This window comes from Coloeus monedula (genome assembly GCF_965178545.1).
Source record: "Coloeus monedula genome assembly, chromosome: 1".
NCBI classification, from domain to species: domain Eukaryota; kingdom Metazoa; phylum Chordata; class Aves; order Passeriformes; family Corvidae; genus Coloeus; species Coloeus monedula.
This window is the reverse complement of record NC_138781.1, coordinates 92,144,958-92,289,136: the sequence shown is the minus strand read 5'-3', so window position 1 is coordinate 92,289,136 and position 144,179 is coordinate 92,144,958. Positions and strand designations below refer to the sequence as shown.

Genomic DNA, 144,179 nt, shown 5'->3' with positions numbered 1-144,179 from the left:
TCCATCTTTAGTGACTTTCTTCTATGAAAACAGCCTCCATCTGCAGAGATGCCAATTGATTTTGTTGGCTGTGCACGCGGTGTAGGCACCTGCCCCTGGATCACCGTTGATTTCATTGGTAAAGGCCAAGGGACAAAAGAGGTAACTTTGCATTAGCTGTCCCAGCAATGCAACTAATGCAGCAACTGTTGGAGAGCAACCATATCCAGCAGGTACCTTCTGCTTTCTGCCTGCTTCATTTCTGCATTTTAAACAAAGACCAAGCAAACACTGCAATCTTTAGTCCGCATTTTTGCCAACACACCAAGACTGTGACATCATTTTGCCTTGCCACATTTTCCTCAGGGGATGGTGACTGAGCTGACAGCCCATTCTGTAGTTATGTTTTGCTTCAGCTTGCTTCACAGCACCAGCGAAAGAGTACTGAAAATCCTGAAGACTGTGAGAGCATGGACACTGTCTCATTTTTGTCACATCTGAATTGTTCTTATTCTGTTTTCCTTCAAAGAATGTCTTCTCAAAAATATTCACAAGGCAAATTTATGTTGTAAAAATTATCCAGGACATGCATTTTCTTCCAGTGTGCTGTAGAGACGCTGGACTGATTTAATAACACTATTTCCGTCGTCCCTCATGCTCTCCCAATACCACTGAAATCCTTTTGCTAGCAACCCATAATTACAATCCTTAGAGTGAAAATCTAGAGTACTTGATCCCTAAAGGTAGCATAAAAAAGATACTAGCACCAACAAAATTTGTAGGGCTGCCCTTGCAAATTGTTACAGGAGTTGACATGAAGATTCAGAATTATATCCAGGGCAACTTAACTACTGTGATTGTAGACCTGCTTGCAAACAGTGTGTAGTTTATACTGCAGCCACAAACTACTATGCATAAAGCATCTGTGAAATGCTAAAACTGCAGCAAAGCCAAGCTTTAGCAGAGGCTGAACCTTCTACATCTTCTACTCCCGTGAACTCCCTTGACATCTATTTGGGAGACAGAAGCACAGTCAAGGAGCCATGTAACCACCTCCAGACAATGCCTCTCTGTGAGGAAGGATTGCACAAAGTCCCTCTAAGAGGGAGGAAAATACCTGACGGAAAGTACAAGCAGCTCGTGAGACATCAAGAAAGCGGTGTATGCTTTATGTTGTGTTCCAGGACAGGTGGACTCAGCCTGCTGCAAGGTCCAGAGAAGGGCTGGTGTACATCAATGAGCAGAGGAATGGCAAGTTCACCATTTGAGGGGGCCCCAAGAGAACTTGTCTCATCAAAGACACTGTGGGATGAACATGGAACTTTCCAGGTGGAGCTTTTTCAGTTTACCAGAGGGAATCGAGCAGTACCTGTGGGGAGGGGGACTCTGTACTGCAGTACAGAGGTCCTATGGAAACTCACACCAAATCAGATGAGTCAAAGACTTGGATTCACTTATGCTGATTCTTAGGAGTCAATGAATATCCTTGGAAATATTTCCTTGAACTCCAGTCTCCACTAGTTTTTTTCAAGATGAGAAAGGGAGGTCCAAAGACCAGATGGAACTATGAGGGAGATTTTCCAGTGTTGTCTCCTCAGAGAGAGTGACAGTAGGCAGGGAGGTTCTGAACATGTAGTTCAGTTTCTTCCTCCCTGGCTTAGTGGTTTGTGCAGAAAACCATCCTCTTCAGAAACTTTGCATTTGGTGCCTCAGGGTGTTTTCAACAGTACATTTCTGCAGAAGTGCCCTCTTTAATGTGTGTAAACAAAATCTCTCTGCTGACACGGGCACCCAGATATCAATTCATAAACTAGAAAAAATCCTGCATCCCATGAAAAGAAGGTGGCCTGTGATGCAACACGTGTGGGATTTGCACCAAGTACGGTTCATCGGAACATATGGTTCATCACACAGGTTTTTCCAAGACTAATTGGTCAATAGTATTGCTGATTTATGCTTCTTTCCTGTTGCAAGTTTGATGAGCTGCACTGTTTTGGTCTGATTTTTGCCCTGTGCATCCTGGCAGTGATTATGCCTACCTGTCATGCTGGTTATGATTCCACACAAGAAGGACATAAACTGTGGCTGACATAATCTGAGTGTTCAATCATTTGAGCCTGGAACTGCTCCCACTGAAAAGAATTTGTTTGTCCATGTAGGTATTTTGTGGTGAAAAATACCAGAAACTCTTTGGGTTTACATTTTCTGCCTCATTATTCATTTCAGCCACTGAAATGGTATGACAGCAGACAAGAAGTTTTACTGAAAAATTGCAGAGTCTGGAATCTTCACACTGCTTTTGGAAACCAAGCATGGTTAACTGGTATTTCTAAAGTCATATCACATGTCAGGACTGGGAAATGCTAGTGTAATGTCCTCTAGATGTTTCCACTGACGTCCTTTTCTAGTTTGATGAGTAGAAACAAGCCTCTGTGCTGTATAGATATGATGGCATTCACCTTACACCGTGTACTTTGAAATAAAGCACAACAGAATACTCCTGGCTATATGTGTATCCTGAGGGCCTTATTTATGACACCACTTTAGGTGTTAACAGCTCTGCCTCTTCTTGCTGCAATGCATGGGAATCCAGCGAAGTGTTTGGCCTAAAGTCTGTCTGCTTCTGGTCAGTATACACAGTGACAGTGCCTACCCACTGAGATCACACTTTTTCACCATAATGTTACAAATGCCGCCAGTCAAGGTGCAGGGGATGGGAGTGAAGCAAAGCATCAACAGCAAAAAATATAACTGGACCTTTGTGGAAGAAAAGAAAGTTGTGCCAAGGCAGTGAATACACTATTCCAAAGGCAAGGGAACATATCCAAATTAAGCCCACTTCTCCCAAAAGTCGTATTTTTTTGCCAGAATAAGGACATTTGTAATGTTCCCTTCTGATAGAAATACCAAATTTTACTGATTTTATATCAATTAACTTGACAGAAATACTCTTTCTTTATGTCCCTCCACTTCCATTTGCTTTTATGAGAAAGTTACACTTTTTTCTCCTAACTCATCTAAAAGTTGTTTCAGGAAAGTGCAATTGTTTTTACTGAGATTTTAAATTTCATCCAGAAGAACTCTTTGCACAAATGTAAAGAAAAGGGGAAGGTTCTTGTCCATTTGTCCTTTTTTTTTCCTTTAGCCTTCTTTATTCTGCCTCGTAATCTAAACAAGGAAAATCAGTGCTGTTAATTCTTTCTGGTTGTGCCAAAGATGCCTCCAAAATATATTACCCCAATGGAGAGCTAATAATGCAAAAAGAATCTTTGAGTACTGCTAGGAAATTATCCACAGAGGAATAAATTTTTTCTCGTTTTCCCACAAAATCAATGTTACTGTTATACCTGACTGGTTTTCAGATTTTTCACCCTAAAGCTTACTCAACCACTGGGCTTCTCCTGAGACTATGCCGATTCCTTCTTTATTATTCTTTTCTTTTTTCTTTTTTTTTTTTTTTTATGACAGTCAACTGTTCTTTTAAGCTTAGTAAATTCTCAACTTGCCAAGCTAAATATTCCAGACAAGGAGCTGCTTGTCCAAAGTAATTCTGTTGTGGTAATGCACCCTGACCTTTCAAGCAAGGGGCATTTCAGGTTATGCAACAAGCATGTGAGATGCTGCTGGAATGCCAAACTTCTTCACTCCCCTTTCATGCCATGCCCCTGCAGCCTGACAGTTACTCATGGGGGCTGCCTTAAAGGTTGTTTTATGGCTGTGACTTTGGCAGCAAGACTGTTGGCACTCCTGCAGAGAGAGCAAGCGTGCTTGAAATCAAGTTTTGTCCTTAAAAACCTGTCTGTGCTGTTAAGGAGAGCACAGCTCTAACCTCTTGTTGCTCATGGTATTTTTGTAGCCCCTGTGACACCAGTCAGTCCCTTTTGGTCCTGTAGAAGAGCCTGACTGTTCCAGAAAATGCCCATCTAAGCAATGTGGATGTGCTTGCTGCTCCACCTGCCATGACAGGAATTGTGCCGAGTCGTAAACTTCAAAGATGTTACTTGTTTTGTTTCATACCAAAGCAGACAGCAAACCTCACTCTGGTCTATATGCAATCCACACACTGGCAGCTACTGTGTTTTACTTCTCTGAGCAGCTAGAGTTCCCCTTCATGAGACTGATCTGCCCATGGAACTGCCCATCTCCTCTTCCCCCTTCCTTTTCCCTTTGTGTGTGCCATCCCAGGAAAACCCTGGAAGCTGCTGAAGGACTCCAGAGGCTGAAGGAACTGCAGCTTTGAAGTAGGTGATAGAGTTGGCTCTGCCCTTCTTCCTTTCTCAGTTCCCAGGTGGCATCTTTCAACTGATGCTGTCACAGCAGGAAGAAGAAAGCACCCTGGGAAATTTACGGGTCTGCTTCTGCCATGTGAGTTAGGAGATATTTAAAGGTATGATATGTCTTCCTCCTAGGGCAGAGAGAGAGGCTGTGAGGGGAATGCATAGCATTTAGGTTCTGGTCAGGGAGTTGTTTTGCTTTCTGAGCTGCTCTGAGATTTTTGACTTCATGCAATATACTCAACTGCAGTGCAAGGGTAAGGAAGAGACTCACCCATCTGCTTTCCTTGTGTGCTGGGGTGGGAATCACAGGGTTTTCTTCCCCCTTCCAGGTGCTGGCAACTGCTACTGCTGGCCATGGTGAACATGCAGGACAGTTAGGTCAAAGTAGGTGAAGTATATTCCTGACTGAAAAGACCTTTGAAATTTCCAAATCAAGTTTCACATAAACCAATTTTTTAAGTGATGCTTTCCACACTGCTGTCTCCCCATCCTGCATATCCTCTGTCTGAACAATATTCTTGAATATATGGGATTTTTTTCTGCTATTGTGTGGATGAGGATGTACCAGCTTCCTACTCTGAAGAGCCAAGCCATTAATAGTTGAGAGCTTCTTGCCGATGCTGAAGAGGCAACAACAGTGTTGTCTCTCTGCCTTGCCTATGGAAGCTGGCAGCAACAATCATATCAAGGCCAAACCAATAAACTCTGTTGTGCTTTTTGAGTAACAGCGGCCTGTTCTCAGTGGCTGACTCCTGTTATGTGCCTCTGCTCCCAAGTCTCTGTGGACTCTCAAGCATTCTGCATGATTTCTCTTTCCTGCATTCACTAACTGTGTTTCGTTTCCTTAATGAGACTAACTGGCAAAATTAGAGAGATTTTAGCTGTGGGATATCAAACTCATACTGCACACGAGCAGCCAGCTTCCCATCCCTGTTTGGCTCAATGATTGTGTTTGTAACTGAGTACACTTGTACTTTGTACTGTAACATCATATTATAAACCCTTCATAACCTGAGAATGTCAGCCTGGGCTCATGGGTATGTGCTGTCTCTCAGAAGAGTGAGACATGCTACAGCTGTCCAGATTTGGCTCTGGGTATAATGTAACATAACAAACCAGTGAGGAGCTATTGTGTCAGTCCAGTGAGTTAGGTTCAATCAGCAATAAAGCAGACATAAATACACTTTGCTAACAGACGTGAATATAGGACTGTAAAAGGACTGTGAAATTTCCTTTAATAAGTTTGCATAGAAAATTTGAAATAATTTCTCCTTTGCAGAGTTGTTAGCTCATTTACACCTGTGTAATTGATTTACAAACACCTTTATTCTGTTAAAAAGTTATTTACATGCTTGACTGTATCTTTGCTATCCATACTCCTCATGTGTAAGAAGCCTGACAATTAATGCTAAGCTGAATTCCACATGTTTGCAGAAGCAAGCCCACAGATAGCTGTTAATTTCCCTTGGTACTCTTATAAGCCATTATGTTACTGCTATTTTATTTGCAAAATAAACACTGTACATTTACTTAATTATATTTGATGTCATAATTCCAGGTTTTTCTTTGGCCTACAGGGACTCAGGGCCCTCAGGGTAGCTTTCCTTATTATTAAACAACAGTTGCGTAGCTGTAGTTTGTAAATTATGATTGGAGACATGCATAACAAACCAATGCACAGCAGTTCCTGTAATAAAGTGAAAAACACACCTTTACAGTGAAAAATGTGATTTTCCAAAGGGAAAGCATGAAGTGCAGTACAAAACTCATGTTTATCTGCTATTTTGTCCTCTGAATGAATGAATAATGTCTGCATTCTAAAAAGGAAAATAATGAGAAACAGCATTCACAATGAAGTGGGACAGAGATTGTTGCTGCTTTTGATATATTTTTAATTTCAGCTGATGTTTGAAACTACTTTAAAGGCAGAAGTGACTTCCAGCAGGGTCTGGTCACACCAGTGACTATCCTCATGGACCAAGCCCTCTCGGCAGATGGATGTGTTGGTCTCTCTCCTCTTTGTCTCCATGCACTTTTCAAAAAACCTCCAAGGGTCATCCTTTATCCACAGCCTTCCTCTCAACACAGGGCCTTGTAGCTGCCTGAAACAAACAGCTGTCCCCATGGTTTTTTAATATATGATTTCCTTTTGATCCCATCTTGTGTGATTGTTTGTCTTTGGCAGCAACTGTGTAAGCGAGAATTTGGAATTCTAAAATATTTAAAGCACAAGTTCTTTAGACAAAGTTCCTGCACAACAAAATTTGCTCCTGCACTTCATATTGCATATCTTAAAATGTAGTGCTGGCTGAAGGAAGGAATAATAATAATTCTGGTGACAGAATTGGAAGATATATTGTATGCAACCAGCTCTGTATTTGCTCAACAGATTTAATTACATGGTAAAATTAATTTATCAAGTTTTCATATTTATGCTTTGACTATTCATCATCAGGTTTCTGTATGCATTTTTGGAGGGGTCTTTTTTGGGTCTGGTCCAAGCACTGCTGAACTGCTCTGATTTGTTGGATATGTCACTGTAGTTGCAATGCTTTGCTGCTTTTTTTTTTCTTTTGCATTTTTATGCTCTGAAAGTAACATCTTTTTCTTTATCTTTTTTAAAGATAAAGACATTCCCTGCTGATACATCTAATCCTTTTTTCGATCCCTTTACAACAGTACCACAGTTTTCTGTAAGTAGAACGTGCAACTAAAAACTGTGTTTTAACACAATTCCAACTGATTTTTTAAATGTCAGAAATCTATGCACTAAGCAGTCCTCAAAAAAAAAAAAAAAAAAAGGATAAATTCCAAGTAGAAATTAGAGTACAAAGCAGTTAAATATTTCCATTATACAAAATGTTGCCTGCATTCAGACATTGCTGCTTACTAGACAGAGGACTAAGAGTTAAAGGTCAAGGCTCACCACTGATGAAGTCGGTCCCAAAATGTTGTTCAGTTCAGGACTGCAGAGGACACTTGTGAGGCTCCGTAACATCTTTACAGGGAGCAGTAAGGGAATGGGAAGACTTAGTCCTCTGTCTAGCAATTGCATGGCCTCCTGCCTGAAACCACCTGCTGTGCCATCACAAAGAGGGCCCTGATTTTCATTGAATTTACATCTGAATTTTAAAGAATTATAGTTAGTGGGTGAGTGACTACAATGGTATCCTTGTATAAACTCTCATGTTTACCTAAGAGCTTGAATCCAATATTGAACTACATTCTTGTTAAATTTTCACAGAAGATGTGACTTAGGGATTTTGGTGAGGTAAACTACATAAAAACAGAAAACTGACAATTTAAAAAGTAAGTACAATCGAAATCTTGCTTTAGTGGTAGAGGCATTATGTAACAAGTATGACAAAAAAAGTATGACAAATTTAACTGCTCTTTAGGAAACACTCTGCTTATAAACCCCATATAAAATGACTTACAATTTTTAAGTTACATTTGCAAAATAAAGCATTTCAGACTTTGACTTTAAATTTTACTGGTTGCAGCAATCTATATCTGGCATATAATCCAAGATAAGTAACTTAATTCACTGTTGGGTCATGTGGAGGTTCTGTCTGTATTTAATGATTTAAAGAAAGAGGCTTTTCTTTCACAATAAACCTGATCATGGGCTTTTATGTAAATGTGTTTTTTCTCCAAATAGGTATTTTAAAACCAGAGTTAGCATCCCCAAGCTGTGTAAGTGCCACAGTTGAGCTCTAATTAAATGCATTTGAAAGTACACAGGAATGCCACAGCAATGTTTCATTATGTCAGCCAAGTCCAGACAGCACAGTTGTGATAAAAGCTAACCCACAGTTACACTGCTTGTGCCTTTCACAGTACTCCTTTATTTAAACAAAAAGATGTGCCCCCAAAATAGCTTTCCCACTAATTAGTATTGATAGTCAGACATTATTTTTCTGTCTCTGACAGGATGAAAGCAAAATTTAGGAGGGGTGTATAACATATATTTTCATAATTGGGGGGTCAGAATTCTGAAATACAAAGAGAAGGTATACTGATATACTTAACCACAGAAATTTCCATATTGCAGAATATGGCTATTTCATGGCAAATTCAAATGTTGAATTTTTGTTATGTTCTGTCAGGAGAAAATAAGCAAAGCAAAATTCAAACTAATCTTTCTGAAGTCCTATCTTCTCCCCATAGATTTCCATTTCCCTGGGCAGGGTGGAGGGCAAAATCCAGATCACAAATATTTAAAATACCATTGCAATAAAAACCTAACGATGTATGTATGATCCATCACATGATCCCGTACATTCCTTTTAGTGAGTTATGTACAAATATCTGTGGCAAACAAGCAGCTGCCAATGGGACTGCATAGAGATGGGAAAACTATCAGGAGAGTTAGGTGGGATTTGGTCCTGTGTTTCATGGCCCTCTGTCCCAGCCCAAAGGGAGGTGTCTTTCCACAGAAGCATTTCAGGTCATGCTGATGAGATCTAACTCTGAATGGTCTCCAGTCACACACAGACCCAGATGATAATGTTTGTTAATTGATTTCTTTTTTTTGTTTTCTTGTTTGTTTTCCTTACTTCCCCTTCCCCCTCCTTTTTTTTTTTTTTTTTTTTTTTTTTTTTTTTTTTTTTTTGTGGAAGAAAACATTGAAATGTTATTAAGCAGGAAAAGGATTATGGAGAGTGATATTTAGAAGGCTTTACCTTTCATGTACAGCTTCAAATTTGGTGGTGTATATGCAGTTGTGTTGATCAGATGAAAAATTAGGTGATGTGGTTACCTGGAATGTTTAAATATAAGCTTCAAGCCAGGAACCCTCTGAATTTCATAGAAAAATGGCAGGCATGATGGCCATATTCTCAGGCAGGCATAAGTCACACAGATTTAAATTAATGACATTTTATCTGTTTAGACCAGTTAAATATTTGGCTTAAGTGTACCATGCAATCAGACATACAAATAAAAAAAATGGTTTGGATATCTCCTGTAAAATAATCATCCAGAGCAAACACACGATGGGACTCCAGGCAATTCTTCAGCAAGTGTAGTTTGTCATCACTCTGCTGATTTCACTGAGGCTGGGAGAATTTACATCAGCTGCAGAGTGATGTCTTCTTCTCATGCCATACAGTAAGATCGGGCAGTCCTCAGAGCACAGGGGTCCTGTATGAGGAACACCAGATTTCATACCCCTGCAGTTTGTAAGGTTGAGTTTTAGAAGTTGAATGACAGAGAATTTTGAACAGGTTCTATTAGCCATTATTCACACACAGGAGAGTTTCTTTAGTTGATTTTACATTTTTCCATTTTACTAATTTTGTGGAATCAATGGAATTCCTTTTGCTTAAGAGGTTATTTTGGATCATAACAGATGTGTTTAGACATGTTAAAAAGTGACAATAAGCAAGCAAGCCTAACAGAGGCAGTCATTCCTGGGGTCAAATATTTTTCCCACTGTTTAAACTATGTTTTTGAATCATTTGCAGAGGTTTGCAGAATTTGAGAAAAAATTAAGACCAAAAAAATAAAGGTTGCTCTTCAAATAGCTGCTTCCTTATGATGGTGATTTTACTTCCTCCCTGCCTTAGACTCTGAACCAGGTCCAGAAGAAAAAATCATCAAGGAAGAAATGGAGCTGATACTAGCAGGAGAATGTTCTAATGATCCTGACACACTGACAACTGCAGTTGCTCTGTGTTCTTCCCAGGTCAGGGTCAGACATGCTCCACAGGCACTAGCTGCTGTGGTTTGGCATGACAAATAGCCCATGCCAAAAAACAAGACAGGGCTGTTTGAATTTTAGGGATCCTCCCCCTCTGGTTGTAAGGGTAGCCCAGTCTTTGCTATAATGCTGTGCTAATATGCCTCACATGAAAGACAGGAGATGGTTGCTTGATCTTTGTCTTAAATCTGCACTTCCAATATTGCTTTAACATTGCCTGTCACTGGATACTGCAAAAATATTTCTCTTGAGGCATGTTCCAGTTAGCAAATGTGGGAAAGGGGCGGACATTTCAAAACCTGGACTCCTAAAAGCCCAGACCCCCAGCTGTTAACAAAACACAGAGTAGTTAGAGGACCCACCAGCAAAGTGTATAAGATTCCTGAAGAATATTCCAGAAATCTCATGTTGTCAACATTCTGCATCACTTTTAGGGAAAATGCAATAATGATAAGTGTCATTCTCCAAACTGATTATGTTTTTTACCTGAATGCTGCCAGTCCCATACGTGCCGTGTCATTTCATCCAGCGCATGTTGCAATCAGGCTGGTCCCCCAGGCATCAAAAGAGGTGGCTGTCCAGCATCTGCAGAGGTTGCACTGAGAGGTTACAGCCACAGCCTCCCATTTGTTCTCATTCTCAGTTTCTGTTACTGAGTGCTTGGCAATGAATTGGATAGTGAAGGATGGCAAGACCAGCAGCAGCTAATTTACAATTTTTTCTTTCTTTTCTTTTCTTTTACATCCTTTGTTTTTTTTGTAGGCAGAATTTGCAGACAGCAAATTACAGTGCTGTGGGGTGCAGTCATCTCCTAAGATTACGCTGGTGTCTCCCTCACCTGTCCTGAGGTCTCTGGCAGAGACTATTCCGACTCCAACAGTCCAGACAGTATATACGTCGCATAAGCCCATTTCGCTGGCAGACAGGTACTGTGCAGTTCTTCCACAGAAATACTATGATGCTCTCTGCATTAAAGGAGTCAGCTTGATTTCCCTTTTTCTGTCATAATTACCATAAAGTGTAATTTTCTCTTGTACCAAAAGATTATTGCTTGACTACTTCAGAATAGGTGACTTACGTAAAGAAATACCTGTAACTCATACTCTCATGCTCTGAGATTTTAAAAAAAGCCTACCTTAATTAACTACTGTAGCCAGCAGTGTACCATTTCTGTGGCCAATGGCCTGGAGAGAAAGGGTTGTGCAGATTTTCCTCAGGCAAGTCATTTTGTCTGAACCACAAAGGTTTTGTTTTAATAATTGCTGTTACAATTTGTTTTTTGAAATTAGATGTCCATGGGGGAAAGCTGAGGTTGAGAAATGTCTGTTCTTCCAAATGAAAAACAGGCATTGGTTTTCTTCCTTGTACCTCTTTCTTTTTCTTTTCTTTTTTAGTAATGTGTTACAGTGGCCTTGTAATTTCTCAGAGAAACAACAAGCTATACCACCTTTCCACAGGCAGACTCTTTTCAGTTTTCTATTATTTCATCCTACTGGTTTTGCATGCAGGCTTCTTATTCTATAATTTAATCAAAGCTGAACTTCCCAAGCTGATAATTTACTGAATATAAATGTAGCAGTGGATATACTCTGTATTTCTGGAGCACAAATAATCTTAGGCTTATGAAGAGAAAAGTATTTCTTTGACATCATAATAAATGAGTCTTTTTTACTTTTGGATTCATAGTCAATTCCCATTTTTGGTTGTTCATTATTTTTTGCAGATGTTGGTTAATTGCACCTGCACACTTGCTCAACATTGCTAACTCATCTAAAAATTTATCATTCCGGTAAAAATGTAATTCTGAAGCTGTAATGCTGAACTCAGCTTCTGTAGGATGTCTCAAGCACACGTGGGTGATTCTACCCCTGCTTCTCCACAAATGGGCTGCAAGGTTTCTGCAATGCAGTTTAAATCTCCAAACTCTGTTACAAGTGTGAGATACATAACTTTCAGAACAGCACGGTAAACAGTTTCAGAAATGGAATCACTTACCCGAGGCATTCCCAGGGTTACAAAGCCTCTGGGCTCTGGAGTGAATTGGTGAAAGTGAGGACTTCAGGCTCCAATTCCCACACCCTGATATGTGCAGGACTGTGGTAAATTCAGCATATCTATGTATCTATGTATATAGATATCCCTCAATATCAGACCACACCAAGGAGCAGAAGGCTGTAACAGTAGTCTTTCATGATGGCATTTGCTGTAGCTGCTCCATTTTTAGAGTCCTAGTCCAGCTTCCTTTGAAATCAGTAGCCTTTAATGGGGGTTAGATGAAATTATAAACTGTTTTGCCATGTGGATCTTTTTATATCCTTCTTCTTGCCTCTGTTTGCTCTTCAGAAATATCAAGTGATACTTGTTTTTGAATCAGCCATCAGTTATCAGCTTTTTCACTGAATTGAGTCTGACCTTTTTTTCCCCTCCTTTGGTATTTTGAAAATGTTAATTATTTTAAATTGAAATCTGAGACTTATTGTTGTTCCCATAATTGGCTGTTTGTGCATTAATTACACAGTGCTGAGACTCTGAGGCGTGAACTTGAGAGAGAGAAAATGATGAAAAGACTCTTGATGACAGAATTATGAAATTCGCACTTCCGTCAGATGGAGAATGGATTGGGGCCTTTCATGTGCCTTCTGTCTGTTTACATTCCTCTGCTTCTGTGTACTCAACATAATGCATTGGGAAAATGTGTGATATTCCTGGCTCGCCTGGATTCACCACGGTTGGTTAAAATCACGTCTCGGCTAGACTCTAACTTGAAGGAGTTCCTTTATTCATTTGCTGCTGGGAAATAAACCTTCAATCCTTTATCTCTCCTGAGATTTTATACTATTAACACAATTAATTTCTGGTTTGGTTTTGGTAAATCTAGGGCAAAGAGGATCAGCAAGGAGCATACTGATTTCTATTGGGAAACACTGTTCTGTACATATGTTAATAAGTGCACAGAAATTAATGTTATGCAGAATATTTTGATAGTAACATAGAAAATATGTCATTTTGTACAACTGAAAATTGCAATGAGCTACTGCTATTTGTTAAAGAACCATTTTTAAAGCAGAAGAATGATTATTACATCCTAACCCCAGGACTGTTAGTCTCCACAGAATAAACGGCTGTCTTATTAAATTCCTAACCTTAACCTTCACTCAGAGATATAAATAGCTGCAAGGGGGAGAGACACCCCACCCTACAGATATACGCACCCAGTACTCCCTAGAGTTTGTCACCTTGACCTAAACCTTCAACTAAATCTTACTGTATTTCCATTAATGGATAAAAAAAAAGCGTTGTTTAAAGTAATTTCCTACTGACTTTCTAGCTTGATACTGACTTTTTTAAAGTAAGTGTGGAGTTTTACCTTCTCCAGTTTGCCTAGGCTTTAAGGCTAGCCCACACTTGGACATCTTCTGCCCCAGCACTGAAGGTTGTAGAGCCTCAGCGGTATGGACATAGCTCACAGAGGGAGAATTTTTTTCCTTCATGGATAAATAAACCACCTTCCTGACTGACATGAATTGACTGGTCACTTTAAAGAACAACAACAGTGATAGTTTATGGCATAGCTGTGCCTATACCCATATTTTTAACTCTACTAATCAGCACATGTGTCCCGGCAAACCTGCGGAGGGTGCACCTGGCTATACATCCTGGTCACCTCCAACACCCAAGCAGCCTCTACATCCAGTGGAGCTCTCTCAGGCATGAGGTGGGGTGGGTGGTCCAGCACTATCAGAGCTGCAGCCACAGGGAGGGAATTACACAGGTAATGCTACCAACTATTTCCTAGGGAAAAAAAAGTCTCTGTTTCCCCTTGTTCAGTAGTGCAGGGTCATCTAGAAAACTAACAACATCTGACTGTCAGCTACAAGGTACTCTTTCAACAGGAAAGCTTTTGTGCATTTTGTATGGCTGAAGATGTATATTTTTCTGTTACTCTGTACACTATGTTCTCTTATTTGTATTAAGATAAAAAATTGCCCTCCATTTGGCACTGATTATGATGGCTTTATCTCAGCTTAAGCAGTTTGTTTGTGTGGAGGCTGGGAAGTGATTGCTGTGAGACTGGGTTTCCTTCAGAGTTAGCTTCTGCTGTTTTTCTGAAATGAGAGTTCTGGAGAGCTTCGTAAGACTGTGGATTGCAATGTGAAAGTATAAAATGGCTTGTCTATCTTATATTTGCTGGGACAAGAAATTAGCATTAGGCTTCCCATTTAAATCCACCAAACCCAAAACTTTCTGGTTGCCATAAATTGGGTCAAAACACACAGCACAAATGTTATGTAGAAAATCACATTACAAAATTTAACCAAAGTGGCTCAACATGAGCAGTGGGCACAAGGAGCCACAAAACCTCACCTGGACTGTAGATTCAAAAGCATTCCGGTGACTTTTCTGGGTAATCAGATATGACTTGTATGCTGTCCACCCTCTAGTTGCAGAGCCAGGACATTTCCATTCCTTATGTTTTAATGCCCCACTCCATCAATATAAAAAATTGGTTAAGAACATTAAATCCCTGTGAGGAAATCAGAAAGGAGGGGAAAATGCACAGACACAAAAGAATGCAATATCCTGTTACTCTTTTCTCACCCCTTCCCAGAAGGTATCAGTGAGGGAGAGGCAGCAGCACATTTTGCCTGTGTCCAAGTGAGAGTGAGCCTTCTGAACAACAAATAAATGAAAATTGTAACTAGAAATGCTGGTTTGGGAGAGCAAAACAAAGTAAGATTGAGAATGGCACAGTGCTGACTCTAGCTGAATCTGGTTTTCTGCCTGTTAGGTAACCCCCAATAGTGTTTGAACTGGCAACAGTTTCACAAAGTCATTGTCAAGGAAAAGAAGGGAAAAAAAACAAACAGAAAAAAATCTGAACACATCCTTCGGTCGTACTGATTCCCATGGAGTGAACTTTAGGAACCCCACAATATGCCTTCAGGTTTGGGGGCAAAACAGATCCAGTTACCCACATTAAGTCAGTCTGGTCACATAAGCAAAAAGGCTTTAGCAAAACGGAATGCCTGAGTCTGACCAGCTCATCAGATGTTCTGGCCCATAAACAGTCTATTAGTTTATTATTTTATGTGCATCATTATTGCTCCCACTGTATAAAATTTCTTCAGCTGAAATAGTCAGAACCGGAAAACAAGAAATGTGAACCAAGGTTACTTTAGACAGCCAAGTCTTTATAGCTGAGGCATACTCTGGGATAGCTGAAGAAGGGCAGAGATTCCTCCTTCTTTGGTTCCCACCAGGAGAAGAGAGAAAGGCTCATGTGGCTGCTTAGTTTCTGTGGGATGTTTTCTACAGAACAACTCCAAGTACGTTGCCTTGTCTTGTTTTAGTGTCTTATCCACTGGCTGCCACTGTTTCCTATTCTGCAGTCTAATGGAGCTTTATTTAAACTGTTTTACTGATATCAAACTAAACTTTTAACTGTGGAATGTCATCACCTTGTTCTTTCTTACTAAGAACCTTCTTCAGCCATGCTTCAGCATCTCAGTTTTCACATCCTCTGAAGAAACTGCCTCACCTCTGGTTGGGAATTACAGTGTTAGGACACCTGTTACCCAAAACTACTGTGAACAAGACAATGCCAACATGAACATATTGCAGAGAGGCAGATAGTCCAGATTTGCCCCTACAATTTAACTTTTCAGGTGTTAAAGGATACTCTGCCTGAAGGTATGTCAATATAATAGTGCAGAAGTATCTGAGCTAGCTTTAATGAGCTTGCATATGTAGTTGTGGCAGCATGAAGCCCAGCACAGGCTATCATTATCATGTACATTGACATATGTAAAGATAATGCATTTGAACAGCATTCTGAAGCATGTTCTCCAGAACTGGTGACAGGAAGGGGTGGCTGAAAGGATTTTGTCTCTTCAGCTCTCCTGGGAAAGGGTTCATCTCATCTAACATGAAAATGCCCAGCTCTCACCTGATGAGAGATCAAAGGAACTGTCTTCCGGAGGTGCCTCTGACTTAAGTGTCTACCTTTATCCTGATTAAAGTTAAGTGAGATGAATCCTGCTTTCCGTCCCTCTGGTTGGGTCTACATTGCAAACCCTTGCTGACTCAGCTACATCATCCAGGGTTCAGCTTCGAGGTACGACTTGCGATCGGCGTAGCTCTGCCAGAGAAAGCCTCGCACATTAGGTGTAAATAAACTAGCAGAAATATCCTTTTATCAGAACAGCTTTTATCCCTTGTGGGAGAGCAGAGAGCTGGGATAACAACTTACAGTGACATAAGCACAGAGGCTTTGCTACAGCTGTGCTCCATCTGGGAGTAGCTGGTTGAGAACACCTCCTGCTGTAGCCACACTGGCAGAGCCTACCAGGGGTGGCCCCAGCTTTTCGCAGTGCCCCGAGTGATGCTCTGAGCCCGTCAGCAGATCCCAGCTTTTCAGCGTGAAGTCTCTAAGCAGCGGAATGCAATGTTGTCATGTTTGGGTGATTCCAGCAAACTTTATTGGCCATTTAAATAGCTATGCAAGGAGTTAAATATTTTCTCATTTTGCAGTCTCTTTTGGAAGCCAACCAATTGTGCTTTGTTTTTGTGTGGCTCAGCTGTTTCCACTATTTTGTTTTAAAAGGAATAACCAGGTTTTCTTTTGAAATGTTGGTTGAGATTCCACACCTCTCTCAGATCCCACAGTGTGTGCAGACTTTTCATGTTTCATACACCCTGGAAGAGCAAAATTTGAAAATTAACTCCTCCAAAGTTTCAGTTCGTGGCTTCACTCTCTTGCAACAGGATGCCTATGTGCCCATTTGGAACAGAGCTGGCAATGCAGTGAAATGTTTCATTGGAGGCAGCATCATGTTTTGTTTGAACTGTTTACAAATAGCCTTTGGTTTTGGTTTTTTTTTCTGAATACATTTCTGGTTCATTTGCTGCAAAAACCCAACTTGTAATTATGCAATGGAATATTTTTTCTTTCTTTTTCTTTTTCTTTTTTTTTTTAATGTCCTGATGTTCAAGGAGTTTGCAATAAATATACTGAGACTGATCTGTAATTGCATGTAAGATTAGCCTCACAACTGTGTTTTGTAAAGTTAAGTGCCGTAAAAGAAGCTGTAGATGATGTGGAGAAGGAGGGAAGACAGAGAGTAAGTGGGGGAGAAGGCTTCTTTGGCAGCTGCAGCATTGAGTGGTGGGCAGCAGCTTTAAAGCAAGACTGCTCCCATTTTGTTTCATCTGAGTAGCAGCGTGTATCATCAGACAGTGTATGATGGCATTTTGTTGAAAACATGCCTAAAGAGAAACTTTTACGGCTCAGCTGTTTACCTGTTCCTGTATTCATGCCTGCAATAAAAGAAATGAAAAATAAATCACAGAGTCTGAGCAATTTGTAGTCAAACCAATCATTTAGGAGGCAAGGAGCAACATGCCAATTGAAGGAAACATTTGCTTGCTAGTAAAGTGGATCCACCATCATAAAAAAAATTGCAATGCAAAGAAAAAATGGAGAGATAATTTCTTCATAAATCCCAGAGGGTTTCCTCCACCTTACAGTTCAGTTTTGTGGGGTGCCAATCATTTGTGGGGTCTTTAGGTGGGGCACACTTTGCTGAATATCAGAGCCAGAAAAACACTGGCAGGATCAAGGTAGACAAACACAAAACTTGGCAGGTTTTTGTGCTTTCATCTAGGGCTCAAAAGGCAGCAAAAAAACATTACCAGAGTGGAAGGGGGGGAGGAATGTTCCACACAGGGCTGAGAGACACGAAGTTCTTAAACTGCTCCATCGAGGAAAATTTAAAAATATACCCACCAAAAAACCCACAACAAACAAAGCCTGATCACTGCAATTTTTTTCAAACACAAAATATTTCACAAAAATTTCAATTTTTGCCCTTGATTTTGCCTTTCTTTCAATGTCTAAAGGAAAAGTTGCTTCAGAATGAAACACTTCCCTTTCCTTCAAAGATGTCTAAATCAGGACGTTTTGACATTAACTTTTCCGTGCACTTAGGAAATTAAATCCCAGCAATGTTCACCCCATTTTATGAGGTTGCCAAAACTCTGTATTCAGAAGGAATCTGATCCCAACCCAATTTCTCCATCTGGATCGTCTTCTATTTTTAATCTCCGTGTGGGGAAATCAGAGGAGCAACAGATCAGTGTTCTTCCAACAGTACTCAATTTATACCAAGAAAATTGATTATCCAGACAGCAAACCTAGTTAATTAATTCTGCTTAATACAGGTCTTTGCTAAAGAACAGTGTTCTGAGGTGCAGTGGAATGAGAAGCTGTGCACTAAAAGGTCAGCAAATACTCTTGTGGAATTCAGCTGCAATGGAGAAGTGTGGGGACTTCAGAGATGTAAATCTGAACAATCTTTTGTTCGTTATCAGATGACTGATCTATGACACTGAGTGTGAAGTTGTTCCAGAAGCCATTCTGGACAGAAGTCATTGAGGGCAATTCTGTATCTCTGGAGACATGCGTTCTCCAGCAGAAAACAGACTTATCATGCAGGCACTGTTAAGCTGGGGCAGGAGGACAATAAGGCAATGGTTTCAGCCTGGCTGTGGTGCACAAATCCTGTGGCAGTAAGGGGGTAGGAAGGCACCCACTAGGGTGCAGATGCAGGTGAGTGTAGTAGGAGACCCCAAGCTTCATGAAAGGTGACAGCCATGCCTTTGCCAAGCAGAGTGAAGCCTTTGGGGCTCACCAGCACTGGGATCCCCATGCCCAAGTGCAACTTGACCTGAAGGGCAGCCCTGCAGCAAACACAGAGTCAGGTCTGGTTGTGACCAGATGTACAGGAAGGTATGCCAGGGAATGAGGAAAATAAAAGATCAACTATTGCCCTTTCCCAGCCACCCCAGGACAGGTTCATGGGAGCATCCAGTCTCTGGTGTCAGATGAGAAGGGCAGGCTTGCCCTTTTTGTGAGAAGCCGAAAATAGGATCTGTTTAGCTGTGACATCAGATGTGTTTGACAACCCTGACCATTACAACCACATCTTACGTGCTGCCAGTAGCACATATGGTCTGTGAGGTGTCTCCTCACCAGTCTTCAGGATCTGTGACGGTCAGGAGAACAGGGGAAAACAGGAAAAAAGAGAGCAGAAAAAACCCACACTGTCACCTGCTGGACAGCCTGATGGCAAAGTACTGCCTAAAACACTATTTGCCTTTTTACTTTATTTTAAAATCACGTATAGAAAATTGCCTCATTACATAAGCAATATGCAATTGATACTAATTATGTTATTTTTTAATGAGCATTTTGAGCATTACTACAGTGTGTGTGTGTGCTATGTAATGTCAGTGAGTGCTCAGCTCTGTCATCAGAGTAGCATAAAAGCCACATGGATTTTTACTGTTTCATGCAGTGATTATTCAGTTCTTCAAGCGGGGAGCAACTTAACTCCCCTGCATCATTCTCCCTCTGCTTTTGATTAGTAAGCTCTTCGGAAATCCAAGAAAACCACAGAGAAAATTATTTTCTTTAAAGATATTTGGTCAGTGATGCTTGGCATCCCAGGGACTCAATGATGTGAAGAACTCAAATATCTTATTTTTTAAATTTATTTGCCTTGTTGCTCTCAAAACATTAAAAAAATTCATTTCTGTGCTAATTGTCTCACACTCTGCTCTGGCTGCTGGCCCACTTCCAGCAATGCAAGGCTTGGGAAGGGCACAAGGTGGCTTGGCATGAGATGACAAGGATTGGGGGGCTTTTTTTGATGGAGGAGTGCTAATACCACCCAGCACTTCTGTCCTTCTTCAGGTACATTTTTTGCTGCAGCTGACTCAACCTCTTCATTCTCCAGTATGGGATGTGCACTGCCTTGTTGGGAGCTGAGATATTTGCAGCTCCATGGCCACCCAGAGAGGGTTTGGGGCTGTTGAGGCTGAGAGCTGTGGTGCTTGTGTATGTAAGAGGCACCCATAAGAGCTGAGGCTCTGGAGGTTTTGGAGGCTGCCCTGCATTCATGTTGTGAGGCCACGAGTAGATGCATGAGGCTGTGGGGAGAAAGGTGAACTGCTCTCTACCTGGCTGTGCAAAATTAGAAACTTACTGGTAGAGGCATCACTGTGAGACTGATCACTCCTCCCTCCTGCAAAGGCACTTCAAACTTGTGCCCTCCAAAGCTGACTAAACCCCAAAGGACCAATCTTTGCTCAAGAAACAGAGCTGCAGCTGGTGCCTTTGGCAGTCCGCGTGCTCGCTGTGAATGAGAACGGCAGTGCCCTTGTCGCACGGGCTCACAGCTCCTTTGTGGCAACGCGGGGATGGCAGCCCCTGCGAAGCACCTCCACCAGGGCTGCCGGCCTATGAAGACGGGGAGGGGAAGTGCTGGAGCTGCCTTAGCTCTGTAGCTCAAGAGCACTCCCATTTTTCCACTTCCAGCTCAACATGCCAAGGCTCAGTGTGGGCTCCTGACAACTTGCCCTGGTTATTTGCAAGCCACCAGGAACAGAAGGTACATCCTTGAAGGACCTGCCTCTCAGCCCCTTAATACCTTTCCATGCCACCCTGCTAATCCTCCTCCCTCCTCTGCTAGTCACTCGCTCACAGACTGGTTCATGGGTGCTTGCTTCCTTTACCCTTGTGAACACCCCTCCCACACAAGCACCTCTGGCTTTGTTGGCTTTGCAGTTGAAAAACTTTTGCCTTTCTGAAGGCCCTTGCCAGCTCTTGCTTTCCCTGACCCTCAGTGGGTGCTCCCCCAGCCGCACTTTCCTACCCTTCCTCTGTCTCATTCATTTCTCCACCTCCCTTTCTGCTGTCCTGGGTCCAGTGTCTAACAGGCATTACAGCACAGCAGGTTTCCTGCCAACCAGGAAACCTCCATGAGATGGTCTCTCCTTCCTTCCTTCCTTCCTTCCTTCCTTCCTTCCTTCCTTCCTTCCTTCCTTCCTTCCTTCCTTCCTTCCTTCCTTCCTTCCTTCCTTCCTTCCTTCCTTCCTTCCTTCCTTCCTTCCTTCCTTCCTTCCTTCCTTCCTTCCTTCCTTCCTTCCTTCCTTCCTTCCTTCCTTCCTTCCTTCCTTCCTTCCTTCCTTCCTTCCTTCCTTCCTTCCTTCCTTCCTTCCTTCCTTCCTTCCTTCCTTCCTTCCTTCCTTCCTTCCTTCCTTCCTTCCTTCCTTCCTCCCTTCCTCCCTTCCTCCCTTCCTCCCTTCCTCCCTTCCTCCCTTCCTCCCTTCCTCCCTTCCTCCCTTCCTCCCTTCCTCCCTTCCTCCCTTCCTCCCTTCCTCCCTTCCTCCCTTCCTTCCCTCCTCTCCTTTCTTTCTTCTTGCTTCAGACAGGGTATTTTTTCAGCCTCCCTGTCCTCCCCATAATCCTACATGGTATCAATGACCACTCTTTTATCCCTTCCTACCACTGAGGTCTTTACCTATACTGCTCCATATTGCAGTGCTAAACTTTGAAGCACTGGAAAGAAATGGGGGATGTGGTGGAAGAGGGAGATATCTCCTCTCTTCACCCTTTTTCTTCCATTGTGGGATTTATATCTCCTATCTTTCCCCAGCAACACGATTTAGGTTCCCTCTCTGGAAAAACTGGATTAGTGCAGTGACTTGAACCCCTGCACTGCCAGTCCTGTGGCCCATCCTTGGTGCCTTGAAACATCTTCCTACACAAGTGGTCCCCTGCACTGCTGTGCCATGGCCTGCCCAGCCCAGCAGACCCAGACACTGATGCTGCACAGTACCTAGTGATCCCATCACAGACTGTGGGGAGCTGAGCAGTGAGTTCAGCAGAGAAGAACTTGCCATTGTGGGTCTCAGCAGCCTGCTGCTCAAAGGTGACACATCTCCCAGCTGTGTGCATTACCTACACATTCAATGGCAAAAGCTCCAGGCTCTGCTTTCTAGGGACACCCTTCTCCTGAATGAAATCTTTGTGCAGCACTGAGGTGGCTCAGTTGATCTCCAAGGGCCACCTCTGCCAATCCCAAACCCCTGTCCCACCAGCCTGTTCACCACTGCTTGCACAGCCCTGGCTGTCTCTGCTTGAACAAAGCTCCTGCCGGACAGCTTTGCTTGCTTGAAAACTCTTCCAAGAACACTGTATCCAAGCCTCAGAGAGGAGCTTTAGGACATGCAGGGCTTGTTCCCTGCAGCTGTGGGTCAGCTCAGGGCAGCTTCTATCTCCCTCAGTGGCCCTTGGGCATCCCTGTTCTGGCACTGCCCTCTGCAATGGGGAGAGCCTCGAACAGTTCCAGGTCTCCTTTGTCACATCTAGTCCTAAAGTCCAATTAGTGTTGTTTATGCTCATATTGTAACTGAAAGAAAAAAGTGATGCTTCAGTAGGTCAAAGGGTGTGAAGAGATAAATGTAATTACGATAAATGTAATTGCAGTAAATTCAATATATTGAAAGATGTTACCATTTAATTAAAAGTATATGCATTATGCATGTATCTCTTCCACAGCCTCACTGTGTGGGCTTGAGCAGTAACTGAGTACATTCAGCTCTAGCTGCCACATGAAACCCACGGCTGCTTAATTTCTCCCTCGCACACCTAACACTGCCGGCTGAACTTTAGCTAGGAGTAAACAATGACATACATGGGGGTTATTTGGAGTCACCTTTACCTTTCTGTGCTCTTGGGCACCTGACAAGGGACATGCATCTTATCCCACCTGTTTCACCCCAGGAGGAGGGACACTGCCTTTTGGGCAAATTTTACAATATCAGGCTTTAAAATCACATTATTTAGGGACACAGAATTGCCATGAAGGAAAGCAATGGATTGGACTACCCCTACTTGTCTGCCATGGGGTACGCAGGCAATAGCATCCTGCAGTCTTGAGGCATAAAATGTGGGGCTCATGGGCTGGCTGAGAACTCCAGCAGCCTGGCAAGGATAGGACAGGAGAACAGGGCTTGGTGGTGGAAAAATCCCGGCACCTGGAGCTCCCCAGAGCATCCCATGGTGGGCACTGCCACCCCCACCCTCAGGTGCTTGATGTCACCATCAGCTTGTGCTCAGATCAGCTACACACCCACTCAGTGCAAGCCATCTCATTAATATGGAAGAGTGACTTTTCATAAATGCTGTACTGTCTTTCTGGGTACAGAAATTCTTCCCCATCAGGGCAGACTTGCCCTTCGCAGCACTGCCAAGTCCATCCTGGCAGACTGTGCCCAGGGATGTGCCAACAATCTTCTGCTAAAGGCTGCTACCTTGTCATATCTTCAATTGTCAAAGGAGGTGGAGAGAACTCTCATGAGGGAAAACAGATCCCATTCGTATTTGTGGAAATTTCAAGCTGGCCATTATGAAATTAAACAAGGAATAAAAGTGATTGGACAAGGAGGGAGAGTCCTCTCCCTAATCACTTAATAGAGGCCCATACCTCTCCTTAGAGCTTGCAATAAATCATGCTTCATTTTAACCAGATGTGCAAGCTAATGAAATCTGAATCCAAATGTTCATCTCTGGCTAATTTACTGTAGATTTGCTCCTCATTTCCATGCCTTATGGAAATGAGAGTAAAGTTTTTTTGTTGTTGTTGATTTTCAGGCTTATACAAGCTCTGCCTTTTTTCTTCTAGGGAAATTTTGGCCTTGGTTCAGCAAGACACTCACACATGCCCGTTTTAGGGTGAGACTGGTCCCCCTGGCCTCCCTCCAAAATAGCCAGGAAAATTCAAACAGTTGCAGAGGAAGCACTTGCCTGTACTGTGTGCTGTGCCAAGGCTTTAAGTCATAAGATATTCTTACCAGGCACATTTGATAAGCTAGGCTTGGCTGTTTTCCTGCATGCTTTTTTGGCTGATGACAAGAGTAATACATAATGAAAGCATGAAGCTGCAGCCTGCTCCAAAAAAGATAGCAGAGTTATTTTCTTCTCTGTGCCTGGCATGGTCAGGGTTGGACAGATCCTCAGGGCTGAGCTTTGCCGGTTCGGCTTGCAGTGACTCAGGAAGTGCACAGACCTCACCCACTGTGCCAGGGTGGAGACACGATGTGGGGCAGAAGTCCTAGGGAAGAGGTTCGTCATGGGGAAGGACAGCTCAGCTGGAAGACAAAAGAAGAGGAGTCCAGTGCCGTGGACATGCCTAGGGATGGAGGGATTGCTGGGGGAGTTAGGTGTCTCCAGGGACCAGCCTTCAGGAGAAGGAGGAGCCAAGAGCAGATAAAGCCCAAAAGAGATTGTTTTCACTTTGACTTTCTGCTAGGGTGTGCTATGGGGTGTGTGCCCTGTTCTCTGCATTCTGAAAGTAGACAAAGCTGCAGAAAGGCAGAGAAGAACTGGAGCTGCTGTTTTTATTTGGTGGTATCCCTCTTCTGGTTATGTCTGTGTCTCATGTGCCAGTACCAGCCTGGGTCCACTGTGAGTTCTGGCTCACTTCCAAGCTAGAGGCTGCCTGCAGGTTGCATCTGGACCTGGATACATGACAAGAGGCTTTTAAGGATAGTCTGGGATACCTTTTTTGAGCATTTAATAGATAATCAAGATCAAGGTTTGAGTTTGAACCTTGGGTGAGGAAGAGGAGACATGGAGAGAAGTCTGAGTATGGGATGTAATTCACAAACTGAATCTGCGGGATCTTCCCATGCAAATGTGAGCCACGTGAAAATGTATCTGTGACTCCTGGCTTGCAGAGACCAGAGTGGTCTGGATGTTTTCATTCCCTTTCCTCCACGGAACAGGAGCTATAGCATAGCAGCTATGTCTGCTTTCCTGCAAGGGAAAAGTGGGGAATGGTTGAATGGGGAGTGGTTGAGAGCTGTCTTGAAATCTCTCAAGGAGACTTGAGCCACTAAAATTGAGCATTTCTGAGCGGCAATAAGAGAGCCAAATGAAACCTTCAGCAACGGCTGAGCAAAAGCCCACAGTCAGGGCAGCCCTCCTGAACGGGCTTTCCTTGCCTTTGGGCTCTTGAGAGGCAGGGAGAGGGCTCACCACTGAAAACACTCCAAAATAAACAGAACCTGTTGGTAGCAGGGGTAACTGCATAGGAACCTGCCATCTCTGGGGTCTGAGCTTCCTCAGCCAAAAGGCTCTGGGGGCATGGAGACTGATGTAAATCCCTCTCCTGTGGGCACAAGATACATCAAGCTTGTTCAGGATCTCAGAAGGATAAAGCATTGCCTCCACTCTGAAGAAACCCCACTACTCAAAACTGAAAGAGTTCTCACTTCTCCTTAGAAAAAAGACCTGAGGGTTGGCACATCTAGAATAATGAGGGAGACTCCACAACCTCTCTGGGAAACCTGTTCCAGTGCTCGGTCACCTGCACAGTGAAGAAGTTCTTCCTCACATCCAGGTGGAACTTCCTGTGCATCAGTTTCTGCCTGTTGCCTCTTGTCCCATTGCTCAGCACCACTGAGCAAAGCCTGGATCCACCCTCTTGGCACCCTCCCTTCAAATACTTACAGACATTGATGAGGTCCCCTGTGAATTATCTTTTCTCTGGGCTAAACACCAAGACCAAGAACACAGTTAGTGAGAAGGCAGTAAGGCCTTGCTGTAGCTTGAGCAGAGTTTCCTTACTCTATGAAGGCTGAAGCAATGATGGTGATAGGATTTTTGATCTTAAAATCCATTCTAATTCAGAAGTGGTGTTTGAGAAAATGTGTTTTTTAATGATACCAAGCCCTCTCTGCTTTAGCACTGGTTCATGTGCCAGCCAGGCCATAGGTTAGTGAAGAAAGAATGTCAGCTGATGATCATTACTGCAGTGCTACAGCTCACTTCTTACCACCTTCTGTAACAAAGAAATGCAAAAAACTTAATCTGCTTTTTTCAAACTGTCAATAAAGCTATTCTTCCTGGGTTTTTTGGCTTTGTTTTTTTGCGAAAGCCCAGAAGTATTTATTGCCTCTAAAACATATACTCAAAGAAAGGGAAGCAATGTGCTAGTGGAATGGCTGTCCCACTGTGATCTGTGACAATTTCAGGCATCCTGCAGGAAGGGTGAAATAAGCTGAGGGCATCCTGCAGGCTGTCCTGCCCAGCAAAGAGAGAAACCAAGGCTGCTGATAGATGCTGGATGACAACTGCCTGCATCTGCATGGTTTAACTCAAGCAAGCTCAGAAATATGGGCCATGGTAAGCTTAAAGGCACCAGCACAAGGCTGAAGGACAGAGCTACAGCTGGACAGTAGACAGCCCCCAGGAGGTGAACAAGAAGAATGGGCACCTTGGACACACAGACAGGACAGGTCTTTTCACCAGGCAAGGATTTTTTCATCTTGTCTTCTCAATGTACTTGGAAAGGACTATAATAAAATAGAAACGGGACCAGGAAAGATAGGTGGAAGGAAAGATATTAACTTAGGAGAAATAATCTTTTTTTGGAGCGTTTAGACAATTCTGAGCTATCCTGACTGACTGAACCTGAATGATTTAATACTGTTTTTTTTCACTATCATCTGATCAGGTCATGTGCAGCATTTCATTTGGCACTGGTAAAAAAAATACAAATTCTAACAAGCTCATATTTTGTTATGAAAATCAGCACCACAAACAGCTCTCGGTTTCTAGTTCTGGCCCTTTTGAGTCCATTACAACCATGATGAATGCTACACAGCCATTTGTGTGAACCTTGACAGGGGAGGGAGTGACTCACGACAATTTTATGCCACAATGCCATATCACAGCAACAGATTTGGATGAGTAATCTCAGAGTTTGCCTTCAGGCAGTTTACTGGCTTATCTCACAGATCTCGCTGCAACAAAATGTCAATGTTTTAATACCTTTGACATTTCTTTAGCTTCAAGAGACAATAATGAATCTTTCTTGGTTACTTACTAAGAGGAGATAATATCAGCAAAAGCAGCTAATTCTTCTTATCCGAAGAGACAATATTGGAAGTAATATCTTTTTTTTTTCACTAAATGTAAGAGTAACCAGCATTAAATAAAAGCCTTTTAATTAACTAAAGTCATCAAACAGCCCTCAAATAGATTTAGTTTCAAGCAGTGACTAAATAGATTTAATGCCTAGGAACCATCCAAGCACCTCAGGTGGGTCCTGCCTTTTCTGTTCCTCCAGACATGTATGCTCAAGGAAAGGCTGCCTGCAATGCACAGGGCAGAACATGGCAGTGCTCAAGGCTTGGTAAGCAAGTCTTACCACAGCTCATGCCTGCTGCCACAAGCTGGCACAGCTCTATTCAGCTGGTGGCCTGCACAGACACCTTCTAAGGAACAGGAACAAATACAGCCTGGTGGAAATTAGCATATTTCATCAAGTTTCTGAAGGGTGAAGGTAGAGGACTAAGCTGCCAAGGAAAGGAAGATGATGTCTGTGGTTTAGACCTGCTTGGAAAAGCTGCTATGAAATTTATAAATAGCTATGGTGGTGCAGATGCTCCTTACTTGTAAAAAGGTAGATGCTGCTCTGAACCCAGAGAGATCTGTAGGACAAAACACACCTATCTAACATTTTTAGCTTGCTCTTTGAAGAGCCCTGTCAGGCAGCAATCTCATATGGTAGCTGCCATTCAGCATATGTTCTCTGGCTCAAACAGGGCACCTACACCAGGACTGTACAGATGAGTGCTTGCATGGTTATGCTTGGTTATGCAGCTGCTTCAGCATTTTCAGTTCAGGTAAGGAGATATTTGATCATTTTGGACACCATGAGAGGGTAAGATGCACCTTGAAATTGCACTGCTCAAGATATCATGAAGAACATGGGCCATTTTCAAATTTATTTTCAGGTTTTCTGCAGTCCAGCAAAAGGCTTTTTGCAGAAGTGGGCCAGCCAAGTTCCAGGCACAAAGCAATGTAGCTGAGTTAGCATGCAGCTGTGCTACAAACCAGATGTAGCACTGAGCTGATGTATATGATATATTGTGATATATGCTCCTTCTGGATCTTCCAGTTTAGTCAGTATCAGCTTGAAAAGGAAGAAGGATTCACAGCAAAGGCATTATCTAAAAATCTGAGGAGTGCAAAGCAATAGGAGCTTGACAAGCAAAGGACCCTGAAATATCTTCAGGTCTAGTGAGATCAACAGGATACATCCTCAGATTCACCACAGCTGTACCACTGAACAGCTTCTCAGCTTGTGAGAAATGCTGCTTCACACTGGCAAAGCTCTGTCAGATGGTGATATTTTCCCTGCCCAGGATTAGGTTTTTAGCTAGCTGGCTTAGCACTGTGTGGGAGGCTCAGTGAGGTTTCACGCATGTCCCATATGCTGCTCTTCCTCTGTAACTACTCAGGTCTGCAAATCTGCCCGAAAACAAAGTGAACAGCAACCCTTGTCTTGCTAAGGACTGCCTATTTCCATTCAGATGCCATGTTTCTGTGTGAAGCATCCCTGCTGTGGCTGCTTTGTGAATGTTTCTCTGGTCCTATTAATTTTTCTTCTATTCTTCATCATTGTGAGCTAAATAGTCACCAGCTATCTTAGAGGGAAGAGGGGAGTCCCACAGCAGACAGGACTTAGAGCTCCTAAATTAAGAAAGGAGAGGTGCATTGGTAGCACTCTGTAGCTCCTGAAGTGTCATCCTCCCTTTCTGGTACTCACTTAAAGGCTTTGCTAAATACAAGTGCATGGTACTATTCTGTCTGCTTTGCTTTCTGCAAAGTAGGTAGGCTTCTTTTAATGTGGTTTACTTCCAAATGCACAAACAAACAAACAAACAAAAGAAAGTGTGTCTTCTGCATTGTTTTCTACAGCATCTTTTGAGATACCAGGAAATATGTGAGAAAAAACATTTTCCTTTTAAGTGGTCCCATTATTGCTTATGGTCAGAAAAGGAAACACTTGAGAAGTAAAAATGTAGGCTTTCTACCTTTCTTGTTGAAATACGAGTGCAATAGTTCACTCTGAGCTAAAACATGAGCAATGGAATGGATTAAATGAATCTTCTTTCAAAGATAATTCTAACGACAATGTGATTCTCTGCAATTAAAAATGTTTTTGCTTTTCTTTTGTAAGGGATTCAAAGAGAAAAAATAAATTAAATTTTGTATCACTTTCTCCTTAAGGTGACTGAATAGGAAGATATTTTTAATTATGACAAAAATCTCCATGTTAATAGTCTTGATTAAAGGGGCTTTTAAATAGCTTATCTGCCTGGCTACATTCCATCCTAAAGCTCTGTAGAGGAAGATGTCTTTCATTTTGAATTTAAATGCTTATTATCACTTTGAACTCTGCCAGTCCACTTATTTGAAATATTATTCTGCCCTTCCAGCCTGTGGAGTCAGCTCACCAAGAGATTTTGGTAATGTCACTCTCTGGGGAACTTATTTGAACTTTGAGGTAGCAGCTGGGGCTGGTATTTCAAAGCTTGCTGTGACCTCCTGCCTCGTTTCAGGGCCAGTCCTACAGCAGGGACATGTGACATCTATATGGATCCATCACCTGGAATGATGAAGCCTTGATCTCACCTGTGGGCCTCCTATGACAATAACCACTGATAGCTAATGAATAGAGCTCTCAGTTAAGGACTCCTTTACCCCTGTGGTACCTACTGAGCAGAAATCTGTGAGAGGGGAAAGGGAGGCAGGATGGGCAGGTCCCTGAAAAACCATGCTTAGATGCGAATGTGAATGTGAATTATATCTGGAGAAGAGGTTTCCTATAAAGTCTCCCACTCTTTTTCCCACTGATAACTACTGTAAATGTTATTTTAACATCACTTTCTACTTTCTTTTGCCGCACACTGAAAGCAAAGCAGCGTGCAGTGCAGCTGGAGTCACTGCACATGGCTGCATCCACAAACACTTTCCTTTTCACTCACCTGCAACATAGTTCAGGCATCTGACAAGGTCAGGTTAGGTGAGCAGCTCCCCTGAAGGATTCACAGCTGCACAACTAGGAACTGCAGGTGCTTGCATGTGTTAGGAAACGCTGCAGCCTGCTCACCCCCGATGCCTGCGAAGCAATTCCTCTGGTCACGCACAAGGAATGATACAGTCCCCGGTGGCCAACCGCTCCTCTACTGCCCAGTCATGGAGGGTTGAGGAACTAATCTGTGAAAAGGGACTGATGTAAGCAGATGGGAATCAATATTCCCACAAATAATAGGACACAAAGCCAAAGGTTTGGTCCCCTGCACAGCCCCTGAATGGCCATCCTATCTGCTCCTCCTGGTAAGTGGAGAAGTGAAAGCATATGACGAATGGATCGAAATACTCATGGTATTGTCTGTGCAAGCCTCATGCCTAGCAAAAGTTTCTCTGTAGGTTTCTTATACTGGAAGGGCATGCACTTTGCTATTTCTGCTGGCCAAGCAGCACACCCAATGAGCTGGAGCCAGCAGACAAGTGTGCTGCTGCTTGTCATGAGTATGCACACACAGGGGAAGTTCTTCTGTCTGCAAAGGTCTAGCAGTAAAAGCGGGTGGGCTTCCAGGGGAAGAGCAGCCAGGACTGAAGAGGAAAGTTTGGGGTAAGAAAAGGTGCTGAGAGTTTACAAAGAGCACCCCACATCTGTTTGGGCCTTCTGTCAGCCCCTTCTTGGGTCAGCTACCTGTCAAGCCCTCCCAGTATGGGAACAGATAGAAGAAAAGCAGCACAAGGAAGTGAGACTCCTGATGATAGAGGACAACCACTGAAGCAAAGGGAAAGTGATGTGAGCATCAGTTGTTCAAACAAGGAAGCACAAGAAATGTTTATTTTTGCAGTTCTGCCTACATGCTCATTAAGCTAGTGCTTGTTGACACATTGTCCGTGTGAGCATCCCTCAGGCCCATGGCCAGCTGTCTTGCTAAATGTTTTACATGCAATACCTGTAACAGCATTCCTTTCTGGAATGGGGCAGGATGACTCTCTTTATTAAAACTACAGTGCTGTGGAAGAGCTGGAAGAGCTCCATTTTCCCGCCGAAGATGAAATGTTCCCTTATGAGAAACGCAAAATGCTACTGGTTCTCTTCATTAACATAATCAGAAAAGTGAACTAAAATAGTCTTCTGCTAGGAAATTGTGACTTTGCTTAGCTGTAGTTCTGAAGGTCAATTTCATAAGCACGGGGATGCAACTGGAAGGATGCATGCAAGTCTTTAAAAGTAAGTGGTTAATTATGCTTTTGACAGTTGTCCCCAAAGCAGAGTTCAAATAGAAAAGAGAAGATAAAAATAAACATTGCTCAACCCTTTCATTCATTACAGGCTGTCAAATGGGACAGGTGCTGTGGAAAAACCCATGTGTGACTGTGTCATTAGAAGTTGAGTCATCGTGCGAGGGCAGGGAGAGGGGTGGAGGGGCTGGGGTGACTGCAGCAACCTTAACTTTAGCATGGACTGATCTTTAGAGAAGAGCTGGTCAGAAGCAGGAATTTCTTGTGTTTTGAGAACTTTCTTCAAACAGAGAATGAAAAGTAAAATTTCCCATGCATAAAAACTAAGCAAAGTATCCAAACTCCCTTTTCTGATGCTATTAAAATCTGTGGATATGGCAAACAAAATAAATATGAATACAATAAGAACAGATGATGACAGTATGATGCCATGAGTTTGAGGAAATGGTAGAATCAAAGAAGAACCTCTGATTCCCTAAAGAAAATGAGAAAACCAAATCTTGTTCTTGACTTCCACTTTGAAAATACTATCAATATTAATACTTCACTACAAATTAGAGTTCTGATGAGTCTGAGGATTTTTCTTTGTGTTGTTTTAGCAAATGTGAATGCTTCTAAAAATACCCCAACTAAATGCTGAGACATTTCATGAGAAGCACAGTTTACTATGGATGGAAAAAGCTGTGCTGTTTTGCAATCCCTAGTGACACACAGCATGAACTGCATCCTTGAGAGGTGCCCAGAGCTGGGACCATAGCTGCATCCGGTCCTGCCTGACAGTTACCATTTTGCCCGGAGCCTGCACAATTAAATCACATCACCTCCTCAGCCAGTTGCGCACTCTATCCACCTGCAATGTCTTCCTTCAGCATGTGGCCAGGGCACAAAAGCCTAAGGGAGTGGACAAACTAATTTCTCATGGGTATGTCCAGAAGAATACTCAGAGGGCAGATTTAAAGTGTCTCTAACACACAGTAAATACTGTTTAACTGCTCTATGTCTGTGTTCAGGGTTTGTGCTCATCAACTCTCATGGAGAAAAATGTTGTCCCAGTGCGACCTGAGCTTGGTAAAGCTGTTGGGTGCCAACTCAGCAACATTGTGACTGACTGTGGAGTCGCAAGAAAGCCTCTGTTTAGTGTTCTTTTACTCTCCACTGCCACATTTTTGGGTGGCTGACATATGCGAATATTTCACAATGGCAGGGAGAGGGCTCTGTGTACGTGTGGGAGAACCGGCTGCCAGAACAGGGGAGCTTGTGTTTCTCTTCAAGTACCAGATTGATGTCTGGATTTTCCCCTGTTTTCTTTTTTTCCAACTGATGAGCAGTGTTTTCAGTAAATGCTTAGAGACTGTTTTCCTGTCTCAAATTGGCATAGCAACAGCACCAGAACAAAACTCAAAAGTATCAGCTTAATGACATACTGAAATGGCTTCAGAATTCATAACATGCTCTCGTTTATTTGAAGTGTAAGGGAAGGGACTATTGCACAGCATGGGGAAGGGGATATTGGACAGCATGGGCCATTGGAAACCTTTCCTCCAGGCACATATTGACTGTCAAATGAAGACAAGCCAGTTAAGTACTTATTTTTAATTACTTTTATCCTTGTAAACATCTGCATGAAAGACACTGAATTAACCTTAGGCTATATTACATACCTGCATGGTAGAAACAAGAAAAAAAGTTCAGTATTCTTTACAGCTTGGGTCATATGAAGATCTAAACTAGAAAATCCTGACCATCTACCAATGCTACAATTTTTTCAGATAGTAGAAAAAAGAGGTGTAAGAATGGCTAGAGATCCCCAACTTCTCCTCAAGCAACCCTCAAATACGATGTTTTTATCCCCACACTAAATGGTGTGTTTCTAAATCTTGTCTTTTGCACAATGTTTTGCTCTGTTCAATAACACTGTTTCAATAACATTCCTGTATTCTAGAATCTCTGGATAAATAAACCACACTGAACTCTCACTTCATTGATTGTGTGAGGAGTAAACCTGATTTTGCTAATTTAAATATTAGTAGCAACTTACATAAATTACAATATTAAAAATGTCTCTTTTTAACAGAGTTTACAAGCAATTCAAAACAATATATCCAGTTATATAACAATATATCTCCAAAGCTGTTTGTTGTTATACCACTAGCAGATGCATGGGATCTTTTCTACATCAGAGTAACTTCTTCTATGTTTGGTTCATCCCTGCATCTATGGTTCAAAGACTCCTATGCACCTCGAGGATGTTACCAAAGCCTGCAGAGAGGCTAAAAGGTATAACTTCTGTCCATTAGTGTGGACTTCTTTGGCACCCAAAGCCTTTGGTATAACTGATTTCCCCTTGTTTTAATGCGAACAAAAGAACAGATTTTTTTTAAAGTCAGCAAAGCCGCTCGTGCACTGGACTGGCTTCGCCATCTATGGTCGTGCTTGTAGATAATGACATGCAAGGAGGGAAGCTTGAGACAAAAGCTGGAATTTGAGCTGGAATTTCCCTTCCTCGATGTGTAACTCACCCTACCGCCCCAGAAGCCTTTTCCCTGCTATTGCTTAAGAACGGAGAAATCTGACTTGCAGTCCCACAAGTTTTCCAGTCATTTGCGTGTGCATCTTGTTCAGTCCATCACTTACGGCTGACGGCTCTCACAGATCAGTTTGCATGCATCCAGGGATGGTCAAAGGCAGGGACGCGCAGGGATGACCCCGGCTGCCTCAAGCTCCCCGGACTGGCTCTAAGGGACTCCCCGGGCAGCGTCCCCTCCATCCCCCTCCTGCCGGCAGAGAGGGAAAAGCCCCGTTTCCCGTCCTGCCGCCTGGGGGGGTGCATGTTTTTCGGGGACCTCGCCGTCCTTCGATGCCTTGGTGCCGCTCGGCGGCGGGCGGGTGCCACTGCCAGCCCCGGAGCTCGGCGGGACCGGGCCGGCTCCGCGGAGATGCCCCGGCACAGGGGCCAGGGGGCCGGCCCGGGGAGCCCTGGCACCATCTCTCCCGGCCGCACCGCCCCCAGCGCAAGCCGGCTGTCCCCTGGGGACACTCACCTCTGTCTCCTCGATTTCTTCTCTCTCGTCTGCCCCTCCCTCCCCCTTTCCTCAAAACCACCCCAAAGCTGTACTTGCCGCTGTAACACAACGCGTTATTGCATTTGCGGGGGAGAGGAAGAAAGCACCTGCCCTGCAGCCCAAGCCCAAAAATTAGTGTAGAGAGCACTGGGTGTATTTGGGCAGGGGGCTAGTAGCACCAGGAGCAGCAGGGGGTGACCGGGATGCTCCATCCCAAATCCAGACTTGGAGCATGCTCCTGCAGCCTGGGGGCTGCTCTTCACCTGCGAGAAAGAGAAAACTGCCCTAATCCCGGAATTTTTCCCTGGGTCGTTTGAAAGAAAGCACACCCTCGAGTAGCCTTTATCCAGGAGGGGCCAAGGCCTACTTCCCTCGGATCCCCTGGCTGAAGATGCCTCGGTCAGGACATAGAGAAAGCACTTTCACTGCAGAGAAGTGAGCCAAAAGGAGCTCCTCTGCTGCCTTCTCTCACCCACTTACATTCACCTACAAGATAACGCCAGCACTATCATAATCATTATTATTAATAATATTATTATTATTACGATTTTGACTCAGATATATCTGTATTTGGACTGGGGAAAAACTGTTCTAAAACGTTATTTTTCAATAGGCAAACTTAAAGGACTTTTATTGTAACTCTTCAGATGAAGTTTCATGAGGAAACAGGCTTTTCTCTCTCTTTTTTTTTTCTTCATTTCTGAATTCTTAACTAATGAGGATAAAATGACATTGTCACATGTGGAATTAATTGAATTCGGCCCATGCTACTTAAACTCTTTAAAACATTCCTACCTAAATGAGCTCTTTGCTAATACAAGCTTAATTTTTCTGCTCTCTAGGCCAATTTTTGCACAGTAAATGGTATTTATGCACAGGGAGGCCTAAATGTAATACCCTTTGCTGTGAGTTCTAATAAAAGGCTGCTCTGCTTTGGCTCCTTATTAGAATAACACTATAAATAATCTCTTTGTAATGAGGACTTTTTAAAAAAATGTGAAATGTTTTGCTCCAGAACCTCCTGGTGCACATTGTGCCACCATCTGGTAGATCTGGCTTTCAGGGTAGATATACCTTCCAGAACTGCATTCCAGCTGACGTAGCAAAGAGTGACAGAAGGTAAAAAAATACAATATTGGGAGAAAAGTTATAAACTACCTGATGTAAACCAACACACACACACACACATACACATAAACACCCAAACCGACAACAAAAAAAGCTGCAGTTATAATATACCTTGGGACGGGTCCATAGTGCTTACTGAAGCAAAACTCATGCTGATTTAATGTCTAAAGCTGCTGGACTTAGTCTTTAGATTGTTGTACGTTATGCTTAGAAAAGAGCTCAGAGACATTGCTTTTTCCCCTACATTAGATTAATTTTATAGAAAGAGTGCTGCTGTGGGCAGTAATGGCTGCAAAGGCACGATCACTGTTGAAGCAAGACCAGATACATAACTCAGCGGCAGCAGAAAATGAAAAATTCACCAGTGCTGAGCAAAAGATGATCTAATTCAGTTTATATTTGGATGATAGCATGTTTAGAGTCTGTATTTTCTTGCCTTTCTCCAGAAGGTCTGAAGCAATACCATGCCTCCAAAAAGCTCACTCATCTCTTCTGTGAGCGCCTTTCAGAAATAGCACACATCTTTTTCCTTTGCAATGCTTTGGTTTTTCTAAGGCAGTCACTTAGTTTTCACTTTTCTCATAGGAGATGTACTTAATCTATTGGCATTTGACATATTTTCCATCATCAATCTGTTTTGTACACTGTGAAAAGGCTCTGCTTGCAAGAAATTCCTAGTGTATATTCTCCCGTGTCTTAGTCTGAGTAACTAACACCATAAGCATGTTTCTATAGAGTCCCAGGTGGTTAACTAGAGCATGGGATAAATGACTACTAATGAAAACATATGATTCAACAATTTCTCAATTTATTGTTGCTTAAAAAAGGAAAGCCCAAGATAAATTACTTGTGGAGTAGATACATTCCCCATATTGAACAAGATTGTTGTAAGAATTTGAGAAAACTGCCTATGAATTACAAAGTCTGGTTCAGGAGTTGTTTTCTCAGTCACCACTGATGGATACATACTAACTTTTCAGTACATGTTGATTGGATGGAAATGATCAGGAGAACTAAACAAGATTTTTTTCTGAATGTCTGTGACATAAACTATGACTTATCACTGAAACTTTAATTTCTAGTCCAAAGGCCCCAAAAAGCATGAGCCTCCAGGGCAAAGGTGTATTTTGAATGACAAAACAGCCAAGAAAGAAGGCGCGGTTGGCCTCAAGGATAAGCTGGGGATAAATCTGGTCTCCAGCCCTGGGAAGACACCCACAGACTGAGCGCTAGCACCACAGAATCGCCTGAGCTAGAGCAATTAACCATCCAAAGAATTTGACTGCTAGATTCCCCTGAGGCAGGAGGCGATGGTGCAGGAAGTGGTGGAAACGCCCACATCTCTAATTTAGTAAAAGCAAGAGGACTCCTGCTGTCAGAGGACGGCAATGCCTTCCAGCCCGTGGTTCGCACACCGCTTGCTTGTGTCTCCTCTAAGAAAGGCCTTACAAGCACCTGCAAGCTGAGAAACACGGCATTCAGAAAGTTCAGGCGTTTGAGAGTTAAGGCTGCTCATGCAATTGCAGTTTGGGCTCCTTCTGCTAATGCTTTTTTTGATGACAATCTCAATTACTTGATCAGATAAGGATCTTTCCTGCAGTACTGCTGGCAGTGCTGTTAGTTTCAGCGTAGACCTTTCTGTCTAGTGAAAACTGAAGGTATTCATAAGACCTCGACCTGTTTCAGCGTGATGTTGCTTCCCATGAGCAACCCATTTTTGTGATAAGGGACAACCTTCAGGCAAGCACAAGAGGTTCTACTAAGCAACAAAAAAATTCAGGAGTGTTTTAGTCTTAATTTTTAAGGATTTACTAGGAGGAAGGTCAGTCTCTTAGCCATATCTTCACTTCAGAAAATCAGTGCAGCTCCACTGTAATCACAGACAGTTATCTCAGCTGCCAGATTTAAAATGATAGGTGTCATGTAGGCACAAACAATACATGACAAATATTCTAAGTGTTTACGATAACTGTGAAGCATTGCCCATATCACAGTGTGCTAAAGCCTGTTCCCAGGGAGGAAAAACCAGCACGCAGCTGACAGCTGCTCCCTCGCTGAGCAAATGCTTCTTCACAGGCACCACAACCCTCGGCTAGCTATTTCAAAAAGGGAGACGGGGGGCCTTCATCAGAGTTGATTATTGCCAGAAAGAATAAGCTCCAGCCTTACTCTCCTGTTAGCCTGATTTATAAGGGCTTTTCTGTTGCCATTTGTTTGCTTGTTTTCCACTGGCCTGCTCAAGTTTGCCAAGCTCAGCGAGGTAGGAAGAAGGGACTCAGTATTTTGCAGCTGAACTTGCTGTTGCTTTCCTATAGCTTTTTCCATATGCTACATGGAACATGTTGAATTTGCATGCATTTGGAATTATTTTCGCAACTTATCTTTTTCCTCTGCATGGCTATTCCTCTATTTGCAGTGAGAAACAGCATGCTACTTCACCAGACTAAAACATGGAGATGTGAATTAACATCCTCCATTTGATGCAGCTGAGCACACTTCGGTATGACAAGCAACCGCTCAGCCCAAGGGAATGAACTTATCCCTAATGCAGCCTAGGTCTTGGGCAGTCTCAGTGCCCCACCAAAAAGTAACTCAGTGCAGTCATTGATACTAAAAAAAGAAAATATTTAATTTGAGGGTTATTTTAATTTTCAGACGATTACTGACTGCTGCGTCTTCTTCTTTCTCCCTCCCTCCCCCCGATGTTTTGCTGAATTTTATTCCAGACTCTCAGAGGAGGCAGTGTGACCATGCATAACAATATAAAAACAAAAGTATAGTTATAACCAGAAGACAGCAATCCAAATCCAAGAAAAAAAAAAGCCACTTTTACAAATGCAAGGGATGAAAGGCCATGTTTTTTCCATCAACTCACGGATACCATGGCACAGCAAGAACGCGGTTGTGTCCTTAATGCCTAGCTGCAAGTCCAGCATCAGATACCAGAACCCAAGACAACTTTGCGGGCAACGGGATCTTTTTCAGTCCTGCTAGCTTTGGAGTATATTGGCATCGCTGCAGTTACATTGTATAAGATACAAAGCAAGAACATGCAATCAGATAGCGAACGCTCACTACCATGGGGTTTTACCTGAAAACAATGTTAAGTCGCGCTGTGTCTCCAGTCCCATCTCAGAAGTCATTAATAATAATAATAATAATAATAATAAATTTTTAAAAATAGGAAAACAGCGACGTTTGCCCGGCAATTACTGAGCAGGATTTACACGTCCTCTTGAAGCACATGCCAAGAGTCTTTAGTGAATCGAGGCCACGGGGACAGCCAGGGAAGGCTGGGTACTGCCCCTCGACAGCTGTGCGCCGCGGCGGGGGTTTCTGCTGGGTGGGGCGGGCAGTGGGATGCGGGAAGTCAGTGATCCATGGAAGGCCACCGCGCAACCCTTCGGCGGCGGTCCCTGCGGGAGGGCTCGGTGCTGCCAGGGCTGTGCCTGTGACCGCCCGCGCATCCCGCTCCCGGCGCATCCCGCTCCCGGCGCATCCCGCTCCCGGCGCATCCCGCTCCCGGCGCATCCTGCTCCCGCGCACGCCGCTCCCACGCGCATCCCCGCGCACACGCCGCCCCCACACCTCTTCCCCCCAACACCCTCCCACGCCGTCCCTTCGCCCACGCCCGCGGTCCCTCCGGCACCGCCCGTCCCCGGGGCTGGATCCCCCCGGCCGCCTCCCCCGCTCCCCCGCGGAGCCGCGCTCGGGCGCCGCCGCCTCCCCGCCCCGCCGCCGCCGCCATGGCGGAGCGGAGCCGCGGCGCTCGGCGGCGGCTGCTGCTGCTGCTGCTCCTGGCCGGCTCCGCCGCCAGCCCGGCGGAGGAGGGCGGCGGGCGGCGCGAGGCGGGCGGCGGGGAGCACGGGGAGGAGGCGGCGCGGCACCACGACTCCTCGTACGGCACCTTCGCCAGCGAGTTCTACGACCTGCGCTACCTCTCCGAGGAGGGTGCGGCGGCGGGTGGCGGGGCCGGGCGGGGCGCGGCGGGCGAGGGGAGCAGCCCGGCGCGGGGCCGGGAGGGCGCGGCGGGCCGGGCGGGCGCGGGGGCGGCGGGCGCGCTGTTCAGCACGAAGGCCAGCGCCCGCCGCCATCTTCCGCCGGCCGGGCGGCCTCAGGCAGCGCTGCCGCTCGGGCCGGGGCCGCCGCGGGGCCCTGCCGCCCTGCCCCGCTCTCCGCAGAGCCGCCGCCTCGCTCCACGGCCATCCCCGGACACGGGCATTCCCCCGGGCGGGAGGCCGGGCCGGGGGCCGTCGCCTTCTCGCAGAGCGGGGCCGGCCGGCGGCACCTCGCCTTCTCCTCTTGCAAAGCTTTCCGGGTTGGAAGCGTAAAAAGGAGTCCTGGGGTGTGTGGGTTTCTAAAGGACGTGTGATGGATACCCTAAAGTGTCACGAAACAGTGTGCTCGTGGGTTTGGGGGTGTGCTTTTATTTTTTTTTTTCATTTACAAATGGCGGAATGTTAGAACTCCACTTTTGCGGCTAGGCTGCATTGAAAACCATTTGTTCAATGGATTTGAAAATAAGTAAGAGGTGAGAAACTTGCATGTCCTGTGACCTGTGTTTCAGTAATGCGCCGCTACACACTGCTGTGAAATTCTGTGAACTTATTTGTGCAGGGTAATTTACCCGGCCCTTGATACAGTTGGTGGAGCTGTGATTTGCAGCTTTCAGCATACTTCTCCACTGCCATTGTCAGAAATCTAGGGAAGTGAGTCAAGGCTCCCAAATGCCCAAAGTTGTGTAGGTCAAAAGTTTGTGTGCTGATGCTGTAACTAACTGCAGTGTTCATTTCCTACTCAACGAAGCACTATGCCTACTCAATGAAGCGTTTTCAGAGGACTTTCTAGTTTCACAGCCAGCACTTTGGTTTTCATCTTGCTAAGTAAAAGAATATCCTATTAAAATACCTGTGCTTATGCAACAGCCACCAGCTCCCACAAGCCAAGACTGAATAGGTCTGTTAGTAAATGTTCTCACTTTCTCCTTGGTACTGTCGTGCAGCAGACAGAGGATTGCTTGGAATCATAGCTCTCATTGTCTGGCTCTTCTGCATCTGCCTTCACAAGTGATTGCAGGCCATAACTGCAGGCAGTTCCCTCTCTTGATACTCTCTTACCTTTTACTGCAATGTGTGTTTTATTTTACTTCATAAAGGAGGATGTATTATGAGGTCCTTTCAGTATCCATTCCTACAGCTCTGCATCTAGTGCCCTGCCTGCATTTATACCTAATGCTGTCGTTTAGGGCTGAGGAGTCAGTTCTCTTTCCTGAGGGGACTACGAGTGCACAAAGAGATAGCTGAGTGGAGATCCCTAATTGTTAGTTGACTACAGTAGTCCATGGTCCTGCTGCCTTACATTAACTTTTGCCCTTCGGCATTCTTCCCCTTCCTTGAGGAATGTAGGAGACCTGAGAAAAGTTTTGTTTTCAGTTATTCATGTTACTTTGGTACCTGGATCCAGGACTATCTGAGCAGTGAATTGTGTACTTGACAAAGTAGTCACTCGTCTGAACAGTTCAATTATCAGCAAATTAAGTGCTACTGGAACACCTTCTCTTTAGTATTAATGGTTTTTAGTCCTTGTATTTTATTTAGTAATGATTTATTCTGGTTATACAGGTTACCCTTTCCCTACTGCTCCTCCTGTGGACCCATTTGCAAAAATCAGAGTGGATGACTGTGGAAAAACCAAGGGATGCTTCAGGTCAGTCTGAGATAAGAGATAAAGATACCTTTATGTTTACAGATGCTGACTGATGGTATTGGAGACTTTGGTTAATGTTTCACAGTCATTTTAATACATGTTCATTATTTAAGAACATTCTTTGTAGTAGAGGCTATATTATTTGAGGACACTAGTTTATTTAAGAATACATGTCATAGTTATGGGAGTACAATTCCTTCACATTTCTTGTATTTTCATGAAGCACTTAAAAAGCCTGAGCAAGGAAGGTCAACAGAATAATATTGTGTGTAATTGTTTGCTGTACTGTTTGAATACTATACATTCTTACACTAAAAGAGTAATAATTGCAAACACTTAATTAATGCTACTTTATGTCCAGCAGAATATATGTTTTACTGCCATTATACCGAAATGCATTCTTCTAGGTTTTTTCTTGCAAAACCTTTATTAAGTTCCATAGCAGGAAATTTCAAGGAAAAATTTATGTTTATTTAATTCCATTTAGGTATGGTAAACCTGGATGTAATGCAGAAACTTGTGACTACTTCCTAAGCTACCGCAGAATTGGAGCTGATGTTGAATTTGAGTTGAGTGCTGACACAGATGGCTGGGTGGCAGTGGGATTTTCCTCAGACAAGAAAATGGTAAGATGTGTACAGTTCTTTATGTTGGCTATATATGCACTTTCACATGCTAGGATTTCAATGGTTTATATATATTTGTATATTTGATTGGTGGGAAACAGAGCATTTAAGGTAGAAGTGACTTACTGAAAACAAAGCACCATTCAGTAGCCCCCCTGGGAGCACTGACTCACAGAAAACTGCTTCATCCTTCCTAACATCTCCTTTTCCTTCTTCTCTGAGAACTACAACAGTATTTCAGTTCAGCTCTGAATGTTTGAATGTCACTAGCTTTTTGCCTTTTTATTAGAAAAGCCCTCAGGGATAAGCCAATTCACATGGAAATGTCCTGTTGTGCTTTATGTCAGTGTAATTTGGGCAAAAGACACACCATAAACTGAATAGCAAGTGATTTTATTCTTCAGTAAATCAGCTGACTTTCAGCAATATAAATTTTTATTTCACTGTTTAATTTAGGAAATTTTTGTGTTTCTTTCATACCTATGTGTTGTTCCAGGCAAGCCACAAATGTGTGAGAAAATGATTCCTGCTAATTTAAACATATATATACTCTAGAAAGCAGTCTTGTTAAAATTTCTTCCCTCTTCTGGATTTTTATTTGATTTGGTTTTATGCTTATTCCTGTACTTACTTTTTCATTCAAAAGCTCTACTTTTCATTGAGTTTTAATGAGCAAAACAGAAGCATGTAATGTGTAGACTTCAGAAAACCTGGGCAGTAGGTGACTTATGCAAAGATGTTTTGTCTGTGATCCTGGTAAAATGTTTAGGATTAAAATTCAGTTTATAATATAGGTGTTCATGTACAGAAACATGCATGAGTATATAAAACAATACTGGGCCTATGTCCTAAATCACAAGTCAAAGAAAGGACTGTTTCTTCTAAGGTTGAAAGTAGCAGTCTGAAAAAATACAGGAATTAGACATCCTGGCCTAGAACCTACAAAAAAAAAATTATTTGGAAGACTTGCACTGACTTAACAGCATTTTTACCAGACCCAAAATGAAAAACAGAAAGCAAAGGTGCTTCTCAGTCATTATTACACATGCTTTAATATGACACTGGAAATAAACACAATGAAGATAGAAGGTTTTTGTGTCATACAGAACAGTTCCTGTCACAAGAACCAATTTGTGGTTTTGATGTAAAGAATGGCTTTACAGCCAAAATGTGGGAAGAGTTTAGAAGCCTGGCAATGCAAGTTCTCAACAGGGTTTTCAAAGCAGCTCAGCACCTTTAAGTATTTGTCCCCAGGCTATCAGATTGTGTTTCCAGTTTGTAGCTCTGAGGTACCTGCAGTGGACTGCAGGGTCCCACTGCCCTCCTCTCATCAGCCACTTCATATCATGTTGTCTCGGTTTTGAAAGACAGGTGTCTGCTAAGGAAGGCAGAAGCCCCCCTTGAAGTGGCAGATATAACCCTTTTTCCCTCCAAGTTATTATATTTTGAAATCAAGGGCCTTCAGGCAGAGATGTGGGAAATAGGAATAACAGTTCTTTACTATATATATATATATATATATATGTATATGTATATAACCAGTCAAACAAAAACAACAACAACAACTATGACAGTAACAGCACACACAAACCCAGTGCCAGCCTTCTCGGCTGTCAGGCTATTTCCCCTCAGGTGCAGTTCCGCTCGCAGCCGGCAGGGGCGCTGGCGGCTCCCGGTGAGCAGGGCAGGTGCGATGGTTCCCCCGCGGCTGCAGGGGGCGCTCCGGAGCGAGCTCGGGAAACACGCGGGCAATGGCGGTCTGGGATCCCGGGAAGGGAAGGAACAAAGGCTTCACAAACCGCTGGGCAGCCGATCCCGGACTCTCAGGAGCAGCAGGCTGGAAACGGCAGGCAGGAGCGGCAGGGACGAACGCAAATCCCGGGTGGCAGGCGAGATGTATCCAGATGGGAGAACCCCACGGGTGCCCAGGCAGGCAGGGCGAGCAGGGCTGCAGCGTAGCGAAAAACTCGAAGCAGCAGCAGTGGGGCAGGGCAGCCACAGCTCGGCCTCCAGCAGGGCAGGGAAAGCGGCTTTTGGGGTCCCGGCGTTGTTTCCAGCAGGAAGAGAAGAACGGCCAAAAAAAAGAAGAAGCAGCAGCTCCTTTCTCTGCAGCTTCTCTCTCCGGACGCTCAGAGCGAACTGCCCCCACACCCAGGTGTAGACAAAAAAGTAGCCAGGCCCGCCCCACTCCCTTTTTGTCTTTCTTAAGTACAGCTATTTGTCCCCTAGCAACATGCATATGGGAGAAAATTCCTTTAACAGAAAAAAAACCTAAGACTAAACTAAACCCCAACATTATCCACCCCGAATTTTTTCCCATACTAACATGTTACATGAAACTTAACTTTTTTTCTTAACCATATAAATCTATGCATTACCCAAATTATACACAAATATACATGCTGATAGTGATACAAGTACAGAGTCATGGGTAGTTCACCCTAAAACAAGGTCCCCTTGAGGTAAGCATCGGGTCTCTCCATCCTTTTGCATCACCCACCAGGTGCAACCTGGTCCCTGAGCAAAAACGACCCCACGGATGGGTTTGTCTTTGCTCAAGGCAGACTTTACCCAAACAGTTTTTCCAAGCATACCTCTCATGTGCACCACTGGAACCTTATCTCCGTCTGTTGTTTGTAGGGGTTCGGATTGGGCAGGGCCTGCTCGGCTGGTGGAGCCTCGGGTGTTAACTAACCAGGTGGCTCTTGCTAAATGCATCTCCCAGTTTTTGAAAGTCCCCCCACCCAGTGCCTTCAAGGTGGTTTTAAGCAATCCATTACACCGCTCAACCTTCCCAGCTGCTGGTGCATGGTAAGGGATGTGGTACACCCACTCTATGCCATGTTCTCTAGCCCAGGTGTTTATAAGGCTGTTCTTGAAATGAGTCCCATTGTCAGACTCGATTCTCTCAGGGGTGCCATGCCTCCAAAGGACTTGCTTTTCCAGGCCCAGGATGGTGTTCCGGGCAGTAGCGTGAGGCACAGGGTAGGTCTCCAGCCATCCAGTGGTGGCTTCTACCATTGTGAGCACATAGCGCTTGCCTTGGCGGGTTTGAGGCAGTGTGATGTAATCAATCTGCCAGGCCTCCCCATACTTGTATTTGGACCATCGCCCACCGTACCACAGAGGCTTCACCCGCTTGGCCTGCTTGATCGCAGCGCATGTCTCACAATCATGGATAACCTGGGAGATACTGTCCATGGTTAGATCCACCCCTCGGTCTCGTGCCCACTTATAGGTGGCATCTCTGCCCTGATGACCTGAGGCATCATGGGCCCATCGAGCTAGGAACAGTTCTCCTTTATGTTGCCAATCTAAGTCTATCTGGGACACCTCTATTTTCGCAGCCTGATCTACCTGTTTGTTGTTACGATGTTCTTCATTAGCCCGGCTCTTGGGGATGTGAGCATCTACATGACGGACCTTCACGGATAGCTTCTCTACCCGAGTGGCAATGTCTTTCCACTCTTCAGCAGCCCAGATTGGTTTTCCTCTGCGCTGCCAGTTTGCCTTATTCCACCTTTCTAGCCAACCCCACAGAGCATTGGCTACCATCCATGAATCAGTGTAGAGGTAGAGCTTTGGCCACTTCTCTCTTTCAGCTATGTCCAGAGCTAATTGAACAGCTTTGAGCTCAGCAAATTGGCTCGATCCACCTTCTCCTTCAGTAGCCTGTGCAACTTGTCGTGTGGGGCTCCATACAGCGGCTTTCCATTTCCGGCTAGCGCCTACAATTCGGCAGGAACCATCAGTGAAGAGGGCGTATTGTCTTTCACTCTCTGGTAGCTCGTTATATGGTGGGGCTTCTTCAGCACGTGTCACCTGCTCCTCTTCTTCTTCAGAAGATAACCCAAAAGTCTCACCTTCCGGCCAGTTCGTAATTATTTCCAAGATCCCAGGGCGACTTGGGTTTCCAATTCGAGCGCGCTGCGTGATGAGGGCAATCCATTTGCTCCAAGTAGCGTCGGTGGCGTGATGCGTGGAGGGAACCTTTCCTTTGAACATCCACCCCAGCACCGGTAGTCGGGGTGCCAGGAGGAGTTGTGCCTCTGTGCCAATTACTTCTGAGGCAGCCTGGACTCCTTCATAAGCTGCCAGGATTTCCTTCTCTGTGGGAGTGTAGTTGGCTTCAGACCCTCTGTAGCTTCGGCTCCAGAATCCCAGTGGTCGGCCCCGAGTCTCACCAGGCACCTTCTGCCAGAGGCTCCAGGACAGACCATTGTTCCCGGCTGCAGAGTAGAGCACGTTCTTCACCTCTGGTCCTGTCCTGACTGGGCCAAGGGCTACGGCGTGAGCAATTTCCTGTTTGATCTGGGCGAAGGCTTGCTGCTGTTCAGGGCCCCAGTGGAAATCGTTCTTCTTGCGGGTAACCAGGTAGAGAGGACTCACGATCTGGCTGTACTCGGGAATGTGCATCCTCCAGAAACCTATAGCGCCTAGGAAAGCTTGTGTTTCCTTCTTGTTGGTCGGTGGAGACATCGCAGTGATCTTATTGATGACCTCAGTAGGAATCTGACGCCGTCCATCTTGCCACTTTACTCCCAGGAACTGGATCTCTCGGGCAGGTCCCTTGACCTTGCTCTTCTTGATGGCAAAACCAGCTTGCAGGAGAATTTGAATTATTCTCTCTCCTTTCTCAAACACTTCGGTCGCGGTGTTCCCCCACACAATGATGTCATCAATGTACTGCAGATGTTCTGGAGCCCCACCCTTTTCTAGTGCAGTCTGGATCAGTCCATGACAGATGGTGGGACTGTGCTTCCACCCCTGGGGCAGTCGGTTCCAGGTGTACTGCACGCCCCTCCATGTGAAGGCAAACTGAGGCCTGCACTCTGCTGCCAGAGGAATAGAGAAGAATGCATTGGCAATGTCAATAGTGGCGTACCACTTTGCTGCTTTGGACTCCAGCTCGTACTGGAGCTCCAACATGTCCGGCACGGCAGCGCTCAGCGGTGGAGTCACTTCATTCAGGGCACGATAGTCCACAGTCAGTCTCCATTCCCCATCAGACTTGCGCACAGGCCAGATGGGGCTGTTGAAGGGTGAGTGGGTCTTGCTGACCACCCCTTGGCTCTCCAGCTCGCGGATCATCTTGTGGATGGGGATCACAGCATCTCGATTTGTCCGATACTGCCGGCGGTGCACTGTCGAGGTGGCAATTGGCACTCGTTGCTCTTCCACTTTCAGGAGCCCAACTGCAGAAGGATTCTCAGATAGTCCAGACAGGGTGTCCAATTGCCTAATGCCCTCTGCCTCCACAGCAGCAATACCAAATGCCCACCTGAGTCCTTTTGGGTCTTTGTAATAGCCATTCCGGAGGAAGTCTATGCCCAGAATACACGGGGCCTCTGGGCCGGTCACAATCGGATGCTTTTGCCACTCCTTCCCAGTCAGGCTCACCTCAGCTTCCAAAAGGGTCAACTGCTGTGATCCCCCGGTCACCCCAGCGATGGATACAGGTTCTGCCCCCACATGTCCCGATGGCATTAAAGTACACTGTGCCCCAGTATCAACCAATGCATCATATTTTTGTGGCTCTGATGTGCCAGGCCATCGGATCCACACCGTCCAGAAAACTCGGTTCTCCCGTGCCTCTTCCTGGCTAGAGGCAGGGCCCCTCTAGCCCTGGTTATCATTCTTTCCCTGGGCGTACATGCTCGAGGTACCTTCAAGGGGATCCGACATATCATCCTCCCTTCTGAAATATCTGGCAGCTCGGTCACGGGAGGCTGAGGCTACCTTCACCTTAGCGGAACCCCCTCGGTTAGTGCCTCCCTCCTTGAGTTCACGCACCCGCGCTGCCAGGACAGAGGTGGGTTTCCCATCCCACCTTCTCATGTCTTCCCCATGCTCACACAGGAAAAACCACAGCTCAGCTCGTGGGGTGTACCCTCTCTCTCTAGCAGGGGGACGACGGGCTCTGACTTGGGGGCCTGTGACTCGCACTGGTGCCACACTGACCCTCCTCATCTCCTCCCTCATCTCCTCCCTCATCTCCTCCCTCATTTCCTTCCTCATCTCCTTCATCTCCTCTTTGAGGTCCTGGACCACAGCAGAGACATGAGCTTTCAGCGGGCCATTGATCATGCTGTCATAATGCCTGAGCTTGCTGGCAACAGAGCCCACGGTTTCTCGGGTATTGTCAGCATCAATCGTTGCAATGAAGGTGGTGTATTGCGATGGCCCCAGCCTTGCCAGGTTCCACATCATCTGTCCTGTGCACCTGACCTTATCGGGGTCATTATCATGCTGTCCATCCCTCCCAAAGAGTACCTCTAATATTGCCACCTCTCTTAGCTGTTGAATCCCTTGCTCGAGTGTCTTCCACTGCATTCTATGATGGTACTCCTGCATTCTTTCTTTGTGAATGAACCTTTCTCTCACACTCATTAAGAGCCGCTCCCAGAGAGAAAGGGGCCCTGGCTCCCTCACAAATACCTGGTCCACACCTGGGTCCTGGGTCAATGATCCCAGATACCTTGCCTCACCACTATCCAGTTGCACACTTGTGCCCATAAGGTCCCAAACCCGAAGCAGCCAGGTGGTATAAGGCTCACGCCCCCTTCGCGCAATGTCGTTTCGCATAGTGCGGAGACTGTCGTACGACAGGGACTCAGTGATGATTTCTGGCTCTGGCTCTCCTGCTGGTTGTGAGGGCCCTGGTTGTCCATCATCATTAACTGGTCGTACTGATTTGGTCTTACACTTCCTCCTTTGCACAGGGGCGACTGCTGCTGGCTGTGGTTGTCCTTGTGGTTCAGCTGAAGCCTGGACGGTTGTAACATCCGTGGGTTCTACTGCTGTACCATCGGACTCACCCTCTTTGGGGCAGGGAGAGGGCTTTTCACTAGCTGAGGAGGTGTATTCCCTTAGCAATTGGCATATCTCCTGGCGCACCTGGCCCATCTCCTGGCACATCTCCTTGCGCACCTGGCCCATCTCCTGGCACATCTCCTTGCGCACCTGGCCCATCTCCTGGCACATCTCCTGGCGCACCTGGCCCATCTCCTGGCATATCCCCTGGCGCACCTGGCCCATCTCTTGGCACATCTCTTGCATCCCTTTTGCCAGTACCCCCACCCAGTTTGGGTAGTCCATTTCTGAGGTGGACTGTTGGGCGGTATCAGTCTGTGGGGCGGGGTCTCTAGTGTCTGGGGCTACGTCAGTCTCTGGGGTAGGATCTCTAGTGTCTGGGGCCGTGCCAGGTTCTGGGGCAGGATAGGGCTCTGGGGTAGGATCTCTTGTGTCTGGGGCCATGTCAGGTTCTGGGGCAGGATCAGGCTCTGGGGTAGGAACTCTACTCTCTGGGGCCAGGTCAGGTTCTGGGGCAGGATCTCTAGTCTCTGGGGCTGGTGTCCGGGTAGATATCCAAGCCAATCTCAACTTATCCTTGAGTGCTAAATAGAGTAGGCCTATCAGCAGCAGATGGTTAATATTCAGAGGGAATTTAAACCCTTCGAAAATTGATGGGGTGGGCCCGAAGAACTGGTTGAGGGGTTGGGGGAAAACTTCCCCTGGTGTCATTTCCTCACAGAAGGTACCATTGTTAACATAACCCCAAAAACATGTGCTCAGTGTGTGATAGCCGTTTATCCATGTGCCCACATTCCGGAGGAAGCTAAAAACCCATGAATTCCTCACCTTCTCAACCCATAACGCAAGCTGGATAACAGCAATGGTAGCCTTAGTCAGAGGACCCAGATTCAAGTAAGGAGCTGCAAAGGGGAAGAATATAGCTACGGCCACATGCCACCCGAACCAGGGTAAACTAGACCACATAGTGCAGCCTAACAAGGTTCCTATATCTGGCACACAAAATAAAGTTCCAAGAACTGTTATTCCTTTTTTTTCACCTCTCTCTCTTAATGCCCTCAGGCCCCACGTTGGGCGCCAAGATCTGTCTCGGTTTTGAAAGACAGGTGTCTGCTAAGGAAGGCAGAAGCCCCCCTTGAAGTGGCAGATATAACCCTTTTTCCCTCCAAGTTATTATATTTTGAAATCAAGGGCCTTCAGGCAGAGATGTGGGAAATAGGAATAACAGTTCTTTACTATATATATATATATATATATATGTATATGTATATAACCAGTCAAACAAAAACAACAACAACAACTATGACAGTAACAGCACACACAAACCCAGTGCCAGCCTTCTCGGCTGTCAGGCTATTTCCCCTCAGGTGCAGTTCCGCTCGCAGCCGGCAGGGGCGCTGGCGGCTCCCGGTGAGCAGGGCAGGTGCGATGGTTCCCCCGCGGCTGCAGGGGGCGCTCCGGAGCGAGCTCGGGAAACACGCGGGCAATGGCGGTCTGGGATCCCGGGAAGGGAAGGAACAAAGGCTTCACAAACCGCTGGGCAGCCGATCCCGGACTCTCAGGAGCAGCAGGCTGGAAACGGCAGGCAGGAGCGGCAGGGACGAACGCAAATCCCGGGTGGCAGGCGAGATGTATCCAGATGGGAGAACCCCACGGGTGCCCAGGCAGGCAGGGCGAGCAGGGCTGCAGCGTAGCGAAAAACTCGAAGCAGCAGCAGCGGGGCAGGGCAGCCACAGCTCGGCCTCCAGCAGGGCAGGGAAAGCGGCTTTTGGGGTCCCGGCGTTGTTTCCAGCAGGAAGAGAAGAACGGCCAAAAAAAAGAAGAAGCAGCAGCTCCTTTCTCTGCAGCTTCTCTCTCCGGACGCTCAGAGCGAACTGCCCCCACACCCAGGTGTAGACAAAAAAGTAGCCAGGCCCGCCCCACTCCCTTTTTGTCTTTCTTAAGTACAGCTATTTGTCCCCTAGCAACATGCATATGGGAGAAAATTCCTTTAACAGAAAAAAAACCTAAGACTAAACTAAACCCCAACACATGTAATGCCCGTAAGTCAGCTGGGCTAAACCAGCCAGCATCTGTCTTCCTCTCTGGCTCCCCTGCTGACTCCATCTTTTTCATAACTTCCAGGATGTTTTGGTGTCCTGGTATGCACAGGCTTTGATGGTAAAATGGCTCTGAGTCAAAACAGCTTAGCTGTGAGAAATGGGCTGTGCTTTGGAGGCCCTAATCAAAATGGTGTGGCCTGGATAGCTTCAGAAGTTCAGGAAAAAAAACTACTTTGTGTCCTCAATAGATTTTTTAAAAGTCCTATGACCTATTTCTTTGTATCAAATAACATTTGCTTTTCCACTTGCAGGCTTTTGTGCCTTGGCAGGATTTTGTAATGTCATTCTGTTAACTGAAATGCAAAATGTTTTTTTCTTTCTTTTTTAGTTTTCTCCTTCAGTGTAAAAACAGCTTTATTTTTGCCTTTTTCTCCTTAAGAATGAGGGATTTGTGCTTAGATGTATAAAAGTTAAGTTGGAAAATAAGTTATGGAGAGCAATCATAATCTCAAGACAGAAGCTGGAAAGGTTGTCTGTAGCAGCACCAAGGTGCAGAAACTGTTCAAGCATGTGTTTTACCTAGTTGTCCCCTCTTTCCCCTCACTTTTGGCACATATTTTACAAATGCCCATTGCAATATTCCCACAGTGCTGAAATACATGCTTTTTCTCTCTTTTCCCTGTAACAAAGAACTGAGGGGTGATCACACTAGCAAGCATCACGTCTATCATCAGTATGACATATCAGAAAGATGAGTATGGGAGGAGCAGGGCCTGTGTTTAATACAGCACTGATAGCTGTGGCACTCATCCAGCTTGGATAGTGTTTTAATGGCTCTTGGTGCTAAGGCTTCTATGAGATAGCACTCCTGAAGTTAATGCTCATCCCTGAGTGATACAGGGCTCTACCACTTTGTCAGTCCCCTTGAGTAACTGTTCCAGCAACTGCTTTGGTATTTCAATGAATGACCTCCACAAATAAGTGTCTCCTTCTTCCTTCTGTCTGTTGGTTCTTTGCTGGCTGTTTATGCTAAGTGAAGAAGCACATGTTGATTACTTTTTTCCTTGTATCTTATGGCACACTGTATTCTGTTATTACATGCTGAACATTTCTTATAAGAGATAAAAGAGATAGGAAAAGTGATGTTCCCTTAAGTGAACATGAGAAGAGATTAGAAAAGACTTACTTTAATTGACGCTATTATTTTCTCATATGTAGTAGATTTATTTCCTCTGTCTCACTAAATAGTGTATTGGTTTTCTGTCCATGATTTGATGCAGTGGATTTTGTACACATCACAGATTCAAGACTGCCACATTTTATGAAGCAGTATCCCAGAACTTCACAAATAGCGAAGAAAACAGCCTTCCACAGATCAATTAATTTTGTGATATCAGAGTGTTATCATATCCTACAAATATATGTTAAGTAAATAACTTTTAGAAAGATCCAAAAGAGAATTCAGAGATAGTAAGGGTAAGTAACTATTGCTACCCAGTTACATGCTTTTCAATCTTACTGAAGACACCTGGTTAGGGGAACAAATATTTGTGTATATATAACGTAGAAAGAAGGAAGGAGTGTCCCAGGTCTTGATTAGTTTTGAATTACATAAATGAGGAAGTGGTTTATGACACTTTTGTTTTCCATCTTCCAATTTTTTTTTAACCTTGTAGGGAGGAGATGATGTCATGGCTTGCGTTCATGATGATAACGGAAGAGTCCGAATACAGCACTTCTATAATGTTGGTCAGTGGGCTAAAGAAATCCAGAGAAATCCTGCTCGAGATGAGGAAGGGGTTTTTGAAAATAACCGTGTAACGTGTCGATTCAAGCGTCCTGTGTATGTTCCCCGAGAAGAAACCATCGTAGATTTGCACTTGAGTTGGTACTACCTGTTTGCTTGGGGTCCAGCAATCCAGGGTAAGCTGATCTCTGTTACCAGCAGAACTGATGTGCTGAGATGGATAAATGTCTTTCAATAACATGATTCTTACTAGACATGCCCTCCCCCCTAAATTTTTGTTTTTTTAATGAGCTAAAATTCTGGCAGCATGAGGCTTAAAAATGGATAAAAAGAAAGACAGGAGTCCAACATGTCTTGTTTTTTTGGCTATATACCCACTATCACCACTTCCCAAAGCTGAATTTAGAAGAGCTTTGTAACTAGAAGTTCTTAATTCCTTTGAAGGATGTTTGTTGTTTACTTGAATTTCATTTGTTTTATTCAGAAATTTAATTTCAGAAAGGAAAGAAATGAGCCTACTCCCTGACAGTGTAATATTGCATGCTTTTGTAGGTTTGAAAATTACCTGTCTGCCTACCTGTTTCTTTGGTGGAGTTACAGAAAAAATTGCATCTGACATTATTTCTTTCTGCCCTTACCTGCTAAAGGTTCTATAACTCGTCACGATATAGACTCTCCACCCGTGTCAGAGCGTGTTGTCAGTATTTACAAGTATGAAGATATTTTCATGCCTTCGGCTGCCTATCAGACCTTCTCTTCTCCTTTCTGCTTGCTCCTCATTGTTGCACTGACCTTCTATTTATTGATGGGAACCCCATGACCAATGGAAAATAGCAAGAATTTGGCAGTGGAAGTTTCTCAGGATGGACGGCTATATGGATGGACAGTGCATTTTTCTATTGGAATTTATATCACATCACCATCCTCATCTAGCTGCTTTTGAACATAGTTAGCTTCTCAGAAGAGTGAAATAACCATCTCCTTTGAGTGACAGAGTGGTGACAAATCATTTAAGAATAATCAGTGACCACATAGGAGAATATTTTCAGTGTTGTGATTTCTTGCTTAAAGAAAATGAGACTTTTGTAAAATCAATGTGTGTGTGCGTATGTGTGTTTGGGAGGGGTGCCTGTATGTGTATTTAGGTGAATTTAGTGATGGACATCTTATCAAATAACAAAATTGCCTTCCAAATTGCTTCAAAAAAGCAAATTTGGCAAAACACTGTAATGCTGTTTGGTTCTTCTAGAGCAGGGAGCACAAGTGCAAGTGCAGTTTCTGATCTGCAGATCTGGATACCAACACAGCAGTATAAAAGTAGTGGACAGTTCTCCCAATTTCTTTTTTTTTTTTTTTTGGTAATATATTTATCAAAGTGTGCTTGCTGTGGTACTTTGCAAAACTAAACTTGCATATTCAAGCATTAGCATGTTTTTTTTTCCAACAGAAAGAGATGATGAATGTCTTTATTGTGTTTCAATAGCCTTTTGGAAAGAAATGGCTGCTTCTTTTAAGAGTGAGATACAAAGTAATTTAAACAAGGGGAAGGGAGAATACAGCAATATAAATTCTCCATACATAGGAAAACCAGGTGTAAAGCATGCAGAATATAAAAGTTCCCAACAAGCCATAGGATGTCCTCCTAATAGATTAAATCAATTTTTCTCTTTTTATGAAAAAAACAGTAATTTTGCTGACATGTAAATATATTTTTAAGTAATTGTGCAGTAGTATGGAGTAATCTCTTTTTCTGTGTTGTATGCCATTATATCCTGTTCATGTTAAAGGTGACTGTGGGCAGCTGGTGTTATCTTACAAAGAAATATAAATGAGATTATTTGTAAGGAAAGACAGGGATTAGTAAGAACAGCAGTATCTTTTGTTCATGAAACCACTGCTAAAATGTAGCTATTGTGGAAAAAGATGAGCTAAAAAGGAAACACGTTAGCTGTTTTTATCACCAGTAAATAGTAGAAGAGGAATGCTAAATATTACAGAGATGAAAAATGTCAAAATGTATTTATGAGCCACAGAATATTATAAAAACTTTGAGTGGAGAATTCTTCACTTTAGAGTGAAGAATTCCCATTCTTCACATAATAGGAAGCGTACGACACATTTACATGTAGCAGTCAAATGTACTTAGGTAAGGTTACTCATTCACTTTCCAACTTACACTAAAATTCTACTTAAGTAGAATTAAAATCTAAATAGTGCCAAAGTTTTATCTAATGCGGTGCGCTTGAGGACTCTAACATAGAATGTGGTAAAGTATTTGTAATGCAACTCCTTTCTAGTCTCATTGCTGCATGGAGTATAAAATAGTTAACTAGCTTGGCTGGGTTTGCATCCTTATTCACAGAATGATGTTTGTAAACTAAGTTTTTTTAGGCTCAGAATTCTTCAAACCTATGCTTAAGGTATATGAATTAGATTGAAGATGAACATACCTTCATAGCAAACACTTTGTCCCTATTTCAAAAGAAAGGTTGATTAATTTTTTATATTTTCATTGATGTCTTTAAGGATTTGTTCACTTAAAATTACTGGACTAGAGTTGGGGAGAGGGAAGAGAAATTCAGAATGAAGTGAACTTTAAAAGTGCATACAGTAGCTTTATTTAGTATAGATTACTTCTCTGGGGTTGGTTTACTTACTCATCACCTGATCAAGTAGAGACCGTCTAATAAGGTCTGCTTTGGCCCACAACAGCTGCATAATTTAACCTTAAGATTGGCTGGAGCAGATAAGCAGAAGCCTCGATAATGAGCTTTACATTCAGCAAACAGGTGAAGTGAAGAAACCATTAGAGTAAATTCTTTGTCCTTCGTGCTGATTTGTAGGCAGCTGGGATACTGCAGCTCTTTCTCAGAGCCTGAGGGTTGCTTTAGTTTATGGCTTGGTATTTACTGTTTCAGCGATTTGCCTGATTACCCACTAAAGGGCTAATTTAATAATCTAAAGGTACTGAGCTAGGATAGAAACCCAGTTTGGCTCCTCTTTTCTTTAACAGAGTTCTGGATTTAGGATAGCCTGGTTGGACCTGAGCACACAGGTATGTTATAGATGACAATAATAATACTAAGATAAAATTGTGTGACAGCTGTCAGTCTGCTTTCTACATATATGAAGTTAGGTGTGTTTAAAATACAGGATTTAAAGCAAGAGCAAAGTACTTCACATTATATTTTATTCCTTTTTCAGATTACTTGTCAGTGTGCTGTGTTTTTCTCATCATGTTTTTTCTCTTGTTGAAGTACTAGCAGAAATGAGTAGTTCTAAAAAAAATTTCACCTAAGCTTCACAGTACTTAATTAGCCTAATAAAGTGTCTAATTAAAAGGGAGGAAATAAAAGGCCACAGGAAGCAGGAAAACAATCTATTACCTGGCATTTAAGTGGATGGTTGAGTTTAGCACTGAGTTTATCTAAAAGTTCCTCTTCACAGTGGGAAAATCAGGTCTATGGAATTCAAGTTGACAAAGAAGGTATGAGTTATCTAGAAATTACTAGTTGGGATGAAATCTGAGGAGAAGGGAAATGGGGTATGTAAGTTTGTATGATCCTTCGTAAGTCTTAATATTTGAGTGGGCATAGTAACTTGTCATGGAGGGTATTTTGGTTTTCAAATGTTTTGTCTTTTTGGTTTCTTTTTAATATTGGAAAGTAGGATTTATCCCTGTTATACAAAGTTACTATAAAGTAACAGTCTTCAAAGTAATTTTTAAGTGATTATGGCATTTCAAATATTTTCTGTTTTATTTTTTTTTCTAACTGACTGGCACCAGCAGAACCTAGAAGAAAAGGCCTGCTTTGGAAAAGGAGGCAGATATTTCCCTCTCCAAATAATTTTTTGTCTCTCTAGTGTGATTATGACCAAACAACTGTTAAAGAGCACATTTCCTAAGTACTTTAAGAATTGCTTGGTGCACAGTGACTTAATACAGAGGCAAGGAGCTTAGAGAGGGCATATTTAGAGTATGGTGGTGGTTGGATATGTGACTGTAATTATTAATTAGAAAGATTATTTTTTTGCATAATTCTTTTTTTTTCATTGCTGGTTTCAAATAACTGCGTATTTTTAGGTATAGGTGAGGTGCTAATTGATTTCCCCCATCAGAAAAAAAAAAAGCACCTAGCTGATTTGATAATGTCATTGAACACAGGGTGATGCTGTCTTCTCTTACTATAAGGGAAATATTCTGGTTTTGAAAGAGAACATATTGATGAGAAAAGTTTGAACTCCCTCTGTGGTCTTCTTGTCCATCTTGACTGGTTTTGCAATACTTGGGTAGCAAGAGAATAAACCCTTGTGGCCTCCCTAATCTGAAGGAACCCCCAGTTTGGGTTAAAATAATGTTAAAGCTGTGTTTGGCACTGACTTTCCCAATCTTCAGTGCGGGGATTAGAGAATGATTGGTGTGGTGTACATCAGCATGCCACTCAGGCAGTGGTCTTGAAGTTCACTTGGGGCACCATATCCTGGGTCTGGAACAAAAAAAGAGCCCTGCAACTGCCTCCATGTACTAAATATCTACTCAGTTATTTCTCAGTTACTGCTATAACTCACATAACTGCTGTAAGTTTAAGGGAAGACACAGGTCTTTCTTTTTTTTGTTTGGTCTTCTCCTTACTTTCTCATCTGTCAAATGCATCAGACATTTACATAAAAGAATTTTTTTTTTGTTTTAGAGAGTAGACCTCTCTCAATTCTTTCACATTTTTTCTGGGTCCATAGGAAGTTTTCACCCTCTGGTACTCTAGAGGCAGAATTAAAGTTTATATGCAAATTATGTAACTTTAACAGCATGTAAATAGCATTTTGTGACTTTGTGGTTTCATTGGTTTGCCACATTCTTGTGTAGCAGGTGTATTTCCCCCCACCCTCCTCTTGTTCTAACATCTCCAAATAATTTCCCTAAAGTAAAGTATTTGTTAATAGCTTTACAAGAAGGAAATACGTATTTCAGAGAATTACAGAAGGTCTAATATCAGTTATTTTCAGAGGTAACTATTGTAAGTGTTAGTGTTTTATATAAAATATGACTTTGCGTAGAGCCTTACATTTATGATAAAAATCAGAAATACATTTAAATATTACAGTGTTTCTGTGCTTCATGGAGCCGTGGATGTGCATAGCTTACATGAATTGGTATGATCCCTTTCAACCCTGACTCCACAGCATGTAGTGACACTGGTAAAGCAGTTTGCTTGAATGCTGCACGGTGAGGCATTGGTGACTCCCAGCAGTTTGGAACAGAAGACTGGAGAGACTGGGTAAGGACAAATGACACGGGAGGGCATTAGGTTTTGGCATACCTTCTATTGTTGTATAAGTTTACATGTGGCAGTGCCCGTCTGGCACCCTTTATCCAGGCAAATATTACTTTATGTCATGAAAAGGGAGTCTGATTTGAATGAGATTTTGGCTTTTAGGCAGGTCCCAGCTGTGTAAGGGCTGATGTGGGCAACTGGTCAGACTATGCCACAAGATGTCCTCTGCTGTTAAGCCTCAAGGTAAGAGCTGGAGGCTTGATCTGGCCTTCAGAGGTACAAAAACCTCTCAAGACCCCAGAGGCAGTAGTGGCAGTCAGCTGCAGCAGGGAGTACTTGCTCAGTTTGTTTAATGGCCAGTGAGCAGGTACTCCCTACTGGCTGCAGTCTGGGTATCAAAGGATGGGGGCTCTAAAGCTTACCTTAGCAGCTCCGTACATTAGCTCCTCTAATTAAAGTTTCATTATCAGTATTTCTGTAGCAGTGTTTGGGCAGCTCTCCCTCAACATGCCCAGGATAGCTATGGCTCTTAACTGGAAGATTTGAAAGAAAATGTCAAGTCCCTGTGTACAAAAACTAATAAAAAAGAAAATAATTTTTTTAACCATATGCCAGCTTTTTACATTTTTTTGTCCATATCTATTTATTTATATGCAATTTGTATGTTGAGGTATCTGATTTTTGCAAATACAGAGTAAGATCTAGGTAAGCCTTCCTTTTCTAAACATTTTTTATTAATATGAAATAATCACTTTGGTAACATTTTTTTTTTCTGTTTTCACAGTAGGTTTTATAAAATCACATATGCTTTGACATGGTTATTTAACTAATTTGGGCTCAGATAGTGAGGCAAAAGCAGTGAAATTTTGAAATGTCAGAGAGGATATGTGCAGCTTGTGGAGTCGATAGGTGTGAAAATGCAGACTTAAAAGACATTACTTGGTTTGAAAATCTGTGTTATGACTTGGCAATAGCAATGAATCTACTGTAAAGAAAGGGGCAGATTTTTTTTCCTTGGGTTACAAAGTATTTTGAATAGCACTCATAGACTTACAGACTATCTCAGGTTGGCAGGGACCCATAAGGATCTTAGAGGCCAACAAACTCCTCACAGGACTGCCTGAAGCTAACCCATATGACTAAGAGCATCATCCAGATGCTCCTTAACTTCCCTGCAGAGCTTGTTCCAGTGACCGGCCACCCTCTCAGAGAAGAACCTTTTCCTAAGGTCCCATCTGAACTTCCCCTGACACGGTTCCATAGGCATTCCCAACTGTTGCTTTCGCCCTCTTTCTGTGTTACTTACCCAAGTAGGAATGTTCTTCCAAACCAGTGTGAGGTTGGAATAAGTGCAGGACTTCACAACCTGTATCTTAGAACAGCTGCTGCTCCACATAGGCTCGTTCTGATCTGCAGTTAGAGGCTGTTTAGGAATGTCCTTACAAGATGAGCTTTTCTGTGGCATTCTTAAGAAATTTTCTGTAAAGGTGTTGTACTCTTTATAGACAAGAGCATTACAGAATTACCAGTACTTTTCTGAGCTGTTCCTAAATGATTCTTAAATTCATATTTGTGTTTTTAAAGAAGTAATTGGATTTTTCAGAAGTGCTGAGCAGCTGCAAATCTTTTATGGCTCCAATGCTTACTCAGGGAAGCGAACATTTCATAGTAACTAGTGATTTAGCTTCATATCTCTCTCTTAGTTTCGACATCATTCAGTTCAATTTCCTAAGGTGGTGTTGGTAGAAGGCTAAATAAATGAAAAATTCACTTAGGTTTTGTGCCAGGGAATAAAAATATTCCTGCTGATTTTTCACAACAGTGATCTGTAAGGTTTAGATTAATGAAAAATATTCTTCACAGAATTAATGTTTAGGCAGTGTGGTTTTGCTGAAGATATTTGTATGTGCATGTAAAGTCTGAGGTTTATATAAGAGAGTATAAAAACAAAAGGCTAGATTCCGCTCTGAAGACAAGACAAAATACAGAACTCTACCTGTTCCCTGGCTGCTAGCTGATTTTTGGGAGACAGAATGATCCAGGAAAATATATATAAACCTGAGATACTATGTGTGTGGGGATTATGTTTGCAGTTCTTATACATACACCTTCTTTCACTTTCTTCAGTACAAAAATTAGCCTCACAGTCTTAGACTTACTATGGTGTTATCTTCACTTTTTTTACTCTGAACAAGCTGAAATAAGGATAAGTTCAATAAGTCAAAAGAATGTTGTCATATAGAGTATTAGGGTAATAGGAAAGTAAGCACAGATGCCACAGTCAAACCTAGGAGAAAAAAAGAATCTCATTATTTAACTCCAGAATATGGTGTGTGCTTCTGAAATATTTGGCTGCTCACATATAAAGCAATGGGTACTTTTTCAGTTTTTTACCTTTGGTGATATGAAACGAATGATAAATATTGAAATATAAAAAAACTACCACAATAGATTTTTTTAAAAATCTGGAATTAGCATTCAAGTTTTCATAAAGTGATTCAAAGATGAAATTTCAAACCTATTAACTCATTAGAAAAATGAAATAGTGGGACCTTGACATTTGTGTGTGATGTCCCCAGCCTTTATTTTAGGCAGATATATTTCATTAGCATATTGAATTCTGTTTAGGTTAAAACAGATGCCTAGTATGCCTTGGTATTTCTGATTTACATGTCATGAGGTCTGGTTTGCTTTAACCTCTTTGCAAATAAGGAGGCTGTCATAACCGTGTGAACTCTTGCCACTTGTTTTGTATTACATGAAGTGTAATGGTTTAACCTGAAATGTCATCTCTACCTTTTGACTTTGTTCAGCGTTCTCAAGACTAATATACAGATAAAACATACAAATAAGCAACTTGTAACTATAGTGTTAAGTGGTGTTCTGTATTCTTTATGCCAGGCTTCGTTCTGTACGCCAATACCCAGCAGCCACATGGAGTCAATGAGCATTTGGTTGGGTAAGAGTGCAGAATGGGGTTTTTGTAGCCCAGAAGAATTTGCCAGACTTCTTTGTATTTATGCTCTAGTCTTTTCAGCAAAAATAACACAGGGTGAATAGATAATGAAATTACAGTGACCTACGGGACTACTTTACAATCAGTGCATGCCCTAAAATATTGCTTTGTAACATCTGTTTTATACTAAATGTTGGTGTTCAAGTGAGCCTTGTTAGCTATTTGACAGTGACAGACAACAATATTTATAAAACTGTTGCAATAAATGCCTTTTTAGTCTAAGAAAATGTGTGGTATGGCATTTATAAAGGGGGAAAAAAGTCTCTTTGAGGTTAAAGAAGTCTCTGCTGCTGCCTGTGTTAATAATTAATTCCCATGCCATGGGCTTGAATTTATTAGCCTGACTAATTCCATTTAAGTCAGTGAGGCTGGTCACAGTAGCAAATTAACAGACGTGAGAAGACCACCTTTTTTTTTTTCACCATGAAAATCACAGTGAAGCTGTAAGTAAATGTGATCATCTCTATTTTAGCCAAGTATTAACCCCATTGTCCCTTGCTATTAAGTATGTAGAATTTAGAGGTTCCTATGGTGACCTCTATGCTGTGTTTTTGTAACCTATTTGATACAAATATGATCAAGTTGCAATATTACAAATTTGGGTGTTCTTTATCTACTGTCATCGCTGCCCTGTTCTGTGGCCAGAGTGGCTTCTGAAGCAGCCAGAACAGGCTTTTGCAGAAAAGAAGGAATGAAATTATATTAGAGATTGGCAACAGAGAGGAGGAAATGCCATGATACTCAGCAAGCAAAAGCAGCTGGAGAAGTCTCTGAAACAGGGATGTTTTGATTTCTGAGATCTCTCAGGTTTGAGCAGGTATCTCCTTACTGGTGGGCTGAGAAGAAGAGTTGGCTCAGGGCAACAAGAAATGTTTTGCTTTTACACTGTGTGGTCTGTTTGTTGTGTTTGTAGTATTATTGCAAGCCTGTAGCTGCAGGACAGGATGGCTCTTGTGTGTGTCAGCTACTTGTGCACTGTCCAAGCCATCACGATCAGTAGAGGCATTACACATACCAAATACATTTAAGTAGATTTAAATGATATTCTCTTTGTCTTGCACTATGTGACTGCTGACGGATCGGTGAGGAATTTGTCACAAACCTGACGAATCCAACACATTCTCCTGTTACTCAGATCTCTCCATATCCAGCTCTTGTTCTATGCACACAGCTATCGTGTGGGATAACCCTGCAAGATAGTGCTCTGGATTTTGTCCATCCACAGGTCCTGGTGGTGCTGTTTTGCATGCCTTTTCCAGCGACTCACCATTTGTGTTGGTGCTATTGACTGCTCTGCCTTACAACCACACATTCCATTCCTCTTGTTAACTGAACGAGATTCAGTCTTCTGTGTGAATCCTCCAAGTGTAGCTCTGCTATAATTTTGTATGCTTTAACTGAGATGTTGAACAAAGTTGTTTCTGCAATAAAGTCAGGCACTGCTATAATCACTGGGTACAATCAGACATGGTGTTCCTAAGGATTGGTTTTCATTTTATTTTCACCAATATTTTATACATGACATTTAACTTGGAGCCTTCTCACCTTAGCAGTTGAGCTGCATAAAAGACTAATTTTTTCTTTAGCCCAAAATGCAAAGGTATATGCAGGTGACCTAAAGATGCAAGGTTTGTATCTTAACGATTAACTTTAAAGATAATATTTTTTTTCTTTGCTTCTGCTGCTAGTGAAACTGTAGTAGTTTACATCGAGTATTTTTCATTGATCTGAAGATGGTATTACTTTGTCATTAAACTGAAGTGAGTTAATGAAGTGACACTAACCTCAACTGAATGTCCACAAATGTTCAGGAGTGCAGGTTAAAACAAAGTGTCTCATGCAGGAGTTATTTTCTAAATACACAGGCCGGTGCTGACACCTTGTGGCTTTGTTCCTGACTTATTTTGTAGCTCCATGTGGTTATTTTGGGTGTAAATAATGATTAACTTCCAGTTGCTGGCGACAATGCTGGCACTGTCTATCTCCTCTGCTTTGTGGCTGCCTCAGTGCCCAGTATTTTGGTATCATGTAAGACAGCTTGGAACTTTGGTCTGTGTTGACTGCAGATCGAGTGAATAAAGAGCTAGGGGTGTCTCTGACCTCTTGAACAGGACTCAAAAGGTGTCAGTTCAGAGCACAAAATCATGGGTGCTAGTGCAGAAGCACACAGAAAGTACAAGTTTCTCTTTCACTAGTTAATACTTGATTTAATACTTCCCTCTACACAGGAGAGCACCAAAGGCTGTCAGTACTTACCACATGTACTTTTAGGTGCATACGTATTTTCTCCACTGATGCAAAAGCATTCCTTTGCTGCCCTCTTCACCTTTGAAGAATTACTAATAGGAAAAATATTGAAAGAGACTGTTGTAGAATTTCTGGCAGTATAGGAGCCTGAGGTGTGCTACTTATCTTCGACCCTAAAAATGCCTAAATCACAATGTATCAGTGCAATTTATACCTAAATGGGTATCTAATCTAAAATCTCTTACCATTTCAAATCTTAGACAAAATCAGCTGTTAAGTCTCTATTTGAAATCTGTTGTGGAATTAAGCTTTAGAGGCTGGGGTGTGTCTTGTGAAGATCACACATCCTCCCTCAGCTGTCAAAGAGATTCAGAGATTGTTTACTGATATTTATGGGTCATGTCCCTGTCCCTAAGTGTTCCTGTTATGGTAATACATGAATTAGAAATCTTTATTTTATTGCATTGTTCGGTTTTTTTCCCCTTTCTAATATGTTTAGTTGTTTATAATGGATAGTGAAAAACATAATTGGAAAGGGAAGGCCTTAAATAGTAGGGACTAGATCCTTGGCTTATGTAAATCAAGTCGAAGAGGTGACAATAATTTCTGTTCCTGAAGAACACAGCTGACTGAGTCTGTTAAGAAAAATGAAAGGAGTAAGGATGTGCCTATGAAGATTTGATTGGCTGGCATTTCTGTTTACCTAACAGAAGGATTGGAACTCTCTGCTCTCCCCCTGGGTAAATCTTAATTGACACTTGCTAATTGAATTTTAATGCAATAAAGGTATTGTAATGAGCCATTAGAGTTTGGCTTCTGAACTAAAGAGAGTAGTTCAGGTAGCAATGCATTCTTGTTACGTATTTCAGCATCCTGCCAGGAGGCAGATCTATCTGATCAAAGGGCTGTGAGTGACAGTATCAGTTTAAAGTTCAATAAAAGCTTCTCGTATGGACAACTGTTTATAATGCCTCATCACCATCAGGATCAAACAAAGTGCCTGTAGGTTTTTAAGTGCTTTCACTGCGTAAAATTAAAGCACTTTGTTGAACCTACACGTGATCTATTCAGCAAAGGGGAAACAAGGAGCTGCAGGAGCTCAGAGGAACCTTTACAAGTGTGAGCTTCTGTGTAACTGGCAGGAAAGGCTTTGCAGGGACAAAAACCTCAAAAAACTGGCTTGGGCCCAGCCCCACCTACAGTTTCAGTATGCAACATAGTCACAGGAATTGTGTGGGAAAACCTCTACCTTTCACCCTTGGTATGATGGTAGGGATAGGTCTCATCTAGCCATTGTCTTTGTATTGCTCTGCATTTAAAAGCTAGGTTATGAATAGGTATATTCCCACTTTACATGTTAAAGACAATTGTGCTCAGATCATTTCAGCTTTTTGACATCTCCATCCTGCAAGAAATAGTTCCACCAAAGTCCTTGTGGACTCCAATCTAACATGAAGTTACATAAGGTTAAATGTGCACGTAAATTCGAAAAAATACAGGAATTTGATTTTTTTTTTCTTTAAAAAAAAATATCTGTGCACTTTCTATATGTTCAGTGGTATGAGACCTCTTTATTATGATGTAGAGGATATGCTCTATCTCCTTGAAAAGAAAGAGGAAGATCCCTCTGAGGGTTTAATGGCAGCATTACCAATAGGGTTGTGTTAAGCTGTGGAAGGAAAACTGAGTAGCACAGTGCCAGTACTGAGCTAGTTCAAACGTCATGGATTTCAGCCCTTGCAAAACTTGCTCAGACGACGTGTATTTATTACAGATGCATTCAGACAACCTGTTAAAATGGTAGCTGTTGCCCCCATGCCCTTTGATCAGGGGTCTGGTGTATGCCAGCTGCAGGAAATCAGCTCCTCTAGATTATTTGCAAATAGCATTTGATGCAATACAGCGTCATAAATATCAGGTCTAAAAACCAGACAGAACAACTACCTCTTCAGTGTGCCTGATTGCCAATAAAAGAGCGGATGCTTCCTTGTTAAATACTTTGGTTCCAGAACATGTTCACACAAGACAAAATTCTCCAGCTGGTCTAACCAGTCTTGCTCTCCCACCATGCAATGACGCTCCAAATCTCCGAATTTGTTCCGCTCCCCGAGACTACACCAGCAGTAGGGAGAGGAGAGCATATAGCGAAGCAGGACGGGGCTGCCCTTCTGGGATAGGGGTGAGGTTGTGCCGTAAGCTGCTGCGCTCTTCCGTGCTCCAGCCCTTGGCCGCCTTCTTCCTAAACGTCGTGAAGGGGCCGGGCAGCCTGGGCCCGCACTCGGCGGTGGCCGGGGCAGGGTCAGGGCCCCGGGACAGCCCCGCCGGTCCTGCCGGGGGCAGAGGGCGCGGCCGCCGGCTCTCCCGGCGCAGAACTACATTTCCCAGCACGCTTCCCGGCCGGCACCGCCCCTTTCCCGCCGGGCTGGGCGCACGCCCGGAGCCCCTCGGCGGCGGCACTACAGCCCGGGCCCCCTGCGCGCCCTCGGGCACGACCGCCCCGGCAGCCCCTGCCGCGCCCGTGGCTGCCATGGCTGACAGCGCAGAGCCCGCGGCGCCTCCCGACGCCGGTCCCGCCGCGGCTCCGGACGCGGGTCCCGCCGCGGCCCCTCCGGGCTCTCCGGCGCGGGAGCGGCGGGCGGGCGGCTCCCCCGGCGCGGGCGCGGCCATGCCGCGGCTGCCGCTGGGCGGCCCGGGCGGGGCGGCGGGGATGTCGCTGCCGCGGCTGGAGAAGCCGATCAAGCAGGCCTTCTACAACACCGGGGCGCTGCTGTTCGCGGGGCTGTGCTGCGGCGCCGCCGTGCTCGTGTACTTCATCCTGGAGGCGTTCCTGCGGCCCCTGCTCTGGGCCGTGCTCTGCGGCACCTTCCTGCACCCCTTCAAGACCTCGCTGACGGCGCTGGGGCGGCGCTGGCTCGGCCGCCTGCACCGCTCCCGCACCCCGGTTCTCCTGGCCGCCCTCCTCTTGCCCATCTGCTTCGCCAACTACGGCGTGGAGGCGCTGGGCGAGCAGGTGCTGCGGCGGCGGCGGCTCCTGCTGCTGCTGGGCGCCGGGGGGCCGCTGCTCTACGGGCTCTACTGTCTGGGCAGCTCCTTGGGCGTGCAGGTGCTGCTGACACAGGCCGCCCGTATCATCTGCCAGGGGCTCGACTACTTCAGCAGCCAGTGGGTGAGTGACTGAGTGTCGGTGTTCCGCGGCCGCGCTTTAGTCATGCCCCGCGTCTGGAGATGCTGTTAAGTGAGAGGTGATTCGGTTGAGTTCTTGTGCAAACATCGAGGCTTGTTGAGCTCTAAGGTGTGTGTTAAAGTGTTGTGAAATAGCAGCACAGCTCCACAAGTGACCTGAGGTGGGGGAAGGCACCTTAAGGCTTGTTTCTCAGTGTACTGTGTAGGGTTTTCTTCTTGTTCTTCGGGTATCAAACAGTGCAAACTCAATTTGAACTTTAAAAAGTAAAGTTGTTTAACTTACGAATGTTACTGATGGTAACAAAGCCTGGGGAGACTACTTTTGCCTGTGTTCGGTTCAGTAGGTAAGACAGTTAAAAGTTCTGGCAGAAGTCTTTTACACTTTGTTAGTTAAAATTGAAAATACAAAACGTACTACTATCAGAAGCAGATAGCTATGTGAAAGATCAGAAGATTGGCAAGTTGTACTATCCTTAAATACTGATGTACAACTGGTGTACTCAGATCTCGTAGTGTCAAAGACTTTTCAAAAGCTGCTCTGTTTCTTTTAACAATCAAAGTATGCCCTTTCCCTGGGTAACAATGTTCCTGAATGGACTGACAGAGAATATTTTGACACACTGCCTGTAGTGTGAATAGAATAGACAGGAGAATGTGTTTAGTCTCTTCAAAGTAAACAGTGGAGGAAAAGATATTCTTGACTTTATTTGGTGCTGGAAGATGTCAGAGGACATCTGTTTTGTCCTCAGAAGTATAGTTAGGACTGAGTAGACAGAGATACATTCTCACTTTATAAAGAGGCAAGATACTAGCATGTTTACTTTCAGCAGAGTAGTGGCAGAACTAAAGCATGACCTCGTACTGGTGGGAAGCTTTGACTTGTTGCCGTACAATTTACTTGATAAGCTTTTCTTTTGCACTGACCTCTCTGTTTCATTTTTAACAAATCGATAATATTGCTACACTAACTCACCTGGCTAAGTTCAGGCTTTTATTAAAACTTTGTTAATTAAACCACACTTACACTGCGTAAATATAGGAGTACTGAAGGAAGCTGCACTTTCTTAACCTCATAACTATGGTTGTAATGCACTGCTGGATGTCTGTGCATGCTCAGTGCAACTTTGTTTAGCAGTCCCTGATCCTTCTGGTTGGCACTGGTGTTTCTGATTTAACTCTTGTGTTCATTGAACTGCTGTAATATTTTAACTGTACAAAAGATAGTAAGCTCCCAGAACTCTTCAGACTTGAGATCTTGGGAAGATTTTGGGTCTGTGTCAAGGTAACTGATCACAGACTTCCTTAAGCAAACCAGTTGCTTTATAAGCAAGCTAGCTGTCTGTCTCTCTTTCTGGGGCCTTACAGGAGAAAAAAAACTGTGGGCTTTCTTTTGTAAATGACTGCAACTCGGTCTGGCATCATCTGTACACTTTGCAGTGTTTTCCTAGCCCTGTTTTTTGAATTTTGCAGTTACTTGATGCGTATTATCTCAGCCCTGTAGCAGGATAATTTAATTTTATCCATGCTGTTGAGGAGCCCTGAGCTGGATCAGTTAATAGTGTCAGCTTTAACTTCAGTTAAGCACTTCAAAGCCCTTTAATTGCCATGTTATGTTGCAGGACTGTTTGCATGCATGTGTTGTGCTTGTTAGCTGCACAGGAATTCTGGATATTACCGGTCGGTTTCTCCATTGTACTGGTCTTCTCTGGGCTCTCAATCCTCCACAATTCCTTCTGTATGCACGATTGTCTTCTCCCTTTCGGATTCCCTCTGCTGTACTAGAGAAGTGAGTGGATGCCTATCATTAGAACTATGGGGATTTGCAATACTAATTTGGTATTCTGTAACTAAAGGTATTTTTATGATATCTATTAGGCCATGATACCGAGAAAGAAATTCTCCTCTTAAGTTCCCGAAAAAAAGTTCTTCAAATGCAGCAATTGTGTGTGACAATGACATGGTAAGGTGTATCTTGGCACCAGTATGTTAAAGAGCTTTCTTGTCCTGTGGTCCTCAAATTTGGCAAAGCCATTCATGACGTTGATGAGTGAAGATTCAGAAGTGCCTATGTTCCTGCCCAAGGTTCTTAAGTCACACTTGCAATACAGGAACTTGCAACCCCAGGGTACCTCCATCACTGGATTGTTGATAGCTGATTGCAAAACACTGCATTTGAAGAACAAGTTCAAGATCTTAGGCTAGTCTACAAGCATTGTGCTTCCACGGTCTCCTTTTCTTTCCTTTCAGACTTTATAATCTTTGAAGAAGCTTGCTCAGGAAATGTAGTTGGCTGCTGGGCCTTAAAGCTAGGGGCTGGTGAAAAATTTCAGATGAGTTACTTGTTCTGACTCTAGCCTTCTCCAGGTTATTTGCAGAATTCTTATGCAGAGGGCCCTGCACAAACTGCAGTTTCATTTACTAGGGAAAGGGAATGTTTTTCTCTATCTTTTTTTTTTCTTGGAAAGGGTGGGAGTTTGTCCCATAGTGCAGTGAATATAGCCCTACACGCTTTTGTGCTGCAGCAATTTCAGTAGTTTTGTCAGAAGTATGCCTGTGTCCAGCACTGTATCGAAAAACCAAATCCTTTTGCTTTGTGGCAAGAGTTCAAACTACTTTGGGCTGACATTTTACCCTTGGGTTAATATACATCTAATGCCAGCTATTCATTATATTTTTTTCCTTTTTTAGAAGAATTCACACGCTAGTATTTATTTGGAATATGGATAGTTTGTAGATCCCAGCAGATGTGAAGAATTATACAGCTGCTCTGTGTGGCTCTGAGGTTCATCTTAGTAAATTAAATTTGATGTAATCATAATGAGCAGAATTCTCTGTAATGAACTTGATTACAGGGCTGTCAGAATCTTTCTCTGCTGGCCAGTCTTTCTTCCTTGGTTTGCCACAAGTTATTGGTCAGGCTCACAACTGTGTACTCACATGCATTTGTCACTGTATTTTTATATCTCCCAAAAAAAACCAAACCCAAACCAAAAAAACACCTGTAAAAACTCTTAAGTATTCTTTCTGCTGTTTATAATCCTTCATTATTATGGCATCTTGGCTTAAAAATCATACAGTGCTTATAAATCATACAGCCAAGTACTGTCTGTAAAGACATCTTACAAAACCACAGTTTTTGGTTTGTTTTCACAACTTTTCTTGGTAGAGATAAACTGTGTAGAGACCACACGTAGCCTACTTAAAAACAAGATGGGAGAGAGGCAGGGAAAGTCTGCGATGTTGATAGTGTTTTCTTTTCTACTGTTGTTTTTCTCTTCCACACCCGCTCTCAGTTTTTGAAGAGCCTGCAGTGAGGTACCTTTCTTGGAGAGGCTGAGGAGCTTGTTTTGATTTATATGCAGGAACTACAGCCTTGAAGCTAGCACTAGACTAAAGCCTAATGATATATGCTACATAATATTAGTTATTTATTGGTATTTATATGTATTGGTTGACCACAATGATGTTTCTTTTTCTACCACCTCTGAAAGGAATGATCATTATGGAACTGTCCAGCAAAATTTTAACAGTGCTCTATATAGTAAAAGAAGAAGGTGAAGAAATTGTGTGTGTTGAGGAGCCATCTCTTGAAAACGTCACCATGAAGTATTTCAGAGGAGTGGTGCTCCGTCTGCACGGAAAGAATTTGGTGTTCTCTTTCTTTTTGCAAGAGAATCTTGCTAAGTTTGATTTCTGAATAGCATTTTTATTGCGAGTTTCTTGTATGTAGCTTTTGTATTGAGACAGGAAAAGTGAACTAAAGGAGAAGTATTCTCAATATCCATTGTTGCAGTTTTCTGGATATCTTACATTTAATGTTTTTTTTTTCTTAAATTCAGTGTAGGAAATGTTGCAGGACACACTGAAAATAATTTTTAACCCATGTGTGGCAGCATTGATTTTGATGGTCAGTTCCCCTCACCCCAGGGTTCTAGTTATAAGTTCATACTTTCGTCCCTTCAAAAAGAGGTGATCTCACTAAACACCATGTTTCTTTTTCATGTACTTTAGTAATCTGTATGTTTTAATGCCAGAAATATCAACATGAATATATGTCACATTTGGGGGTTCTAGAAGAAACAGAATGGGTGCACTGTTCTGGTCCTTTGAACTTGGGACAAGGAATAACTTACTTGTGTTCACTTAGAACCTGCTTTAGGTAAATGAAGGCTTCCTTAGTGAAGGGAGGAGGTGGTTGTCTTTGCTCTGAGGTGAACAATAGTCTTATAATAACATGTGATTAGTTGAAGTTTGGGTATTTTCTTCCATGTTTGACAAAGGCTGGCTCCATGCTAAAGGGCAGGCAGTTAAATGTTCTTGTTCTGCCAGACTCTGCGCATCATGGGATGTTTCCTCTTGTGTACTAGGAGAAATGCACTAAAGCTACATTAAATTTTGGTTCTGGAAACTGGAGTCAAAATGACAGTTTTATAATTTGTCACCTGCCTCCTTAATATCTTTTGTATTGTTTAGAAAACCATTTTCAAATGAACAGGCAATTAGAGAAAACACTGTTATATTTTTGAAGGCAAACACAGTTTGGCTTTTACCAGTGCATTTAATGCCTTGTGTCACTTGATTTTTCAAGTCCAACACTCTTCTGCTCAGCTGTTGTGGTAGGTTTGTTTTTCTTTGTCAGTCTGAATCACTGCTGAGGAGGAAGATGTAGAAATAGTGAACTGGTGTCGTAAGATCACTTCCTTCAACCATCTCTGTTCTGCAGTACTGTTTTAAAAGGTTGTAAAAGTGCTATGTTAATGCTTTGTCAATATTTTTAATGATTTTCTATTTTAAGAAAAACTAATTATTCCCAAATGAAAATTTTGTTTTAAGATATTAAAGGGAAGTGATGAGGTAGTTCAGCCTTTTTTTCTTTTTTTTTTTTTTGTTCAAAACACTGAAACAAACTGGAAAATAGAAAGCAATTTAAAACAGTTTTAAATTTAAAGCTCAATTAACATCCCCCCAAACAAACCAAAACATAAACAGAACTCTGAAAAACCTTGCTATATGATTTCCAAGTGGGAAAGAGCAGCCTGGGAAAAAAAAAATCATTTCAAAATGGCCAAGGGAAACGGTAGAGCTACAATTAAAAAAGGAAGGAATTCAAACACTCCATTTTGTAGGTACTGACTTGCTAAAACCTGAAAATTTTTGGCAGGTTGGCAGGGGGTACATCAAAAGAAGTAACTGCTGGTTCATCTTCTCAGTGTTCACCGTTGTGTTTACTTGTGGGGTGGTTCATAGAATCCCAGAATATCCTGAATTGGAAGAGGCCCAGAATGATCACTGAAATCCCACTCCTGGCCCTGCACAAGACCACCCCAAGAATCACACCATGTGCCTGAGAAGGCACGTGAAGGAGGTGGGAAATGTTTGCTACTGGATGTAGAGTTGTTGGGGCAACATTCCAAGGAAGACTAAATCATTCCAACAGCTTTGCTGTCTTCTACAGTGGGAAGCTGTTCTTGCTTATCCCACTTCTGACATATGCTTTGGTTGCCCTGTTGTTGGTACCTGTTCTATTTCTGTGAGCCTGTTTTGCTATAACTGAATTACAGGTAGGTTTTTTATGAGCTTAGGGAGCTTGAGCAGGCTGGATGAATGTTGAAGCTGTTGTGCAGAAGAGGTGGGACTGCCCAGGTGGCAGTAGGAGACAAGGAATTGGCACTTTCAGTAGCAGTGAGTTACTGAATGCTCTCATCTGCAAAACCCTCCCCTTAGAGGTTAACTTGTTGATCGGAAAAAAGGGAGGGAACCCTGTAAACAAGGAATTTTACTCACCAGTATCAATTAATATAAATGTTGTCCGAAGTTGAGTAGTGAGAGTTTTTTCTTGAAAAATAAGGCCAAAGCCAAAAGAATGGCTCAGATTTTCAAATCCTTCAATTCTAACAGGAAGAGGAAACAAACTTTCAGTAATGCTGGTGATAGTTCATGCTGATAAATCCTAGACTTTCCAAAACTGAAACTTCAAAGAAAAATCACTGAAGCAGATGCTTGAATTTAACATAAAAGCTGCATCTTTCTATGGTGTAATTCTGTCTCCAGCTGGCAATTTTAAGAGAACTGAAGCCCTTCATAGTTGCCTTAGATGTCTCAAAATCTGCCTCTTAAATTTACAACTTCAACACAGAAATGGATGTTAAAATCCAAAAAGTTACACTGCAGTCTTAGAGCTATTTATTCAGAGAAGCAGGCAGTTTTACATGTCTAAAGGCAAAGCAACACTTTGTTCAGTTTGTGAGAGATGCTACAAAATGCAGAGGAGATGTGAAAAAAGATGTTTTTGCTGTCTATTAAAACAACAAAGATAGGCGAAGGAAGGAAGAAGGGCAGCTTGCAGGATTAAACTATTCCAAAGTTGTGATATATGGAAGTTGTGCATGTCTGTAAATAATAGTTGTGATTGAGTAGTTATTTAAAATCTCAGAGTACATGGTGAAAGCTAGGCATCTGCAACTAACTTCAGCTTGATAAATAGTTTATGGTAGCTAATGCATTCTGCAAAATCTGAAGTGTATCTATTAGTTACCTGGTTAACTGCACGCTCTTAGAAATCAAATTTATAGGCATTTCAGCTTAGCATGGAATCTTATCAATTACAGTTTCAGTGCAAGAATTGCAGTAGTTTAATTTTAGTGAAAGTAGGCAGTATCTTTCATTCTTTGTTTCAATTATGTCAGTTCTTGAGAATGACATATAATAAGTCATTTATAGAGGCTATTAATATTCTCCATGCTTTTCCAGCCAAAACCTTTGGAGACCATCCAAAAAAGCAGTGGGGAGGATTATGTAACATGCTTATAAAGGGTTAAGAAAAAAGAGAAGGTATGCTATTGCCAAGTTAGTGTGGGATGAAATCCCAGTCCATGTCAGTTTAAGTTAATTTGCTTTGTCAGTTGCTTTCAGCTATGAACTGTTGGAAGTAGGCTACCCTAGTTCCTGTGCAGCGGTTCTTGCAGCGTAGGGATGTGCTTGGCCATAATATTAACCAGTGAAGAGCTGATTATTCCGTGGTGCCACAGAAATGGAACTTATTGCACCAGTCAGTTGACTACATAGTTCTTACAGGGCTTCAGAAAGGTTATTGTTTGATCTCTGAAACAGGGTGACTGGTTTATTTTAAAGTAAGCTATTTCTCTCTATTCAATGGAAATAAGAAATTCTTTTACTTGGGTCGTTTGCTAAGCTTTTAGGAATGAGAACTGATTAATTATTTTAACTTAGAACACAAAAAAATTATTAAACCTAAACCCTATCATGTTCAGCTGTGTGCATGGCTAAAAGCAGTGCAGTGTGTTTTTCTGTGTTGGCTGTTAAACACAGGCTTATACCCTGTTAGTCTCCTACTTTTGGCTTGTTTTTAAACAGAAAGTTCAAATTACTGAACATACTGAGTCTCCTGTTTGTAATTTATCATTAAATTTCAAAGCTAAAGAGAAAATCAGCTTGGAACTGGAACATTTATCATACAAAGATGCTGTGTGGCTGATGTTAGGGAGTAGGATAGTATCTTTGTGATGAGTTCTCTTGCAATTACAGCTGTGCTGTGAAGTGCCTTATGAGGGAATTTATGTTTCAAACCTATGCTGTTAAAGGACTGCCACTGTGCATTTCTGGTAAAAATTCGTGTTTGTTTATGACTTTACTCTTGATGTCCATGCGTTGTGTTAGTTTGGGGCATCTGTCTTGTGTCCTCACTTGGCCCATAAGCATTATGCAGCTTTGTTGATGCAAAACTAGGGATGACTGAAAAGTTGGAGATCTGCTTAGATGAGAAATAGTAGTGTGCAAAGGTTATACCTTTGTTCACATATCTTAAGTGGTTTTAAATTACCTTGCATATGCAATCGTTCCCTCTGAAGTTATCAAGGACCATCACTCGCTGCTTGTCTGCTCAATTCAGTACAGCTAAGATTGCCTCTCCACCAGTTAGATACGTGGCAGTAGTCACAAAAACCTGCTTTTCACAGGGACTGTTGCCTCTTCAGCATGAATTGTATAGTGCAGAGTAAAGAGGTGAAAACTCTCGTGGTGTGTTCTGCCTAATTACTTGTTCCATGTCTCTGCTGTGCATTCTTTCTTCTTACAGTGATGTCTGATTCAGCAAATGCTCTTAATAGAAATTCTGTTAAAACTTCATTGAGATTTATAGATCAGTAAGTGTAAATTTGTAGGTGTACTTAACTGGTAATGGATAGGTAATGCTTATTCTATTTGAGCCAGAAATGTCTTTAGTTATTTAAGAATGCAACACTGAGTTTTAATTTTTACAGGTTTTCATAGTTCTTTTATTTCATATCTTCTCCTGAGTAGCAACTTTTCACCTCCTGTTGCCTCTTCGTTTCTGCTTCCTTCTTTCTTTTCAGCATTTTCAAGATCAAATTGATCATCTCAAGATTCTTAATTCCAAATCTGTATTGTGATTTATCTGATGAGTGGAGTTGTAGAAGGCAGTTAGAAGCAGCAAACCCAAGTTGTCACTGTTATCTTCCTGTCTCCTTGGTTTTAGTTAAAAAAATTAAAAAATTATATGTCACACGTCTTATAAAGGCATCTCTGTTTTGTGGACCAACACCACTGAGGAACAGCAGTTTTTGTTGTGCTTCCTAATGGCTTCTTTGGCTTAACCCCCTTTTTGTCTCTTTGGTCTGAAACAAGGAGCTGGCAAATTGCTCCATGCTGGAATGAGTGCTGCTGTGCTGGCCAGCTCTGTCTCCCTGTGGCCACACAGGTGCTGCTGATGAACTCATGTAATTAATTGAAATGTGGGCTTCTTAAAGACTTAGAAGCTGACTTCTGTTCTCTCTCTGTGGCAGTTATGGGTATGTGTATGAACATGCGTACACGAGTACAAATAGCTCTCTTTTGATGTATGTATACATACCTATGTGTATCTTTTTCTTCAAGATATGGACATTGGTAGTTGGTTACCTGCTGATGGTTTCATTCAAGTGGAATATAAGCACTGAACGTTACTTAAAAGCAGTCTCTGTTCCTGTCTGGATTATGCTGCTCTTTCACTTAGGTGAGTAACGAGAAGTTACTGTTCTGATAACTGTGGGTTCTGTCAACGAAGCTCCTCACTTGCTCTTCTGCTACATCTGTAAAATAGAGTCTTAGCTGAAATGCAAACTGTTTTGTCTGCTCAGTAATTCTGGCTGCGTGTGTCCAGAAGGGAGCATTTGAGTAGGGAATGGGAAGGCATCAAGATGCTGAGCAATGTGTCTTCCAGTCCTCATGCCTAGTTTGTACTTCCCATGGTTTTCCCTTATTTGAGTCACAGACTAGGTATTGCTTGGCAGTGAGGAAGGGCTGGGGGCACATGAGGCTGGCTTTAGACTTTCACTTGTGATATTTTATTGGAAGCCTGCCATTAACCAAGGCTGAAGCTGTAAAATGCATTTAATAGTAGTAATAGAAGCAAAAAAAAAATATATATTCTATCAGTAGTCAACAATCATGTCAGGATGATATCACCAGTATAAAATACATTTGCCAGTAATCTATATAATCTGTTTATATAAATATAAGATTATAGTAATCTTTTAGACTTATGTTACACATTTAATGTAATAGATTATCATCTTATGTTCTCATATCAGAGTTTATGGTGGAAGTATCATGTGATTAATAGAAGACTACCGTGATAGAAGGTTTCACAGTGTACTTCATGGTTTACTTTACTTTAGCAGCAGGTTTCAGGAGTTCTTCTGACCATGTGGGGATGCTTTCCTGAGGTTTAAGCTATATGTAGTGGCTTTGCATTTGCTTAAATTTTGACAGTTTTGTATTTGCTGGAAGTACAGGCTGAACAGGCAAAATGCAAGAAAAAACCCATTCTGTGGAGATCTAATGTAAATACACATTTTTGGGGGGAACATGACTTTCCTCTGATATCTAAAATATTTTAATTTTGTGTGTATTTTCATGTGATTTTGAATGTTGTTTATAAAATTGTTCTCTATATCAACATAAAGTCACTGAAGTTAGGAACAGTCACAACTTGGTTTGCTCATTGTGAAACTTCTTCATGTTTGTTTTCTATTATTTTCTTTAATGTAGAAAGCCTATTTGTTTTATGACTTCTTTGTTTTTTGGTTGATATGCTGGTTGTCTTGGTTTTGCTAAATGTAGTTTATTAATGGTGTCATTTTTCTTGTAAAAAAAAAAAATCCCAACACTGTATCTTTCAGCTTCTGTGGCAGGTTCCTGGAGAATTCCTGTATTTCTGGTTATAGTTGTTCTGATGACAGTAGGCATGTTGCATGAACAGCAGAACGGAAAGGAGTCTTCTGGTAAGGAAAAGTCACTGTTTCTTTTATTGTTAGAGGCAAAAATTCACTGAAGTCACATGAAATAATCTGGACTGTATCCCTGTAAATTCAGCAGCATATGGATTGGCAGAGTTTACTATAGGATGTTTAGTGTGTTTCAAAGTGGTTTACTCATGCTGAAGTGAATCTTGGATTCTTTACAGAAAATGATTGCAATGGACTGATGTTTCTTTTCCTTGTCAAAGTAGCGACTCATTATGGAGCCAAATTCCTTGAGTTTATAGATTTCAATATGTAATTCTAGGCATGACGGTAGCCCAGGGCATTTGAAATCAGAGGCCAATTTTGAAAGAAACGAGCAATACAGGTTTAGTAGCTCCTATGATACTGAGTATGAGAGAAATGGAGACAACTCCATCCAGCAAGTTTCCTATATCCAGTCATTTGTTTTTAAAATAGTTTCTTAAAAATGTGTTTCGAGTTTAGATTTTGATAAGAATAGGTTTTTCCTGTTGCAAGCCAGTTTTGAAAAAAGCAAAGGCATCGTGTTTCTGATGAAGTAAACTTTTTTCCTGTCTTGCAGTTTTAGTTGGTTAGTAAAGTTGATTAACTGGTATAAAAATTTGTTTAATAATCAGACTGCCAGCAGCTGTGAATGTCTTGGTTGGTAGCAGTTCATTACCAAGAAAAGCACTGAGCAAATAACTGGTTTTGAGTTTTGGCTGCAGGTGTATTGTAATACTACAATTAATAGCACTCATTCCTGTTTGATCACATTGACTACATATAATACATACTAAAAACTAACAGTGTCTAGCCATATAATTTCTGCTGCTTGACAGCTCCAGTGGGTATCTAACCAAATAAAACATTTTAAGACTTACGCTTTTTGTTACTTACATGCACGTATATATTTTACAGGGGCAGAGCTTCCTGGTCAGATGATTTCCATTGCTGCTTCAACAATTGCCATGGCAATTTCAATGACAGAAGATGAGTCCAATAATGAACATTCCTCCCAACCCTCAGGTGACTGAATACTCTGTAAGAAACATTTGAATTTGCTTTAAAGGCATGAAACTGGAGGGAATTCAGAAAAAAATTTCAAAATAGTCCATAACCTCTTCATTCTGTCCAAAAGAGTGTCCAAATTGTGGATCAGGTTTATCTGTTTTAAAAAACTGTCAGGAAGATGATAGTATAAAAGCTATCTAGCAAAGGATAGGTTATGTGGCTGGCTGTACTTTTTGAAGGCCTGACTAGAAGGATTTATTATGGTTTTGGGTTGTTTGTTTAGAATGAAGGTGTGATATTTTTTTTCCCCTCTTATTTTCCTAGCCTTTTGATTTGTTGGCAGTTACATGTTATATAACTGGATTTCTGGACCAGATACAGATGGACTGGAGGAATTTTTGTGTGCATTGCAATGAGAAAAAAACCCCACTTTAACTATGGCATGCTCAAAGTTCTTCCTGTAGTGGGTTTACTTGACTTTGTAGCTTGAGTCCCATGATGCTTTCATTTGGAATAACACAACTGGCTTAAAAGAGTTGAAGGAAAGTGTTTTGCTGTGCATCACTGATTTTGAACCTTACCGTAATTTCTTTGGGTAGGTCTTTGATGAAACATGATACTGGAAAGTTAAACTGTTACTGAGATCTCTGGAAACTGAAAAGTTTCATCCATTTCCTGCAGGTAGACCAAAAAGATCATTCGACTTGACAGAATGTGAACTTCCCAAACTTAATTTTTAAATCTAAAAAAGGCAGCTTTGGACAACTTGCTCTTATCTTTTTTTTTTTCCTACATTTTACATGACTAACATCAATATAAACATAGAAGCCTATGGAACTATGTCCTGAAATTGGAGATCAGAGCATCATGGTGACAGTTCTCTTGTATTTCTGTGTCTAATCTTTAATTTTTTTAATTAAATTTTTTTTTGAGCTGAATTTTGAAATCTGGAAAAGCAACAGATGCCCACAAATGGGCTATATAAGTGGTTGTGTTATTTTGTTGCTGTTTTTTTTTAACTTACCAGTTCTTACTTTTCCACTTCTTTAAGACAGTTTCCCTTCTGTTTTCAAGAAGAGAAAACTACAGCAGTTTTTCAAAGGTGTCTTTTATGGTTTTTTTTACTTACTTTCTTGAAACAGTAAACCAGATGAGGGTTTTTTTTTGTCTTGTGAATTCTGTTGTTGTTTTCCTTCACGGCAGAAAAAGGACAAACATGGAGTTTTCTTTTAACTCCTAACAACAGTTAAAATAATTTTCCAACAATCTGGCAAAAATTAGTGTTCTGTTCTGCGATATATTAACCATAATTTTGGCCATCTTTGGTTTGGATCTTTTGTGAATGGTGATGAAACATTCCTGTACAGCAAAAGGTTTTACCTACAGGCTTAAGGACCTACAACTTTTTTGGTTTTCCTTATACTGTAGTAAATCTAGTACAGAATAATTAGTATTTAATTTGTTTATTAAAAGACCATCAAGGGATATAAGCTTTGTTAATTTTCTGGGTTTTTTTGTGAACACTCATGTTTTTCCATATTTTATTGTTCAATACTGGTATTCAGGACTGGGGACGAGGAGTTTAATGATACCAGTTCAGGTGGTCTAAGTGGTCCTTCCTGGTGTTCCAAGAGTTTCCAGTGTATACAGCACAGAAAAAGTCTGCAATTTCTGAAGCAGATGCCACTGCAGTACTTTGTAGACAAGATTCAGTTGTCTTGTTGGCTTTGGATATAATAGGTACTGAAATCCTTAAATGTAGTCATGACTCTTAGGCTCGCTTTTGGCCTCACGTCTTTGTTTTCTTAGAAAAAAGCATAAGAAGTATTTTTCTCTTGAAATTACAGAAAGATGTGGTTCTTCATGAAGGAGTACCTTCATACCTTCAAGGTACCTTCTTCAGAACATACTTGTTCTGAAGACTTCTTCATTAATAGTAATAAAATCACTGTTTTCCTAACTGATGCCCTGCACAGAGGTACAGGCACCTGCCTTTCTGTGTCTGTTACTGTTTCATTTTCTTCTCCTTGGGGAGGAGGATAATTCAAAATTCTGTGACAGCAAGAAATGGATGTGACAGAGAACATATTGTGTAACGAAAAGAACAGGTCTTAATTAGACTGGCTGGAAAATTTGCTTTTTTTGTTGTTGTTCAGAGAAGTAGCATACATTCTGATTTTGGTAGAATTCTTTACTAAGTATTGTGCTAGCTGTTTAGACTGTCATACTTTCATTAGTTGGAAGATAGAAAGGTGTTTTTCAGGTTTCATCTCTCAAAATACCATGAAGCATACTAAATGGGATTTTATAGAACCTGAAGTTACTCAAAATCACTGTACTGACAGTTCTTTTTTTCCTATTTGTGTTGACAAGGCACTCATGCCTTGGTTTGCAGAGCATATCTTGCCAGCAGAAGGTGAATTCTTTCATTTGCAATTTTGGTAGTTTTCTGGGTGGATCAGCTTTGTGAACTGGCTTATGAGAGTTATCTGAATGGCAGTTCTGATGCAGGCCTGTGTTTGTCATGAGGAGAATACTGGGTCACTGGTAGTGACAATTCAGCTTTGCTAAAGTGCTGCAGAACAGCATTATGAAAAAGCTTTCTTGGCTTGGGATCCCCTAGGAGTTTTTCCTTTTTTTCCCCTTTTTTTCCCTCCTTTTTTCCTTTTTTTTCCCTTTTTTTTTTTTTCCCTTTTTTACCCCCTCAGCTCCCTCCCATGTGATTTACATTCTGTGTACAGTCTGCTTACCGGGAAACTGTAAGAAATAAGGCTCTTTAATTGTTACTGCTCTTAACATTACTGTTGCTGTTATTTAATTAAAGCTTCCTTCATTGGAAAAATACATCAGTCAAACTTTTCATTACAAAAAGAAGGAATGTTCCTTTTTATTTCATAAAGGCAACTCTACTAAGGAGTTTTTGGGCAAAAAATGTTGAATAACTTTAATCTTAGGCATAGACTTCATCTTATTATTCTGTTTTGGCTTTTAGTGCTTCTTTCTGTTTGATAAATATTTGAATTTCTGCTTGTTGTATTGTTACTTCTTATGTTGATTATATTAGTTTTGGAGCAAAACAGTAAGAAGTGTTGAATATACTGAAGGGGAAAATTCTTTATTACAGGTATACTGCTTTCAGATTTTGTGTTCCTTTAGTGCTTCCATTTGTTTCTGTTAGTACTCTTCTACTTTATTAAATATAGACTAAGAAGTACAGGGGAATCATAGACCCTCTTCTATATGACAAAAAAGTCTTTTTAGGAAAATTTATGTTTACAGGTAACTTCTGCTTTCCCCTTATGAAAAATTGAGTCTTTTTCTCCAAAATGTAGTTTGTATAGTTGGGCTGACTGTCATCCCATTGAGGTACACACTGATTTGCCAAGAACCTTCCCACCTGAAGCCTCTGCTGTGCTTAGCTGCTTGCAGAATTCCTTCTTTCAGGCTGTGTGTTGTAATTCCTTTACGAATATTCTGAAGTTCCACCAAATACATAACCAGCAATCAGCTGGTGTTTCTGTCATCATTCCAATGTCAATCCCAGTTGGGTGAATCAGTCAATTTGCATTGTTGTCTTAGTGTGGTGGGGGATGTGTTCATAAGCTGTACAAGTAGTTCCGCTTACCTGGAGAACACCAGTGCAGATTTCTGCAACAAAAGAGGAGTGTTCATCTGCTGTGAGCATGCAGTTTGTCACTTACTGCTGCTATATGACAAATGAGCCTTGCCTTTCTGAACATTTTAGCTGTCATGCTTTAGGCTAGAAATGGCTTTAGTGACACACTGCAGCTAAAAACACGTGTGGAACATAAGTTGTTTGACTGCTGTGCATGTAGTATTTTGTAGTACAGTTTTTCTTCATGGGAGAAACTGTGTCTGTGATACAAGTCCAATGAAAGAGTTGTGCTCGTTATTTACCAACTGTGGTATGCACCAGCATAATAAATTGCCTTTTATTCTTCAGCACAGAGTAACTTTTCGAGTTTTCCTGTGTGTGCATTCCTCCCCTATGGCTGCAGACTTTTCTCAAGTAGTGGTGTGTGGGAAATAAGTGCATTTCGACACCAGCACGGAGCCTCAGTGAAAGTTAATACTGGTGTTTTCAGGGAGAGATTTTACGTAGAGTGGCTGAAGATAGATTTTGTGTCATCCAGCAGCTGAAAGATTAAATAGATAAATGAATTGCCATTGTCTGCATTCAAGAATTTTAATTTGAACATAATATTTGTGCATGAAACTACTATTGTTTATGTGTAGGGTCTTTAACATGTCAGTTTACATTTTTTAATTTAATTTCTCGTTTGCTAACTTAAGAGTAATAGACTGACAAAATTTGTTATCCACTAACTTGTGCTTGATGTTAATAATGTTTGTTACACAGAGTAAGGAATTTAGGATGACAATGTGAGTGCTATGTTTGTGTTGTGAGTGTTCAGGAAAAGTAGCAGTATGACAGTTGTAAGATACAAGCTTTTTCTTTTATGTATACTCTATATTTTTTGTTGTTTAAATGAGCTTTGAGCAAATCTAAGATTCCTTTTTGAGTACTTGAATGCAAGTCAAAGATTTATTTTAAGATTTCAGATTTCTTTTAGAAGTTAATTATATTTTGTGTTTTTCATGGTTTTATGGATCTTTGATAAAATATATTTGGCATGTAATTTACCTGCAGTGACTGGAGCCCTCTTAGAGGCTGTAGCAACTTTTCTTCTCTCCTCCTCTCAGCATTGCTTGGCATGGTGTTGCAGGATGTGGGAGAGTTTACACAGCCCTGTTCTAGCTTTTCAAAATGCAGATCAATGCCTAGGCAGTTTCAGTCTTTTAGAGAAATTACAGAAAAAACCCCAACACCAAAACAACAGAAAACACAGCCTTCTGCTGCTGTCCCTCCCTTCACCCCCACCTTCCAAAAAAGAAAAAGATAATTTGGGAACAGGGAACAGATTCTGTTTCGTGGTGAATGTTAACATGATAATTTCTGTTTCTTTGTTTGCATGTGTTTGTTTTAGGAGCAACAGAAGGTGATCAGCCTCCACCTCCACGTGCTTCATTATCTTCCAATTCCTCCTCTTCATCATCTTCTGGGAACAGACAAAGACCTGAGATTGGATCTTTTCTTAGAAAAAAGAAAACTAGTGATATTTACTTTGTTACTCTTGTGTGGGCCATTGTCATTGTTCAGATCTGGCTAAATTTTTGGATTGTGCAGCTATTACCAGTGCCTTTTGCAGGTAATAATCCAACTGTTAGTAATGTTTGGCATCATGTTCAATAAAACAGGAGGAAAGGCTTGTAGGCTTGTATGAGTTTTAAATAAAAACTTTTTCAAGACTTTTTAAGACAAGATGAACTGTAGTTTCAAAAAGGAAGATTGATGTGTACTGTCTGTCACCATGTAGTGGACAACTCTTTAATTACTTTGTCTATTGACTATTGTAGTTACCTGAAATAATGTCGTGCCATACCTTACATAGTAAGAATACTTCTGGTTTAGAGCAGTTAGTTTTATTTCCTCTTGATGTCAATTCCTTCATATTTTTGCACCAATAAATGAAGAATATTTTAGCAGTTTTTCAGTAGTGAAGTAGAGCTCATGTTAACTTTTAATTTCTGTAAAAAAGGGGTTACTAGGCTCTGTGGACAAGTCACAAGATAAATTTGGTTCCAATTTTAGCTCTGAGGTTAATTAGCTTTATTGTTTCACATCTGCATACATCTGTTCTCCTATATATTGAGGAAGAATTGGAGTAGTTATGATAGCTGTTGAAAGACATTATTTTAAGACTGCATGCCACTTTTCCCTGCTCTTTTGGCGGAGTGAAAAGGGAAGATGGGAACTCCAGGAGTATGTCTAAGCTCCTATGAATTGGGAGGCATTTCTTCCCATCCCCTTACTGTAAACAAAATGAGTTTTTCTAGTTTGCTTGGATTTTCTCTAAACTTCAGTTAAAATGCTAGTTTTTAGCATTTTTAAATGCATTTAGCACTTAAATGTAGCTATTTTTTTTTTTACTAAGTGTGGTGGGTTGGCCCCAGCTAGTGGTCAAGTACCCACAAAGCCAGTCACTCTTCCAGTCTTTTAATGTGGGCTTATCCATGAGCTGCATTCCCTTTAGGGAGGTGCAGGCTCAGGATTCTCCTTATCCCTAGGCCACAGTCCCTTCAAGAGGTGTACCTGCTCCAGCATGGATCCTCTGTAGGCCGTGGTCCCTCTGAGTGGTGTGTCTGCTCTGCTGTGGAGCACTTATGCTTCCCTGGCCTTTTCATTGCCTCTGTTCATCCCTCTGTTCCTTCTTCCTCTCTAGTCACTTGTTCTCTCTGTGTTCCTTCCACTTCTCCCTGCCAAGTGCTTTCTGCCCTTTCTTAGATACATTTTCACTGCAGTACCACACCCGTGCCTGATGGGTTCAGCTTTCCCCAGTGATGGATCTGTTGCAGAGCCGCCTGGAACTGTGTCTGGCACAAGTCAGCTCCTGGTCTCGTCCTGTGGAGGCCACCCCAGAGGCCTCCCTGCTACCAAAACCCTGAGATCTGCACACAGTACACAAAGCTACTGTAAACCATCTCGTTGTCCATCTGGAAATTGTAGCTTGGGGTCATACTTACTGATTTGAAGGGCTGTGAGCTCCGAGGCATGGAGAAAGGAACAGCTGCACCTTTGGCTGTAGCACTGCAGCAGCAGCTAAAGGGTAATGTGATGGCAAGACGTATAAATAGCTGAATGCAGGGTAAGAGAAGAGAGGTGTTTGACCTTTGTTTCATTTTAGTGTAGTTACTACAGAAGAAAGAAACTTCCCAGTTTTGGTGTCTGGGCATCATGGGAAATGGCAATCCCAAGTGAAAAATGAATTAGAAAATAAATTTTAGACATATTAGAAGCAGAGTTTATGTGGCTAGTTCATTGAAAGGTCAAGGGGTAACTTAACCACTGTTCAGAAGCACCTACGTGGGAGGAAGAAGGGAAGCAGCAGTTCTGCAGTTAGACAGCAGTGAATGGTTTTAAGCTTGAGCCACACAAATCTAGATTAAAGTGCGTATCTATAAATGAAACAGCTGAATACTGCTCCTGACAGTCATTAGGTCTAAAATAACTACCCAAACAATAAACTCATGACAAAAGAGAAATTACTTTTGGAAATATTTGTGACTTGTTCCCTTAGCAGTGACACTGGGCCATTAAGTGCTTTTTCATGGCATATAACTGAATCATCACAAAAATATTACAAATAGGCAGTATAATGATGAACAGAGCCAAATTTAGATTACATCAAACATCAGAAGGTGAGAGATGATAATCTGCATGGCTAAAAGAGAGGTAATACTAAAGTACAAGGAAAATAGGAAGGGTAGTAAAGCAAGTTTCCTTACAACTGTGCAAGTTTAAGGAGACTAATAACTTGAGGCACTTCTGAGACCTTAAAGAGGATGCTTCTAGTATGTAAAAAAAATGCAAAAAACTCCCTAAAACCTTCAATAGAAAGGTGTTAATTTCACCAGAATTCCTTCTATTGGTAAAGAGGACTCATAGAAAGCAGCATTTAGATTATGAGAAACATCTTGGTATCATTAACATTTTTCCTTGAATGCATTTGTGCTTCAATTGGAATGAAATGGTCTTTTAAAATTGCTTAGTGTAGAGAGTGGAAAAATGATACCATAATTAAACCATAAAATGAAAAGGTGAAAGAGCTGCTGTGAATTGAAAAGCTAAGCAATGAACCACGTTGTGGAACACTTGGCAGCATTTTGGTACAGTGATGTGAGCCTGGAAATCCTGGTATTGTCTGTTTTTAAGGTCTTTCATTTTCTTCCTTGCTTGTTCTGTTGTACCCTTTTTTTTTCTATAAATTGTCTTCAGGTAATTCTCTGCTTCCTGCAGATGTTTGGAACTTGTTATTAGGCAGCCTTTTTCTTGTTTTGCTCACTGCTTTCTAATAACAATCCTGTAGCTTCTTCTCTCTTGTCTCTTTTTAACCTAATATAATTACAGCCATTTGATTGACTGTAGCACCTCCTGACACCACCTGTGCAATGAGCGTACACTCATTTATTGTAAAAGATATTGTTGAAACAAGTAATAGTGGAAGGTTAGAATGCCATTTGAGGTATTGTATTTGTAAATGCAAGCTTGCCTGGCTTTGCTGAGCAGCAGTTTGTGTATTGACTGTGAGCTGCATTTCATTATACAAAACTTCAGCCTTTAAGTTCAGTGTTGGCACTTGCACTGTATTTTCTCCTTTTTTGTATGTTTGCCACTCATTTTATTGGAGAAATTGGATTATTCTGTTTCTTCAAGAGAATAAATCCTGTATTTGCCACGTGGTGGTGCCAGAGGGTAAGTGAACTAAATGTCAGGAAATTGTTGCACTGCCTCTCCAAAACAAGAACAAAAGCATAAACTGTTAATGTGTGTGGCTTGCAGAGAATAGGCTCTTGTGGAACTTGGATAGATGCCCTGTAGGCAGTAAAAGTTAACCTTTTTGGCTATGTATGTCATTTTACACGTCTCCAAGTAGAAACGTGTGAATTTTTGATGATGAAGTAGTGTACTGCCAACTGTTGTGGAGCTCATGTATGGCAGTAAGTTATCAGTCTGGTTTGGAGAACAGTCACAATAAGAAAAAAAGATATATTAGAAGTAAAGTTACTTGTAGTGGTAACTACAAGTTGCCGAGATAAAATGCTAATCTCAAATAGCATTTTTAATGTTTAAAAGCAAAATCTATCAGTAGTATTTCAACAGAAGATTTAAATGGGTGCTTCATTACTGTGAAGTTCCGCAGGATGTACTTTCAGTTCTGAAAGGAAAGATACACTTAACAGCTTAGAAGGCCTAAAACTTAAGAATTTAGGCTGAAAATTTTATGTGTAATGTGCTGTTACGTTCTGATTGTGATACTTTATGTGGAGTCATTTGGCATGGTGTATGTGTGAATATGTAAGAAATCAACTGTACTGGAATCATGGAGCGGCACCTTCTTATCCCGGGCCTTGCTCAAGTCTGTTAGCTGCATTATTGAGTAGTGTGCAGACACTTTGCTTCTGCTGTCATCTAAGTTCCACGTGGATAAGCACAGCTGCAAAACTAGAGAGGAGATTAGTACTAAAATCACTGGAAAGTTCCAGAGGTGGTTTCTAATGGGAAATAAAACTCAAGAGTCTTTTCCTTTCTTTTTTATCGCTCTTCCTGAATAGAATAGATAAGTAGTCTTGTGGTGCTCCTCTGAAATCTCTGATACTTAATTTCCTTCTTGTGGTTACAGTTTGGGCACTTAAGAAATTAGTGATTCATTTTGGAGTTTTGAACTTCATGGCAAACCACTGCAAAAGTTGGTGGCAACTTGTTGAAAATTTTGTGAAGGAACGTCAGGAAGCTCTTGCACCACGGCCCATCAGAGGACTCGGAAGTGTTATGCTAAAGCTTGACAGTAAGGTATTTCTATTTACTTCCTTAAGCAACTTGAAAGTTTGTTTTATTCTCTGTTCACCGTATTCTGAGATGCTTTAATTCTAAGATAAATGTCTGTCACTAATGAATATGTCTTTCATGTAAAACTCTTATCTGTTTTATGGTGTATTTTAAATTATGTCTCTTCTATCACTATTCACACTTAAGTACACATTTAAATTTAAATGTTCAATGGTTGCATGCAAACCTTGACAGAAGTCACTTTTAAAGTGCTGAATCAGCTGTATAAGATTCTTTATCTGAGTAAGGCAAACTTCTCATGCTTTAGTCACCTTACCTGGTTACAAAGATTTTGAATTTAAACCTAATGAGCTTTAGTCTGAAGGATAAGATGTTCCTACTTCTTATGAGAAAATTTAATTAAAAAGCAGACCATTGTGTTCTGTAAGTACAGCCCGAGTTAGTTCAGACACACTAACTTTGTGTGGAAGCAAAGTTGTTGCACACAATAGTATGGTGGTACAGAAATGAGTCTTCCCTCTCTAAGTGAAGAAATATGTGGGATAAAGTATTTGGGAAATGCCATAGAATAAAGCTTCTGTGTTACCCTCCCTTCTCCCCCACGCGAAATATGCCTATATTTGCATTGCAAATTGCAGAGTTGGAAAGCTCCATAAGATTTATACAGTTTGTCTCATTAAGAATTGTAAGTTTTCACGTAAATGGATAGATTATTTTGTTTGTAATAGCTATGGCAGTGTATAAGAATGTGCTTTCTGTAACTGTGTTGTTGACGTATTCTCTGCTCTGGAAAAAGCCATTATCTTAGGGCTTCTGTAACTGATGAACTGAACCCTGTAAGTACATTTGTCAGAGCATCTGTACCTTGGCAGATCGGTTTTGCAATTAATAGCTCTGAATTCCTACAGGAGAGGGAGGAGCTTAAGCCTGGATCTAATGGGTGAATGGAAGACAAAAGGTCAACAAAAGCATTGAAATGCCTCTAGGGAAAAAGTAGTGATTTCACAGGGTTCATTGAGGAAGAATTTGAAAAAGGAAAAGCCTTTCAAAATACAGCTATGAACACAATAAAGTGGTTTTCCAAAGGTAGTGGAAATCACATGTTGGGATAAAAGCTTACGTTATACAAAGCTTTTCATAAAAAGGTTTTTTTCTGTAAGTAAGAAGACTCTCTGGATGCAATATTGAATGTATTTTTATTTCATGAGTTGTCAAGTTTGGTATCCTTGTATTGCATAACTATATGATACAGTATCCTTCCTAATTCCAGCAAGTCTTTTCTCCTTAAAGAAGGTAGGGCTTTAATGTGCAGCAGAACCTCTCGCTCTTCAGCTTAAATGTACTTAAGGTCAGTTTATCTACATGTTGTTTTATGTCTAACAGATAGAACAGTGTTGGCACAGCTCATTTCTCCATCTCCCTTCGCCCCTCCATTTTTTAGATGACAGCTGTAATTCCTCCTGAGTCTGCGCTGTGTATTAAAGTAATTTGAGCTCTCCCAGCCATTACAAGAAAGGCGCTTGATAATCTGCATGATTCTGTTGTCCTCATTTGTGCCTATTTTAATTCTGTTTCAGCTGGCATTTAGCATGGGTGGCTGGGATTATATGTAGTCTTCCAATGCTTATCACACTAATATTTCCGTATCTTTTTAAGTTCTACTGGCTATGCTTTTTCTGTGTATGGTAGGATGATGGATGCATGGTACCTCAGAATTTGGGAAGCAGTGCCACAGAATATTGTCTGTTATGTTTCTTGTAGGGACAGGGAAACAAGAGGAATGAAAATGACATCCTTGCAAGATTTTTTAAGTTGGATTACTGAATGTTCAGCTTCAGTAGGTACTGTTGAAGAGGAAGTAAAAAATATGCAAACACAAAATAGAAATTTGGGGAGTAAATTGTTACAGGTTGCCTGTTATGGGTGTGTGTGAGAAACCAAGACCTAGGGATCATTTCCTTTGCAATTAGATGTTTAACTTTTTAATATTCTATTTGTAGTTTCTTTTCATGGGAGCTGAATCTGCATAGGGTTTTTGTTTGGTTTGGTTTTTTGTTTGTATGCTGAGTTAATTGGAAACTGAACCTTAGCATCAGGATGTTTTGAGGCTCTTAGCTAAGTACAACAAGCCATTGAGAAGGTCTGTTTTACACAAATATTTAGTGGTACTGCTTGGGCTGGCAAACATGGTATGCCCAGTTAGGAAGTAGTTCCAGATTTGAGTGAAATGCAGTGAGAAGGAGGAATACATCTTAGAGTGGCATGTCTTCCTGCCAAACAAATTTTAGGAGGCTAGTGTAGATAGTGTGGAAAATAACCCATTGTGAGAAATGGGTGAGTACTGCTCACACATGCAAATCTGAGCTTTATTGATTATATCTGTAACAAAAGCATCAAGAAAAGAACTGCTTCTCTTCTTTCACAATTATCATTTACCCCGATTATCTCAGAAGTGCAGAGAAATTTGAAATGAAGAGAAATTCTGATCAAGAGAAAAGAAAGGGCATTGTTTTTCTTTTTTTTTTTTTTTTTGTAAGCAGTAGGTCAGTCTGTCTGAATGTGCCTCCTTTAAATATTGACTATGAAAATAGGATGTTGTTACTTATTCTTTAGTCCCTGTCTGTGCATTTTCCTCATGGAGGGTCAACAGACAGGTGTGAGAGACTTCCTGGAGGGGAGAGTGGGGAGGTTTCTGTTGTCAGCCACCGAACCATCTTAATAGATATGGTATCATGTGTGTTCTTATTAACAACAAAGAATTAATAACTCTCTTTACTGATAATTTTTTATTTTAAAGAAGACTGTTGTCTTTCAATATGGTGACTACAGTTGGATTATAGAATTTGTGAGTGAGTTCAGCAGCATTGGCAGTAGCTGAGCTGCATGCAATAGACTTTTACTTGTTGGAATGTACTAATATTTTACATGCATGCTTTCTAGTGTACTTGAGTGAATCATGTAGTTGTTATATGCTTTTTCTTGGTATAGTGCACTAGAATTTTATATGTGGATTGTTTACATTATTTGGACTTTGGATAAAGTTAACTTTTATTTCTTCTGGTACCCCACTTAGCATATAGTTTAGCCAAGGCACAGAAAACAAGCAGAATCTCTGCCAGTACTTACATTATTTTAGATAATACTTTCATAGACATGTAAGATCTTAGATGAATAGGTTTCCAATAAAATACTGGAAAAATGGTTATAGCCTTATTAATTTTGTATGACTTGAAGATTAGAATTAAGCTGTAGCCTATTTTCAAATGCAGGTTGATTACATTTGTAGAACTACTTAACATTGGTAAGCTAGTAGGCAGGTAGAGCCTCCCAGGTATTGTCTTAAACAAGAATAAAAAATATTGTTATTTTTGACATTCAAGTGTTATTTATTTCCTAGTTACTGCATTTATTATCCAATTCCCAGAGGCTGAAATTAGAGGAAAATACCAAAGACTTCCTTTCACATTCTGCTAAAATCATAGTGCTCTTTTGTTGTATTTTGTACAGAATTGCAAAGGGGAGCAATACAGCCATGAGCTCTATGGTTTTTCCAAAATGAAGTAGGTTTTAAAGTTCAGTAGTAAAGTTAAAAGTATGTCATTGAATCAGAAAACAACTTTGCCTTTTTTCACAGATAAGTTATTCCATAAGTGAAGAGGTAAAGTAGAAACAAATTCTACACTGTCAGTTTGAGGCTTTTGAAGCTTTGTAGTGGATTTCTCTGACTGTGACTCTTTCCATGAGTAGTAAAAGCTAGTAAACGTGGGTGCTTTGTGACATTTTATTTTCATGTTTCCTAATGTTCATGTTTCTTTGTCAGTCTGCTTCTAACTTGATCAACTTTGTTAATGAGATTTTTTATAAATTTGAAATATTCTTACCTTCTGTTTCCATTGGGAGCTAATATAATTTCTGGCAGCTGGCAAACATGCTAGATTTACTGAGAATTCAGTGATCTTGTTTTCAGAGAGAAACAAAACTTTACTTATGTGATCTTAATCCCTAACACAGATGAATAACAGCATTAAAGCTCTTCACTGTTGTGTTTATGCTAATAATTGGTTACTAATGGTTAGAATTAAGAGTGTAGTCCTACATGAACTAGATCCTAAAATGGGTGTACTTTAGCATGTGGATGAGCATCAGTAAAGAAAAATAACTTTAGTGCAAAAGGAGAAATTGACTGTTGAGAGGTGCAAGGAGAATTACATGAAATCTGTACATTTATATGATCTACAATTTGCTGTTGTATGTCAGACTTAATTATGTATTTGATGTTGAATATGAATGCTTTAATATGAATGTGGTACCAAAAAAACATATAAAATCTGTTCAACAGTAATTGACATAATAGGAGTGTTTTGAAATGCATAGAATGGGAGTGTTTGAGTGCCTGAATGGGAGTATTAATGCCCTAAACAAATATCTCTTGTTAAGATTTGGTGTTTTGCTGAAATGCCCTTCTTGGAGTACTTTTACAAGTCCTGCTCTGAAATCTGATGGTAGCTCTCAGTATAATTAAACTGGAATTGCCCAGATTGTGCTGATAGCTCTGTTAATACCATTAAAGTTGTTCGTATTTGTTATATCCCTCTTTGTTTCAAAAGTGCATGTTGATAGTAAAACCCAGGTTCTTGCTTTAGAAGTTGTTATGATCTTTTCTTCCTATTGCAATTTACCTTTGTGTCTAGAACAATTTCATTTTCATTCTGTGGATGACTTTGCCTGCCTCTCATTGCTTTTTTTCCCTATTTACTGCATTTTTCAATAATTTTCCACTGTGTTGTGTTTTTTTCCCTTTTCTTCCATCTCCCCCTGCCACTGACAAGCTGTGGCACTGGCTTAATAAGAAGGTAAATAAATAGAAAAATTGTGATTCCAACTAATGGATTCTGTGGTTTTGGGGAGTTTGATTTTTTTATAATTATTTTTTTTTATTTTGCAGCATGAACACTCTTTAACATGCCTTGCTTCATAGATTTGTCTCTCAAATGCCTCTTTTCCAGCTCTTGGTATAAGCTACTGAAGGTCATATAATTCTATCTGATCTCTTCTACTCCAGTGAATGCACATAGTTAAATGTTTTGTACAGCAGAGTATTGCATTAGCCTTTCAAGGGGTGGTTTGATTTATGGGCACTTTTATTTAAGAACACTTGATCTTCACCTGGTCCCTACTTGTACACCTAACAAAACCAGTTCTCTCCAGTCTGGTGAGCTACTCTCTGCTCAGAGAAAGCAGTTAATTGAATTAACATGGGAGTGGCAAGGGTGTGACGCACAGTTAAAAAGCTGAGTGTAAGTGCATGGACTAGGTTCAGTGAGTGCTGTCCATCTTTTACTTCTGAGGTGTCAAACTTGTCTGTGTACACAGGCATAGTATGTAGTGTACCAGCAGTGAATACATACAAAATGAGGTTTTGCATGGCCTCAGAACTGCTGATTCTTAACAAGTGTGAAGGGAAGAGAGAGGCTAGTAAAAAAAAAAAAAAAAAAAAAAACAACAAAACCAAAAAAAATTAGTTGGTATGGCTAAAATCTCTTTTTTCCTGTTGAGTAGCTTTTAAAAGAAGTGTGTGATGTTTCCTAAGGAATGTTATTCCCAGTTCCCATGGTTCATTTTAGCCAGCTAGGTTTAACTATTGTTCTTTGGGGAACTGTCATCCCAAGAGAAGTTAGAGGTGCTTTGGCTTCATGTGTGACTGAGATCTGAACAGCAACTAAATTCAGTGATATTTCTCTGTGACTTGAGCAGTGGCATTGCTTCAGACAAGTGCAGAGCTAGGGAAGGATGCCTATAGCAGGCACCGTATAAAAAACAAATAACAACAAAAACCCTCAGAGTTTACAGGTGAAAATCTGGTATGTGATAAAATATATATAAAAGGTTCTTGTAAACAAGGAAGTGAGGGTACACAGCTGGTATCTGCCATGAATGGCTGATGGGGAATAATGCTAATAGTGACACATGTAGTTCTAGGCTGAGCAGATAAAATGAATTTAGAAAGTTTGATCTTCAGTGTTTAATAAATGAACACAGGATTCTATGTTGAGAGGGCTTTCTCTGTTTCTGAAAAAGAGGAAGGAGTTGCTTGCTTCATGGTTCAGTTAAAATTGTCCATGAAGAGGAGCATTTTTTAATGTTCTTTTGCCCTTGACTGTATTTCTCCTGTTTTAAAATTACTTTTTTATTTCCCAACTTTGAAATGTTTGTCTTATGTGAGTGACTTGTGGTTAGTACATATGTGCAACCGTAATTCTTCATAATTTTTTTTTTATTAGATATTGGTTTGTTGGCAGAGTTCAGGTGAAGAGCTGCATTTGGTGAGCCACAAGAGAACATGTATTCTCAACTGCTTTTTTTCTGGCTCTGAATTTGTAATTTTCTTTAAAAATTCATATGTGTAGATATGTTTTTTTTTCCTTAATATGAGTAGGTTCTAAAAAAAATTTAATTGCTCTAAATGCTAAAATGCCTGGATTTTATTTTCAGTTTAGAAATTAGCATTATTTGGCAAAACCTTGTGGATATAGTTTCTTAACAGAGTGTGGTTTTTTTTAGTTCCTTGGAGTTGTTTTTGAATACTTTACAGTTTCATAAGTAGAAATCCTGAAAGTCCTATAGTATTACATACAGTGTTGACTTTTGTGCATGAACATACATTAGTAATATTATAATCAATGAAAAAAAAAGTGAAAAAAATGTGCAGTCAGTGGGTTTGTTTTGTTGTGTGTGGTGTTTTGATGATTTTTTTAAAAATTAAAAAAAAGTCATATTCTGTCACAGGCAAAGAAAGGAGGAGATTTGTAATACAGAACACTAGTTGCAGTTAAAAAGTGATTTTTTTGTGTGTGTCTTTCTCCTTTTTGCTTTGTCTTTGAAGGGAATTACTTGAGAGAACACCAAGATAAATTTCTGATAATCCAGCAGGAAATTAAAAATCATATGGATATGGCAGAGTTTGAAATGATGGTTGATTATAATTGCTAGTGATAGACCTTGGGTTTTTGATTCCTCTTCATGGTATATGTAGCTCAAAGTATAGAACAGATTCCATCAGTCTAGCATAATTTGTTCTTAATAACATTTTCTGTGGCAGGAGTCTTTAGGAGGAATTGCTAAATTCTTCTGCTGCTGTTGGAGGGACACTGGTTTAAGTAGACTTGAGACTCACATACTCTGTTCTCTACCTTTTCTAGCTTAACTACTCCGCTGATTCATTTCAGCATAACCTTGGGATGTGTTCTGGTTACAGACTTCCCCTTATTCTCTGCAGATGATATTAAGGAGATGGTGGTATCTTCAAATATTAACTGAACTAAAGGGAAATGACCAGTCTAAGGAATGTCTTGGGAAAAAATCCTCATAAATAGTGGAGTTGTTTACAGAAAATAATAAAAGTTCTTGTTGGTAATTTTATATAAATTCAGTTGAAAATGAAGTGGATGCCTAGGTGTGCTTCACTGTTTGGGTAATGTAGTAAATCAAGCATGCTAGAGAAACTACTGCTCTGAAGGCTGTGCAGTATGCGACATGCAAATATTAATTAATAGATGATGTATCATACTGCATAACATGGAGAACCTGTCTAGATGGCAGGATTTCTGAATTTTAAGTATGGACTGTAGTTCTTTTACAGCTTAGTATAATACGGTTTGTGTCATCATCCAAAAGCTGAAAGAGGAAGTGCTCGCAAATTACTGAGGAGCTTTCCAACAGAGTGTAACTCAATCAAAAAAACCTTTTTACAGTGAGCTAAATTTTTAAAAAAACCTTGATAATTTCATTTCAAAACTGTGACAATTAAGGATAGGTTTTTTTGGACAGCCTATCACAAATCAGTAACATTTCAGTTTGGTTTTACGAGTGTGACCTTCTGTAGCTTAGGAGCCTGCCTTTCCTTGACCTTTGCATAATTTCAGATGTTGTGGCAGCCTCAGCTTTCCTCTGTTGACTAACCTTTAGCTTAGAAGCTTGGAACCAAATATAAAACTTCATGACCTCTGGCTAATGAGTAGCATTTAGTCAGTACATGTTTGTCTCTGTGTGCATGCCCATGGTTTACAGGAAGGGTGTAAAGGGAGGCCTGGCACGGTTGGGGTAGGAGTGAAGTCTGGACCTGATTCAGTGGTAAGTACAACCACACAGGCATTTAACAGCGTAGCTTCCCTGCAGCGAGTAGCTTAGGGAATGCTAGTTTAGCGAATGCATAGCTGCTCCTATGCATTGTTTAGCATGAGTGTGCAAAGGTGAGGGTTTGCTGAGGAAGTACTGGGGGTTAATGTAGGGAAATGAACTGTGTTTTTATAGGGGGAAAAAAAAAAAAGAGTGAATACAGCCTTAAGTGAATGTTGTCCATCTGCTTTTACTTCTACGATACTCAGTGCAATTCAGTCTTCTCCTGTGATACGTCTGTACCACTTGTATAACTTGGATCCCCTTAAGCCTGTGTTGAGAGATGTAATTGCAGTACCTGTAGGCTTGCCAATGCTGGCTTTCATCAAGCCTTCCTTGGGCTGCCTGACTGAGTAAATAGAGACAAGGTGGACTTGCTTGGCTGAGGCTGCTGCTGGTACCAGTACCTCATCAGTGCTGCCGTGACTTTGCTAACTAGATTAAAGGTAATCCAGGATTTACATGTGCTGTAGCTGCACTTCAATGGCAGTCAGGCATGTTTGAACCCACAGGACAAGTGTCAGGAAAGATACCTTGTCTGTCATGTGCCATCTTGGAGAGAGTCATCATCCTGGTCTTTTGGAGTTTGACCTTCCAGTAGTTGCTACATGGCAAAACATCTAACGTATTCAGCCTTAGCTCCACTGACATTTCACCTATTTGATACCCCTCACACAACCATTGAGCCTAGCATTTTTGGAAATCTTTGACAGTACTTCAGTTACATGGATTCAGTGAATCTGATTAAGGTGCTCTATGTAAGACTGCTGGATTTCTTTTATCTCTGACTTAGAAAGTAAATAGCAGTTTGAACTTTGTCTGAAATGACAAGGGCAGCTTTAATTTTTAGTAGCTTCATTTTGAAGTCCATGCTGTAAAATTTTCTTCCCCTGCCCATCCAGTGATGGTTTTTTGGTGATGTTTTTGATTTCTGTCCTTTAAAACAAGGACTTTTATTTCTTGCTTCTCTTGCATAATCATTAGATGTACACGAAGCTTGGAAGGGCACAGCAAATCCTGTTTCAGTCTTATTTCCAAAGAGGTAACCTCTATATATACACCATATATATGCCCTATGTAGGGGGTACTCAAAGTTTTTCAGGGAGCTGCAGTACTACTGCAGGCAGGTCACCTCCTTCCAGCACTGGCAAGGCATTTCGGATGGCTGAAGTATTTCAGCAATGCTGAAAACAGTTAAAACTATGTAAGACAAAAGATTTTTTCACATTGCCTCATGTTCCCTGAGTTCCTTTCTGCAGTTCTTAATGTAGTGCAGATCTTGTTACAAAAACTTGCTGGCTCAACACCTTGTTACTTCTAAAATGATTTTACTTTCTTTTAGTTTTTGTCATCATTTTGAACAACAGTTCTAAAATGCTGAATATAATCCTTGAGTTAATTTATATCAAACAAGGAGCTGGTTGTAAAAATATGAAGTTTAAAAATAATTGCTTGATGTACATTAAATGCTCAGATGCTACCAGATGAACACACACAAAAAGAATCCTTTTTTCGAATAGGAGATCTAACTTCAGTGTTGACCAATTCAATCATCACACAGCAGTCTGAGAAGTTCGTTGTTCCAGGGTTGATTTCATGTGTAGGGCTAGGGTAAATAATGAAGAATGAACTAATGTAAGCCATCAGCATGCATATTAGTAGCTTTATAAGATCTCTAACTAAAATGTTACCAACTTAATTGTTGAATATATAACTTGTACTCAAAAGTACTTTTGCTTACTACACATTGGCTTTGACCTCAGTTCTCTTAAATCACAAATTTTACAGTTGTTTTGTTGCTTTTTCCTGTAGTAATGCTAAATGGAGTAGAAATAGACCTGGTATTTGAACCACAGGAGCTAGAAGAATGTATTTGGTCATATTTGCATGTGCTTTCACAGCTTTTTATGTAAACAGTCAATTTGTGTATGAGATGAAGCTCAGCTTGCACTATTCCAGAGCACTCTGCAAAGTCATGTGACTGAGCAGTTTCGTTGTTTTGAATGACATTATCAGAATTTCTCTACTTGAATGTGGTATCACCATTTGCTTATGGACATGTATAGAATGGGCCTTTTTGTAAACATGCCTGTTTCCTGTATCAGTCAGTTTAGCTGATGCATGCTTAATGCTGAGCATCCTCCTGAGACTGGAAGTGGATAGAAATAGTTGATGGTGAATAATTGGCCTGATATTCAATAATGTAGAACCCCACCTGTCCCATTTAAGTTCAGAAGGTGATGAGGCAGCTTTAAAAATTTTATTACTTGCAAAAATACCTCATTTGTCATTTAGATGGCTCTTAGCTATTCAAATCTGAAAGTTATGGTTGTGCTTTACAGTATACCTTGGTAGCTTTGAAATCCTGTGCAGACAGTGTCTGTAAGTTTCCAAGTTGCTGAAGGACAAGAAACAAAGACAAAATTCTGGGTTCTAGCTGACATGAATGTCTTTTTTAGGTACTTCTCTAGGTCTAGTAAGTAACTGTTGAATTATTGCTTGCTTTGCAGAGAGCTTGCCGTGTTGTGTGGTAATGTGTACATGTTTTTTGCAAAATCACATGTCATACCATGACCTTAATCATGCTAACATCGCTTGTTAATTGTTCATTTCCAAGCTTGGGCATAAATGCTGTTTGATTAGAGCCTGATTTTGTACAGTGATTATAAATAAAAATAACAATACTGTTGCATAGCATATAGCATTGTTTTCATAAAAGATTGATTTATATGCTATAATTTGTTTTTTCTTTTTTTTTTCTGCACAGATTATCGTGTGGTTGGAGAAAATGCTAGATAAAATAATCAGCATTTTCATAATATTTTTGCTAGTGATAGGAACCCTTCTGCTAGCTCTTCTCCTTACAGCAAAGGTACAGTGTGCTAATGAATACAATCGTAGAGCTCATTTTCATTGCTGATGTAGGTTACTGATATTTATACGAGATTGTATAGCTTTAAGAGTTTTTATAAATGCTTAGGAACTAATTGCTCTCTAGTTGAACTTTGTCACCATTCCAAGACTATAGAATATACGAAAATATACCAAAATCTCAATATTTATATTTCTTTGTATTTTTGTGGGTTTTTACGTATGTGACAAGGCTAATATATAGACATTTGGAAATGTAAAATTTATTCTAGTGAAAGAATTACTAGTTTATGTATTACAGGAACAGATTTGTTTTGCATCCTGTCAACACCTTCCTTGTCAACAGAAGAACTACTTACAATTTTTTCTTTTTAATTTACCTTGCATCAGAAGCATTTGCAAAATGCTTAAGGTGTGTTTGCAGATTTTTTGGTGTAATTGCCTGTAATAACCTCATGGTATCCTTTTCTGAGTTAAATGTACTGAGATTCATGATCAGATATTCTCTGAAATTGATTTTTGGTTTATGGTTGGGTGTGGGTTTGTTGGGTTTTTTTTGTTCACCAGAAGAGGTCACTCATGGACTTTTTTTTTTTCCTTTTTCCCTAATGGAGCTGTGTTCATATTTGAAATGATCAATGGAGATTGAATGTTTGATTTGAATACAGTTATGGAACAAAGATCAATTGGTTATGATGTCAATCCCTTTTTCCAAAATGTAGCATATATAGTGTTGAGTACTTAAAATTGAAAACCTTAGAAGTTGTGCAAACATTCCTGCCTAAAGCTTCCTTATATTCATAAAAGGACTATTAAGATATTTATAAAAGGTGTATTTTATCATTCTTACTGAAGAATTTATTTGGTCAGGCACTTCATAGCATGACTGGTCATGTTAGAGTTAAGTATTCATTAATTTTTACGCTTCTTTGATCCATGGCTTAAAAAATTATATTGGAAACTGTGCTTTATATTTTACTGCTTCCCTTGACAGCACTGCTGTTACTGTTAAATTTTTTTCCACTGATGTGATAAGGTTTAAATTTCCATTTGCTATTTCTAGTGACCAGAATTGTCAAAACAGAGTGATGATTATTGTATTGACTAGGTTTTTCTTGGGTTAATGGAACTTCCTTCTTCATAGTGGGTTGTTTGCACTGGAAGAATTATTTTTTAAATGTACAAACTGGTCACTTCCCCCCTCCTCCTCTTCCCCTACCACCCCATCCTCTTCCTCCCAATACCGGCCCCCCCCCCAAAAAAAAAAAAAAAAGTCTTTCTGAATGTAGGAAGAGCTGTAGTTTGCACTGCATAACACTTCTCCTCTCTGTCTTTAATTTAGGTACATCAGGAGAGCGTTCACATGATTCAAGTCACAAGCAGCTTGATCAATGAGACAGTAGCCAGTCACCCAGAATGGGCAAAGTAAGAATGCTGAGGTTAAGCAAATAGTATAGGGGGGATGAACAAACTTCCATATGCTCTAATGAATAGTTTTTGATTTGAAAAATCCCCTAGATGAACAGAAATGTGGGTGGCTCTCGCAGGCAGATGTAAAAGCTAAACTCTCAGACAGCAGGGATGTTTATGCATCACTCTGGAGGACTGTCAGTGTGATACTTCATTTGAGGACTGGTTGGATTTTGGTGGTGAAGGATGGCTGTATGAACTTTTGTAGCTACAGTTGTGGAGAAGAAACCTGTATAGTGCCGAGAAAAAAAGAGATCAGTATTTTTTTCCTATGAAAGAAAAGTGCTGGCAAAGAATGCTCTCTCTGGAAAGTTTCAAGACAGAGCTAAATTATTTTTTCAATGTGGAGAGATCGATGCAGAATGCGTTTGAGGGCATAGGAGTTGAAGACATTGTTTCTAGAGTGAACTGAAGAAGAGTTCAAGGGTGGAAAGAATGGTGGATGGGGAGAGTTTGGTATGAATCAGTTGGGGAGGGCCATTCCTATTAAGGGAGATGTGTATAGTGTGCGCAGTGGGAAGTTTGTAAGGTTTAGTCTGTGTAATGATTAAAGTAAACACCAAGGCAAATGTTAAGGGAGAGAGAAGGTTTTGAGAGAAATGCATCTAGAGGAAAACAAGGGCATGCTGGTGAGTAAAGGAGTGATTGCATGAACATCTGAGGGGGAATAAGTGAGACTGAAAAGTGTGATTTTAGGGGGGACAGGTTCCAGGTGGCTTTCATTCTGCTTCAGCTAAACAGACATTGGGCAAGGGTGAGATACCAATTTAATGCCAGGAAAAAAAGATCTCTCCAGAATAAGAATGGTTGACTCTTTCAAGGGCCCATTCTAATCAAAAGTGATGGTGGTTTAAGAAAATTGAAAGAAAGCACATTCAGTATTATAAGAGCAAAACGATTTTTCAGAAACAGAACTAAAAGGATGTAGTTAATAACCACTGTAGTAATACATGCTTTAGCACTAAAGTAATCACAGTGATGAGAACAGAAAGCACTTAAAGTGGTTTTACTTCTTCATGGCATCTCTTGTGTTGTTTGGCCTTTCTGTTTTGCTGTAAGATGGAAATAAGTAGGACTAATGAAAATGGAAATTTGAGTGTCAGAAGCTTATTTACATGATGAAACTACTGGAGTACTAGTTGAATAATAGCAGAATTGTAGCGTAACTTTTTACTTTCAGTGTTTGCTTCCAAATTTGAAGTATCCAGAACAGTATATTTAATTCACAAAGAGTAAGAGTATCTCTTGCCAAATCTGTGAAGCTTTACCAGCTTTCAGAGCTTGATGCTCATATTATGTTTAGAGGTGAGTGACTGAAATATCTTGGAATTCCAGTCTGGGACATTTCTGAAGCTTTATACAGGCAGAAGAGCTTCCATGTTGATCTTCAGACAGGTGAACAAGTATAGCAGTTTTATTTCCTGAGTGCTTTCATTTTGTTTTGGAAGGGCTCCAACAAGTGCCGTTGAAATCAAGATGTAAAAAGAAAGTCAAAGCAGAGATTGTGTGCCCTGTATTCACAAGTGGTGAGATGCTGGCAACTCAGTAGGGTTACATTGCTTGAAAGTGATGTGAGTCCCTGAAGAAATTCACAAGCAGGTAGTTTGGTGAGGACTTAGAAATAAGTGATGTCCAAACCCTTTTTCAACTGGTTGCTTTTTCATGGAAACTATGTTAACAATTTACATTCAGCTTGTAATTCAGAAGGTTGTGTTTGCAGCTAGATGTGACTGCTTCATACAGTATTTTCAGAAAACTCTGGGGGAAAAAAATGTAGTGTGAATAGCACACATACAGATTGAAGAGATCTCTTTTGAAAAAGTCGAGATATCAATTTAATTAAGGTTTCAGGAACCTTGGAGGATTTTAAATGCAATGACATGCCCTAGATTTAATTGTGCTTTGCTTATGGGAAAATCTATTCCTTGATATGTAGAAGGAAACATTTGAGTTGTAGTAAGTTTATATGTATTTAACCGTTATGATTTGTTGTTGTTTCAAAAATGTTAATTTGCAATGTGTTTTGGGTGTAATGAAATGTGTGTAGTATATGGCAGTTAACTTTGTTTTCCCTCTTTAAACTCCCCTCCCACCCAGCTGGCTCCCAGAAGCCCAGGTCATTCAGAAGGCGCTCAATTCCGCAGCGAACAACGTATACCAGTATGGCCGAGAATGGATCACACACAAGGTAGGAGTCAGCTCTCAAAAACCTCCAGTTGTTCTTTAATTTCTTGTTTTTCATAGGAGTAAAAAGAAAAAAAAATGTGTTTGTCAGTAGTTCTTTTCTGTGTGCTTAACCATTTTGTTGACAGATCTGTTCTTTCTACTCTCTGGCTTGTGACTTTTGAAGGAAGAGTGGGAGTTATTTCAGTAGTCTTTTCTGCTCAGAGGATAGTTTATTTTTAAGAGCTGCAGAATCTGTCATCATTCTAATGATTCCCAGTGAAAATGCATCAAATGAAATTGTGTAGTTTTTTTTTTTACCTGGCTTTAGCTGTCCTATCGTAGACAGTGTAGACTTCCATTGCCACCACCACGCCTCCCTCTCCCCAGTATTCTAATTTCTGTGTGGGCTGGGTGTGGTACACTGGACATTTTTTTAATCATAATTTATATAGTTAAGCTAACTTTCTTCAGAAGAAATTGCCAAGATTCTTACTTATATATTTTGATATCTAGCACACATCTCAAATTATTTGAAATATTTACCCTAAAGATATGATCAAGGGTTTTGGATTAAGCATTCTAGAGACAGCATTGGTTTTTCAGCTCAGAAAGAAGTCCTTAGTGCAGCAGAATGTTTTTTAACACAGTCTTTATATTGTAAACCATGTTATCTGAAGTGTGTATTTCACATTGATACTAATTTTTTCTAATAATTTGGGTGTGAGACATACCTTTACAGACACTCTTATGTGATTCATCAAGCTTGAAGTTCATCAGTAGATGGCTGCTTTATTCTGTCCTGTGTAATAAAAGATTTTTATGTGTTTTAGCTCCATAAGATTTTAGGAGAAAAAGTAAATAACACTGCTGTGATTGAGAAACAAGTGCTGGAGCTCTGGGACAGGCTTTATCACTCTTGGTTTGTGAAGGTGGGTAACTTATTTAAATGGTATTTATATAAACTATCACTTAATACTCTGAGATAATTATGCTAAGTATGCATTTCTGAGGAAGGGATTAGCAGAAAGTTGGAAGGTTGAGTAAAGGTCAGTAAAAAAAAGGTAAAAATGTAAAGTGTGTAAGATCATTCTGCAGTCACAGTTTGAGTACAGCCAGAGCTGTGTCCTACACTTAAGTAGTTGTGTTTTTATGTGTGCCATTTAATTTACGGTTTTCTCACTTTTTATAATTAGTTTTTCTTAGTTTAGCACTTTCTGCTGAATCTTTGTGTTGCTGAGGTGTTGGGAAAAGGAGACTGGTCTTCTGCATGATTTGTGTAATTTCTATAAATTTGAAATTGTGAGAAAGTAATTGTCCTCTTGTTAGGTTCCTTACAATGCATTTTTGCAGCCATCTTATAATGGGTTCTGTACACTGAATCTTGAAGAATTCAAGAGTTAAATAATTTTTATGCTGCCAGTGCTGTTTGCCTTTTAAAGGAAAAACCAATTCATTAGTCATTGCGCAATGGAAATACCAAATTCAGAAGTCATATTCCTGAAATATTTCTGTATATTTAAATGATTGTGATTCTATTAACACTTTTCTTCATGCAGTTATTTTTCAAGTATCTCTGAAGTTCTGAGAAGATCTTTGCATTAAAGAAGTAACATTTTCAGTACAGAACTAGATGAACAGATGATAGGTTTTCATACAGTTTACAAATACAGAAGGCCTGTTGGAGGGAGGTTTTTGACTACTCGTATGGTTCTGCCCTAAATAAATTGCCCATTCAGAAGAAAGGTTTCCGTGTTGGTGGTGGATTGTTAATGAAGGTTGCTAATTGTGCATCACAAAGTGTAACGGTGCATCTAGAGAGAATTGGTAATAAGCAGAAAATGTAATGCTCTTAGATAAATCAGTGCAGGGACCTCACTTGGGATGTTACTTGCCATTTGTGGCAAAAAAAGATAGTGTCATTTTGAATGCAGGCTGGTAAGGCTAAAAGTGTTCTGAAAATTTTAACAAGTAGTGGAATGCTTATTATAAAAATCAGAGTTAAGAACTTGAGAAGTCTTCTTCTATTAAAGGCTAGGATGTTGTAGTCAGCGGGTTTGCTTAAGCTTGCTTACAGACATTTTTGGCATCCTTCTCTGAAGCACTTGTCACAGTCCCAGACTGAGTCAAATAGCCTCATTCAAGATGGTAATCAGGTGTGATTCACTGGGCAATAGGCAACTTCATAATTAGGGAGGAGCCATTTAAGGAGTTAGCTGTTGTTTTTATGGCCATGTCCTGTTGGCTTGTTGTGTTGCAGTTACAAAGGTGTGTAGTCAGAAGAAATCCTTCATGCATCCAGTTCAGCTTTTAGGTTTTGTTTGATTGAACATTACCTGTGGAGAGGTAGAAACTAATAGTAGAGAAAAATACTTGCTTCAACTTCTACTTGCATTTTTCTTTATGGGCTGTACTGGGAAAACTTGGATGTTGCAAACAGTAAATTATGTAGGCAATAACTGAAATCATTACCTCTTTCTTGTGTGCTCTCATTAAAAGCAAAATAGATACCATTGTGTCAGTCAAGCAGTAGTTAGTTTTTAACAGAGTTGAATCAGTATGATATACAGATATGTAATTAAATGGGATCATTAACTACAGTTTTCTGTCAGATTTTAATTTTCCCAGTGTACAGAGTACTTCCAGCTATTTTTGGGGATACCAGTTAAAGCAGCTCTCAGTATTTAGATGCATGTTGGATCTATTCCTCATTAAGAAAACATCAGTGTAAATCATTAGCTTTTGACTTTCTCACTTCTCTGTATTTTATTTGAATGTCTATTTTCTTTGTCTCTTTTTAAGAATGTAACACATTCTGGAAGACACAAAGGACACAAGTGGCACATTAACCGTCAGAACAGCTGGCTTGGAGATATTTTGGACTGGCAAGATGTTGCATCATTTGTTCATGATAACATTGAAACATTTCTCTCCGTACGTATTCTTTGCACTTACTATGAAATTGGTCTAATTTTTTAACTGATAGCAATTTCTCCTTGGAGTACCACTAAGGTTATGAATTCAAATACAGGTAAAATTAGGGAAACACTGCTAGTGTTACTTACAATTACCTAAGCAATTATTGTAAACCTATTTAAGATATAACTGTAAAACAAACAGAAATGTTCATGATAAAGAAGCTCTTGTGATTTCAGCATCTTCGTGGATACCAGCTTCCCAGCTGTCTTCCTGAGGCAGGTTGTTACCTGTGTCACCTGCAAGCTGATTTTCAATGCATTATTTTATGCAGTCTTTTCTCTTTAAAGAAGAAACCAGGTGGTTTAGGTTATAACTGAAGAAGCTATTAACTAAGAGGTTATGAAAATAAAACCAAGCAATAAAAGCAGGGGTCATCTTTTTTTTTGCCTCAAATTATTATTATTTGTTGGATTGAAAGCAGCTTATTTTTCTTTTTTATGAAAGTTCTGTGGAGAGTGAAATAAATATTTTACACAGTGTGAATTCCTGAATAAAAACCTTTCACCTTATGAGGAGAAAATGAGGAAGCATTGAAAGCAGTCCAAACTGAAGTGTTTCACTAAAAAATCATGTTAAGTCCAAAATGCTTAATATACAGAGTCAATCCCCAATACAGTTCATCTTTGACTTGAGCTGTTGTCATTATTAGAAGTATCTTCAATTTTGGAAGACTTATTATATATACCTAACTGGCACCATGGCAGCTCCGTGGATGCAATTAAAGCTAGTATTTGCCTCCAGGCAGTTCTTGGTTTAGACTGATAGGCATGTGTGCTTTTTCTGTCTTCCCAACTGCTGCTTAAATTGTTACAGCTTCTACCAGAGAACAAGACATGAAACAAGAAAAAGTTGAGAGAAACTTTATTGCAGTAAACCTTTTTTCAGTTAATAATGAAATCTGCTTAATGCTTTCTCAAAGTTGGCCATGCATGCTTGAGGCAGAGGATTTAAAAATGCACAGCACATCATGATTTAAAATCAATGTGGAGTTTCCTTCTAGGCAAGAGGAACAGAAGGAGAAGAAACTACATGATAAGAGCGTGTCATTTGCAGCATTGCTGCACAGTGCTCAGAAACCATGATGTAAAGTGTGCTTCAGTAATCTAAGCAGGCTAGAGAGAGGGGAAGAAAAGTGTAAAGAGAATAAATATTTAAGAATGAAAAACATTAATATTAAAATTTTCATCTAGCTAACATGCTTGCTTTACTTCTAAAAACGGGTTTCGAAGTTCAAGGAAAAAAGTGCCAGCAGTTGACTTGCTTTCCTGTTTATTTCCAGGAACTCATTACTCATCAGCTGTGGGGAAACACCTGTCTTTTTTCTCCATATACTCGTGTCCTTAATGACAGACTGTGAAACAGTCATCTTAGTATAAAGCTCTAAATCCTAATTTCACATCCGTACTGGGCAGCATTTTCTTTCCTGGCTTGCTCATTTACAGTGCATTGCATAAATATTACTCATACTAATATTTTAAATTAAAATTTATGAAAATATGATCTCTGTGCTGGTTTAGGTCATTAAAACATGGAGAGTATGAAAATAAGAAAAGTTTTTGCTGAAGTCTGGTATTTTTAAGTAAGTTTTTTACCTAGCCTAAGATACAAAGCAACCTTACTGTATTCAGGATTTATGTTCTTATCACAGCATGAAAATCTTTCTCCTGGTATTTTGAAGTAGAAGAATGGGTTATTAGAATGGCATACTGAATTGGGAAGGGTTAATATTTTAAATTATGTGGGTGCTTTTGGGAGTGTGTGTTCTGGGGATTTGATTTTTTTTTTGCTTAGATTCTTTGGTTTGGGTTTCTTGCTTGTTTGCTGTTTTCACATTTTATGGAACTTTGAGTGGGATTTAGACCAGATTAGATGGGGCTTGGAGCAACCTGGCCTAAGGAAAGGTGGCCCTGCCTATGGCAGGGGGATTGGGACCAGATGATCTTTAAAGTCCCTTCCAACCCAAACTGTTACAACTTTTTATTTTTTTTGGTTGAGTGTGTTGTTTATGGGGAGAGTGAGGTTGAACACTTGAAATCAATGCTAGTTTGCAGTTCTTAAGAATATGGCAAGACAGTACAGTCCTAAAGCTGTGTTGACAGGTTTTTTTAACATAGAGATAATTTAAAGACGGTGAGATAGCTGTAAAGAAGTGGATATGTGGCTCTAATGAGATTTCCTCCACTTTTGGAAAAGAATAAATGTGTATGATTACACTACTTGCATGTAACAAATATTTAAGCACAGATTGAGTTTACCAAAACATAAATGTCTTGCTTGCCCCTTGGCTTTCTGAAGTATTTCAGAATAGAACAGATGACAGTTTTCTCTGAAAATACAGCTATCTGACAGTGTCATTAGAGCCACAAGCAGATAAGCTCTTTTCCATCAATGGAAATCCTAGGAAGTGTTCTTCCTCCTTAATAAGTGAAGGAGCATTTGCTTTAAGAAAAACATTAAAGGAAGACAGCTGCTAGTGTTTCACTTCAGGCTTTTTCCTGTAGTGGAAGATTTTTTCATTTTAGAGTTGAAAGCATGTAATTAAATCATTGATGTAGGTGTGCTGGGGAATTGCTGCTGTTCGTTTAATTTGTAACAACATGCATTGATTCAAAATTCTGAGTATCAGGTAAAGCTTGGAAGACTTGTGTACCCCCCTCAAAATGTGCTGTTCATTATAGCAGTTATGCTTAGCTGTAGTTTGATGTAGACAGACCTTAATTATTTTAAAGTAATTTACTATATAAACATGTAAATTGCCTGGAGATTTAATATGAAGATAAGCTTTTCCAAGTCATCAGTTAGCTTTTTTTCTAAAAGCTTTGGTGTTAGCAGCACTGCTACCTTTTTCCAGTATTAAACAGTAGTGTTTAAAACCAGTATGGTATAATCAGTGATGTGTTTCTGAAGTGGGGTTTATTTCACCTCATTCTTTGCAAAGAGAGCAAGAATGGATCCTCACTTATGCCTTGTATTTTGCACCCCATGCTTCACTCTAAGGTAGTTTATCAGATGGATTAAATAGGCAGCACATAGCTGGACTATTAAGATTTAATTTCTAAAAAATAAAAAAGATTCATTCTTTCCTCGTTCATCTGCTTTTCCATTCATACCCTTTTTCTCCATTTCTTGTGTGCTTGTAGCATTGAGAAAGTGAATCGCTGCTGGCTAAATCAGTGAATGATGACTCAGTGCTCCCTTGATGTTATAGGAGACATTGCTAATGTCTTCTTAATTTGATCTTTTGGCTCCTTGCACCAGAATACTCATCATTCCACCAGCAGGTGGTATCTCGTTCAGAGATCTCCCAGACAGGAAGACAAAAGACCTTCCACAGAGATGTACACAGGGAGCTTCAGCTTAGTTAGGTTTCTGTTTCTGTGCCTTTAGCATGACTGATCTGTGTGTTTTAAATCAAGTCAGCTTCTCAAATATTTCAGTGAGTTACTACATATTCTAATATTTTCTCTGGCTCCAGTAATTTATTCAAGTAATCCCATAAGTTTATAGTTAATTCAGTCCATTTTGCAGTAATATATCTATTAACGTGGTTTTTTGGGGTTTTTTTACATCTTTGTGTCCAGTTTTGTTCCCTTTATATGTCTGTTGATCTTTAGAATCAAGTTAGGTACGTAGATTTATCTGGCTTCCGGAAGTTTGCTGACTTGGAGTTCTGAGCAAATTACTGTTTTGGTCAAGTGCCTTTTAACCTTCATTTTCAGGTGCTGACCAGTTTATAAGTGGCCAAGAGGACACCCTAGATGCCTGAGAACATTGTGTGCAGTTTTGCTTTTTTGCCTGTTACAGATTGGAAAGGCACAGGAACTGATGCTGGTGGTGACACAGCACAGTGTGATGTTTAAGGGCGTGCTGAATTCTGCACAGCTTCATAGCTCTTTTAAACATTGATCCCTTATGGCTGCTTACAGAGCAGTGGTTTGGGGAAAGAGGTGTGGTTTTCAGTTATTTAATAATAAAAAAGTAACTGAAAGTACTGTAACATTGCATAAATATTCACACTTGTTTTGTTGTGCTTTGGAGAACTCTCAGCTGGCAAGGTGTTAACAATTCTTTATGCGTAGTAGGTGAGCTCATCTACTCAGCTGCAGTAGGCTCTGTGAAGTGAACAGCATTATGAACTCTTAGGTGCAGCTGCACATCATTTGATTTTGTGAGTGGTAGGGAAGTATTTGAGCACGTTCTGGTACTGTATTCAGTAATGATTAATGTTTGCTCTGTCTGTCTTCTCAGCCTAGCTATGAAAAGCTTGTATCTTGAAATTTTAATGATACATATGGGTAACAAGGAATTATTCTGTAGTTGGAGACGCGTCGTAAAAGATGCAGTTGCTTTCATAAGACATACCAGAGCTGTAGAAGGGCACTATCTGCACTTATGCTAAAGCAAATGCTCTTGATAACTAGTTCAATAGTTCAAATCAATGACTCCACCAAACAAGGATGTTCATGTAGGAGAACCGTTCCTGATGTTAATTGAATGACGTGATACCTACATTGAAACCACCTGCAGTTGTATACTCCTGGTTATCAGCCCTCAGGCTAAAGCTTCTACGGAAAGTGTTCAATAAATCCTGCCTGTACTGGAGAAACATCATATTTTGAAGTAAACTGCTACGGTCTCACTAATTGTGCTTTTCTCTGGCAGATGGAACAAGCTCCTCTCTTCGTGAATTCTCACTGGTGTCAGCTCAGCTTATGTGTTGCAAGTGAGGGTCTTAAGAGATGCTGTGATTTGTATTTAGAAGACTGTTAAATCAGGCTAGTTTTACTCTCTAGAGCAAAACTTGACTCGACCAATTTTCATTACCAATGCACTTCATGCTAATGGTTTGCTTTACAGTCTCCTAGTTTTATCATTATGTATTCCAAGTGGTCAGTCCTTAGCAATCACGTCCTACATGGGCTGTGAGGATAAAATACCATCATGATGGTGCTGTGTAGTTGGCACCAATAGAGGCTGTCCTTAATGGTCTGAGTTACAGGAGTCTAAATGAGCTGGCTCAAGAGCTCTTAGGCATGGACAGCTGGAACTTAATGGACATCATCTTCCCTCCAATTAAGGAGCTTGTCCTTTCATAAAGTGTTTTTATTCCGGACAACTCCAGCCCCTTGACCTCTGCCCTGGACTATCTGCTGTCATACTTGGGAGAAATATTAATTTTCCAGGTCATGACAGGTGCCTTGTCCTGTTGTTTGCCTTTTGAGGTGTTTTTCCCCTTTCTTAGTTCCTACCTCATTTTCTTGAAGGAAAAGCAGTCTTTCTAGCTCTAAAGGTTGTGCATCTTCAATGCCTTCTTACTCAAAGCACTGCTCCTGTTTCACGGGCCTTTGTTTTCAACCTCTGTCCCTATTTTCAAGGCCTTTGCTGCTGTTCTGTGATTAAACTCCACATTATAACAGAAGACCTGTGGCACAGAAGCTCCTGTTCACACACCAAGTTCTTGTAACAGGCTTAAATATCTGGGAGGGGAACCTTCCATACAATTTAAGGCCCGCTATTAGCAATGATAGCACTATCTTTACTCAATACCAACTGGAAGGCCTCTGCTTTGGCTACAAACCATTGCCTCAGAATTCACTGTCCTCTGTGTTTACAGTCCTCACAGCATAATGTGCACATAATGTTACCTGGGGGCTGGATGAGCTTACAGCACTGCTGCACCCCCAGGGTGAATTCGTAATCCATAGAAGAAGCAAAGGAACAGGTACCAGTAGGAGAACATTTTTCAGCAGTGTCCTCTTCACTTCTAACCTCACTTGAATTCTCAAGAGAGACTAATAAAATCTGTGCAAAAGATGAGCTTTGACATTCATAATTCCCATTGAATAGTAGGAAGCATGAGCTAAGTAGGTCTTTCTGTTTTTAATTCCCTGTCATTTCCCCCAGCACTTACGCCCTCTCAAGTTCATGCTTAATAAATTAAGTTTGATATGATTCACTCACTTCTAGAGGAGAGGTGATCACATGGCTTACATTCCTTTGTCTGCTTTACAAATGCTGCATACTGGGGAAGGTTTTTTTTGGTTTTAGTGGAGTTTTGGTTGGTTAGTTTTGTTTTAATTCAGTCTTATTTCCATTTGTTAAACCAAGACTAACAGTTGCTAGTTTTGAAGTCTTCACTTACAGCTTTGAACCTGAAGGGCTTTTGTGTCAGAGCTTTACAGTTTTTCCAGTTACCTTAGTTAATCTGAAAGAAGATTTGTTTGTGACCTTGCTGCTTCTATTTGTTAGAATCACTTTGGCTAATACATTCTTACTGTATTCCTTCTGGATGAAATACATGTTTGAAACTGGTGTGCATTGTATTTAGGATGCCTCCATGTTCCTCCTTTTGATGCATCAAAACTAGCCTTTACTGTATGTAACCACAAGCAATCAGTTCCCCAAGCCAGTACAAATTTTAATAGATTATCTAAGATTGTTTGATTTGTTTTTCATAGTTACTTGACTAACTGATGCATCCTTACTCAAAATCACAACTTTTGCATTTCTCTGCAGATACTATTAAAAACATGCATTTCATTACCGTGAAAGCTTTTAAAAACAAATTTATTGAAGTAGCACTTTTAGTATTTGATTTGAAGCTTCAGATTTATTTCTGCCTTGTGATGTTACTCCTTGTTCTTTGTGTCTTAACATTTCTGCGTTTGAAAAGGTGAATATTTTCTCTCAAGGCAAGATCTGCTTGACAGCAATGTTAATGACAATAAAAAGTGTCACCACATCTAGTTTTTTTGCAATTTTGCATAATGAAATAATTTTGAATATTGGGAGAAAAATTCCAAAACCTTGTAATCAGCTGCATAGAAACTTACCTTTGGTAAAGTAGACATTTTCACTTGATAGAACCTGCTGTAGTGTAGGTGTGAGGGAAGATGATTTTTTTTTAAAAGTCATTTTTATATAGCTTGATGGAGACAAAACACTTAGTAAGTAGTTTTCTGTCCTTGCTAATAGCATCCAGTGCCTGACTTTGCTTTACTTCTCCCTTGTTTTTCAGATCCTGGAGTCTCTGTGGATTGTGATGAGTCGCAATGTGAGCCTCTTGTTTACTACGGTTACAACATTAGTGACAATCCTCTTCCACAGTGGCACAGCTCTTCTCAATTTCGTGCTTTCAGTGGTAAGTGGTATGTCATTGGTTCACATGACCCATTTTACTGGAAAAGCCTAATTGTACATGTTGTAACAATGAAAACTCAAACCTAAAGCATTGGAAACATCTTCTAAACTTACCTAATACCAAAATTCTTTTAAGATTTTGCAAATTCCATATCTGTCTGGGGGCATTCTAGACAGAGGGCAAGATTTGTGTAACTTTTACGTTAGGAGGTAGTAAGTCTTCCTGTCATCCTATTAGTTGAAAATTCTTGTTTCAGGCCTTGAAGATACTAAGCTGTAACTTGTGATATCCTACATAACTGCTGAAGTCTTATGGTGTGTCCTCATAAGCATATCCCTGTACAAGTCATTGCTTTCAGAAGATGGAAAAAATTGTTACAGGGGAATCAGCAATTTGTTCTCTAGTTGTCTTCCATAAAAAAAAAAGATTGCATGAGAGTATTTTATTTCTTCCTTAGTCCACAACTTCACCCAACATGACACATTTAAAACTGTGTCTGAAAAGTTAATGTACAAAAATTGCAAGCTAATTGCCAGTGATTTCAAGGCACTCAGGCTCAGACACAAAATTTATCTTTAGATGCCTAATGACTTACATCAAGTTCATTGCATGCTGTTACTGTGATGCATAATCTGACTTTTTGTCTGCCAGCAGGGTCCTGCCTCTTGCTGAGGCACTGTGCAGTCAGCTGGTTTAGCAGAGGTAGTTGGGATCTTGCTGTGTTGGAATTCTTTTAAAGATTAGATGCTTGAACTGTACTCTTAATTTTTCAAGTTTCCTAGTTGCTACAGAAAAGTTTTTACTAGTTTGGAGTGGCACAAACTATCCTAAGTTTTCCAACAAGATAATACTCAAAGTGGTTAGTTTTTCTACTGATTACATTTCAGTCCAATTTTAGTCATCTTGAATAGAAATTAAAACACTGAATTTCATTTTGATAAAAGGTTTAAAAATTTGTACTTTAAAACATGGAAATAATGGACACTTTGTTCAGAACCTCCATTTTGAAAAATACGTCTTCTATCAAAACATTCAGTAGGAATGTCAGTCAGTGTAGCACATCCATCCACAATCCAGTAAGACTCTTCAGATCCTCACCAGGCTTTTGAAAACTGATTATTAGTCATGGAAGTGTCACTTGTATTTCACTTCTGAATACCAGTTCCTGTCTGCACATGTGCATGTGGATGTACGTATATGCTTTTGTGCCGGTGTATAAATACGCACATGTGTGTACTCACACGTGCTCCTATTCTGTTACAAAGATTGGAAGAGAAAAAGCTGCATTTGGCTGATGGGCATCTACAGTCCTGCAGGGAATGCGCAGATTTTGTAAAACACACAACTAAACAAACAACCAGAAAACCCAAAACAAGCAAAAAACTCCCAACAAACAAAAACCCTGAAGCTTTACAGCAGACAATTGAGTATGAAAAGCAGATACAGAAGTGTTTACTGAATCACTGGACCTGATGCACAAGTAATTAGGTTGTATGTTTCTTGGTATCTGTGGAAATGCTGAATTATCATTTTGGAAGAGAGTGTTTACCCAGAGCTTTCTCCTTGAATTCAGTCTATCCCTCCTCAAATTAGAGTATTTAATGTTTTTAGCTACAGAATAAATTCTACAGCATGAAATAGTAATCCATCAACTGTTTAACTATGGAAAAGTCTTACTGTTTTGTATTTGGTAAATTATTCCTTGTAGGCATTGGCAGGATCTTGAATTGTTGCTTAGGAAACAATTTAAGTATCTCAGATATCCTGTAAAAGAAGTCTGAAAACTTATAGCCTCCAGTTGCTCTAAGATAGTACATATCTTTTGCTGCTGAAAGTAGTATTGAGGCTATTCTACTTGTTGGAAGAGTCAGTGAGCCATTTGATAATATTTTATTGTATACAGTGACTACGGCTTCTTTTTGCATTTCTACACCTATTTTGCTAAAGGAAAGACGTTAATTTCCTAAAAGGCAGGTATTCCAAAATTCAGTTAATTTTGTATGGTGCTGTGGTTACATCCATCTTCTTTTAGCAGAAATTGAGTAGGGTTTGTATTTTTTCCTAGCTTGTAGTTCAGCTTAACACCATTTTATTCCACTGCTGTTCATTCCCAGCCATTGCTTTGGCTTTTACACTGCAGGTGGGTACATCTATCTTGTATCTCCTTAAGAAGGCAAGTTTCTTCTGTAAACACTGGGGAAGAACAGTCAGGATAAGCAGCTATTATACTTACTGTACTTAGAGCAATATGCTGCTCTCTGTGTTGAAAACTGCATGTGCAAGAAGAATCTCTAGGCTGAGCTCAGTGAAAGGAAGACACAGCATCATCTGGATGCCTGCTTTAGTATAGAGTTTTCTAGTGAAATCAGGAAATATTACAGTAGCTTAGGAGAAATGGCAGAGCCCATCAAGGAAGAAAAATAACCATAACTGCAGAATTACAAAGGATGTTAAAATGTGATTCAAGTTTTAAGATTCTCTCATTTGAAACTCTAACAAAACATAGTTTATACTGCTACTGGCACTAGACTATTTCCCATTAAAGCAAAGCTTAATTATTTTTATTATTTTTTAATCTCAAAATGAATGTTAACAGCATGCTGTTTAAATCTGCTGATATGACTTGTTTTATTAGCTAGATTGGTTTATCACCCAAGGCAGAAGCTAAACACCTGGGAAGATGTAATATAGCCTAAACCAATATGTGACATTTTGAACAGGGGTCATTATAGGTGAATAGTTGAGTGTGACCTTCCAGTTAAAGTCTGGGAGGGTAGAGTAGGGGGGAAATGGTAGTAGCATTTTACTGAGTATAGAGAAATTAAGAACAAAGACAGATGCCATTCTTGAGATTGGTAATGAAATACTGCAGTGCTATCTGCATTTTGTTTTCTGAGCATCTTCAGAGAGAATGAAGGAAAAGAGCATGAGGTGTCTGCAAACTGGATAAAATGCTTGAAAGTAAGAGACTTACGGAAGTCAGGCTGTTTGGCTCATAAAAAAAAGATTAAGATCTGGTTTATTCTAGAATATAAGTAGGTTGGAAAAAAGGAAAGAATTCTTTCTAATCTTGGGAAGAGAGAAGAAATATCTGAAACTTGTAGATGAAGCAAATACAAGCCACAGTTTACATTTAGAGCATACAAAATGGATTTTTATTGTTCGAGGTATTCTGTTTCATGATGGACACAGTTTGTGATTTATGCTTACCCAAGAAGTTGCTGAGCCCACTGACAAGAAAATAAGAGAAATGTACTTGACTGCCACATAGAGGAAGCTAATCCAATCTGATTGTAATTTTTTTGTCTTTTAACTGAAACAATGGAACTGCCATTCCTTCTGCTGAGACTCATCATCAAACTCACAGAAGGAATGTTCACTTAGGAATGCCAGCGTAACATAAAATGTATGGTTGTGAATTTTTGTGTAATTCCTATCTGATACCCAGCTGCATAAAGACTCTTGAGATAGCCCAAATTTATTTGGCACTTTTGTTTGCTTGTTTTGAGAATAGATGTAACTCTTCAGCAATTTTTTGATCCGTTAAACATGCTGAAAAAGAACCAAAAACCACCACAACTAGAATGTTTATCAGCATTCTAGTTGTTTGGTCTAGATGTGACTTTGGGAAGAGGCTGAACAGAGGCAGAAGTTTTATAATGTCTGGCTGTGAATATTAAGTCCTTTGTGGAGCAGGGGAGAAAATTACTCTTTCAGCTCTGTGTGTTTTTCTAAATCCAGGCTTGTGGAAGAGTATCTTACTCCTTTCCAGTAAAATTCAGTATCTGAAGCATAGCTGCATACTCTAATTCTGTAAAGTATTTACTACCTTTTAATTTAAAACTTCAATTTGTTTTGCAGGTGATTTTTCTGACCACACTGTTCTACCTGTTGAGCTCCAGTGATGAGTATTACAAGCCAGTAAAATGGGTGATAAGCCTGACACCTTTGTCTCAGCCAGGTCCCTCCTCAAATATAGTTGGCCAATCCGTGGAGGAAGCAATAAGGTACCTTGCTGATTTCTTGCCCTTTCTTTAAAATTCCTTTTTAAATTTGATGTTCAACTGCAAATAATTAACAATTGCAACAGCTTGTGTTTCAAAGATGAGTTGCAAATCTCAGAGATTTCAAGAACCTAGCATCGATGATTTTTTTCCCCTTTGACTGTTGATAGAGCAATTTGATTGGACTTGACTAAAAAAATTTCAGAGATCTGTGAAGTCATGTATACTAGTGTGTAGTAAAACTGCTACCCCCATGACATCCCTAACTCATCAGGAAGCAGTGTTTGCAGTTGTGTTGGCAGTAGCAGCTAGGGCAGCTCAGTAGGAGCAGATTCATGCAGCAAAACAGTAGAAATGGAGGAACTGACATCCGTGCTGTACACATTTGAGAAGTACTTGGTTTGAAGTATTTTGTCTAATATGGGAGAATAAGTATCCATTTGTACCTGGAATGTATTAGATATGCTTCTGGAGTATATTTTCCAGTTTAATTTCATCTGAAAGAAATCTAGTTCATGAACTCCGTAAACCAAATTACTCAAAGAGAGCAACAGGGGAGCGCTCTCCTTATCACGCTTGGAACACTACTGTACTGCACCTACAGAGTACATTCATGGTGTTTCATGCTTAGTCACCAATCTTGTGTGTCAGCTCTAAACTACTTCAGTAATTGAAGAAGGATTTTTTATGTTTTTAGATATGGTTCACAAAGATTACACAGTAAAGCTCTTTTTGGGGTGGTGCAGTAATGTTCATTCATCACAGATGAATGAAATCACCAGCTTTCACCTGTTAGCAGCTTGAAACACTAACATGCTGGTAATGTAATAAACTAGATTTTATATGATGTGTTTAAATCATAGTGTACTTTTACAAAAAAGTTGATGGTCTGGGCAAAGTGAACAGACTCCATGCTAAATTCTGTATAGCCATTGCCTCTTATACCACTGCTTTCTGTCATATGCATATGTACAATACATGAGTAAGCTTTAAACTAGGGAGGTATTAAAGTGCTTTCCAAAATTGCTAAGTGATTGCCATTTTAACAATGGGAAAGTTATATTACGTTGTGTAGGGTCTTGAACAGCAGTGCTAACTGCTGTAGTCATTTGAAATGAAGGGGCAATTCAGGCAGAAAACAACAGATTTGGAATTCTGCCAAACAGTTAATAGCCCTTCTCTTGAGTGACTACTATTGAGTTTTCATTGATCACATGGTTAGTATCTCAGTTCTATTTTTTCTGAATAGTGTGAGCAGATTTAGAAACTCATACTTGTCTCACAAATTGTTCTCTTTAGCCCATGCTAGAGGGGAACAGTGTGAAAACCTAGGGTATGGTTTATCTGGGCATGGATACTATGTGAGGAGGATTGTATTACATGCAGTTATAAGTTTACAGGTATGTGACTAAGGTGACCCAAGGTATTTATCAGAATTAGAGTGGAGGAAAGAAAGAAAATAATTTTAGAAAAGCCACAGGAAAATGAGTTGGAAAGAGCCAGCATGCATCAGTAACTGCAAATACGATGAGCAAAAGCCAGTGTCTGGAGAATCTGGAGAATGTGGAATGTGAAGCAGCTTGTCATACACAAGGGATCTCCATCTTTGTATTCACTAAGGTAGCCTGAATCAGTCATTCATATTTGTTTGGAGCAGCTTGTACTTGGTGCCTTATTTGAATTCTTTGGAATGATTCTTCTGAGATTTTCAGAAGTTCCTCACTTCTCAGTTGTACCTAAGGATTTATCCTAATGGTTCTCAGTTAGCTTGCATTCCACTCCAGACTTACTGTGATCTTCAGTACGTAAGTATGACGACTACAGTAACAATTTCTCAAGAGTTTATGCATGCCTAATCTGTTGCCTTATGAAAAACAATTGCTACTTCAAGCCCTTTCTTTTGTCACAAAGTAGCAACTACTCTTTCCTTTTGGAGATGAGTTGTTGCTGCAGGGTTAGGAACCTAAAAATGGCTTCTTCACCTACCTCATTTGTAAATGGCATGCGAAATGAATGTTAGTGCTCGGTGGTAGGATGGAAGAGGCTTCATCTGTGTTATGAATTTTGTCAAATAATGAAACATCTGTAGTTGCTTTCATCATTAGACTATGACAGCATGACACAACATGAATTCACCCTCAAAATATCCATGCTTTCAAGTAGACCAAAAAGATGAAGTTAATGACTCTCAAAAGTCACCAGCTGTGTTCCAGCGCCCACCACTCTTCAGCAGGACACAGCATGTGCACAAAGCTAAGACAGCATCTAACTAGTCCTGTCTAGAGGGCAAGGATCCTCTTAGCAAGAGATAGACCTAATCTCTCTGTTGCTCATAAACCAAATGACATAAAAACAATAATCCTCCAAGTTGTCAGTCACTTCTGTTGCTCTTTTACTTAAAATGTGTTTGCGAAAAGCACTGGGAAACTTGGATGTAATCAGAGAAGTCTGTTCCCTTGTGTGCTTTGCCATTTATTTCAGAGGAAAAGAGCAAGGGGGAAAGAAGAGGAGGGCACTTGGCAACTCATTTCTGTAGCTCAAGAAATCCCTTAATTTAAAGATGTTACCTACCAAGCTCTTAAATAAACCAAGACCTTTTCCCATTTCAATTTCTCTCATCGGAACTGTGCTGTGTTTTTTTTATTTTATGGACTATAAGTAGCTATACATTTTATAAATATTTTTCTAACTCCCTTGATGATGAATTTGCAAATACAGTGACAGTTCTCTGTTCACACAAATAGATTTATGAGCTACAGAGGGGTAAGAGCAGCTTTCCAGGCTGCTTTGAGCCAAGTGTTGAATCTCACTGTTTCTGTCAAAATACCTCAGATTATAAATTTGAACTTGAGTAGTGGGAAAAAATAGGTGCAGCTGTAGTGACATGATAGGAGTTTTGAAGAAGCTGAGTGTAATCCAAGAACTGCCTGCTGCAAACCATGGGATGAATTCCCTTCCTGGCCTTTGATGGGAAATTCATTCATCCAGGACACCAGGGAGGCAGAATGCCAGCAACACGTATCAGGTGGTGGGATCGACCAGGGATTTGAAGAAGCATCATGCCATGCCTGAGCCAAGAGCTTGTTTGGCAAACCTAGGGGTCCAAAGGCAGAGCCATGAAAGACAGAAGCTGGCTTGGGTGCACCAGCCAGCACAGCTCCACTAACGATAAGTTGTGCTGGGAATAGCATGCGCCTTGCTTTGAGGAGGTGACTGTCCTAGTGGGACCAGGGGAGAGCAGTGACTGCCACTTGCTCCGACCTCAGCAAGTGACAGCCTCCAGTGACCAGCTGGGTGAGCATGGACAGGAGAAGGGGACGGCTGTAGGAGCACTGCTGTGTGCTCAGCAGGACAAATTCCTGTGGGGATGCTGCTGGTGATGGAGAAACAATTGTGGGGATGCTGCTGGTTGTGGGATGACTCAGGGCAGTGGTGGGGCTGATGCTGGTTTGAAGTCAAGGCTTGGGTGGTGGTTGGACAGGTTACTTTCTGCGTGGTTATGGGTGTCCCTTCCCATCTGGGGAAGGCAGGACAGCTGATGGGAATGTCCCTTGCCATGTGGGGAAGGCAGCAGCTTGATGGAAGGAAGGTCCTCCTCTCCCCAGTCCTTCAGCCCGCAGTGCTGAAGAGATGGCACCTCTTCATGAAGGGAAAGAAGTGGCCACACGTCCCTTGACAGTCAACGAAAGAACTGTTTTCTAGGTCTCTGTCAGGACTGGAGGGCAAAGGGCAACCCCAGGGATGGTCTGCTGCTAGTTTGGTCTTTTCCCAGATTGTGGATGTGACTGTAAGCTGGGTATTTGCCCTCGCCCCAGATACCTGCCTTTGACTGAGTTATCCCGGTTCTCACAGGCAATGCTGCCGCCTGCTTCCAAGCAGCCCTCCAGATGGGAACCAGCTGTGTTTGGGCTATAGAACAAACACAGATTTGCAAATTGGTCATAAACCCGTTTTCCCAATTTTCAGTAACTTTCATCACAAAAATGCTCCTATGATTTTAGACTAAACACTTGTGTGTGCTTTGTTGTCATATATTGCATTTGCTTCTCCTCATTGTTTGCATCTTGTGGAAGGCAGAGTTTAATCTACAGGGAAGAGGAGAGGTCAGTAGTTGTATGGTGATTCCCTAAAAGGCAGTAAAAAACCTGGGAGGAAGATCAGTACCAATGGCATATGTGACCAAAGGGATTTCTGACTGATGTATGAAGTACTGGTTCTCTCTCAAATCAACCAGCTAATTCAAAATTCCATGCTGGAATTTCATGTGCCACTGCCTGTAAATGAGGTGGGAAATAAAAATTTAGGGAAGTTATAATAATCCTAAATACTGCTAATGCCTCAGCAGTAAAAGAGCTTCTGTTCTCTAGTAGTTTTGGTCCTTCATTCCCAGTTGGTTTATCTGTTTCCCCTCTTCTTGGTTTGCAATCTCAGGTCTTTCTCAGTCTGATTCTGACTTTCCTGGTGTGGCCACATTTCATTACTCTTTTTTCTTCTTGATAAATTCATAAATTCTTCATTTGTCCTTTGCATTTCATCCCTTTTCATCCCTCCACGGTTCTGTCCTTTTTTGTTGTTGTTGCTTGGGGTTTTTGTTTGTTTGTTTGTTTGGGGGTTTTTTTGTTAATTTTTTCCCCTGTTTTCCATATTGCATAAGTGGGTATCAGGAAAAAAACGTGATGAATTACGAAGGTAATATTTCATTATGTGCAAGAGTCTCCCTTGATTGACAGTGGTGCTTAGTTGCCTGTGAATATAGTAAATACATTATTTGCTTTCACTGAAACCACTTAAAGTCAGCCATAGGAATCTGAAGAAAGGGGAACAGGGAGGGGAGTGGCAACTGTAGCAGAAGGATTATGCCAAAGTAGGTTCAGCTGCAGGAATTCTTCTGGCACCACCCTATCAGGTTTAGGAAGATGACTTGCTTTACAAATATGAGGACCACTTGGACCAGTTTACTGTGTTTAGATAATTTTAGTTCTCAATAGTAGTTAGTGAAATTCTTCGTTGTAACTATAATTAATAATGTAGTACTTTGAAGGTTGAGGGGAATCATTATCTGCCCATAACAGTGTGAGGTTTGCTTTTTTCAGAAGGGTGGTTCATGAGTCGCCTGCTTCACTGCATAAGTAGGAAAATTATATTCTTTACCCCTGAAATAGGGAGGGGGTGCTCTTGTCTGGATTTTGATTTTTGTTTTGTTTTTGTCCTGAATGGATGAAGCAGTAATTCTCACAGGTTTCCAAGTAGTAGCATGCACACCTTTGCCTGAACCATTTTCCTTGCCCTGAGCAGCATGTTGTTCTCTTTCTGAATGCACCATACCCTTCTTCCCCGAAGCTCCCATTCTGCTTGCTCTGGTGGAGATATTGCACATTACTAAGTTGCATGTTCTCACGGCCTCAGTGCAATTTAGTGTGTGCGATACTTTCACATGAGTGCATGCACACGGGTATGGCTGTGGCTTACAGTTACTGCAGCTTTCAGTTTTGGTGGGGCCTAATTACATTGTGAAATGGTCTTAAACCCCAATTAGTACTTTGAGTGATGCCTTGAAACATGTGTTAGTGGAAGTTTGTTCTGTAATGCCGGGAAGATGAGTACTGTTTGTTTTCAGTCTGAGAAGGGTTATCATTCTTTGCTCCATTTTCTTCATTTGCCGTGCACACCTCAAATTTGATCAGATTTTTCATTGGTTATAGAAAAGTCACTTTAAATAGTATGTATTTCTAAAGAGGAAATTGTTATACTTAGCTGAAATCGGTTGGAAGTCAGAAAAAGGATTTGATATGAAAAAAACCTGTAGTGTCTTGACGAATGAAATAGGTTCTCAATGAAATTTTAACTTTTATTTATTAGCATCTAAAGAGATCTGAAATGAGCTAGCATGCAAACAAATGAATAAACAAACAAACAAACAAAAAATCCCAGCTGTTTAAACATCTAATTGGTTGGCTGTGGCATCCTGGCAGTGATTATGGAGAAAATGAGACAATGATACAATTCCCACAGAAAACAATAATCTTCCAGCATGTTAAGCTAATGCTTAGAAAAAGCAAAATGTGTGATCTTGTTTATTTTACCTCAACATTAATAATTTCTTTCAGATCAATTTTTCAAAGATAACTATTAACTGATTATGTTTTGACAGATTTTTTGCATGCAGTGAATGTTCTTTGTAGCAGGAGTTATCTCTTGCTGAAATCTTTTGTCACATGACTGCATTTAATAGGACCGTACTGAAATCTTTCAAGCTTTACTTAAGGTGTATGTTATGAGATGGGAATAGAATTGAAAAATACTCTGTCTTAATGTTTCTGTCTTAATCATGAAGTCAATGGCACCTGGCTTGTATCAGGAATAGTGTGGCCAGCAAGACCAGGGCTGTGATTGTCACCCTGTACTCGGCTCTGGTGAGGGCACACCTCGAGTGCTGTGTCCAGTTCTGGGCCCCTCACTGCAAGAGAGACATTGAGGGGCTGGAGCATGTCCAGAGAAGGGCAATGGAGCTGGTGAAGGGTCAGGAGCACAAGTCTTACGATGAGCAGCTGAGGGAGCTGGGGTTGTTTAGTCTGGAGGAAAGGAGGCTCAGGGGGGACCTATCACCCTTTGCAACTCCTGAAAGGAGTGTGGAGCCAGGTGGGGTTTCGTCTCTTCTCTGAGGTGACAAGCAACAGGATGAGAGGAAATGGCCTCAGGTGGTACCAGGGGAGGTTTAAGTCGGACATTAGGAAGAATTTCTTCACAGAAAGGTTTGTCAAGCATTGGAATGGACTGTCCAGGGAGGTGGAGAAGTCACTATTCCTAGAAGTATTCAAGAAACAACCAGACATGCCATTCACTGCTGTTGTTTAGTTTACAAGGTGGTGATTGGTAAAAGGTTGGACTTGATGATCTTGGACGTCTTTTCCAACCTTAATGATTGTATGATTCTGTAATGAAATAATTGCCTAGTCTAAAACAGGGAATAACAGACATATTTTGTGTTTCATTACACTGAAGAGAGGAAAGCTTCAGCTGAGTTATTGGAAAAAAAATACAATATGGTCTGCAAATCTGTATGAGATGCTACATTGTTTCAGTGCATATGTGGACCCAAACTGACAGTAACCATAACCTGATCATCCTAGTGGGATAGATAGTAGTATTTTACCTGCCTGTTTTAGAAGCAATAAACACATGACTTGCTCACAGTACTTTTTTAGTCTTAAATATTCTCATATTTGCAAAAAGAGCCACCCTAGAATTTGTCTTTACCCATATTTCCTTTTATGTAGAGAATACTTGTTCTTAAGCACAGCTGTCTTTGTATTGCTTTATGTACACATGATTTCAATCAGTTATTCAAATAATATTTCAAAGAAAAACAGACCTTCAAAGAAAATTTCAGAAAATAATTTATTTGCTTATTCTTAGTCTTTACTCCAAAATTTACTTGAAACTATGAAAAAATGTTCATTATTATGCACATTAATTTGGGTGAAGTATGTCACACAGTCTGTAAATTTAATCTGAATTTTGCAGTTTACTACCCCTAATTCACAAGTGCATAACCTGATGCTGAAACAGACAATTGTGTTCTCTCTGCCCTGCAGGCTGGTATCAAACACATTGAGAGGCTGCTAAGGACTCCTGGCTTTATCTGAGACAGGGCTGATATTTTGCTATTGGCTTCTTTCATATACCAGGTGGCATGTTCTGTATGTTCTAACAGCAGTTTGTCTTAGTGCATATTTCCAGTGTGTAATTCTGTGGCTGCCCAGTGTTTTTTAAGACTGAAGATTTCTGTAAACATGGAGGATGTAGGTCAGTGTGTGTTTGTGTGGGAACACTTTTAAACACATAAGTAGATTTTCCTGCAACCTTTAAGAATAACGTAACTACATTGCATCTTACATACCTAGTCCCTTAATTATGTGTTGCACTTAGGCTTTTGTATATATACACAACTTTTCTTTCACTACAGCACCAACTTTTTAAAATTTAGTTGTATGTCAGAACCTATTTGAGTGAAAGTTTAGTTGGTAATGAAATAAGCTGTATCAGTAAAGAGAGTGATGCTTAATTTACATCTGGAATTTAGCTCAGCCAGTTAGTTTTTCTCTTTGCTTCTAAAGCAGGCTAACTGGGAGGCATGGAAAGACAAGGGTTGCTGAAAGACTTATTAAATATATAGGAAAAAGATCTTCCATCAGGTATTTCTAAGAATAAAAAGATACTATTAGAATTATTTTTAGTATAATGTTGCAGGGTTCTATGCTTGCATGTCTAATAATTCTTCATGTGTGCATTTAATGTTGCAGTATATGTTAATATAACCTTGGTTAGATTTCTGCTATCTAAAATACAGATCTATTGTAGTGTAAGAAGACAGATGAAGTCTTACATAAAACTTCAGGATTTCCTGATATTTCAAAGATTTAACATCACAGCTTTAGCTTTTCCCTTTTTTTTCGAGCTGTAAGGTCAATCCATTATTTATTGTCTTCACCAAGATAGGCAATGAAAATACCCCCTTATGCTTGTGTTTCATCATTTTATAATCAGAATGGTCTGAACAGTTTGGGAGTTTCTTAATGTAAGACTACAATGGATCTCAAGCAGTATTGACTCCAGCTAGCTGTTGCTCTCATTCATTAACTTTTCAAGCTAAAATGGGAATCTAAAGAATTTACTTCCTTACAAGTGGTGTGGAGAATAATAAATGTTAGTGCCAGTGCATGCTAACAGCTAAGTAAGGCTGAAGGGAACAGAGAGTACATATCTGAGCAGCAAAATATTAAAGGCCAAGGAAATGAGAAACTATCCTCTAAAAAGGTGACGTTTCTGCTAAATGAATGAAAGGATCATAAACTTCAGCAGATAGAAATAAGCCTAAAGTGTGAGGGTAGTGGTGGTGCTGAGTTGGATTCATTTACTCAAAGCTCCACAAAATGCTATTAAACCAAAGTATAATTTTTCATATGTGGCAGGAGCAACAAGCAGTCAGAGGGCTGAGGGATGACAAGGAGTGCTCAGCAACCACAAGGCTGCTGCAGGTTGTTGCAGGGGGGAGGTAAATTGATGCTGTGAAGGCAAGTGGAGGGAGTCACATTGTAAAACTCTTCTTATGGATGAGCTACAGCAGAATCTCTCAGAAATTACAGTGTCTGTAGAAGAGCTTGCAGAAAAAAACCAGATTAAATAAGCAGTGGCAAATGGTTGGGAGTGACTGATGATAACTCACTGTAGAAATCTCAAGGGCAAAACAAAAAAAAAATTGTTCCAGGGAACCCAGAAAGTACTCACTTGTAAGCTGGATATTGGTACTGTAAAGCTTAGTAGGAACTTAAGGACATGCCAGCACATGGTGAATATGATTTAGTTGTAAAGAATCAGCAGAGTTTTCACAGAAAGAAGTTCTGCCTTACTCCTCATGTTTTTTGAAGTGTGGGCAAGCAGGACCCTTAATAAGTTCATCTGTCTGCTATGTTCTACCAAAATTTAATAAAGGCTTTTTACAGTATCTCTTTCCTGATACTTTCAAGGACAAGAAGTATTATCCATAAACAGGAAGAGAGTAGGTTTCAATTAGATATAAGGAAGAAATTCTTTACTGTGAGAGTGGTGAGACACTGGAACAGCTTGCCCAGAGAAGGTGTGGATGCAGCAGGATTGTAGGGAAACTCCGTTAGAGGAGAGCAGTGTCTGGGAGATAAAGTGACTGATGAAATGTCGTGTACATGAAAGTGTTGCATGCGGGTGAGAACCAGTCCTAACTTCACACATAAACTCATTACTGCTGTGCTGACTCTTACCACTTGGGAGTTGTATTTTCTGGTGCACAGGCTAGCACAGTGCTTGGTAATATTTAAAAAACATCTGCCAGGCATATCAAACGTTAAGATTTGTTACCACAGACCTGGACAACAGAAGCACAGAATATTACTCCCATTGTATGAAACCATGATTTGCCTGTACCCTGAGTTACTGTGTGCCATTCTGGTTTCTGCATCTCAAAAAGCTAGGAGTGCAACAAGACTGGTTAGAGAAATGAAGGCATGCATCCGTTTCGCTGGGAGGAGTGACTGAGCTGGTCAGAACTCCTCATCCTGGAAAAAAGGATGTTGCACAAGTGAAGTTTGTAAAAAAACTAGCGTGAAAAGGATGACTGAGTTGGACTGCCTCTGGTCTCTCCTAGAATAAAATCTTAGCATCACCAAAAAGCAAGCAGGCGCTTCCAAAAAAAGTGTTGGTTCATGCAGCAGGCAGTAGGCATGGGTAGGATTTTGCAAAAGAACGCTGGAGTTGTAGCAACTTGCAGGATTGAACAGGAGGACTAAGAAGAGATATTAATTGAAGATTAATTAATAGAAGGCCTGCATGAGGTTCCTAATATCCCCTGACATGAAAATAGAGGTTGGAAGAATGTTCAGGGGGGATTGTTGAATAGATTTGTCCTATTTCTTTTGTTCCCTTAGCATCTGCTTCTGGACTGTACTGGAGATGGGATGCTGGCTAGACAGATCTTTGGTCTGAACAAGTTTGCATTTTTATATGTTGTGTTCTAAGATCCATTTTAAGACTAGTTCGGTATTGCATTTAGTAAGCATCGTCTATTCATGATAAAAATGTGGAAATGTTAGAACTAGGTGATTCAGAAATAACTGGTCCTTTCAAATGTGCTTCTCAGAGGAATAATTGTAAGCTTTTGCAAGTACAGGCCAAAGTAGTAATTAAAAAATTAAGACAAATACAAAAGTATTTTAAAGAAATAATCAGATGCAGCATTTCTTAAAGGTTGTTATTTGTCACAGAATGTAGACATTTCTCTGTTAGAGAAGAAAGTCTCTGTGTTACTGTGTCCTTCAGACTGGTTGTCACTCTTTAATGATGTTTTGATAAAGTTATTGGAGCCTTGTCCTGCCTTGGGAGGTGTATGCAGTATTTGCATCAGTTATACTATCTGGAGGAACTATGCTTTGATACAAGACTGTATCATTTTATCTGATTAGTGTCATTACTAGCCTGCATATGTGTGAGCTGTTTTGATCACTTGTATCATTCATGAGGAGAAATTAATTTCAGCAGCAAGACTGTTGAAATCTTGTCATGGAGTCATCTCTGAAAGTAATTTGCATATTTATATTGCTCCTGAGATGGTTTTACTCTGTCAAGAAACACGTCCTGCCACTTCTCCTTTATTCATAGCTGAAATCTATCTTAGTGCACTTTGCTTACTTTCATGTTTAATTGGAAACTGAAATATAAAGAGGGCCATTTTTTATCCCTAAAAGAACAGAACCCTTAGAGAGAGTCAAAGAACATCTTAAGAGGTTTTTTTCAAAAGGACTTTGAGTCATTTTATTCTTCAGTGTTCTCCTGGTGATCACTTGAAATTTGGGGGATCATTGTAGAAGAAGAATACCTTGGTCTTTCTTAAGATAATAGCTGTCACTGGCAGCTTATCTTTTGCAACAGATCTTGGTGGTGTGTGAAGAAAGAAAGTTCTTCAGACACCACCAAGAGTCCTTTGGTTTTGAAGTTACGGTGACAGTGAGTGTTAGTTTCAGCTGGGGTAAGTACACTGATGCGTTCTTGCTCTCCAGCCAGGAGTGTACTGGCTTCTTTCCTGATGGGAATGCAGCTGTTTAAGCCACTGCTTATGAGTTGGCCGGGGAGTAGAGACCTGAGCTGTATTTTAGTAAAAACTAACATATCATAAAACCATTGTCAGCTGATTTCATTGTAGAAGGTGTCATGGCACGTAATGGAGACTGTGCTGGCAGGTAGACAGAGGAAGGGTCATCTGGGACAGAAGTGAATCGGGAGAGCAGAGGAATGGGAAGGCTCCTTTCCTGGGACACTTGTGAGCTAACCTGATCTGAAATAAATTGTGAAACCATGCTGTGAAGTTTTGAATGCATTTCACTTATATTTTGAACTCTCTACTTTTAAAATGTGACAGTTGTATTCTCAGAAGAAACTGAATAACTGAAATCTCTTAAAGCATCATTTTCAGTTAGCTTTCTATACAGAAAGATTTTGCAACAAAGATACAGTACAATCCTTTTAGTGTCTATTAGAGAATATGGGAAATACCAAACATCAGTGGTGTGAGGAAGATGACAAAAGAGTGAAATTGTCTTTTTTCTAACAGTATATTTGGCTGAGGGTGTTCTTGTTACCAAGCCTGCATTTTAATTGGATTGCAAACTGTTGTATGGCTTGTAAAGTGATTTGTAAGGCGTTTAGAGAAATGCTATTTCTTGCAAACTTTTCCAAAGACAAATAGCACTTTTGTCTAGTTTTTACTCTTAGGCCCATTCACAAGCCAGGGTTCATATGCCTGTTCATTTAAGTTTAGTATAATAACCAGAAAATCCCTCTTCTGAACTCATGATATGCTTACTCTAATCTTTCTGGTAACTCAAATCCTCATTATTTCAGCCCATATGCTCTTCTTTCCTTCAGTGCTCTGGGAACAGAGAGATCTAGAAAATCAAATTAACTCTGAGGTCAAAAAAATTCATGATCTGAGCTGAAAGGCTCTTTTCAGCTGGGGTTGTTGCAGCATTAGGTTGAAATTTTTGAAATCTCATTGTGTCAATAAAAGTGAATAGACTTTACCATCAGGCTCTGTGAAGTGAACCGGAATTCAGGTGGACATACATTTGATATAAACTATAGTAGTAATAAAAGGGAAGCTCCAGACTTTTTATGGCCAATCAGTAAAAAAAAAAAAATCCACAAAACCCATAAAATGAAAAGGTGGCCCTTTTCCTTGTGGAATCTACAAGTAAATTCCGTAGCTTACGGAAAGAACTTAGTAGAAGGAACTACTTTTGTACCCAAAAAAAAAAAAAGTAGTCCAGCTGTGCAGAAGCATTTCACAGAAGTTTCTTCATTTTTAATCTGAATAATGTGAAGCATGACCCATATCCTCTGATTTTTTTTTTTTTTTTTTGTATTTTACATGCTTTTCAAAACTCTATAAAATGGAATATGTATGTCTAAGTATGCCTTATGCCAAACTGGCATTAAGTGCTCATAAATTACACATTTGCAGATGTCAGCTCTTGCAGGTAAAGTGGTTCATCCAGATACAGTGCCAAAGTGAGACGTGAGCAGCAATTGGATTTTCTGATTTCTGAATCATACAATTACTTTTGTATATAAAAGGAAGCTGTATGTGTGCCAGTAATGTATTAAGAGATGAAACTTACTTACTGTCACAATTACACCAGGAAGGCCTGCATTTTACAGATGGTAATAAATTCATGCAGCACTGGCACTAGCATACCTCATGATCTTTAAGGTCTGGTGTCTCAGGTGCAGACCAGCTGAAGCAAACTGCTGATAAGATTCTGGTTAGTGTTTTCAGAATTTTTTTTTTGGCTGCCTTAACTGTGAAGAAAAATAGATATGAATTTCCAGAGACTTTAAGATAATGATTTTTAGTTTTGGTGGCAGTTACCAGAAAGTAACAAACAGGAGTTTTCAGAGACTTTAAAGTTCTCCTGGTCCACACCTGCCACAAAGTAGAATCCCTTGTACCTTTTTAATGACGTTTTATAACTTTAGTTGAGGCAGACACAAACCAAGGGGAAGGAGAGGAGGAGAATTAAACTAGGTGTAGCTTCCTCTGGCTTCCTGCCTTGACCACTTCCCAGCTTCCCAGCTTCTGTGTGATGCCTTCCCCTCTCAGCTTATTAGCTGTGTGTATTAGGAGTACAGAGCCAGAGGGAGGCTGTACTGTCGTACAGTCTTTCAGAGGTATGCACTGTTTGGCCATTGAAATATATTCCATGTCAGCTTGCAGAATGACATCAGACCAGGACTACCTCCTAGTCCTGGACTAATTTTTCTGTTGTCCTACTAGTGCATCTGACTGCCAAGTCCTTGAACTGAGACTAAGAAAGTAACTTGTTTTATAGACACCTTCAACATTTTTCTTCCCTGGCTTGCTGTCTGTCTTTGGGTTACCATAAAAGCACTGTTTTCCCTTCTTTTGTAGTCTCTCTGGGAATATCGGTACTACAGTACAGAAAACAGCTCTTGGAAAAAATAAGGAGATACTCAAGGACAGTTAAAAATATTTTTGACAACTGTAATGTATTTGTGCCACAGTTCCTGTCTGATAAGAAAAATATTTGCTTGAAGATCACTGCACAGGTTCTCCTTAGAAAGATGTTATGCTCCTATGATATCCTCAGAAAAAGTAGACCTTGGGTAAATGTCACAGAAAATGCAGAAAAGTAAGACTTTTGAGTAGCTAAAGTATTCAAATATCTTGAATTCTTAATGCAAACTCACATTTAGCATTGTTACTGTGGCCTTGGGTTTGGGGATTTTCTTGCCTCCTTGCCAAATTTTTTTTTTAATGTCTGAATCTTCTTTTCTTATAACTCAAATACAAGTGAGTATGTCACTCTGCAAAATCTGTAGATTTTATATATTTTGGAGTGACTTTCCATTTTTATATAATAGAAGTTTATGTAAACTGAGAAGTACTGAGGCTTTTGGTTACTGAGGCCACCATGTATTTGTAAATATTCCCTCCCTTTCTTTATGCACCACGTAATTCTTGCCTGTCAAAGGTTAGAGTTGTTACTTTAGGTCATTCTTTAAAGCTTGCTTTTTTTCTGTATTTTCCCTTTCCCTCTTTTGGAGCAAAACATGGCTGACAACAGTTGTTCCTAGTTAGTCTGTTAAGAGAATCTCACATTTTGAACAGTAGTGTTGATGTGTGAGATTTAATATGCACTCATAACTTCCAGTGAATGAATTTTAAATAAGATCATTTTGATTCTGAAGTAATTTAGAAATCTAAAAGTGATCCCTTAGGTAGGAAACGAGGGCAAAAATATTCACACTGCCTACAGAAATGAGGATGGTGGTCAAAGAAGCAAAAACTGGGATGGGAGTCTTGGAATTCTTGCTAGTAGTTCAGAAAAGATTCTACCTAGTAATTTAGTATCAGAGAAGGTTTCTTTCCTAGAAGGCTTTATGGACTCAGTGGAGGAAGGAAACTGTGCTGTTACAGACTTCAGATCCAGAAAGGGCTGTTTTTCTATGCAGACTGTGTTCCCCTTCAAAGTGCAGTGAAAATCTTCCCACTCATCCTCTGGCTCAAAGATTTCTGTTGTATGTCTTCCTGTCCTCTTTGCCCTCTTGCCAGAGTTCCCAAAACTGCAAAGACACAATCAGTGTAACTAAAAGCACGAATTATAAATGGGAACTTAACATCAGCAAACTTCACATGTATCTTTGCTAAGAGGGTGCGTGTGTCACCCCTTCTGCAATGATGTAACTGCTAGGACTGTTCTGAGTTGTGAGACTCAGGGTGGTTTGGTTCCTTGGATTCAGGCCAAAATAGTGATTTTGGGAAACTTCACTTCTCAAATATGGGTGAAAATCTGACACAATGCAATAATGAGATTTAGCAGTTTGAGATTATGGGGTTTGTGGCTGTACACTTAAGGCATGGGTTTCCAGTTCAGTTATGGGGTACTCCACATGTGTATATGTCCTAGTGCTGTAAAAATTTCACAGCACTTAGCTGGCTGTTTGCTGAGAGGAGAACTTTGGGTGTAGATTCAGCAGGACTGAATTAGGTTACCAGATTTACTATTTAGTTTTTAGTAATGTAACCTAGTAAGCAACCTAAAAGCTAGGGGGATCCAATGAAAAAAAGCAGGTATAGAAATGTAAGCAGATAATGAGTGAACACCTAGAAGTGGAAAAGAGGAAAGAAAAAGTACTTTGTATGTAGAATGGTACTGCTTCTCATAGAAAAAAGGTTATTTTTGATAGAGAATGTGGTCTGATACTTGAGCAGTTTCTTTCAAGGGATTTATCCCTGGAACCCCTTGGGTTTTGTGTCTAAATGCCTTTAATGACAGATGTGGTGAATATTCTTCTCAGAGGGGGAACAGATGTATAAAGGGTTCAGTGCTACATTTTGAGATGTGTTATTTGTGGCGCTGATGGGTTTTCAGTTATTCAAAGTAACTTGTGTGTGTATCTTCATAGTTCTTGGAATCCTCTTGCTAATAAAAATTAACAGAGTTTCTTTGATCGTTTTAGAGGTGTGTTTGATGCTTCCCTCAAAATGGCTGGGTTCTATGGACTCTACACTTGGCTGACTCACACTATATTTGGGATTAACATAGTCTTCATACCATCTGGTAAGAATTTGAACAATTACAACATTTTTATAAATAAGATTACATAATTAGTTATTGTACAAAATCAGAAATATTAAGTGTTGCTGACAAGCTTAGTCTGGTCTTGGAGAATATGGCTGTGGGTGGGGTGGACAGAAGGCCCTGATTGCTTTCTTACCTCTGAGCCTTGCCTTTTCCTGTTTCCACAACACATTCCCTACCAGCTATTTTACCTCTTCTTTCTGTTTCGTTTGCTGGATGTAATTCCTTCTCCCTTGTATTCAGTCCAAGTCTTTTCAGGTTTTAACTTCATTCTGCCTGTCTTGGCTTCTGTTTCTCTCACAGTTGACAGGTGCTGATTTTTCAAGATGCCTAAATGCAGGAAGATGTGTTATCATGGAAATGCATGATAAATATATGCTTCTTATTCTCAGTACTGTTGTCTGACTGTACTACCAGCCTCTGGTTTTCTTTTATTCTTTAATCTTAGTTTTGGAAATGGCTGGACAGTTTCTCAGAGAAAAGCCTTCTCCCTTGTTCCTCTTTTGCCCTTCTTTCTCTAGAAAGAATGATGATAGTATAGTAATTGCACCATGTTTGTGTACAAGGAAGCATAAGGAGAAGCTATAAAGCAACAAACCCCAATATAATAGGAAATGGCTGTATTATAAAGTGCAACTACCTTAAAGGCATTGTCACTAGACCTACTTAGAAGGTCTAATCATTATTTTTTTTCTTTAAATAAAAGGAAAATCTTTAAAGTTTTTGCTTTCTGGTTAACGAGACCAAAAAAAAAAAAAGAGAAAGAAAAATACCCCGCTTGGTTGTGCTTCGTATTATGTTTATTCCTGGTGAATTAAGTTATAGTGGCAGCAGAACTGTTTTGCTTTAGATTACAACAGGTCTCTGTGTAATCAGAAGGGTGTGTGCCTGTGCACACACGTTTGCATACAGAAATAGGTGAGCCATAAATCTCCTGTTTGCCTGCTTTCTCACTATTATGGATGACTGCAGGAGATGCAGTAAGTTAGAGTGAGACTTGGGCTCGTATGCTTCCTTACACAGTTGCTAATTTGAAATTATGTAAAAGTTTGAAATGTGCATGATTGGTTTAACTAGAAATTTTTCTAAATTGATGCATCTTTTGGAAGTAACTCCTTATGACTGTCAGTTGCTGAAGCTCTTCTGTACAGGGAATGGTGTAATTTTCTTTTTTCCTAAATCACAGCTATAAAACACCAAGAGCCTCATGTGGCACTTCTTCAATGCTTTATTTATGACAGTTGACGGAAGTGGGACTTACTGGTGTGGCAGAAGTGTCTGAATGTAACTGTAAATATATTTGTGAAATATGTTTCTGTGATATTTTTTTCACTTCTGCTTCTGTGTGCTCTAGCATTAGCAGCAATCCTTGGAGCAGTGCCATTTCTGGGGACATACTGGGCAGCAGTCCCTGCAGTGCTAGATTTGTGGCTTGTGCAAGGACAAGGATGCAAAGCCATTTTGCTCTTGGTTTTTCACCTGTTGCCAACCTATTTTGTAGATACAGCGATTTATTCAGATATATCAGGGTAAGTACATTGAGTGCTTTTTAAAATTAGTATTGTAAAAATGATTGACAATCACTGATGCCTTTAATTAAACTCATTTTGCTGAAGCATGCAAAACCATATCTTCAAGCACAGGAGTAACCTCATAGTAGGAAGTCTTACTGGCCTAAGTGCCTTCGTTTTCCAGGCCTCTTTTCTGTGAACTTTGACACTTCAGAGGTGTTGAACTCATCATCAGCAAAATGAACCATTTCAGTTGAGATTGGTAGAATTAGTTTATGTTTTGTATTTATCTAATTATTGACTAAAGGTGTGTAACATTTCCTTTATATCTCCTAATGCCAGATGATGCTGCAGAGCAGATAAAACCATGAGCTGTTTAGGGACCGAAAAAAATAGTTTAGTTTTTCAGAATGAATTGTGAGAATTTTGACGATTATTTTGTTCTGTCACCATACTCCAGTGCAAAAATCTATTGAAATTGCAAAACTGGAGATAGGCTTTTGCTGAGACAGTAGCCAGTGCTGTTTTCCTATTGTGGGAGGTAGGCACAGAGTTCTTGAAAAAACTTGGCAGGTGTTTGGCTGCCTCTTTTGATGTGAAATGCCTCCTGGTTTCAGCTTTGAGCTTGTACACAGAGAAACAAACTCCAAATGGTGGAGACAAAGTGAGTGTTGGCAGTTGTATGTGAGATGTAGCTGAAATGTTCACTGACATTTTTGTGCAGCTGAAATATCTCGTGAATCCCTTTACACAACTCGGAGTGGGAGACAGAGCAGCACAGTTCAACAGCTGGCAAAGACATGGACTCCTGAGTTTCAGATGTACAGGACCTGGTCACAACCGTGTACAACATCGATACCAGGGTGTCCTTCTCTGTTACTGCTTCAGTCCTGATCCTCAGAAACAATCCTAGTAAACTGTCTGAATCAGGGACTTCATGGTCCAGACTTAGTTACGTGCTGGTACTAGACCCTCATTTGTGCTGATTGTTATTACAGGAGAGTTAATGTAGAATAAGGACATAAAGTGGTTCAGTTTTGTGTTGTTAGAAATTTGTATTTTTGTTCACTAAATATAATTACACTGAACAGAGAGTACCTAATGGTAATATGCCCAATATTAATACTAATTTTCGTAGACTGTGGCTCTAGTTATTTTACATTAATTAAAGCTACCAAGTGAAGTATAATCAAATTACTTTTTTTCCCAACAGTAAATCATGGGTGAATTTAAGGCTGGTAGCTATTTAAGCAGCCAATAATTCTTCTGCTTACTAGAATACATTTTTTTTTTAGACAGTAGAGGATGCAAGCTCTGCTTACTGTCTAGAAAATACATGGGGGAGGAATGGATTTTCTGACAGTGGAGGAAATTTGTATTCTTCCCAATAAATTGAACAGTAAGCATCGTGCTGTCTTGCAGATTAGATTAAACCTATTTGAAATGTCTATAATTAGGTTATGCAGGGTTTTCTAGATGGATATAGTCCTATTTCATCAGGTGATCTGTTGTTTAATTTAGAAAACTAGCCAAAAGAATGTTTAAACTGATGAACATGCTGGAAATAAAATTGAAGTTTTCAAAGGTTTTGAAATTAATATTGTCTATTGTTGGAGAAACATAAAACTTTAAGGTCAAGTTTGTCCCCTCAGGAAAGCAATCTGGTCCTGCCAGTAGGTGAAGTTAGATCTAGGTGAGACATGACTGAGGTGTGTATGATTTAATAGGTCAGGTTTCATGGCCTTGTTTTGCACACAGTTGCAATGAAGGCAAAGACTTAAAATTTGGGAGTTGAGTAGAAATCAGGACCAGAGTAGAAACCTCAGGAACTGCTGGAGCTCTGAACTGACTGCCTGGTATTTTCTATGTATTACACTCAGAATTTAGAGGAACTTCTGAGAATTGCATGCTAAGTTTCAACTGTAGTTTTTCTTATACAATTCCATATCTTATATAATTCCACATTATTTTGGGTATAAAGAATGAGGAATGATGAGGAGATTTTGTGTAAATGTTGTTGGTAGAACTCACGTTTTACACCTGAACTGAGACACAGAAAATAAAAATGGCATGGTTTACTTGCTGCCATAAGAGCTCTTACCAAAAAGCTCTGCTGGCCCCAACTTTCCAGTAAATACTAGTATGTTCATTAAAATCCGATTTTGTTTTTCATATGAAAACATTAAAAGCTAATGATAACAAACAGTCTGAGAGGCTTTTTTATAAGAAAATGAGAAGACATGGCTGTTTCTTTAAAGACTGTATGCTAACTGTTCTTCGAAAGATGCACTGCAAGTCGCTATCATCATGTAACTGAATGGCTCAGGGGTGCTCATAGTACATGTCGCTAATTGTGTTAAACTTTAACAGTTCTTGACCATAAAGCATGAACAGTCTGTGTAACCAACCATCTTTCCATTCTCAGAATGGAAGTGTGTTTGCCATTAAGTCCTTCAGACTTTCTTCAGCAGATGTCTATAAAGCAACTACTCCGTTGTGGATATTGCCAGCGTTCCATGCCTCAATACTGTTTGATCTGTTGTGCAAATACAGCACAGAATACAGCTTGGAACCTTTGTGCAGTCATTCAGACAGCAGTTTATAGTGTAAATATGGGCAGCTATAGCTAGCTGTGTCATTTCCTAAGCTTAATAAAACTTCATTGTTAATTCACATTTCATAATTGATAATGCCGTGTTTGTTGTTCTTAATTTAATCTTACTGTTCTTGTGGCAGAGGTGGTCACCCTTACCTGACAGGCCTTGCGGTAGCTGGTGGAGCGTATTACCTGGGGCTGGAAGGGGCCATCATAGGACCAATTCTACTTTGTATACTTGTGGTTGCTTCCAACATATATAGTGCCATGTTGGTGAGTCCAACCAATTCTGTGCCCACTCCATCACAAGCAGCGTGGCCATTACAGATTTACCGGTGAGCTGTCCATGTCTTACTTGTATGAATGATGTTTTCTCACACGTCAGCGTGCGTATGCACAGGTGTGGAGAATGTGTGTGTGTGCCTGAGTTTTCTGTAAGAGTGTGCACTCCCATCTGCACGAGTATTGTAGTGTTTGAAGAGGATTCAGCTGTCCCATATTCTAGAAATAAAAAGTATGGTAAAGTAAAACACTCACTGGGACACGTATACTGGAAGTGATGTCTCTCAGCCTCTTACAGAAGGCTCGTTTAGAAAATTCGCTGATAATACCTTTGTGTCCTATAATTTATGTGTTGATGTTGTGCTAGGAGATGATTGAACATAATTTTTAAACTGTTATTCATGGTTATCTAATAGAGTTCATTGCCCTTAATAAGGGGCATGCCCAAAAATACTTCATTTTTATGTTCTAATGTACAATACTGCAGAATATAAACATACTTAGATTTAAAAAAATAATAATAATGATAACGTTACATGCTGTTATTCCATTGAAAGTATGGTACTTAGTAATGTCATTATGGATGTTACAAAATGTGGGCTATAGAAATGTATCTTTAAACTGTACAGTCAGGAATGGGCTAATAACAATGATGCAGTTAGGAACAAACTTGTAATTGAATAACTACTTAGAATTGTAAATCACATTGTGACAATATTAACAGTGGCTATTTTAATGTTTCTACTGTCTTGTTAGATTGTATAGGTTAGCTCATTATACATATCTCTTGAAGAGGATTCTCTGCTTGTCAGAAATAATCCTTTGCTTTATTCACATGAACAGTGTTGTCTTCTTTCATCTGGGTAATATAGGAGAAAAACTGCTCATTGGACCTGTCTGTAGTCTCTGGCTTGTAAAAGTTACATTCCTGTTGCCCTGTATGGACACAGATAGAGCTTCCACATTATACAAAGAAAATCTTCATGTGTTTGTTTCGCCTTTATTTTATAGGAAACAATTGTTTGGAATCACTGGGGCAGATTTATGTCTTACCTTTCGCTTTTCTTTTCCTTCCCCCCACCCCCCAGGTCACCTAGAGAGAGTCCTGAGGAGATGAAAATGTCTGCAGAGTGATGGAAGTGCTGTGCTGCACCTCTGCAACATGAGGGAATCGATGTCTTCTGTCTTGGGTTCACAACAGCCATGGCCTTCTGTGCCTGGGGCAGCTCACAGGGAAGCATAGCTTGGGTTTTAGGAGAAAGCACTAGAACATCTGCTGGCCTTACATTATTGTGCACTTTGCCTCTTCAAGAGAGAATGTCTACTTCCCATGGCTTTGCATACCAACACACAGTCAGCTGCCTTGCTGAAGACTTTGAAGACCTTCTGTCTTACCAAAAGAATAGTTAAGAGGACAGGTACATCCACTGGAGTCATTATCTTATCTGCTGAAATTACTAACTTGGCTCTTATTTATTGGGTTATTTGTCTTATTGAATTGTAGTAGCTTTAAAGAAAGCTGTAATTCCAAAATATTTATTTTTAGTTAATCTGGTGGCAAAAGAAGTGCAAACCTCTCATTGTGAAATGAAAGTATAATAGAATAGTTTGTTCCTCCTCAAGGTATTTCTTTATAAGCTTCAATCATCATTTGTAACTCATAGCACTTAAATATTATTCTCTTACACACACTAAATTTAATGTTGTTGGAGATGGGTATTTTTAATACCTTCCTGAAATTAATAGGAATGCAAACTGTTAAATGTGGGTTTTCCTCTTACTGACATAGGAGGACTTGTTTAAATAGTTTAAATCTTGCCCCCATTTGCAGTGAAGTCTGATAATATTTTGCTGTTTATCCACCCTCCCAGTGGAGTCATCTTGTCAACTAAATTTAGTCAAAGGCCTTAAATGTTTGCAGACAGTAGTAATGTAGGATGGTCTCATCTCCTTCCAGTAACTGGAGGAAGTTTAATGGGGATTGTTTAATGTTGGTTTTCAAGTGCTGTGGCTGAGTTCAATTAACTTTTCAAACAAATCTTGCTTCCAGAGAGAAAGGGGAGAGAGCATGAATTTTGGTTTGGTTTAGTTTGGGGCTTTTTTAACCCTGTAAGCCTCTGGTCAATATCTTACTGAGATATAGGATGTATCTTAATGTATTAAGGTACATCTTACTAATAAAGTTCTTAAATTTCTGAGATTATGTATTGCCTAGGTCACAGCATCAAACCCTCTAGTGTTTTTCTTTTATACATAATTTTGCTTAAAATGCAGCTTTGGTGACATTTAAGGCCTTTTGTATTGGTTGTCGAAACATTTTGACACAATGGATCTTTATAAATGGATCCTTTTTGTAAATGGGAAGTGGGTTTTTTTGGTAAATATTTCATACTTGCACAGCTTTTCCACAAATCTAGTGAGGACCTGGGTACAAAGTAGCAGATGGACTTGCTTAACCAAAGAACCACCATTCAGTTTCCAGGAACTGGAATTGGTTTCAGAGTTTGATTGATAATGTGTTGTACAAAATACAGGCATGCCTTGTATTTATTGTTGACAGTAATTCAATGCTTGAAACAAAGGGATCTTATCCAGGAATAAGGATATCTAAGATGTGTGCACAAACAGCTTGCAGTAACTGAGATGTTTTACTTGAGTTCTAGGAGTGCTGATAGATTTGGAAGGTTCTTCTTTTCATAACATTGTATGTATTTTTACATTGTTTCTAAAAATACATTGCCATGGAAAGTGTTTGGAAAGTGCTCTGATACTGAGTAAAGTCCTGCTATAGGTTTGCAATAAACAGGCTGCCTAAGACACAAAGAGTCTGCTCCTCAGATTCTCAGAATGAGCTGCTGCAATTTTACTGATGAAATTTTATGTTTTAAGTGAGGGAGGTTGAGTACGTTGTTCGTGCACACTTGCAGGTATATGTTTGAGGGACAGACTTGGGCTTAATTTACTAGGTTGACTCAGGTTTATCAAAATATGAAAACAGCCCATTTAATATTTTAAATTCTGAATTCATCACTTTCAACTAACTGAATGAGAAGAATGTGTTGCTTGAATCAAGTATCTGGTTTTGTGGCTTACGGAAAAGCTTAAATGAAACACATTTTTATAATTGTTGCTGGCTAGGGTGGAGGATGTGGAAAAACCTGAGGCTGTCCTGAAATACTAACCACCTTGAATGAAACCACTAAGATAATTAGGGAACTTCTTTATTGTAATTTTTTTTTATTTCACAATTTTGCACTGAATTGTTGTGTTCTTGTTGTAGCTTCTTGTAGCTTTTAAAGCACCTCTTTGCTCACTGGTCAAGACATGTTTATTGTCCACATTTGCTATCCCATTTTCTGAGACAATCTTTCATACTCATGTGGTACTCAACATAGTCATTTTAAAGAGTCATTAAAAAGCATTATTTTATTTGGTTTTTAGTTTTCTTCTTCCCCTTCAACCGATTGCCTTAGATCAAAGAAGGGTCTCTGCTATGAATGGTGGATGAGTAAAATCACCTGAGAAGATACACTGCTATTTTGAAGTGTTCCTTTCCCAACGTGAAATCATTTTGTATAGAGAGTTCATATCTGATGAAGTGGTGTTAGTTTGTCCTCCTTTGAAATGAGGCTCCGTATCGATGCTTTCTGTTCCAAATTCAGTCAGACGTGCCATGAAGAGCCATCCATGGTATGTCCTTACTCAGTAAATGTAGCTTCAGGAGCTCGTGCTGTGTGCTGTACCTGATTGAGGAACCAACTGTATGGTTCAGTAATGGTGCAGTAACAGTACACTGCCAAAAAGAAAAGAAAAATAAGGAACAAAACTTCCAATACCACCTTCTTGGAATAGGAAATATTCACTGATTTTCACCATGTTTAGAAGAAAAAAAAAAACAAACCACCAAAACCATGAAATACCACCTTATGAAAGGGCATACTTTGATTATTTGGGTTTTTTGTTTAGCAAGTGTCTAATTACCAGCAGAAATAGAAGACCTTGTTGTTGGTTATTTTGTAATCTATACTATTTTCTGAGCAGACTCAGCCTCTTTAAGAACAGTTTAGTTTAGATCAATCTCACATTAATGTGAAAGTAATCAAACTGGTCATTTTGACTTCTGGTCTTTATAAAGTGCTGGTTCATGGTTATATTGCCTCATCTGCAAAAACAACCAGCAGTTTGAGGGGATAAATTTTTAGTACATGGATTGTACTAAAAACAATCAAAAAAAACAAACTAATGCATCCGCCCCTCCAAGACCCCACAACAACAACAACAACCACCAAACAAACAACAAAAAAAGCCCTAACCCTCTCCCCAGTGTAGTTTTCTTAGGAGAGACCATCTTTTCTGTAATGTTTATAGGCAAGAAGTTCATGGTCTTTAGCTTTACTGTAAACAGTCATTCCAGGTACTTTCTAATTGTATTTAGTACATTTAGTGTTCAATAATTTAGAGTTCAGAAGGGAATGCTTGTAGTAATGCAAGACAATGTGGTCTCATGGTATTGTGAAATTCAGCTGTGCTGGTTTCTATCGTTCTCTTCTGGGAAATCAGGCTTGTTGCAATGAAGTGTAGTGCCAAAGGGCTGGTGCTGTTTCTGGCACTCGAGTCTGAGACAGCCTTTCCTTCCTGTACCTTGGCTGAACACTGCTGTAGCAGAGCTGGCAGAGGTGACTGTGTGCCAGTTCACAGCCCAGCATGTTAACTTCAGGTCACTGTAAATACTGGCTTAATTGGATCCATGAAGCAACAAAATGCAATGGGCAAGAATCTGGCACACATTCATTGTGCCAGCCTTACTACAATATGGTGGCTTTCAGCACAGGTGCACTGTGACCAGGTGGGAGCAGAAATGACTTACTTTGAGTGGCTGCTTAAAAAGAAAAAAACCAGTTTAGCATTATAATAATACCTATAAGGCACATCAGAAGTTAAGTTGATACCCACGTGTCTGACAATGGAAACAGCAGTCAGATCTTTCCATGCAAAGTGCTGTGTATGTGCAGATTGTCACTTAGGCTTGTCTGATTTCAAGCTCTCTGTGGCTTCTCTTAAAGACTCAGTGAGGAGGATATACTGGATGTGTATTTTGTCAGTGATTATTGGAATAGGAAATCCATAATCTGTTCAATTAAAATAAGAAAAAAGCATTGTTCAGGGGAAATCGGATGCTATCTCCGGTATTATCCATTGTGGGTATCAGCATAACTTTTGAAATAGGTGTATGGCTGCAATGTTAAACACTGTTTTTCAGCAAGCCTGAGAAAGCAAAATGGGATTAAATTGTTCTCCAGTAAAAGCAGCAGCTGAATTGCTGTGCTGCTGATCCCTAGTCCTGAGAATTCTGCAGAGTGTTGCCTTTCCTATGGACCTGATACACTGAGGATGGAAAAATACCATTATTCTACTGAGATTCCATAGCTTTGTGTCGTTGGTAGTGGATGTTTCCACAGCTGCCTTTATTCAAGCATAGTGTTTATGTTATATTGACTTAAATTTGTCACTGCAGATAGTGCCACCTTAATGGATGCTGCCTCTGGAAATGGCTACGATTTCCTCTGAAGGTACTGAAAGGTGTTGGGATTGGAGTTAGCGTTCATAATGTTTAATAGCAGTGGTAGCATTCTTCTAGAAATGAAGTTGCTTACCTTGAAGTTTGCAATTTTACAAGAGAAAATTGATTTCCCAGATAATCTTTATTGAGTGACAACAGACATCTCTTAAATCCATGGATGCATCATCTTTATAAACTCTGTATTGACTTGTATTTCAAATGGTTTCTTCTTAGTATTATTTCCTACACTTTTTGCTGAAGCAAACTTTGACAATTTCCTTGTTATTTCTACAAAACTAGAATCACTTAAAACTCTTAACAAACATTAGGGAGACTTGATCTTTAACCTGGTACTGTTTATCTGACAGTTTTACTAAGGTACGTTAATGCTTTATGGTAAAATTTTTCAAAATTGCTTTTAAGTGATAAAATTGGAAATAAGGAAAAAAAAAGTGGAAAATCATTTTGGTGTTTTGAAACAAGAGACAATATGTTTCTGAATATGCCAGAAGTCATAGGCATATTCAGGGATTCTACACTGGGTTTGTAAATGTATATATTGATACACAGTGTTATATAAATATTGGGAGTCTCTGTCCTATTCAGACTTTAACTGAAATTTTGTCCTATGGTTTGTTTTTTTTTAGAGATACCTGAGAACAAAATAGTGCCTGTATATAATGAAAACAAGCAAATTTTCTACAATTCATGTTTACTTGATAAAGATTGAGGAAGAGCCAAGCAAATACTGGTAGTGTGACTACCACTGCTTTATTGTAGTTCATGTAAAGTAGGAAAAAGCTGCTAGTAATGCATTGCTGAGAGGTCACTGTTCCTGGAAATATTTGCATACATCCTCTAAAAAGCTGCCAAAATTAATAGGTCGTGAAATACATCTTCAGTTCCCCAGACTCTTAAACTCATCCACACCTCCTCTGGTATCTTGTTTGGAATATGGTTTAGTACATGAGAGTATTGCTTCATCCCCTTCTGGGAATCAATTCCAGGACCTGAAGGCATGCTTTGAGTGTCCATCTTGTGTATGTCCAATTCAGGAAGGAGGTCTGATTGGAACAGTAAGTGCATCCTTGATCTGCTCTGCATGTGGATGGACCTGGACAAATATAATTCATGTTGCTTTGAATTGGAGGTTAATTTTTTAATGTAAGTACTATTTGGTGACACCAAAGCCAGGTTAGAGTGAGAAGTAGGGCAGATCTGCTTACAACAGGGTGCATCTGCAAGCTAATAAAGCAGAGTGAGGGCTCTAGCATATATATATATATATATGAAGAGTTTTTAGAGTGATGGTTTTAAAGCAAAAAGCTTATTTCTTTTCCTAGCCTCAATTTTTACTCACTAGAGTGTCATGTACAGTGATCCAATGAGGACCTAAAGTCAAATAAATGTTTCATGGTATTGCTGTGGCTTAAATGTAAGAAACATCACAAAGACAAAAAGTAGCCACAGTACAAAAGTTCATTAGCCTTAAGAGCTGGCATCTAGGCCATAAGGTTGGAAAAACAAAATCCCAATATTTACTGCTCTTTCTGCCAGTCTCAGCCTAAACCTGAATCTTTTTCAAGTATCAGTAAAAGCTACTTTTGTGTTGTTCATAACTTACTGTCTGTGTAGATCAATGTTTTCAGCTTGTTACCTGTCACCACAAGTATATTCGGCAAGCATTCAAATTTTTCAGATTGTTGCCTTTAAAAACAGATTTTCCGTGCTTCAGTGATGGTTGGAAGTTTGGAAACCAACTTTTTATATCAGTAGTTAGGTGCATACTTATATATACATATATATATGTGTGTATATATATGCTAGTTAGTGTTTGATATTTTGGTTGAAAGACATGGGAGGGTTGGGGGCTTTTCTCCCCTTAGGAAATTCACCAAACCAAATCCAAAGAAACTTTTGACATCACATCCTAAGACTGGCTACACCCTACTCAAACCTAACAGCAGATGTTTTGCATTACAGAGCACGGGTTGTTCTGAAGTGTATGTTCCTACCAGGCCCCGTGGGGATTTGGAGCAATAACTTCTATTGTCCATTGGCACAGATTTTGTCTGTACACATTATACATCTTCAGAATGGAGCTGTGTTCAAAACTGACATTGCCATAATTGGGTTTGGTACAGTACCTGGTTTTGCATGTATAGTATTGACAATATAACCCCTACGTCCATCTGTGGCCCAATAAAATGTGTAAGTTAAGGCTGAGAAGTACTTGTGTAGACTGCAGAGGTATATAAACTAAATCATTTTGATTGTATGCACTAGTCCTCATCCTAATAAAAATGGGTTTTGTAGCAGGTTTAAGAAGCTTTTAACTTGATATTGTATTCACACTGCAGTCCTTTGTAAACACAGAATGGTTAATATATTTTGCAATAAAATGCCATTAACATAAGGAGAACTGAGTTTGATTTGAATGATGGGCTCTTTGGAATCAGCCACAAAGGCAGCAGTTAATCAGGTGAAATAACAGGTGTGCTGGAGGCAAAGCTGCATCCGCAGTCCCTGTGTATAACTGATGTCACTGAGAGAAGCCATACTTCACTTTTCCTTATGTTTTTTATGGGAAAGGGAAGGATGTGTGCCTCCAGAGTAGCTGTGGCTCAGCTGGCACCTGGCAATTTGCTGCAATGCCTGCAGTCCCACAACCACACATCCAGACCCTACTGAAGCTCCCGTTCAGCCCCTGTAGGTAATTCAAATGGCTTCCATTATGGCCTGCTC

At 40.4% G+C, this 144,179-nt stretch overlaps 2 protein-coding genes across 4 annotated transcripts; both read left to right on the top strand.

Moving 5' to 3' along the window:
- Nucleotides 1-38,861: 38,861 nt before the first annotated feature.
- FRRS1L (ferric chelate reductase 1 like) lies at nucleotides 38,862-52,869 on the top strand (the record flags this gene model as incomplete). The annotated part of the gene is made up of 5 exons (XM_082291590.1): nucleotides 38,862-39,066; nucleotides 40,737-40,821; nucleotides 41,309-41,447; nucleotides 51,979-52,225; nucleotides 52,697-52,869. The coding sequence occupies 5 exons, from the start codon at nucleotides 38,862-38,864 to the stop codon at nucleotides 52,867-52,869; spliced, it is 849 nt and encodes a 282-aa protein (XP_082147716.1).
- A 12,243-nt stretch (nucleotides 52,870-65,112) lies between these two features.
- On the top strand, nucleotides 65,113-143,921 carry TMEM245 (transmembrane protein 245; the record flags this gene model as incomplete). Of its 3 annotated transcripts, XM_082298200.1 has the most annotated exons (18): nucleotides 65,113-65,751; nucleotides 74,682-74,799; nucleotides 75,968-76,069; nucleotides 76,970-77,077; nucleotides 82,072-82,293; nucleotides 86,326-86,495; nucleotides 91,322-91,345; nucleotides 97,435-97,539; nucleotides 98,881-98,963; nucleotides 101,106-101,196; nucleotides 102,005-102,103; nucleotides 103,974-104,105; nucleotides 111,169-111,291; nucleotides 115,153-115,298; nucleotides 131,364-131,464; nucleotides 132,840-133,014; nucleotides 135,733-135,927; nucleotides 136,963-143,921. In XM_082298200.1, 18 exons carry the CDS (start codon nucleotides 65,113-65,115, stop codon nucleotides 137,006-137,008), a joined length of 2,679 nt encoding a protein of 892 aa, XP_082154326.1. In that variant the 3' UTR covers nucleotides 137,009-143,921. The 3 variants fall into 3 exon arrangements, with proteins under 3 accessions (XP_082154326.1, XP_082154328.1, XP_082154327.1); XM_082298202.1 differs by lacking the exon at nucleotides 76,970-77,077 and having other exon boundaries at nucleotides 65,122-65,751; XM_082298201.1 differs by lacking the exon at nucleotides 91,322-91,345 and having other exon boundaries at nucleotides 65,122-65,751.
- Between the last annotated feature and the right edge of the window lie 258 nt (nucleotides 143,922-144,179).